The following is a 112207-nucleotide window of genomic DNA, read 5'->3' as shown; positions in this document are numbered from 1 at the left end:
CTGTTCCTACTTGGATAACACTCATGTATTTCTGAAATACAGAAATACAACTTTAATTAAATACAACTTTAATTATATACTTTCATTTTGTTTATTGAGAGGAAGAAAAGGAAAAATCTATTTGTAGCTTTTGTCAAGTCATGCAATACACTAACAGCCCCAGTTTCTCTCCTCCCTTTATTTATTCTCTAATTAGACTTATGTGTGGGTTGTAAAACAGAGGTTGGGATAGAATCACTGTCTTGTTCACAGCCCTTCAGGAGACTAGGGAGAAAAAAGAAATCAGAGATGCACACTATTACAAATGCAAACAGCCATCAAATTGTCCAGTTTATTGATGGGAATTCAAAATTGATACAAAACATGCCCTCTTTGCATGTTGTACTTTTCCCTTAAAATGTTTCCAACAGTGTCAGGTAGATTCAGAGTTAAGAATATACTTCGGCTTTCAGCATGTACCTTTCATAAAGGTATTATACAAAAGCCACCAACTTACATAACACATGGTCCCAAAATTGCTTTCAGACACTTTGTTTATCAAAAGACTCAGATCTTTTGCTGATCTGATGAAATAAAGGCTTAAAAATGTTTTAAGCCATCAATAAGTATCCTATGGCAGATTCAAGAAAGTTTATGATTTCCATTATCATCATCATCTTGGGCATAAAAAGGCAACAGTCCTAAAAAAGCAGCCCTCCAGAATATATGGAATGTGGCAATGGGTATGATGCCAATTTATAATGATCAAGTTAAGTAAAACAGATTTTTAAAGCTATGAATGATGTGAGCAGTATCACAGCAAAATATTCAATGAATACCACAGAATCAATCCAGTTTGAAAGTTGAGCAGATGTTTCAATCAACATAGACTTGTAATGTCAAATATACCAAAACGTTTTCTAAAAGAAATCCCTAATGCAGAAAAATTGATTTAGAGTTTGCTCCTAGCTAATAGTACCCTTTATTTAAATCGGACCCTAAAATGATCAGACAATACATAGCCCACACTTTCAGACATTTATAATAAAAAATCTTTTATTTTCACTTGAAACAAATGCACCATCCTGCACTTGAAGGCCATAATGAGCCATAAGCATATTCCAAGGTGTATCAATGGCAACAGATTTGTTTCACCTCCACTGAGAAGTTACATAATGCACTCTTAACTGGTAAAGAAAATTTAAATTCAGCCTTCTCAAAGCTTCTGTACTGTTTTTCTTGGTTATTGTACAGTTCTACAGTCAGACCAAGACTTTGCAGTATGTGCAGATACTGTAGTCAATCAACAGTATTGTTTAATCAACATCTTCCTCCTCCTCCTCTTCCTCCTCAAAACTGTCTTCAAAGCCCTCGCTGTCCTCCTGGTCCTCATCACCTTCTATTGCTGTATCCCATTGTGGATGATTTTCTGGCACTGGTTTTGCTTCATGAACTTCCAGCTGTAATTGGATAAAAAATATAAAAGGAGGGAAAAAAAAACCCTTAGGAACAATGTATGCCAATTTAAGAATGCCCAAAATAAACAACACATCACACAACATTGACAGGAAAAAACAAAGGAAAAAAAAACAAACCCAAAACCAAACCAACAATTGCTTCCAGAAAGCAGGTATGATACTGGATGTATCTAGGCCTAAGGGCAGGGAAACATCATGGCAGACCTCAAGGTATACAGCCAGAGAAAACCATACTGCAGGAACTGAATAAATATGAGAAAATGTGTATTAAAATATGCATGCACCAGAATGCATCACAAACCTTTAGTCCCATTTATTCCATCATAAAATTGCCACTATTGGCATCAGGCAGAAACAGTCACTCCTTGCTGCTGTTTTAAAGTGAAGACAGCTTGAATTCTTAGAGATAACAGAATTCGGGGGGGTTTTAATAGCCACATGAAGTAGCTTTCAGTATAATACAAATAAGTAATATAAGTATACATCACCTTCAATGGTTTAATCTGGTCCAATCCCATATATGAATCCGATCTTAAATAAACTGTGTACTGATAGTTTCCAGGCTTGCCTGGTGCTGGGAACTTCAGCTCTACCTGCAAAACCAAATCCAAACCAAATTCTTACTCTTTCCAAGTGACACACCAGAACAAGTACCTGAGCAGAGTCATAAATACTGCTACAGAATAATTCGCCATATTTTTTTTTCTTACAAGTGACACTTCTTTGAAGGTATCTGCAAAGTAAAATACCTGCAGAAAAGAGGCACAATACCTTCCCATAAAAGATAAATAAACACCAAGTCACATTTTTTATTCTGAATTAGACCAATAAGTTGTACGTTAAGCACACAATTTCACTCCCTCATCTCCTAAATCTCAAAAACCCAAACAGGTTAAAATATTTAGTCTGCTGAATTTTAGCTTAACTCTACTGTTACTTGAAATTAAATATAAAATCTAGTTTGGAAGAACAAAATAGCTCAAACCTCCATTTTTCAGAAAAGCAATAACAGACAAAGGTTACAGTCTCAGAAAGGTTCATATGAGCCAAAGCCAATTAATTTGTCACAGTCTAAGCTTTACAGGAAAAGAACATTTAGTATTTCTCACACATACGAATAACTTTAAGAATTATTATTTTGTATGAATACTAGTTTTCATCAGCTTTTGTTATCAAGGGGAAGAAAAATATCATATTCTGCAAAGAAACTTGAAAGTCATCTTCAATAATCTTTCCTTTCTCCATTATTAATTTTCACAGTTAAAAGGCTCTTTGACTTTTATCAAGAGAGTAAAAATTTGTTTTCCATCTTGAGAGATAAGTATGAAAAAATTAAAATCTCAAAATACGTGCATACCAAAAGATACTACAATAGTTTTGCAATTGCCCAAAAGAAAATTGAGTACTTTACCTCTTCTTTGTCTTTTAATGTACAAACATGATATGGCATACATATTAGCATCTGCTCCTTCCGGTCTGCAATATAAAGCCACCACCATTCTTGTTTTTCCTTTCATAAAAGAAAAACAAAACAAAACAGGATTATTGAAGTAATATAAAATTATGTCCCTACATGTAGTAACAGGTAATTATGATTCACTGGTCTTTACAATACATACAGGTATGTGGTTTGTGCTTGGATTTTTTGTTTTATTGGTTGTGGTTTTGGTTTTTTGTTTGTTTTTTTAATTCTTGGATGCATATGAATAAACTAAGTATATACTGCACATGGAAAGCAGACAGTTTATCACAGGTAATTGTTGGTCTCCAAAGGCATAATTCTATACTTTCAGCCTACCATGTGAGACAAAAAACATTCTGAAAAATCATGTCCACTGAGCTTTAAGAAGCAACTTCATGCAACACAATACTACCTGAAGTTCTTCAACAGAAATACAGCCTGGATAAAGAGGTCAGCACATAAAGCAAGGAATGCCAAAAGACAGAATAAGTACTCTTCCCAGTAAACAATCTTTTCCAGGAAAGTACATTTCCCTCCACTTCTTATCTCTCCCTCCAAAAACTGTGAATCTCCTGAAAGCTGGAATTTGGACATACTGGGATTTTGCTTCAAGGCAGCAGGAACCACAGGCAGCACTGGTGTATCTGTAGAGGACACCCAACAATTGTTGCCTGTCACCTGCAGATCTCAAAGGTCTTGCTGCTGCAAGCACAGTTTCTGAACTAAATGAAATTAAATGAGAGTAGTTCTTCATGAAAGACCCCAGCACTGCACAAAAATAATGGTTTACCCCTCCACTGGAGTTAGATACTGCGGTGCAGTGCAGCAGCACAGACACAACCACTCTCAAATGCTAAGGACTACAGCTCTACAACATCAGCTGCTCTTCATTTAACCACTATTCATTTGTGGTCAACCCTCTGGCACACATCTTAAGCAAAATCCACTTTGTTTTATTAGAAGCTGAAACCTTTCTATTGCAAAGAAGTCAGTTTAGTAATGCAAAATCAAGTTCTTGTTCCTTCACCTTCTTAAGTCTTTACTGAGGAGTGGGAGATGACTTCATATTTATGAAGTATTTCAGTAAATAGGTAATAATCCTAACAGCGTAATCTTACCTTAGGGAAAAAACAACCCACACCTTTTAGACAATCTAAATGTAAAATTGCTGAACTTTGTTCCAAAACAATTTTTACCCACCCCTGATGGTCTGGTAACTGATAATATTTCTAATGGACTGGAGCCTGAAAGAAGGCATCTTATGACAGCTACGAGTCGAGCTCCAAACCAGGAGGCAAATTTTTATATCTTTACACCAACAACAATCAGGTGGTTGCTTCAGTGATGCATGAAAGTGGTTTCATTTTGTTCCATTTTTAATCTCTCCGCTTTAGAAGGATTGAATGAAAGGAACTTAGATGAAAAACTGTTAAGGCTACCTCCTGAGAGCAAGTATATTAGGCTCAGCTACTAACATCCATAAATTCTGGAAATGCAGAGATACACAGAAATACACCACCACTGAGCCCCATCCAAATTTCACAGGTGGGAAGCAAATATTGCTAATATGTAGAATTTGAGGAATTATCATCTCTACTGAAAGAGTCAAGGAGTCAGCAGTTCTGGTGTGGGATTTTTTTTTTTTTTTTTGTGGGTTTTGTTTTGTTAAGCACTTCATAACCCAACATTTGGTGATCCAAAATTTAAATAATGCAGGCTGAAAAACTGCAAGAGCTAAATGAACTCCTTTTTTGTTTTGAAGTGAGTAATGGTTATGCTAATAGCAATTATCACCACCTCACTCAACTATTCAGCTAACAAACCACAGATTTACAATTGCAAGACACAACAGTAACCAAAACACCCTGGGTTGTTGACTGTTGACTCCCAGAGCAGAAGGGTGTAAAATTGACTCAGCATGTTAATGATCATTTTACAAGTGTATAAAGGTAAAAGCAACTGCATGACAGTAAAGCAACAGCATTCCTTCATGCGTTTACCACAACTGGCAGAGAGAACAAGATAAAAAAAAGCTGCTCATACACTATCTAAGGCCAGAATTTGCAGAATTATATGAAGTTCTTTTTAAAACTACTGTATGTAATTTTCTCTATGAAAAACTGAAGGCATAAGTTATTTTATCTGTAAGATTCAACAATAAGTATACTGTCAATCTGCCTGACAGCTGTAGCATAGAAAAATCTTACGCAGTCAAGGTGTTTATTTCCTAGCCAAGGGGCCTCTAGGAACAGAAGGATAAACAGCTTAAGCAGTACAGATGAACAACAATTACAGAAAGTAGGTCCATTACAAAAATGGCTACTCATCCTTTTAGCCTTACTGTCATTCTGCCCATGGAAAAGTGATCTGCATTTATATCAATACATTATTTTTGATGTTACCAAAATACTGTGCTGACTCGCTATATTGTGTATGTTTCCAGTGCTCACAAAGGCAAGGGATTATTATTTTTTTTTAAACAAAGACCAAAACTGTCAACTGGATTTTCACAAAAACTGGGAAAAGTAACAGCCAGGGGGCAAAAGAAATACTAGAATAAACAACACATTCATCTAATGCTCAAAGGAATCTACAGAGTAAACTCTTTGGAAGTAAAGCTGCTGACCCCCATAGTACCACTGCTTTTTTATACAGAGGACAACTGTACAGGGGTGTCATTTTCCTCTCTCTCATTGGGTGGAATTTAAAGTTTATGCCTGTGAGAATCTGGCAGACTAACAGGCAAGCAGGCAAAATGCCCTTTAACAGATGGGTGCAAGGCTTGGCATGCCAGGGAACCAGTATGTTCATGAAATTGGAACACCAGGGCCAGTTTCTACCTAAAAATGTCAGAACTACAATCTGTGCTGTTTCTGGATTTACAGATACAGAAGCAGAAGATAATTATTTAGGAACCTGCACAGATTAAAGATGCATCTTTGGCAGAGTAATCAAGTGCCCAAAAACTTAGATGAAACAGTGTTAAGGCTACCTCCTGAAAAAAAAAGTATATTAACGCTTGGCTACACTCACACATGTAGATTCTGGAAATAACAGAGCTTCACACAGCTGTAGCATTTGATTCTTAACTCTGTATCTCTGAACTGGACATGACCACAATACACATAATAATCTAAATCATGAATTCATAAAACCACCCAAAAGGTATGATAGATTTTGTTCTCCAGAAGCTGTAAATCAGCTCTATCAGAGCATGCTCCAACTGCAGTCACAGCACGAAGTGCAGCTGCACTCAACTTCTAGGAGATCTGGACTGGTTGGAAAACTATACAACTGCAGTACCACGAAGTAATACATGTATATCTTTCAGGCTCAAGCATTCAGTTCAGCCCTAGTTTGTTTTGGTTTTTTTTTTAGCATAGTACTGTACTTAGGTTTTATCATAAAGCCCATCAGCAGCTTGGTTACAGACAGCTGAAGCAGCTTTTTACAGAGTAAATATGAGCAAAATATTCCAATGAGCCCTCAATGCAGTAAAAATGAAATACAAATAGTTAGCACCCCTGTGGCACTGGGCATAGCGTATCCTCACTGTCTGAGCTTAGACTGATGACCAAAGCCAGCTGCCTTCCCAGCAAGGACATATTAATACCCTGCTGCATATCTGACATGATCTAAAGCAGGCATAAGAGCAGAGTGCCAGTACACCTTTATTTGTTTTGCTGCTGTGCTGCTGGCAGCTGCACTGAGAGATAGAAGGGTACCTAACAGTGCCAGGAAAATCCGGGGCTAAGACCAGCCACTAAAAAAAGTAGTTGCCACAAGGACACACAACTCTCAGCTGAGGCCTTCAGGAAAACAACTTCCTTGGCTTATTAGTCTGGCTTATCTAGTCTGGCTCCTTACCAACAGGTTTTTCTTCCCACACTTTGCTTTCTCATGATGGCAAAACTAGGTAAAACCAGCAGGAAGAGTATGGGGACAACAGAGGGTGTTTTGCAGACAGAACAAGCTGTACAGGGTATAAACATAAAGCGCCTTAGGACTGAAAACAGGGAACAAATATACACAGTGTCTTCCTTTTTTCTCATGTTTTCCTGTGCCTCCCCATGTCAGGTGTCTCCTCTAATCCACCAAAGGAAAATAAGCCATGTATCTTGCCTCCCTGTTCTTGGGGTGAGAAAACAGAGCTTCTAGACTAGTTCCCTAGTCAGAAAGCAGGTAAGCAAAAGAAAACCTCTGTAATACTGGCCTGGGAAGAAAGTCTGCCCAAATACCCCTTCCTCCTGGCTCCAATTCCGTCGCCTCCCACAACCTAACTTATTTACTTGGAAAATGAAAGTCATGCTTTTAAAAATCCCATCTTCTCCAAAGTCTCATTGCTGTAATGGGGTTTCAGACACCTACTCAGTGCTTAGCTGTTCGCATAAATAACTATTTACTGGAACAACTATATTGGAATATACATATCCCTTTCTTTGATATCCATCCAACACCTGATCTTCTATTTTTTAAGCTTCATACAGAAGACAATTCTACCACTGGCTTCCACCATTTACAGACTACACTGTGGCAAAAGGTTTTCCAACCCTACTCTTCTTCCACAGCTGCAGTGCAACCACACTGTTGCATTGAGACTTGAAGTCAAGCAGCAAGCCCAAACACTCTGCTGATCCAAATAGCTCCCAAACTCTGATGTCATAGCTGTGAATGCAGGAGGGATCAGAACCTTCCCTGTTCACAGGTGCTTGCAGCTAGATAAAGAGCAACTAAGACTCTGTCCTTAACTCTGAACTAGAGGCACTGCTGTGATGTTCCATAGGTTATTAAAAAAAAAAAAAAGGGAGGGGGGGGAGGAGGCAGGAAAGAGAAGGACTACAATTAGATGCCTATTTATATGAAAGGTTTAATTCTGAATCTACCTACATGTAGCAGACCAGCAGGAAAAAACCTATCAAAAAGGAACCTTTAAATTCTATATAAGTTTGCAAGTCTCTGGGAACTGCACAGAAAAAACAATACTTAACAATTTTTTTTTAAAGTATCTGAAGGAGTTAAAAGGAATTTTAAAAGTAAGACTTTTTTAAAAGGAAGATTAGTAACTTTTTTTCAAGTGTTAGAGTTTTAAAAGCCCAGTATTTATAAAAGAACTCATTTCACAACTGTAACATTTTCTCTTACCAACCTCAGGAAAAAAAAGACTGTAAACGGGATGCGTTATCTTCGACTTTGTTTCAAGAAGGGCTCGTTCTTTTCTCTGTATACTTTGCTGTAATTCTTGCCACTCCTGTCAAAGATAAGTTTAATAAGTTACTGTGCCCTGGCCAACTTTTGCATTAAAAATAAATAAATAGAGAAATAAATTTTAGCCCATGGAAATTATAAATATGACAAATTTTTGTGCTACACTTCTACACTTCATGTTATGAAAGGCAATGGCATGTACAGACTACATTATTCAGTATATAATAAATAAAGCAATAATAAAGCAATAGTAAAACTAGAGAGATCATTAATGTAAATATTTAAAAACAATCAAAAAAAACCTTGCACACATTCTTCAAAACTCAATTCTACAGCACTGCCCATAAACACTCACTGCCTGAGCTGTAGAAACCTGACACCAAGTCTGATTATTCTTTTCCCATCAGAATCTTATTCTCACCCTGTAGGGGACTTCCAGCTGACACTCTCAAGTCTTCCACTGTAAGACCTGTGATGCAGAAATCATCTAACACCACAATGCTTCATTGCCAATTACAAGTCTGAATTATTAACTTACTACTTAACAGTTTCAAGAGTTTAGTAAGCACACAAAAACACATTCAACTACTGCATGCAACAGCCACTGCATGTAAAAAAAAAAAGTTCAAAGAGCTTTCTTTCATGTAAACTGCAGCAGCTAGTAATCAAATTAAGCTGGAAGAAACATTATGTCTCCCTTAAGTTAAATTATTTTGTTTGTTTCATTTTTTTCAGTCTGTGCTGCAAAGACCCTTCCCTCCTCTCTCTGAAACAGCCTTGCAATGACAAGGCTTTTATGCTGGAATGAGGTCTGAAAACCTCTGAAGTACTGATATTACTCTTTCATCCTACTGTTGCCTAGCCTGAGGGGATGCTAGAGGATTAAAATGCATTTTCTATCAAACCCAGCAGCAACATTACCCTTCAAGAAAAAGTAAGGCTTACAGCTTCATCATCTTTGTTTTGCTTCTCATCTTGTTCTCTGTCAGAATCTCTGTCACTTCCATCATCTTTTTCACTTTGAGAGTCTCTGTTTGTCTCTTCTTCTTCAGATTCACTACCTTTATCAGAGACCTCCTCTTCTTCTTCCTTTGCAACTACTTCCTAACAGGAAAGAAAAAAAGAAACAAAACAAAAACCTCTGAGATTGTTTGCATTATTTTAGTATGCAGCATTCACAGCATCTGTCCCAATGTCATAGCTCTTGCTTCCTATTTTGATCTACACACTTCTTGTGTCACAGAGTATGTCTACAGTGAAGAATTTTACCTCATGTGCTAAGAGGAACAGGGAAGCAATTTTCCTTTCCCATATGGCATTCACAACACAAATTAGGAGAAAACAGTAATTGATTCTAGGGCTGCATTTCAAAAAGTTCTAAGAAAATTAGAAAGAATATAAGAAAGAATTTAAAATATAGCCCAGGAGGGGGAGAAATAAAATAAAGTAAATATCTCCGTCCCTGGAGATATTTAAAAAGAGACTGGATGTGGCACTCAGTGCCATGGTCTAGCAACCGCAACGGTGGTTCAAGGGTTGGACTCGATGATCTCTGAGGTCCCTTCCAACCCAGCCAATTCTATGATTCTATGAAAACACTATGCAGTGGGAGCATCAAGATACTAAAGCTACTTAACTTACTAGAAGAAAGTATTATTTCAATTTTTTCCTTCAATGGAAAAGTAGAAGGTACAGAACAATCTACCTCCCAGAAGGCAGGCTAACAAGAACTACTAAGAAGGGACTATGAAACCAAACTTCTAAAGCAGGTGGGTATAACTTTAAGCAGGCCACAGAAAACATCACTGTGGTGGTCTTCTGATTATTTTACCAGTCATTTTTAAAAGTAAAGGAAAAAACCACAATTTCAGGAGATATGCTTCAGAAAAGCAAAGAATGAGATGTAACAGATACAAAAAAAACCCATCAGATGAGGAGTAATAAATTGAACAAAATACTAAAACTATCAATAAAACTATGAGCTACCCCATTAGCTTGTTTTTGCTTCTGTTGTTTTGATGGCTGCAATGAAGGTGGCACAGGTTTCTTTTTTAATGGCTTCTTCTTCTTTGATTTTGAAGCTTTCTTCGTTCCTTTATTCTTTTGCTGCCATCCTTTGCTCTTAACTTTGCTGGCATCTCCTTGCTGTAGGAAAGCAGTATTTAAAATATTTATTCTGTTCATGAAATTGCAGCCACTCATTGTACGTTAAGCATTTTAAGCTGACAACTAAACTTAGAAAGCACAGCTCAAGAGACACTTCAGTAGGCATCTCTTAAAAAAAAAAAAAAAAAGGCTTGAGAAGCTCACAATTAGCATCTCAAGATCTGAAATAATGTTCTCTTTAGCTACAGGAATATTCAGTCTTCACTTACCCCATCTTCTGTTGGTTGCTCTTCTGCTGCACATATAGACTGTTCCTTTTCAAACACTTCCTGGTTAGAGAAAGATGTGAAAACTATTAATGCCTCTCTGTAGCAAAAGAGCAAATTATTATTTCAGATTTGAACTCAAATCAAATCACCTTAATCTGGTCTGAAGGTTTTACTCATTATGACAAATTCTTTTATCAGTGACAAACACAACAAGGGATTAGAAGACCAAAATGAAACGCTACTTTGAATACTTGGTCAAGGATTTTTCTATCACCAGCATGATAAAGAAATTCAGTAAAAACACGACATCTTGTTCCAAAGAATCTACTTGTTTTATAAAGCACAGAAATCCCATATCACAAAAGGAAGCAATAGTAAAATGCAAATTCTGCTCCAGCTGCCAGAGCATTAAAAACTCAACAGCTGCACTGCTACTCAGGGACACAAGACAACAAATCAAACCAGAAATATGAAACGTTAAGACAAAACACAATGTTAGTATTATGCAGACTAGAACGTCCCTAAGCAAATGGAATTTTTTCATGCATTTCTTCAAAACATACTATATGCCATTAAAAAAAAAAAATCCAGTCATAGGGAGTTTTCTTAGCAAATACAAGATGCTACCACAAAAAATTTTAAAAGTATATAGAAGATTAGTTCTAGTTTTCAAGTCATGTTTCTTAATGCCAGATTGCTTCGTGGACTTCATGTAAAAAAACCATGACAAATCAGTTTTGCTGTCAGATTTTAGTTAACTTCCAAGTACAGTTCACTATGCTCACATTTTTCTAATTTCTTAAATTTTTAAGATCCAGAATACTGATCTGGTGTTTTTACTTTCTACCTACTGCATCCTCAGTTATCACTGAAATAACACGTTCTGAAATTCCATGGCATGAACAGTGTACAGACTGCTTTCTGCTGAACTGGTTTCAATGGCTGGTCTGACCCTCAACTGTAATACTATGCTTGTATGCCTTAGAGGCATAATTCAGAGTTTCTATTTAGATAATTATATGAATAGTACAGATGTAAAAACTTGACCCTGTAGGCCTGGTGAGGTAAAAGTTTATTCAGTTTCTGTGCTGTAAGGTTTTTTAAGTTTTTAAGCTAAAAAGTAAACAGAAGTCTAAGTACTAGGCTGTCTCACTATTTAGGTCATGCCACATCACTATCTATTCAGCAGACCACTTTATTCACATGGCACTGGTGTACCTTCCTCGTATTAAGTTATGCATATTCTGCATTCTGCTAGGCTGAGTTTCTTTCATAAAAGTGTCTAAAATACTCGAGAGATTTGTACCATTATGAGCCCACATACAGTGAAATCAAACACTGTCCTACAGACTTGAGTGAATACTTTATTCTAGTGAAAGAACTAAGCTTGTGCATGTCTCATTTCCAGTTATTTACAAACCTCAGAGCAGTATCACTTGCCATACTCTTTTACTGTTCCCTAGACAACTGCAATGGGTCAGATGGAACTTTGGTTTGATTCCAGGAAAACTTTCTCATTCAGAAACAAAAACATAAGGGAGGATTAAGAGCACAAGTTCTCAGTTTCAAATCTTAATTTCACAGTTATATTTACAAAAGATTGTGTCATCCTGCAAGGAAGAAATGCCTGTTTATTAGCACATACTTGCAGTTGGCTTGAAAGAACACGTATTTGTAATACTTACTGCCATGGTCTGTCTTGTTAGTGTGACCAGAACAGTGACAAGAGAACCTACTGTAATATTGTTGCTGTCTTCATCATCCAAAACTGGTGTAAAAAGAAAAGCAACACATCTATTAAACTTCTTTAAAGCCTTTTTTTTTTTTCCATTAAACATTGTTTCTGCTATGTCTAAATGTAAGCAATACAAATATCAGACTTTTAAAAAAACCTTCAATATACTATTTAATAAGTGTCTTACAAGCTCAAACACATTATCAGGATGAGGGCTGGTAATTCAGTGAACTATAAAACAGCAACACTGAGTCTGAAATTTTAATTGCATGAAAGTTAGAAAATTCAAAGTTATAGCTGCTGTGGGAACCGTAACTCTGTAATGTTGTGCATTATATATTAAAGCATAAAACTTCAGAAACATGAAATACCACACATGACCAAAGGGATACTGTTATATTTGTTCCGGGAATAGTAACTTTGATTTTCCTGACTTTCATATGATTAACAACTCAATTTCAATGCCACATTAACAATCATGCATTTAATTCTTTTTTTAAGTATGAGGCAAAGAAAAATAAAAGAACAGCAAAGATTACTTTAACTAAAACTTCAAACATAAAACCCACAGAAAAGCCACTGAGGAATTTATACCTCCAAGCTGCGACCTGGAGAATGCCCCAGGTGGGGGAGGAAAAGAATTAGATCCTAGTGTAGAGGTTTTATTTATCACCTCTATGGCCTCCTGCGAGAAGCCACTTTTACTATTCACTAGTTTTACACAAATATTTTATATAACAATAATACTGAGCTAACCAGAAAAGCATATGCATTGTTGAATCCTCCATTCCACACCTGAGTACAGCTGTGTAACAAAAAAGGGTTGCTTGCCATGTTGTGGGAAGGTACTCTAAAATTGAATTTTAAGCAGAATAACAGGACTGTGTAAAATCCTGTCCTACAATAAGAGGAAGCCTTCTGTTTGTTTGAAAAAACACACATAAACAACGTTTAGAAATACCAAGATTACCAGACATTGGTACCTTCACCAACATTTGCTTCTCACAGAAGACTATGCAGAAGTGAAATTACAAACTAGGCTACTCAGAACATAAGAGATTTTTTAATTTGATTGCAACCACAGTGACAATATAAATTAAAAACAAGCCTTAGAACAACATTTCAAAAATCATACGTTTACTACTCTACACTCCTTTACAAAGGAAATGAGATGGCAGAACCATTTCATTTTCTACTGAAAGGCTGCCTAACAGGAACTACCCTTCAGAGAGGAAGAGCATTATACATTCATTGAAATAGTAGTATGCCAGAAAGATAGCTAAGCACAGTATGTGGAAATTCTACCAGATATAAAAAGTATACAAGGATTATCACAAAGGAACCCATGAATATTTAGTCATTGGAGTCTCCAATTCAAAAATCTCACAAAGGACTCTCCATGCTAGAATAAGCCGAGCATAAATTCTTGAATAAGCACAACTTTTTAAGACAGCTAATAAAAGTGGTATTTCAAGCAGAATTCCACATTGCTCATGAAATATTAAATCAACAGATAAAATATCAGCTAGGCTCCTGGAGGAGAAACTACCACTGGCCTGGGAATCTGTGAAATGTTTCAATGTATTTTATCTCCTCTGACTATAAATCTCATGTATATGAGCCTACCATTCAAAAAAGTGTGTCATTTCCAAGCCACACCAATAACAGTGACTTGGGTTTCACCATTCTCCAAAAGCTTACTGCCAATAGACTATCAAAATGTCAGAAGAGCAACATATACAGAACAAAAGGACCTCCCACTCACCCTGTGGTTTTATATCCATAGTGACATATGGAAAACTGCCAAGGACAGCCATAACTTCATCATATTTCTTATCTTCTAGGAAGTGCAGTAAATTGCGACGATCAGAACCTTTTAGGCTCACCAAATCCTGAATACTTTTTATTTTATACTGAATTAAGGAAAAAAAAAAAAGATAAACAAATAAAATGGGGAGTCATGTGGTAGCAAAGCACACAGTCCACAAATTCTTGATAATACCTCACTTCATCCCCACATTACTAATACATAAAAACCATCTGATCTGTTCTTATTTAAAAAAATAGCAATCATGTTTTGAGAGATAATCAAAGTGCTTGCATTCAGACCTACTCAATACCACTGCTTGATAAGTACTACCTACTAAAAACATACACACTATTGTGTTGCTTAGTATGTCAACACCTTAGTTTTATAAGAAATCTATCCAGTTTCTATCATTCCAGCCAATTTTTTGAGCAAGTTGAGCCAAGAAATCTTATTAATGAGGTTCTTAATTTAGATAAGAGGACTTCAGTGCTCTGACATGTATATTAGCAGGAGCAACTAAGTAGAAGTTGTTTTTTCTTTCATAATGAACTGCAAACAAATCTAAACCCACTCCTTTTAAGACGAGCAGAGCAGAATGAAAAGGATAAAACACACACAGTTTTGTCCAAAGACCTGACTACCTCACATGATAAATGTATGTATTTTATTAAAAACATCATGCACCAAGGTAGAATGATCATATCTCCAGTCTAGCAAACTATTTTTTTGAGAGCTCAGTGCATGGGAATCCTGTACAAAACAAGCCTAATACATTGCTCTGTTCCCTCTTTCAGGGAAAGGACAAGTGGGATAATGAGATAGCCAAATTCTTGATTTTTGTACTTAGCTACTCTGCACATGTCAAAAAACATATTTAAAAATGTGTATTTTTGTTTTGTATGCTCCCTATAGTTTATGGATGGATTCAGACAAGTGTTTGATGACACCTGTAGGAGAATTTTTCTTTTACTTTGTCCAAAGGAAAAGACTATTCGATGAACATGCATCTTCAAAAGGGACATTTGCTTCTCACAGAAGACTAGGCTTAAGTGAAATTACAAATTAGGCTACTCAGAATGCAGTACTTCTGAATTTTTATCTTCACATTAAACCAGAAACGTTTAAACACCACCTAAGACTGTAATTAAAGTTAACCAAAACTTTCATAAAATAAAAAGAATATCTTTAAGACTGATCCAAATTAACGATTGTAATAAAGCTATCAAAAAAGTCAAGAACTTCTGATATAAGACAATTGCTTGTTTCTAACCAGGCATTCCAAGAAGATACACTACAAACAGAACTCAGAGAAGACTATTCCTTTTTGTCCTTAAATTATAGAAATTCCAACACCTACCCAACTACAGTTCCATAGGAATAGCACAAAATCTGAAATACTTTCCAAAGTAACTGGTTCTTTTTTTGCTTTATGAACTCCTCTGTGCTATCTTCCAAAATATATTCTCTATCAAACTAGATTAAGAATGATGTAAAACCGAACAAGGATAAAAAAAAATACCCCGTGGGATCTTCCAGCTTTATTCTGGAAAAATGTAGTATTGAATAGAAAATAGTATTCTGAAATAAGAAGGAAACTGTTTCTTCTGTTTAGGAGGTTAATGTAGACTGAACTATCAGACATTTTTACACTGAGATCCCTGATCTCAGATCCCACCTCCTGACATGGACTTTAAAGAAACACAGATGTAGGAAGCGCTGTTCTGAATTCCTGAAAAAATAAATGTATTTTTATTTCCTTAGTTAAATCAGGACCTCTCTTCCTCATAGACAAATAGGTAAAAGAAGAAAACGTCTTAAGATGTTGACAAGTAGCATTCATAATTTTATACCTTTTTATGATTGGAGACACGCCTAAGGTTGTCCTCTTCAATGTGGGGCAGCTGCAGAAGGGGAGACTTGAACTGCTGAAGTCCCTGGACAGTCATCTGGGAGAGCTTCATGCAATTTTCCAAAGATCCCAAAGATGGAGCACGGAACTCCCTTTCTTGGGGAGAATGAAACAGATGACATAATTTTTAATTTTTTTCTTCTTACACTTTTACAGGGCATACTTCCGTTACAGACTACAGAAAACCTTGCTTTCAGTCAAACAAGAGAGACATCTTTAAACACCCAACATAATTAAAAAGTCAACCTTTTTGCTCTCATTGCAGTCACACATCTCAGCAGACATTTTCTTCCCTCTCTTTAGGTTATCACAGCTGAACACTAAGAAAGGGAAAGATTGCTAACATTGTCTCAGGCAACAAAAGCACAATGCATCTATGTAGTTCTTATAGACAAAAATGCTACCATTAAAGTTTTTGGGGATTTTTTTATTAAAAAAAAGCAGCATCAAAAGCAACTTCTTTTAAATTTGTATAACATCTGTGCGTATAACGTGTTTACCCCTGCTTTTTAAGCATAACAGTTTATCAGTAGACATTAATCTGCAAGAATACAGTGCATTATTTGCAAGATTTTCATCCTGAGAGATGAACATAAAGGTAGTAGGCTATTACATGCAAAAAAAAAAACATAGGTATATCTGAAGCTAAGCAGAGCACACTATGTTAGAATGCAGTAAGAATACCTGCTAAAATTTCAAAGGCATGGCTCTTATAAACTAAACCTTAAAGCTGAAAGGGGTGTTTAAGCAAACTATTTTACTATTTTTATTTATCTATTTGACTTTTCCTTTAGAAATTTCCTGTAATTCCTTTAACATTTTAAAGTACAAAGAGGTACACTCTATGTAATTAAAATAATTAAAAGATAGACAAGGAAAAAGTTCTAATTGGACCAGAGCAAGAGAAAAAAGAACTCATTTAATACTCATCATCACATTTGCAAAGAAATGAAAAAGCAAAGCAGATAGGTTTATCCATAGTGCTTTTTAACTTTGTTAGAAAATGGTCCAGTCATAAATAAGTCTTCTCAAAACCCTGTTTAGAAAACCCATTTCAGAATTCCCCTGCAGCTCAAGAGCTGTTGTGAGTCCATACCTGGCCATGTTCTCATTGCTCCATATATATTTTACCTTGAGCCAAGAGGAATTTAAGCTACTTAATTTCTTTTCAGAAATCTTATGTGGCACATGAAAGAACTGAAGGCAATTTTCAGTATATTACAGAAAGCACCTGTAAGTTATGATGCCTGTAATTTTATTGAAGAAGCAGGATATGTATTTTCCCTATACTTGAAAAGCTTTCTCAAAAATAAAAATATCAGTCTGATTTCCTTGGCTGCTGTATATATATTCTGCATGTAAATATATATATATATATGTATTATTCCAAATATCTGTGTGTGTAGACACAAATATACCCAAATATGTATCCCAAGTACTTGGTGTACTTGGTGTGGATGTATTTCCTAGCACCAGTATATTTGTGGAATTACAACAGGGGCATGGAGGTACTTACAATAGATGGATTAGACAAATTGCCAAAAGGAATATGCCCACATTGTGTAATCAAGCTTACAAACCTATCAAGGCAATTGCAGATGTGGAATTTTACTCCAGGTTTACTGGTGCAGGTTTACTGACACCTGGATGAGAAGGCAGACAGGCTACAACCTGCAGCTGATCAAAAAGGCTGGCCATACATTGTGATAAAAAGCAAGTTAATCTTAAAACATTTAACAGACAAAATACGGCAAAGTAAGAAATCTGACACACCATCCCCCAAAAACAAAAAATCCAAAACACATATTTGATGTCTTCAGCATGTTTTCTCCTTTCTCTACACTACAATCTTGATGTAAATTTGCAAGCAGCTACTGTGGCATATTAAAAGTACCTGAAAGATTACTCAGTCACCTCTTTCCACCTTCCCTCTCTCCATTCAAATGGCTTGTTTCTTCATGAATGACACCAAGTTATAATAAAGGTATCCAATCAAGTTACATGCCAGAACTTTAACCCAGTATATTAATAAACACTGAAGAGTATAGGCAATGCAAAGAGAAAAATAACACATCACTGGAACTATTCAGCTAGACATATTGGTAAGTAACATATCTGTGACTCCTAACTTAAAAAGTAATTGAAAGACTGACCTCCCAGTTGAATAGCACAGAATTTACTTTCCATCCTTACGCAGCCCTTGTAATTTTTTTTTGGCTGCTCCTAAGGAAAGTGACAGGGTTTTTTAAATTAAAAAACCCCACACTGCAAAACAAGTTAATAAAAGAATCCTAAATATTCTCTGACAAACAGACTTTTGCAGGAAATTCACTGCAAAATTTAAAAAAAAAAAATTGAAACCACAGAGCACTAGTCAGAGTACAAATTCTTCTCTTTCCTAAAGCATTGACTTATCATCCATATGACAGTAGAAAAATATGTTAACAAAGTTGGAGAATATAATTTTGAAGGACTTTTTAGTGCCTGAGAAATGGATTTGAGGACAGCATAGCTTTTCACAACACCCACCTGGCCCCACCAGAAAAGTAATGCTACTACAGCACATATTTTGACAGCTTCTGCTTCTCAAAGTGTAGGAGACAAAACAACCTTTACTCCAAGGTCATAAAGTCATTGAAAAAACACAACATTAAAGAATCTAATCATAAATTTAAAGGCAAATCATAGTTGCTTGTGAAGGAGCAGTGTACACCTTGGTCAAACAACATCATCAGCATTAAACTGCGGCATCCAACCTGAATGAAGAAATGTACTTGGACTGGAGAGCTGAACTGATGCTTGGCTTTTCTGCAGACAGCTACTAGAGCTCATGCCATGTTTTTCATAGCAAATGCCTGGCCTTTAGTAGGCAACTATCTACTTACAATAAGGATGATCTCAAAGAAGCCATCAAGATAATTCTGACCTGCTGGCTATCAACTGCCAGTGAAGTATCACCAAACAATCTATGCAAGGAAAGGATGCCACAGAGCAAACCTCAGGGATGTAAGAATAAAGTCCCACGGACTATGCAGAAATCAGGCAAGAGAGTATATGAGACTTTATAACCAAAGGCAGCTCACAATTGTTACATTTTCTAGCAGGCTGGGAAAAAAACCTACTGGTAAGTTGACTGAAATGAAAATACTATTTTGGTTTTATGAAATCAAATTTAAACTGTTCCCTTCGAATAACAAATCCAAATAATAACAAGCCTAAACTCACTGGCAAAGAAAGATAGCTCTGTTAAAAATTATGAAGTGACCATGATTAAATTATTTTTATGCCAATCCTAAAGTAATTTTTTCATGACAGATTTGTTTCTAATGGGGTTTGTTAAGAAAGGCAGTAAAAATAAAAAGCCCTAGATACTACATTTCAATTCAATTGTCATTTCTATGGCAATAACAGCAAGGTACCTGTCTCTGCAAGTTCAGAATGAAAACTACACAGCATACTAAACAGCACAGTAACCTGAAACAGAGAACATGAGCAATAAAAAAAAAAATTGTCCTAAAAAAACAAGTGACACTCATGAAAAGTGAGGAAGAACTTTAAAAATGCATATAAAAAGATAAACAAAGGTTTAATTCATCTTATACTAAGTTCTTTGCTGCCAAAAATGAACTAGATCTTTAAGAAAAGGTTTTCAATTGCATTTAAGAAACCTCTAGTTGCAAAAATTATAATCTGAACACACATACTTAAAATTTCAAGAGTAGGTCTTGGCAGCAGTGACAGCATTTCTTTCCTCAAAATAGAGAGCTCAAACAAAAACATAATTGCAATTAAGAGCAAAAGTGCATTTAGGCATTTCTAAATATCACAGCTCAAGTTTCCTGAAAGGAACAAAGACTTGATGAAGAATGGCAAGGAAGAATCACACTTACTAGCTTTAATTACACAGTTTCTTTTCTTACCTTCACGGCTTCGAGCCATTATTATTAGTTGGCAGATCACATTAATCATTTCCTGAAGTAATGCAGGACTCTTTTTCAGGATAAACTGCTGATCTGCAAGACATAACTGGCTGCAATTATGCTGCACTTCTATTAGTTAAAAAAATAAAAAAAGAGTTTACATGAACTGAACATTTAATGGTGGAGTCTTCATTTATTGAAGTATTATTGAAAATACCACTTTATTCTCACTGACACAACCCTCTGTAACATTCCCTAATAAAACAGGGCCAGGTAACTGCTAAGGGGAAACACAGATTTTATATACCAGACAAGGAGCTTCTACACCAAAATAATTACTTATTAGATCCATGTAACAATAACAACAGGATGACACACACAACTTACCAGTCTTTCTAAAACAGTAAACATAGGCTTAAAAAAGGGATTTTTAATTTAACTGAAACACCAGCCTTGGAAAAAGCAGTATTTGTATAGAACAAACAAATAACTAAGTTAGTGACATAAACCTGCCAGTTTTCCTTCTGAAAGAAGCTGGAAAATTTGAACCAAAGAATCTTCCCTGGTTTTTTGTGTTTGCTTCTTGATTTGTATTAAAATACAAAACATCTCAAGTTTGCTGGTCAGCCTAAGAAACCATGAGACTCATGGTTGAAATTTACAACGGCATTTAGAAATATTTTGTTTTGTATATTTACAAGCATGAAAAACTGCAAAACACAAACTGAAGCTCACACCTAACTGATATTTAAAATTCTAATGTTGTTATCCTTGCTTCATACAAGTAAGCTAAAAAAACTCCAAAACTAATTATGCATGGAAATGCTAGAGTAATATTAAGCTTATCTTGGATCTCTGAAAAACAAATATACTTCACATGTTTACCTTCTTTTTCTTGTACAAGGAAAAAAAAATCCTGTTACACGTGTTACCAGAACACATTAAAAAATGGGATATCACTATCAAAGGGCTGTGAAGAGAAGGAGTAAATGCTAAGCAAATGTCATTAAAGTTGAAAAACTAAGTACACTGCATAAAGAATACTGATCCATTTAACTCTTCAATGGACAAGAACTATGAATACTGCAGTATGCAACATATTTTCTAAGAGGACAAGCCATTACCTTCTTCAAGAACCTCAGGAACTTTCATCCTGGCAAGATGAGTCAACAGCAGAACTCTGGCTTTCAGGCTGTAGGGGCAGGTGAGTGGAGGCTCATTCTTCTTTAAATTTATGCCACCAATTTCTCTTATTAGCTAAAATAAAGCAGTTAAATAGCTGTTTTGGTGCAAAAGAGAACCAAATACAGTAGGACAACAGTTTACAAGGAAAAAAGTTACAGTCACAAAACCAAACCTTTAAGTAACTTTTCCCTGGAAAGTTCTATACAGATGAGCATTACCCATTTGTAATCATAACCTAGTTCCAAAAAAAGTCTTTAAATGTCTTCTTTCAGTGTAGGATGAGGAGTGAATTAATGATTTGTACACAAGAAACGTGCCTTGAATAGCACAGAGTAAACTTGTATTGATGGATAAATATTTCAAAAGTCTGGTTTTATTTTGACAGGTCACTAGATTTAACGATATGTCTAAGGCATTTATTTATATGGAACTCAACAGGTTCTAGCAGCAGCATCACCATGAGACCTATCACACATCTAATACCTAGTCAAACTGCTCAGAAATTCTCTTGGGTATCTCAGAAAGGGTGGTTGTAAGCCTGAACTCCCTGGTAAGCTGGGAGTATTTTAAAGTACCAAGTACTTTAATATGTATCAATGGCATCACTTTGAACAAAGCACGGTGTTCCTTATTCTGCATAACTTCCCTCAATCCTGACCAGACTAAGATGTGCAGTTCAAACAGGTCTCTCACACCTGAATTTGTTGAAGGCCCTGGATACAGAAGCTGCAAAGCTGACAATCAGAAGCTCATAGTTTCTAAGACGCAATACATGGTCCAGAAGCTTCACTTTTTAGGTCAAGTCACTTGAGGAGAAACTGAGATTCCAAAATCTCTCTCCACAAAGGGAAGCTAAGATATTAACAGCCAGGCTACACTGACTCTTGACTAATCCTTCCCCACACTTGAAAAAATTCTAACAAGAATTCTAACAAGAAGTTAAGCACATCCTGATGTAACACTAGGCCATGATTACTAAAACTCTGATACAAAAACTTTTTATAAAAAGTATTGATACTGGGTTTAGGATAAAACAATGAAATAAAAATGGCAACAATGATCATAGCCCATAAAGCAGGATATGTTAGGAGAAATTATAATCAATACCCTTATATATTGATGCTTCAGAGACATGTACTGCCATGTGCTCAGAGAAAAAAAACCACACAGAAGACCCTGATTACTGAAGCTTTAGAAATGGAACAAAATCCAATAGTATAAAATGCAAGCTCAAACTCTTGCACACTAACAAGAACTGCACCTCAAAGGTGGGAGCTTGTCACCTGGAAAAAAGTATGCTAGACAAAAGAAATCCCAGAAACTTAGCAATCCCACACTAGTTGTATTAAACCACCATTTAAAGCAGTTGAGGAAAACAGTATACTGAAAGTTACTCCCAGCAGAAATACAGAAACAGTAGTGCCACTGACTAAGGCACTGCTAAGACCTAGCATGGAATACTGTGGACAATTCTGAGCAGAGAAAGTAAAAAACACTATTAAAATTTAGAAATACATCAACTGGGAACAGTACCCCATCCAGCACATAGCAGTATGAGGGAAATGAGAAGCCTTTTCACAAAAGATGGAAAAGGGAATGAAAAGACAACAGCCTTTCTGGTATAGCAAATCAAAGACAAAAAGGTAACAAATGGGCTCTTGCTTCTGTCTATAAATGCATTAAGGATATATACAGCAAGAATCGTTTAGACTGAAGAACAATTATGACAAAAACATGGATATAAATTGGTCACAAACAAGACTCCTAACCACTAGAACAGCAAGTTCTGGAACAGCCTCTCAGTAGGGTACGGTTACAGGAAGCCTGACTGCCTTTTAAAAGAAGCATGATTAAATCTAAAGGGCTTGCACAATGCTAATGTTTGCGACAGCACAGGAGAACTCACGATCAAGGTGATCTTTACCAGTGTTAGGACCACAAGCACAATGCCTACTGAATAACCTCACCTAAGTACAACTTCACCTCCTTTTGAAGTCCACAAGATGATAAGGAATTTGTAACAGAGACAAAAGACAAGTATACAGGTATCTGAGTCTATTTTCTTTATGTTTAGGACTTGAAAATTCAACTGTGTGCATGCAAAGTTCAAGTCTGTCTACTTCTCCCTCATTTTGCAAGCTAAAAACATTTTCATTGGAGCATTTCATAGATTGTGCTTTGAATTTCTTAAAACTGAAGTATCAGTTACTGTCAAATAAAACTTCCTAAAACTCTGCTAGCAGTAACAATTTGCCACAGTATATATTATGGCATCTCTTTTGGGAAGACTAAATAGAAATGAAAATAAAAGGCAACCAGAGGGAAACTGACATTCCTGGAGAATCTTTTTGATATTTAAAGAGATTAATTCAGATATCAGATAATTTTATTTCAGAATTAACATATTATGCAGATATGATAATGATTTAAAAGAACATTATCAAACAGGGATCACCTCCTTATATGAACACTCAATATGTATATGAACTGACACTCTAATTCTGTACTTAATTCACCCCTCCTCAAAACTTATTTCACTTAATTTAAGCATTACCAACAATAAAATTATCTTGTATTTAAAAAAATTAAATGAAGTCTAGCTTCTAAATCCTATTTCTAGAAAGAAACATTTGCATCTCAACAAAACTAATGCATTAAAAACTTTAAATTTGTCAGCTGGTCACCTAGAAGCACCGTCTTCTTCCCTTGAAGGGATCAGTGACTTATAAAACATCTCTTAATGTAACTTACCTGTGGTATCTGAATGTTGTCTGCTGGTCTGCTTGTAGCATCTTTATTGTACTGAGGATCAAATTCCGATGCCCCTGCTAAAACCATGATAAGACCTGCAGAGACAATTGGAGGCAGAGAAAATGTCAGCAACATCCTGTGCCACAGAGCCATTTCTTCTGAACCTTGAGCTGTAAAAACTTAATTCCCACTCTTCCAACAACCATGAATACCTATGTCTCTATTTAGTGGAGCAGTTAATACTGCCACAGAATAAAGGAAGCAAGAACCTGTAGCTGGCACAAGAGAGAAAGAGATGGCTCAAGGCTACTTTTTTTTTTAGGTTTCTTTAGGACTGGCAGACCTGACTGCTCACAGCAATTTGGCTACTTCTGTATGCTCACAGAACCATTCCTCTTATTGATTCAGTAACTTCAGGTTACTTTTTTTAACCAGTCTGTAGGAGAAACATGGCAAGCCTCAAACCTGTGGTTCTGAGCAAGGTTCAAAATGAAATAATTTACTGTTGACAACAAACTTGAAGAAAGAGAAGACAAGGCTTTCAGTAAACTCTAAACTAAAGTAGTCTCACCTACTTTCCTTCCATTCCTTTCTCACCAAGCTGTTTGGAGAATAGGAAAAAGTACATGAGCATGCAAGGTAGAGAACATAAAGTGGTCTGAATTAATCCCATACACACAAATTCATGTGTGCTGCATTCCTTCTCTCCCAAATATTTATATCTTCTTACAGATTACTGTTCACTTGCAGAAAGTGAACATATTTCTCTACTTTTATCTATATAACTTCAGATTATTTGCAAAGCATTTTGGCTTGGTAGGGAAAGCTTGTAACAAGAGCAGACAAAACCAGTAATCTTACAGCAAATGTACAGCTGAACAACAGTGCAATTTGAAAAGTGAGATAATGTATTAATGAGCCCTTTTTAGGGCGTTTTGGGTTTGGTTTTGGATTATTTTTTTTTTAATTCTGCTTTACAATTGCTTTGAATATGCAGTCTAGTAAAATCCAATGTAGAACTATTACCATGATAATTCTACAGACCTAGTCTTCCTTCAAACTGACAGGTCCAACTCTGTATCAACACAATGCACCTGCATATTTCTCCCAGAAAAGTTTTATTCCTTTGAAAGTGGGCAGACAAGAAAAATAAGCATAGCAATAGCTACAAAGGAGTAACTGAGTAATATGAAATTGACAGGGAGCAAAAATTTTAAACAGAAATTTAGCTGTAGCATAAAAACAACAAACAGAGAACTGGAAATGGTATTTCATTCTTTGGTGATGTAAAAATTTTATGAAGAACCCTAGAAAATTCCCAAAGCTCATTTTGTTACACTAGCAGAAGAAAACACACAGATAGTTGCTGTGCTCCTAATGGCCATGTAGCAGCTCAGGACTACAAGTAGGTCAGCATGTTTTTCTGAACATATCCCTTTTCCTTACTTTTTTTTTTAATGTATAAATAAGACAGACAGAAATAAAGATCTATATAATTCCCTCTCTCAAATACTTCAGGCTTCTTCTAGAATACTCTTCACCTGTAACAAAATCAAGTTTTTAGAAACACTCTAGAAGAACCAGACACATTAACCTACCAACAGTTTCTCAAGCAGAAAAATTTTAACATCAGATTAACATATCCAGATTAAATCCATCAGCATTTCAAGATGCCTTTTACTTACGCTTCATGTCCATGTTCCGTGTTTTATAGACAAAATATGTATATATTTGAGTTGTCCTAATGAGAATCTGGTCTCCACTATATCGTATTGATCGGTACCACCAGGAACCCTGAAACATTTAAGAGGTACAACATGGTATCAGCTACAGTGAAGCATGACAGACTCATGGAATGGTTTGTTTGTTTGTTTGTTTGTTGGAAGGGTCCTTAGGATCACCCAGCTGCAACCCCTCCTGCATGGGCTATGCTGAATCAGTTCATGTCTGTTCACAAGAAGGTAACTCAGCCCAACTAATTTGATCTGTGTTAGGGTCAGCTGAGTTTCAGAAAGAAGAAGGAAACAGAAGAATCTCTGCCAACATACATTTTTAAAGCATACCAATATATTAATCTGAGAAAATGTATGCTACAGATTTTTTTATTATCTCAAGCCTAAAAAATTCCTCCTGCAAACACATAAGCACACACAAACTCACTGCTTTGGTTTTGGTGTAGTCTTATTGAATTCACTAAATAATCAATCCTCTGGATTTGCCACTTTCTATATACCTAGTAACTTCTTACTGTGCAATGCAGCATTCAAACCAAACTCAGCTGAGGCTGACCAAGAACGGAATAAGAGCCTTCTTTCATTATAAGAAATTTTGCAAAAAGCTATTTGAGTCACCTAATCAGAAAATGCTTTGAAGGCGAATCTGGAGGTGGCCCTGTACCCTTGCTGCCAATTTTCAGAATTAAGCCATATGCCTTCAGGTTGACAGAAAAAAAATCTTCCAAACTTTCAGAAACACTGCAGTAATTCCCTCATTAGCATTACACTGGTGACTTCAAATTATGGAACTCACTGTACAGTGATTGTACTCTAATAGATTTTAAGAAAAATGCTGTGCTGGGTTATAAAATGCAATGTAAATGCAATGTAAAATGCAATTAAACTCCTTGTAAGCAAAGCTTACCAACATAGGAGAAAACATTTGAGATACATAAGGGGAATTAAAAAGTTTATCACAAGTGGAATGTAACAAGCAGAACAGTAGTATGTGATGATTACTACTATTAATTTAATAGGCAATAGTGTAAATTCCCCTACTACAGCAAATACTATGTAAATTACTTAATTATTTTTTAAAATAAATTAGGTTTGATTCTTTCACAAATAGATGAACCCTGACACAGAATAGTACACAACTTTTTAAAAAGTTTTGCTGCAAAAAAAGTAATTATCATTTGCTAACAATCCAATTTTTGTCTAAGTATAGATACTGGAAGAAAAATATAACTATACCCATTCTGAATCTTTAGCAAAGAAGCTCCCCAAATGCTTTCACAAGTACAGCTCATCTCTCTTACCTAATGCACAGAACAGTTTCTAGGTCAGTGGAGGTCTAGAAACAACTACGTATCAGTATTTTCCTTTTTTGTCTATGTGGATTCAAAGGGTGGAACCAGCCTTACTTTATTTGAGATGCCTATCTCAGATACACAATGACTACATGTAGTTAACTTCGGCTTCTTTATTGATTCATAAAAGAGAAACAGGCCCATTAAAGGCATGAATCATCTTGTATGTCTACTTCAGAATGAAATGATAAAATAAATTGCTCCATAAAAATTACTACTCCTCTTCACTGACTATAAAAGAAATTTACAGTGACAACTCTGAATGCAGAAGTCTACATCTGGTATAGGGACAAGTAGAGGCAGATTTTTTTTTTCCTCTGCTCAGTACATTTCTTCTTAACTACAGAAAGGATAAATCAAATCAATATACAGTATATATAGTATGAATCAATGAAAGTACATGTGTAAAAAAAAAAAAAAAAAACCAAAACCCAAAACATCAACAACGAAGAAATCTAAAAGATAAGATGGGAAAAAGATGTAGACATTGTACACTTGATTTTAGGCTTATTCAACAATGAGCTGAAATTGCCACATCTAATTTTCTACATGAAATCTTCAGTTATTCAGAAAGACTCTCAAAGAAAAGGGATAATGCCTGGCTAAGCCTCTGCACACAGGGATGCAAGCAGTTCTCAAGACCTCAAGACACTTTCTCCAATTAAAATCTTCCCAGAGCATGAAGGTTTCTCAATTTTCTGAGACTTTCTTCATGCCATACCCCAAATGCACGATCACTGGATAAGGGACATTGTTCAAAAGCAATCTGGTAGGGAAAGCCCAAGCCCTGAAATACCACTGACTTAGCAATTGATTCCTCACACAAAGAAATCTCAAGGGCACACAGAAGGGTATACAGAAGATCAATTAAAACTGAAGTTATGAAAACTAAGACAGACAGGAGAAATCAAAGCAATAACCTGTTCCATGTGCAGTAATCATTCCAGTCCCACCAGTCAGACATCTCAGTCTTTGCTCTACAGTAAGACCACCAAATATACTCAACTTCATCATATAATACTAATTTTCATGTGGTGAATGACAGAAGGTACAAAACAAATTACATATTTCAGTCTCTTGCTTTATCTAATACCTTCTCTAAAGCTCTCTCTCTATTATGGCACTGAATAGTTTTGAAAATTCTACAGCAGCTAAACTTTTTCCATAGTAAAAGAAAACAACCACCTTGTTTGTCTGTTTGTTTTTTTAAAGAAGCTTGTTCGATCTTCTCCATGAAAGGCAGGAGTGAACAACTCTACTTATGTCTAAAGACAGCTCTGTTTACAGTTTGGTTACAGAGGACAGAATATTAATCAGGTAATACTTACCACAACAACTGGAAGAATAACCATAAATGCTAACCCATATACAAGCAAAACCTAGAGAAAAATTATGAAATATGTGTTAGACACTTCAGTTACTAAATACCACTCTTGAGTAATCTTTATTCTAAAATACAGTCAAGTAGTATCACCACAAGCCTACAACAAATTAATGCAAGATTATTGCATCATACCTGCTATTACTTCTGAAGAACAACTTAAAAGTAATGTAATCATGTAATCAGTTGGCTACTATTTAAATAGAGTATCAGTTTAGTGAAAGTAATCTTATAAATCATCCATGAATTGTCTCTGGTGGGTTTCTTTAATTGAAGAGTTGGCAGCTCAACTATAATGCAGTGGACAGAGATGATTACTGCATTAAAAGAAATGAAGCAGGTAAGCCAAATATCTTACAGCAACAAATGCAACAGAAAGGACATTTAGACACTGTGTGGTTACAGCATTGCTAGAAAACCAAACGGAACCACAGAAATCCAGCAAGCAAACAGTCCTATATAGAATCATAGAATTGGCTGGGTTGAAAGGGACATCTGAGATCAAGTCCAACCCTTGATTCACTACTGCTGCAGTTACCAGACCATGGCACTGAGTGCCACATCCAGTCTCTTTTTAAATATCTCCAGGGACAGAGAATCCACTACTTCCCTGGGCAGCCCATTCCAATGTCTGATCACCCCCTCCGTAAAGAAATTCTTTCTACTATCCAACCTAAACCTCCCCTGGCACAACTTAAGACCGTGTCCTCTTGTCTTGCTGAGAGTTGCCTAGGAAAATAGAACAACCCCCACCCGGCTACACCCTCCTTTCAGGGAGTTGTAGAGAGCGATGAGGTCTCCCTTGAGCCGCCTCTTCTTCAGGCTGAACAGCCCCAGCTCCCTCAGCCTCTCCTCATAGGGTCTGTGCTCAAGTCCCTTCACCAGCCTAGTTGCCCTCCTTTGGACCTGCTCCAGGACCTCAATATCCTTCCTAAACTGAGGGGCCCAGAACTGGACACAGGACTCGAGGTGTGGCCTCACCAGGGCTGAGTACAGGTGCCTCTTTGCAGCAGCAAACACACCCACTTCGTAGCAGAGGGTGCAGCCTCATTGTCATTGCAAGGAGATCCTTACAAGCATATTAATACTTTACTCTCAAAGATTAGATTTAAGCTACTCTAACATTTTTGACTCCTAAAATTTGCTTCGAACAAATGCATCTGGACCAAAGTCTTATCTGGATCAAGCACTATGTGTTTTGACTAAATTGTGCAACATTAAGCACAAACATTTTAAGGTGAATATTTAAAAGCTCATCTTAAAATCCTGACCAAAGCAAGCTGACTCACCAAAATTGAATTTTTCTGATCCACAATCCAAGCTGGCAAAGCTATACCAAAGCTTGTAGCTGCAAGATGAAAGAAAAGAAATTCACTATAAATTATATAAAATATAAGGAATTGTTTTAAAGTCAACTTACATCTAAACAAACAAAACAAACACCCCCCCAAAAAAATACACATACACACAAAAAATCCCAACAACAAAACCACCAGCCCATAAAAAATCCTTATGCTTATCACTTCAATAAACAAAATTCTAACATATGTAGCAAAATCAAAACCCAAATTAGAAATACTCAAGTATTCAACAAAATAACAAGACTTAAATGCAACATCTGTACACTATAAAAATTTCAGCTTAACATATTGCAGTGAAATAGATATGTAAGATTTATTAGTATATAAAAGAGAAAGCTTTCCTAGATGGAAATACTTATGAGCTTTGCCCTAAGAGTTTTCAGTTTAAATACATTTAGTTCACTAAATACACAAACTGAAAAAACCTGAGCAAATGAATTCTGCAAAAAAAGTTTACTTTGTAAATTTAGGAAAGTGTTCTAAATTGTAAATTGTAAAAATAAAACCCTCCGCCAGTTCAAATGTCTGTGTGATTGATAAGAAAGAGAAAGAAACACTTTTTATTTCAAAATGAGTTAGGCTAGAGTAAATAGAAGACATGATACTTTAACATTTACAGTACACAGATCTGAATACAGAATAGAATAAGATAGCTTGTTTTCAGGCACCAACAGTAATAAACTTAACTTTGCAAATATTGCCTATTCCAGTACTAGAAGTTCTAGGGATCAAAGAAAATTTAAAAAAACACTTTACAAATTTCTAGGGCCTCATTTAATAAAAAACAAGCAAACAAAAAAACCCCAACGCTTTCCTCAGTACTAGCAGGTGTCAATGAGTAGTACTGACTTAAAGTCAGACCAGGATCCTTTATGTACTTACATACTGTCCTGATACTGTCTCCAACAGGTTGTGCAGCCATCAATTCAGCCAACCAGTTGTTATGCACAAGCCTATTGTGACTTCTGTGTAGTTAAGTTGGAAACTACTGCTTGTTGAAACTCAAACATGTGAGCTACATGACTACAGCTCAAGCTTTAAGGAGTTCAACAGAGTAGCACCACTTATTGCATTTACCACAATAAGTTTCAGGAAATGCACAGCTCTGGAGAGAAGTCTGGAGACTCTTCCCTAGATGTTAATGGTTAGGATTTTTACAACAATCTACTGAAAACATGATGTATCTTTTTCTGGTGATGTTTATTTCAATTTCCCACAGTATTTTTGGTTCAATATCAAAGCTCGCTCTGGTCTGCTCTGAGAATCTCCTTGGCCCCACCCATGTTTGCTGAGCTGAAGCATTACTAGCAAATAGCAATGCAATTAGTCTACTAAAACTGCCTTACATCATTAAAAGCATCCTTTACCTTTCTAGGTCCCCTCTCACCTGCTTTTAGACACTCCAAATGATTTTGCACATTTAGTCTTCTACTTTCAGTAAATGATCAAGTCATGACAACAAGATCTTCTTGTTTGCCTGCCTCTAACCCCATGCTGCTTCAACTGGATAGAGAGGAATACTGCTTGCTGCTCCTTTGTGCTGGTACATCCTTTGGGATGTACCTCATCTAACCTGGTTAGACATGTCTAACACCAGATGTGTTTCATTTCATCTCAGAATACACCTCTATAAGAGACAGTTTCCATGCTTAGACTACAGTGAACTAAAAAATTAGAGTACACAGCTTGAATACAGATTTTTACATTACAGGTGTACAAATGAAAAGGTGAATTTCACTAAATTAGAAAGCTCTCACACTTCAATGTGGAACAAATGAGGTTACAGAATAGAGGATGGGAGAGAGAAAATTTCAGGCCTCTTCCCACCCTTCAGAGGAAGCAACTATGATACCTCTAGAAGCAAAAGCAGAGAACCATAAGCTGAGCCAATGTTTCAGAAGAAAAGGAAGCTTCACACTGTCCTGGTTTGGGCCAGGATAAAGGTGATTTTCTGTCTTGTACTCCTGCTTTCAGCCAAGTCTCTTGTAAGTAGTTGCACTTGCTGAAATTAACAGCAAGTTTCTCAGACAGTGTCTGCTTCTGGGACTGGTAACACTCAATGTTTATAGTTAATGCTAGAGACTGGTGTGCAGAGCCAAGGACACTGCTCAGCTCTGAGGAACATTTTACCCTCCAGAAGGAATAAAGAGGTCCCACCTGCAGCCCTCCTTTGGGGAGGAGCAGACAAGATAGATGCCAGAATTGACCAAAGAGAGTATTCCATCCCATATACATCACATTCAGTATAAATTTGAGGCATCACGAGGGCCAAGCCAAGCTTCCAGCTTCCGGCTGCCTGCCCTTCCTGCCTTTCCTGCTTCCCTTCCTTCACCCGGCATCCTGGAAGGATTCCGTCCGTTCGTTTGCCTGTGGTCCTGATCCGTGCCAGCCCATATCTGTGTGTTCCTGCCTCCGGTTCCCGACTGCTGCCGACTCCAGGAGTCCAGCCTGGACTTTCCCAGGGCTGCCCTGCAGCCTCAGTGGTGACGTGAGAGTTATTGGGGGAAAAGTGGGGAGGAATGTGGTTTCCATTTTCCTGTATATTTGTATATATTTAGTAATTTTTCCTATTTATCATTACTGTTTCATTAAAGTTGTGTAGTTTAGTTTCCAACCCATAAGTCTCTCTCCCTTATTCTCTCTCCTTTCTTTATCAGGGAGGAGAGAGAGATTAATAGAGAGCATCTGTCACTTGGTTTAATTGCCGGGCCAAAGAATGGTTTCATTTCACTCTTCAGGAATCTCTTAAGTCCTTTAAGTTTGTGAAAGCAAACTGAGCCAACTGCACAAGGATCTTCATACCTTTATAGTTTCAGCTTTTGGCTGAGTTTTCTTTTAAAGTCAGCTTCAGGTCCCTTCAAAGACATTGCCTAGCTTGAAATCCTATCCCTTGGCAGCACTGAGTTAATAGCTTGTTCATGTAACAGACCAAAATTGTTCATAGTAGCAAATTGTTCATATATCAGCCTAAAATTTACAGTGTCATTTTGCTGATATTGTGGTAGCATTTCTGAAGCATTATATTCTTATTTATATTTTGCACCAAGAGGGACAGAGTCCTCCTTAGTTGTTTGGTGAGGAAAAGAGAATTAGGAGGTGATTTGCTACGCTGTAAAACTGAGTTAAAACTGAGTTAAAACTGAGTTAAAACTGAGTTAAAACTGAGTTAAAACTGAGTTAAAACTGAGTTAAAACTGAGTTAAAGAAACAGACCCCACTTTAGTCCATCAGAAATGCTTTTGACAGACTATGCATAATTTAGCTGGCACAGTTGTTATTTTGAAGGGACAGGGAAGACTGCTCCCTTGAAACACTGTGTAAGGCACTGGGCTTTTTTTTTTCTCCCTTTTTTAATTAATTTCTCATGTTGGATTTATGTTCCCATGCATGAATATAATTCAGAAGAATTTCCAGCCGAGTTCCCTCATGTAACTTCACAATTAAGTTAGAAATTCCATTAATTACCTCCAAGGTGGCCTCAGCTCATTACACATAGATACATAGCATAACTTAGTCCTGCAAACTGCAGGGCATCAAGAAGCAGAGATCTATGGAGGCCTGTCTTAACAGATTTCCTTTTTTAGCATGTAATAACTATCAGAAACAGCTAGAAATATACAATACTCTTCTTAACAACAAGTCCACTTGCGGTTACAAAGATGTTTCACAAGTGACTCACACAACTGCAAATAAGAGGGGAAAAAAATCTATTAACTTTCAGTCTTGAATTGTTTTCGTTTGAATCATCTGCTGTAAAACTTCAGTATCTCATAATCAGGATTATTTTCATGTGGCTACCTGCACAGGAACAACCTAGCAGGAAAGTAGCACAAAGCTACATTCAAACAGTACTTCATCTCTAATCACATGAAAGACAAGGTTATCAGGAGTGGACAGAATGGATTCACCAAAGGGAAATAATTTTTGACAAATCTGATATCCTTCTCTGATGGTGTGATTGAAAGGATAGATGCAGGGAGAGCAGTGGATGTTGTCAACCTTGATTTCAGCAAGGCTTTCAACACTGTCTCCCTTAACATCCCTGTGGGTAGGAAGAGTGGATGGCAAGACAGACTGAGAAGTGCCAACAACACAGTTCAGAGGGTTGTGATCAATGGTGCGGAGTCCATTTGAAGACCTGTAACTAGTGGTGTTCCCCAGGGGTCAGGACTGAGTCCAGTCTTGCTCAACATCTTCACCAACATGAGGGGACAGAATGTATTCTCTGAAAGTTTGCTGGAAGGACTGGCTGGAACACTGGAAGGCTGTGCAGCCATCCAGGACATCTGGACAGATTAGAGACTTGGGCAAAGGGGAACCTAATGATGTTCAACAATAGTAGGTGTAGAGTCCTGCACCTGGGGAGCAATAACACCCATGCACCAGTATAGATTAGAGGTTGACCTGCTGGAAAGCAGCTCTATGGAGATGGACTTTGGAGTCCTGGGGGACAATGAGTTATCCATGGGACAGCAAGGTGTCCTTATGGCCAAGAAGGCCAATAGTATCTGGGAGTGCATTAAGAAGAGTGTGTCCAGCAGGTCAAGGGAGGTTCTCCTCTCCCTCTATTCTGCCCTAGTGAGACCACATCTAGAGTATTGTGTCCAGTTCTGGGCTCCCCAGTTCAAGAGGGGAAGGTATACCAGAGAGAGTCCAACATAGGGCTACAAGGATAATCAGGGGCCCAGAACACATGTTGTATGAGGAAAGGCTGAGACCTGGGGCTGTTCAGTCTGGAGAAGAGTGAGAGGGGATCTTAATAATAATTAGAAATATTTGATGGGTGGGTGTCCAGTCTCTTTTCAGTGGTGCCCTGTAATAGGATGAGGGGCAGTGGACAAACTGGAACACAATGTTCCACCTCAATATGAGGAAAAACAACCCAGAGAGGCTGCAGTCTCCTTCTCTATAGGCTTTCAAGACCCATCTGGACACATTTCTGTCTGACCTGCCCTAGGTGATCCTGCTTCAGCAGAGGAGTTGGACTCTATGATCTCTAGAGGTCCCTTCCAAATCTCACCATTCTATGATTCTTCCAGCAAGTGGAAAGCAGATGTGTGTTTAGTATTTAAATCGTGCATATCTTCACATCCCTTCAAAGTCTGTTTACTGCATTATGGCTAGTTTTTATTTTTTCAATATATTTATAGCATCCAATGATAAGTACTATGAAAGGCTTAAAATTGACAGGTTTCTGATGAGTATTATTCTATTTTTCATTTACAGCTCTCTTTAATACTGGTACGTCTCGCTAGTTACTGAGGCTGACTAATGAAAAAAACATCTCTTTTTATCCCTAATAAGAAGTTTGAGAAACATGAAAGCGAACTCTTTCCTGCCTTTCCCTCCCACAATCATCCCAGAGACAGTTTCAAAAGCAAAGAACTGACTGGATGCATTTCTTCAAAAAATATATAGAACAACTTTTGCTTATGAAGATCTGAGTGCTTCTCAAATGGTCAGATATTACAAAGCTCTAAGTACAGAAATTACAGGACTTCTGTTACTCATATCTGTTACCTTGTGGTCCATCTGGATTACCAAATTCTTCCCAATTTTTTCGTGATTCTTCATCAGTTAAGCTAGTTTCAAGAAGAGATATTATGTTAATACAGAAGTAAAGAAATTCTCTAAATCATTAATGTACAGAAACTCTTAAATGTGGTGCTTATACTATTTCCCAGAGATGGTTTCGAAAGCTAAATAGCTTCTGCTATTGCTTGTATCAAAAGCTGATACGAAACAAAACTGCTGTATTACTTCATGATACACAAATTAATTCTTTTAGCCCACTGACAGCAAAATAGATCAGACACAAAAGAAATCAGACACTTGTACAGAAGATGGAAAAATCCCACCTCCCTTCTATAAGAATGACTGGGTACCCATCAGCAAAAAGCTTTTCAATGCAAGGTTACAGTACAGATATTGAAAGACAGAAGAAGGCTAAAAGTGTTGTCTTTTTTTGGAAGAATGGTGAATATGCAAGAGGAGTTGATAAAGCAGAAGTTATCCATATGGGCTTCTAATTATCTTATTTTAGACTTTCAGCCTTTTGGGGTTTGTGGGGTTTTTTTAGTTGCTTGTTTTGTGGTTTGGTATTTTGTTTTGGGTTTTTGTTTTATTTTGTTTTGTTTTTCCCCAGGAAGTTCCTAGTTTCACATTTAGGAAGAGAAAAATAGATTGAGACACCACCTCCTAAATCTTAAAGTTTGTATGCCTGTTCTGTAATGACAGCTTCTTGGCAGCAATATACCACCTCAAACAGAATCCCTGTTACTAGAAGGAAGAATACTGCTTCAGGAAACACCACCAGGCAGTCCCTATACAGAATACTGTCTTAGGGAAGAAACCCAGTGATTGAGTCAGATGTCCTAGTCATTTCTAAGTCTCACATTTGTTAACAAGCAGACTCACTGCACAGGTGGCTTTTATGATCCTTCAAGACAGTATGACTAAGGAACTTCACTGTGGCAGAGGCACACAGCCCCTGCACTAGCATTTGAAGTATCAAACTGTATCAGCAAGCATTTGAGTGCTAAATTACAAAGCAAAGTAGCACAATGTTCCAGGAGTTCAAAAAGCAGTACCAGAATACCATACTGAAGAGACCTTCACAGTGATGCATGTGTGTTCAAGCAGCAAAGTATGATTTCAAAACTGCCCAAGTGAGCATGGTGCCAGATCTCCTCACCTTACCCCAAACAGGGCTCTCAGTCAGTAAGGTCAATCACACACAAGTTACTTAAAGGCAGAAATTACCATCTTGGCAGGTTCTCTGGTGATGTGCCTGACCCAACAAACCCCTACAAAGGAAGAAGGCTTAGAGGGGATGGGCAAAGACCACACTGTGAAGCTCAGACTGACTACAGTGACTCCCCAGAGCTGCTGCAAAGAAGTTGTCTCTGTCCAAATACAAAGGGGACCAGAGCATGGCTTTTGTTTTTGATAAGCACCTATCAAGCCGAGTGGATCAACTGGTGATGTAAACATTCCTCCTTGAGTACATTACAAAAGTATGAATGTCTCCTCCAGTTTGCAAGACCAGCGTGGGAAAAGTGCATACCTGGCTTAGCTCAGCACAGAGTATAAAAACTAGACAACTGGCAGAAGAATTTTGAAGAAAGCAATGGCTTCAACCCACATGAAAGCAATGGGTTCAATATGAAGCTGGCTTCAACCCACACATGCCTTCCCAGCACCTGAGGATGCCCAGCATCATGACAAGTTTAATAAAAAGACTCTTAATGGGAGTCATGTTGGTATTGTGATTGAACTGTGTATCAAAATTGTTGTATTTGCAAAGTGTAACTTAGAAAATATACCAAAAAACCCCAATACAAATATATCACTCCACTAAATCAGAAAGCATGTAACATCAGCTGTCTTCAGATAAGCAAACTTGATCTTAAAGATTACATGCTTCATATGTTGAATATCTAGGAGACCCTGGTCTGAAAGAACTGGACTCTGACAGATGATATTTTAGACTAGAAAAGAACGAAGGTGTATTGACATTCCACATCTGAATAGCATCACAAAATCCATGTTGACAAATTCTTCATTATGGAAAAATTCAATAAAAAGGGAACTCTTAACCAAATTCTAATATTACACATCATTGCTCAGATTAAAATGGTATAAGCAGAGGTAAAGCCAAAGAATTTTCCAGAGAAACAGAGGATTCAAGCGTTTAGCTTTTAAGAATTACATAGGTAACACGAAACAGTCACCAAGTGAAATATCAGGACTGCAAGACAAGTGCAAATGAAAACGAACGTGGGGGAGCTGAGAAAACTAAGTCAGAAAAAGAATGAAACATCTTTGTTGCCAGATGGGAACAGAGATAAAAGACTGTCTCTTCCTCTTTGGTTTTATCACCAAGTGAAATGAACAGTGCATTTCTTTTCAAAAGCAACATTTCAGAGTATCTTCAGCAGAGCTGGGTGGTTAAAAACCACAACACCCATCTTGTTTCTGACATCAGCTTGGAGATTTAATATGTATTGCACTGCAAACAGTTTTCCCAGCCAATATGGAAGTTCAGTACAAAGACCTAGCACCTCACAGCATCCTGACAGTTGCTAAACAATTACAGTCATCCTTCCTACCTTGTACAGAACAAGTATGCACTAACTGAGACATGTTTTGACTTTCATTACATACCCAAACACATCTTCCCTGGCTGCTTAGGTAATCCATGCTATTACCCTAGAGGCTTTCCTTTCCATAATATCAAGTTCCCATTTTCTGTAAGCAGAAAAAAAAAAACAACAAACCAAAAAACTTACGCTGCATAGGCCTTAGCAATCCTCATGAACATAACTTCATCTCCTCCTTTATCTGGATGGTATTTTAACGATAGTGCACGGTACTGTTTCTTAATTTCTGATATACTTGCTCCCTTAAAAAAAAAAATTTTGAGTTATCAATATGTATCTTAAGTCAAACCCATTCTTCTTTATGATTCCAAAGTGCATTGTGCAGTATTTCTCTGCACCATTTATTGAACTACAGAATTATGTTCTAATATGGTATGATAGTGAAACTACATATGCATTTCATACAAATATTATTGTAAAAACATTTATAAAAACAATTATATTTTTAAAACAAGTTAGAAATCACAGTCTAAAAAAAAGAAGACATTCAGATGGCTGAGGATAGGGGTTTTTTTTCTGGATTATCTTGTTTATCCATCCATAGGAGAAAAAAAACATGCATGGCTGCTTTATCTGTTTGACAAATCTTTTCTTTCCTAAACATATTCATGAATACGATGAACTCTCATTTGTAATAGTGTTCCATTTAAGCAGAGAGTTCATAGATCAAGTATGATGGTTCACTTGCAGATACAGGCAGAAATAAATCTGACAGTCACCAGGATCAGTAGATTGCCTTGTCATTTAAGAATGCCTTTGACTAGAATCGTCTTACCTATATATTATGTCAAACTCCTTGAACAAAGGCAATACATTACCCATGCCTGACAAAGAGATCCATTTCTACTCTACTGCAGCATGCTGTTAAATGTCACCAACACAACCCCCTCTGCATCAGCTTTCAGGTTGGGCTGTGAACTTCACTACTCAAGAAAACCTACAAAACTTCATAGTAAGCACAGATGAAGTTTTTCTAGTATGCAATCTGTCAAGTTCCACAGAACCATTACCATAGGTCTTTTCAACATCTTGGAGCAGAAAAGCCAAGCATGCTGATCTTAACTGCATAATAAACACACAAGAAGCTTTTTAAAGATAATGGTACTGTTTAAAAAAAAATTAAATCAGAAATTAAGCTACCCTGAGGCTTCACTTGCTGTACTTTTATCTCTCTTTATGCAGTATCTATCATATTCCAACACTGTTTTTCAACACCATGCCTGTCTCATTTAATTCACAGGATGAATTTATTCCGTAGTAAATTAGACTTCAAGTAAAACCAGCCATTTCAAGACTACATGCAGAATGCCAGATAAATAGCAGAAGCTGGAAAATTAATAAAATAAAATAAAAATAATAAAATAAAAATAATAAAAATAATAAAATAAAAATAAATAATAAAATAAAAATAATAAAAAGTAAGAAAATAAAAAGTAAGAAAAATAAAAAGAAAAATAAAAAGTAAGAAAAATAAAAAGTAAGAAAATAAAAAGTAAAAAGAAAAGAAGAAAAGATAAATAAAAATAAATAAAAATAAATAAAAATAAATAAAAATAAATAAAAATAAATAAAAATAAATAAAAATAAATAAAAATAAATAAAAATAAATAAAAATAAATAAAAATAAATAAATCAGGTTTCTAGAGAAGCAGTGGGATTTCATGGCTCATATGAATGCTGCCCACCATAACAAACAAAAAAACCCCTAATTATTTCTCTGTGCAGCAGAGGATGTATGTGATCCCTGACAATTTTTTGTTTACTCCTCATTTTCAAAAGCCAGGCTGCAGAGGTTCGGTCTGACTTACAGAAATGCTTAGCAGCCTAGAACAGTCGGTGTCACTCAGCACTCTACTTGGAACACAGAGCTTCCCTACATTAACTACGTAAAAAAACCAAGACAAAACAAAATTACAGTCCTGATTGTCTGTCTTAAAGAATCCAATATTATAATCATTTGAGCTTTATCTTTCTGCCTTGGATCTCACCTGTAAAATAGCAGTAAGGACACTCATTCAATAAAACAGTAATAATATCTGAGTACCTTATGTATTATGGAATTTAAGTGATGTGCTCCAAGAAGAGCCATTCTTTTTTCAAAACAAAGTGATGATATTTTATACAACACAAGGAGCACGCACATTATCTGGACTTTGTTCATTCTGTGGTTCTCCTCTATAAAAAAACCAGCCCCATTATAAGCTGATAAACTAACATAAGATTGAAAAAAAAAACCTAAAAACCCCACACAACAAATAACATCCTGCTCATGGTATGTATGCAAATAAGCCAAAGAATTACTGTGCAGCCAAATTTGAGTGACTGCAATCCTCTTTTTACTAAGTTCTTGGGTTTGTTTTTTTTATTTCTTTGGGCTTTTGTTTTGTATTTTAATAGCAGCATTTCCATTATCCAGCAACACTTCAACAACCGTACTACTTCCACATCAGCAAAGCTGGCAACAATTCTAAGGGTTCCACTTGAATTGTAAAAGAAGGAAGTTGTTAACTTTCATGTAGTCTGAACGTGAATTTTTTCAAGGGGATTTAAGAGACATAGTCTGTTAATACAGAAATGCAATAAACAAATACTCTCTGGAATCTTGGAATCTATTTTGAGCCCTTCTTCAACTTATCTATCTTCACACCCAACCCTTCATTCCTCTTGTAACATCTCTGGCTTTAATTCAGCTCATGCTCCATCTTTCTATCAGTTCTTGGAACATTCCAGGATTCATTTATTTGCCTGGCTAAGCTGCATGTGTCTTGAGCATGTATATGAATTTTCATCAATAACCATTAAGTAACAATTCCCTACATATGAACCTGTTTCCCCTCAGGGTTGTTACTTGCAGAAATTTGCCAAAGATGACAAAAGAAAATCCTCTGATGACCTCATCCCTAGCCTGATTTGTTTAACCAAACTTAATCCAGAAACATGAACATTTAAACCACACACTTTCAACAGATACCATTCAACAGTAAAAATTTATCTTTTCCTGTGCCTCAGCGAGAGAACACAGGGCAGCAATCAGTCCCTCAGAGAGGCACTGAGCAGAGGCTGAATTTGAGGAACTTGCCTCTGCACAGAACGGGAGCATCTTGTTCTATCCATCTAGCTAGAAACAGGCTGGGGTCAGGCATCTGCTACAAAAGCTCTCATGAAAAAGCAGCACCAGTGATGCCCATCCTCATGCCAACAAGCCACGCCAATAATGGTAAGTGATGTAAAACAATCTGTTAATGTTCATATACATACTAAGCTCCCCCACACTAATGATACACATCAAGTCTGATCAAAATCAAAGTTCTTCCATATTACTGTGCTGAGCTGTATCCACTGCCTATTTCCTTAGGTAGGAGACTAAAATATACCTCAGACGTCTCTACTGTTATTCAAAGAAGGAGTTTTATATCATGAAATAATTACAATAAACAGAATTTCCTTGAGGTACTGTGGTTAAGCAGAAGGAAAGAGTTTAAGAGATGTCTAGAAGGTCTGTTTGTCACCCTGGGATATGTAACTTTTTATATCCATCTTGAATTAGAGCTTAAATGTAAGTAAAGCACTGCATCTGTTTTCTAGATAAACACTATGTCTTTTTTTTTCCAGTTTAATAAACCAAGTAGCTGGTATCATTATTTAGTTTGCTGTTTAGATTCACAAAAGCAACTGAGATTCAAGGTAGCCTTTACTACATCTACTGCCAACTTTTCATTTACAGGAGAAATATTGCCACACAATAGCTATAAAGCAAACGAATCTGCATTCTTGTTTATAGCATTTATCCAGCAAAATCCCTAAAATTGGTTGTTGAGAGGATTTTCACAGGGCATACAAGGCAGAATTACTTGCTTTTTTTCCCCTCTCTCTAAAACAAGGAAAACAACATCATGGTAAGATTCAAAATAGATTTTTAAAAATCCACCTCACTACATTAAAAAAGCCATTAGAATTCTGAAGGAGTTATAAGATATAAATTAGTACAGATATAAGCAATGAATATTTAACAACTAACTTTACAATAAGCAGCAATTTTCAGATGCCAAAAAAAAAATCCACTTGATATATTCACAGAAGGTAACTTGTTTAAAAAATAAATCTTATATTTGACATCTAGACATAGACTATACAATTATAGTAGTACAGACTACTGAAAGATGTCATTACTTACAGGATCCAAATGTAAAACTTCATAGGGGTTGTATTCTTGATACTCTCGGTCTGTTTTGGAAACTTTGTATGCAAGAAACAAAAATAATGCCCAGCCAGCAAGAAGGACTATTTTCCTGTTTGGAAGGAAGCATTTTTAATGTACAAATCCTCTAGTATATCCTCTAGTATAATTCTACAAATAACAAAGACATTTGATATCAGTTGTTAAGCCAAAATACTAAAATAGCAGGAAATATTAAAGCCATTTCAAAGCAGGTACGAGTATTTCATTTATAACACTGTCTTTGACACAGGTAAGACAGCTACTCTGACTTCTAACCAGTTTCTGTCAACAAAGACTCCTTCCATTCTTTAACTGTCTGTTCTTATCAGGTACACAATAGTATTTCCTGTTCTAAAATAAGTTTAAAGAGATCCTAGACAAAGTCATTTTTCAAAAAAAAGCAAAGCTGAAACACTGGTCTGACAGTAAGGTATTTTGAGGGTAGGAATAAAAACCAAAGAACTAAAGGAGATAAAGCCATCAACTTTAAACATACAAATTATTACTATTGTATGTCTGAATGTATATGCTTATATATATACATTTAACTCAATTGACACTGCTAGCACCACTAATTTTAGTGAGAGAGAGTTATCTTTTAGAACAAATAAATGCATTGTTTACTTATTTACTAGTGCTGAGATTCATTGGTTTCAGGTATTTTATAAAGGACAAAGAACCATCTTCATTTCAGGCCCTACTAGACAATAATGATTAACTATTAATTATTCAAACATAGCAGACTGCAAATATCTCATCTGTGACACAGAAGACCTTATATAATAACCAATTACATTTTTCTGGTAATCAAAGCAGATGGATTTTTTTTTTTTACAAAAATAAAAATATAAGACTCAGCTCTAATGGAAAGTCATGGAAACCAAATGTACTTACTTTACTGTAGGAATGATGTTTTGTTGTGGTTTCAACAGTCGCAAACGGTACCACAAGCATCTTCCATAGACATTTCTTATATTCTTTAATCGAATTTGCTCTATAAAAAATGAAGAAAAATATTGTGATTAACCAATCTGACAAAAAGCACCACAAACATGCTCACTTCATCCTGGAGAAGGTAGTACAAGGTCAGCTGAAGGACTAACAAAAGGTTCAGCAATACTGGAGGAATGTTTTTAAACTATTTAAGTGACACTGCACATCCATAAAAATAAGAACCTGGTCAGATTACTCTCTGCTACCTAAAAGGAATCTACTGTATTTTCCCCATGCCACATACCAACCACTGTGAACCCAGCAACCCTTTTGAACCCAGCCTTCAGCTGGTTATTCTACACCTCTAAATTTTACTTCTGCCATTTTATACTCAATGCCAACAAGTTTCTCATTTCAGTATGGGGCAAAACAGTGTTTGCATACAACTTCAGCACGCAGCTAGAGCAACAGCTACTTCATTCAAAATATGATGAAATTCCTCCTCTTTGTAACATCTGTTTTTTATAAGGTTCCTTCATTTAGGTTCCTCCTGTTGAAGGGGGAAAGGAAGGAAGAGTAAGATAAGAGGCTATCTGTAAGCCATGTAAGCTCAGTAACACGGGTGCTTGGCAAGAGACCAAAAAGATTTCCTCCCATGTCCTTTCAGGATAGGATGGAGCTGGAATCACAAAATCATAGAATCTTAGGGGTTGGAAGGGACTTCAAAAGACCACAGAGTCCAACCCCCCTGCCAGAGCAGGGTGACCCAGCATAGGTCCCACAGGAACACATCCAGGACATTGCTGGCTCATGGTCACCCTTCTGCCCACCAGAACCCCCAACACCATGACACTGCATGGAAGTTCTCTCTATTAAGAGTTTTAGTGGTATTTCAGAATCAATCAAGACTTGGGTCTCAGTCAATGAAATCTTTTTACCCTGAGAAGTATGGTGGGAAGTAAATAGCATGTACAGAGTTACTTTATAACATAGAGTTTCTGTGTTTACAGAGACTTGAAACATGTTTATCTTTTACCTTTCTGAAATGACACGGTCACTTTAATTACCTTGCCTGCAAAAAAGACCACCTGGACCTTTTCAGACTAAAGAAACAAGACAAGAGAAAAAAATAAATTCCCGTTTCAACACATTTAGATATTGCTGGTGAACAAAGTCACTAGAATAGCCAATTTAAAAGAAGTTTGTGAATTATGTAAATGCAGGAATTATATTAACTTTGGTCCAAAACACATGTCAATCACATGCTACAGAGTCTTAAATCTCAACTTTGCACTTCTAACAAAGTGATGCCCTCACCTTTAATGAAACAGCAGTTAGGATACATGAAAATGGTTTTCTCTGGCAAATTTGTAAAATGTGATTCTGGAAGACAGTGATGACTTTCGTTTAGGTATTTCTGAACATACTTGGAGGTAAGATATGGCACTCTGTAATCTAATGTCTAAAAATCTCTAAGCAAGCATGCAATTCAGATAAAACATCTGGAACTTCAAACTGCAGTCACTAAACTGAGGTGACCAGTTTAGTCACCATGACAATAAAACATAAGCATGACCATAAATACCAACACTGTACACTGGATCAGCCACAAGTTCAGATTTAACCTGGACCAGATGTGACCATAGGATGGTAGTTCAAACTCTGACTGATTTGGCAGAAGTACAGAGTAGGAACACAGATGAGATATGGCCACACTCAAACTAGTAAAGCAAACAATTAAAGTTTGCAGAGACAAGGTACCAGAAAAAGTCTATCAGCTTATTCTCAACTACTTAATTCTAAAAAGTATATCTTCCCCTGTCATGTGGGATGAGGTCAAGATATTGGGACAAAGTAATTTGGGCCTGGGAAGAAGGGAGGGGTGGGGAGAAGTATTTAAGCTCTGTTTTTTGTTTTCTCTTTGCCCTGTTTTGATTAATAATAAATCAAATTTTTTTCCCAAGTCTGTTTTGCCTGTGACCATAATTGGTCAGTGGAACCCTCCTAGTCCTTTGTCATGATCCAAGAGGTTTTAGTTGGATTTCCTCCTCACCATCCCAAAATAGTGGAAGGGGAGTGAGCAGCCACATGGTCCTTTGTTATCAGCCAGGCTCAAACCACGACATCCCCAAAATGGAATATGACACTATAAAAGCTTGATGGGACTCCTTGGGAAGATCAGATAAGTAGTCCCACTAATGCCAAGGAGGAAGAGATGAAAATAAGAGAAGATAACTCAGCACCTTGCATCTGATCCAACTCAAAAAGGGTTTCAAAATAAGCTTTGAAACTTGTCTCACTATTTCACGCCACAGATAAAACACAAAACTACTTTACAGTTCTCCCGATTTTCAACAATTCTTCACATGCCTGAAACAGGTACTAAACACAAAACCTTAACAAAAAGGATATGACTAATACTTGGTTAAGCAATTGCCCACTTAACTTCACTTGTGTAAGGCTTTAGAAAGCACTGTGAAGGAAAAATTCAGAAGGGAATGAAAAGAGAGTTAAAATGCAAGACTGACTATCTGCTGGAAGGCTCCAAATTAATTTGGCATTTCCTCTTCACATTTTTTTTTTTCTTCAAAGACAAAAAAATTGTGGATGATCTCTTGGTTCAGAACTGAATCCACCACAACTAGAAGTGAGCTAATGGTTACTTAAAATTAAACTATATTTTAAAATGCAAAACTAAAAGACGTTATCAGTACACAGAGCTGGCATTTCAAAAAAAAGCTGATGGTATTAAGACAGACAATTGAATTATGAGAACTAGAGAGCTCTGCTACAGAAATAGGGAAGTAAATATTCAGGGTTTTTTAAATGCTCTCTGGAGCATTGAGATGCTCTCAAAAGCATTGAGATGCTTTTCTCAAAAAGTCAGCAATGGTACAAACACATTTAGCATCACAAGCCTCATAAAAGACATCATAAGCCTCATAAAAGACAGGTGCTTATGTTAAGCATATATCACTTATTTCAAATAGTGTTGAAAAAAATCACTTGTGCAGTGCTAAAGCAAGATAAATTCAACCATCCAGTTCAACCAGACCGATCCAGATCAGCTGCCTGATCCAATCTGTACCACAGCCCCACCAACATTTATGCAGCACAACCAAGGGCAATGCTGTTTGCTAACTGCCAGACTGTGCTGCTTGCACAAACACTTAAAACTAATGTGAAAATGGATTAGCAGTGTGCTTGGAGAGACAGAAAGTGACTAAGAGAACTTTGTTTACTTAATCCTGTAAAACTAGGCTTAACAGGATATGATTCCTGTTAGTGTTTTTGCTAGGATGCTCTTATCAAGCTGCTGTGCTTTGTCTTGAAAAAACCCGTGCCACAACTCCCCAGTTCTCAAACCTGCCTCCTGTCCAGCCCTGCAAGTGCCAGATGACCCTCTCCTTTCCCTCCCCTGCATCCATCCATGCAAGAACAGCCCACACCCTTCACCTTGCCATGCCAAAAAGCTTCCAAAAGGCCCTCAGGGGAAGGAGAAAAGAAAAATATTTGTTCAAGGTCCATTAAAGAGTTGGCATCAAGTCAAGCAAAAAACTGACCACAGGGAAAATGAGGCTGGAAACGAAAAAGTGTTTATAACAACCAGAGAACTGAGGCTTTGGAACAGCCTTCCAGCAACAGCTGCAGGAGTCACATTTTGTGAACAGTCTGACCATAGTACCAAGGAAACAAAACAAAAAGAAATGAGGCAAGTGGTGTGAACAAAAATTAAGCCCATTGGACAGGTGACCAGCACACACTTAAGCCACCTAAGAAGTCCCTGGCAATGATACCCTAGGCTATGCTGCACAGGGAGACCTCCTCATATGAATACCCAACTAAGACACAACACTGACCAGCTATCACATTTTTACACACACATCTGAACAACTGGGGATCAAATCTAATTACAGTTAATTAAACAACATCAAAGCAAAAGCACCTCATTAATTTCCTTCCAGTCTTGGGATGGCAATGGTCTCATTTGATTAACAACTCCAAAAGGAAACGGGACACTAAAAATTTGTCCAGAAGATACAGAAAGACTCAAGTCCTTCCCAAGTTGAGACTAAAATCCAGACTATTCAAATTATTCAGAGCTAATTTGACACTTCCTCTTTCACATGTCATCATTAACAGGTATTAACTTATGGAATTCAAAACCAGGAAGCTGCCTGGGACAAAGGAGTAGTACAGACAGCATCACCCCCACCTTAGGCAGATAGCCTCTGGCAAAGTATCACCCTAAGAAAGCTATATTCCTACAGTATCCAGGAAAACCATGCTGTCTGTAAATAAACAGGAAGTACATGTGATTGACCCAGAGAAAATATTCATCTTGGTAGGAAGAAACTGGTTGGGGGAGGGGGACAAAGACATACCCAAAGCAAAACAAGATAATTACTGTGCTTAACAAAAGTGGCAATGCTTTCCTAATGAGCAAGCTGTGGATAAATCAGGTTCTTTTTTGCTTTGCATTCCTATCCCAAGGATCTTTCTTTCACACAAGTGGATTTAACAGGCCACAGAACCAATACTCTGCCTCTGCAATATCCTGCAGACTCTGAGCATGGAGGAATAAATACATTACAAGCTGCCCTGGGTAGAGCTTTGCAGTGGAAAGGGAACTGCATCTTCCATGGATTTTAGCTCTGGAGTCCTTGCTCTGTCAGGGCAAGAGGTTCAGAGTCTGAAAAGCAGAAAAGAGTCTTCTGTTTCTTCTTACTCCAGATCACAGTTCCCTACTAAAGCATAAGAGCACTTCAGATTGTATCCTTTGATATGGGATTACAGGGAGACAAGTGTGTGTGGGGAGGATGCTTTTCCTCTAGTCAAAATTACTTCTCATGTGATGGGCAAAGCCCTTAACAATAGTGAATCCCTCCTATGGTTTGCAAGATAGGTATTAAATAGCCTTGAAAACCAAAGGTATAATGCATCCTTGGGCTTCTGAATTAACCTTGTTAACAATAACCCATGCACCAAAGTATTGTTAAAGAATTCCCACTAGATGAGGATATGGAGTACCAGTTCATGCCTGGAAATAATCTGAGGAAGCATCTTGTGCTTCCTCCATTTCCCTCAAAATGGTTCTGGATGCATAAAAAGTTCCGGAGATCAATAAACACCCTCTCATCAATACAGCTCTCTTACTTCTAAAAAGAGTTTTCCAAATGCCTATTACATTGCATGTGAATATCCAGCTAAAACTCCATCTCAATACACTTCTTTAAGTTCTCAAGAAACAACATATTTACTAGTACAAAAGGAAATCTGAATGCCATCTCTTTCAATTACTCAGAAAGAGTAGTCAGGTCCTCCAGTGATACTGTGAGGTTCATTAACCCATACGGGATAGACAAGGAACACAGGGCACAGGAGCACACAAGGAAGCTGACCACAGGTTGGATTTGCCATTTCCATACAACACTCAACCTGTGACCCACAGCCCAGCCATGCCTGATTTAAGTTTGTGTTTGAAGTTCAGCCACAGCCATACAAATTCTTCTGCTTCTCATACAAATACTGTCTTCAAAACCCAAGGCCTTTATAAAATGCAACAACTGCATCTTGTTTTATTGCATTTATTACTAGTGATGACTTGTGAAGCAGACATGGCTCTGACAGCACCCGAGGAACACCCAGGGCACTGGTAGCGTGGGCTCTGTGAGGCAGCTCAGGAACACATGCACTTCTGTTGCCAGAACCTGTGCCACGTGTTGGCACAAAATTACAGTATGAAAAAGTTCAACAGAAAGAATGAACCACTTTGATGGGCAGTGGCAAGGGGAGCAGATAACTGAGCCATGCCAAGTCATCAAATGAAAGATGTGGGATCCAAGTAATTTTTAGGTCAACAGGTCAACACCACATCATGATACAAATACAGCAGCACTTCAAGAGTTTTGTGTCATTAGGGTAACCTAACTTAGCCATCACTTAAAGTGTTCTCATAAGCAATTTCTGCCCTACTCTTTTGACAGAGAAGCAGAGGTAGTCTCCATGGATCTACTACTGAAAATACTTGAGAAGTTTTGTTTATTTATTCCTGAAGATACAGAAGTATCTATTTTATCTTTAGGAATTGTCATCAAATGATGCAAGACAATGTTTTTGGTGTCAGTTCCCAGGGGATCTAAGAAGTGCTCCCAAAGAAAACCTAAGGGAGATGCTTTAATTCTTTTGAGGAAGGAGGTGATACTATGTATTTACTAGAGATTTACAACTTTGAAGAGAAGAAGGAAATAGACTTGGAATGATGGAGAAAGGTTTTAATCACCAGAATCTTGTTTCAACTGCAACAAATGCAAACAAAAGGTCAATTTTGGGGAAAAATACCAGGAATACTAACACTAATAGTTCTGTTCTGTATCCAAAAAATGTAAGTTTAAAAACATGACATAGCTAAGAGTCAAAAATTAACAAAAAATATTCTCGAGAATAAACGAAAGCCACAGATTTTCCATCATTCTAATAGATTTCCATCTATTCTATACCTGTAACTATCTATCTCAAAAAGTAGGAAAGAAAAGTAGTAGTACATCCTAGCCTTCTGTGTCCTTTCTGCCTTCAGGCTAGTAAGAAAAGCAAAGGTAGAAAGTCTAAATTACAACCCCACGGGACATTATCTGAAAAGGAAATACATGGAGGTACACATGAAACATTCTGGACACCAGATGTGGACAATTCACCCAAAGGGCAACGCTGCATGGTTTCAAAAGGGAAGGACTTCTTTCAGCAACGAACAGTTTTACAGCCTAGGAAGTGCTTCTAAAAAGACAACATGCTGCAAATAAGTTTTGTGGAAGGTTACTCCCTCTCTGTCCCTGCCTTGGAAATCTGTACCTGTGGAAATGTGTGCCAGGAGATGCAAGCAATACACATTCCGTCCAAGTCCTGGAAAAGGTTATGACCCAAGGGTACCACAGCTTTTAAAACCCCATTCATTGAAACAGAGGGTGACAGGGCTCAGAAGAAACACTGCTCTTGAGTTTCTGATGTTGCTGGTTTCAATTCAGAGTTTTAAAGTTATAATCCTTGACCCGTGCCCTAAAAAAAGGTTCCTGTTTCAAGGGCCATGTATTTGTGTTCATAGAGGCTATATCTATATAGATGCAAATTCAGATGTTTCGGACTTTTTCCTCCTTCACCAGTCACAGAAATTAAACAATGTTACGGGCAACTTAGCTACCGAGGTCTTGAACTGGGGCTTTCTGAACAAATTTTCTTTTTTAATCACAGAACCATTTCTCAGGTAACAGGTGATGAACACATGTATGAAAACACTACCCTACTGCCTTACTAGGCCATTTTAGCTTACACCTCTATTGGAATTTCCCTCTACAATTATTATAAAATAGACTCCATGTGGATACAGTGTGGTATCTAGGAATAATTTAAAAATCACAGAATAAGTAAAAAAACCTACAGTTCCTTTCAAAGGAAACCACTGACAAGGATGTTCTAAAGCAGTAATCCATCTTCCCTAGCAACCAATAGGCAGGATTCAAACTTGCAATAACTCATGAAATCAACAACTTCACTGAGGTACTAAAAAATTTCAAACCTTACGATAATAGAACTTCTATTAAAAAAAAAAAAAGTTAGGAGGCATAAAATAAACTAAATTTATTTCAAAGGTTTCTACAATAAAGTTGCTTAAATCCAAGCGCCTTCAAATTAGCACTGGTGTTTCAGTTATGATTTTCTTTATCAACTGGAAAGCATATTTCAGGAGAAAAGTGACAAAATACATTGATGAAAACCTTTGAACTGATCATATCAGTGAAGAATTAAGTGTCTGAACAGATGTTTTCCAACCTTCTGGTCTACCACTTTAAGAGCTGTCCTCACTACCTCAAGTTTATCTATAAAGAGGTCATGTCCAAGTTAGCCTCTTCACCAAAATGTTTACAGCTGAATTATATGACCCAAGTTGTTTTCAAAAGCATTTTTTGTATTAGACATAATAAAAACTATCAGCTATTTTGAGTAATCCACTGTTGTAAACTATTATAACTCCCAACAGTTCAGAAACTAGTCTTCTGAAAAACCTTAACAGCAAGGCGGCTTCTTTTCTAGCGTAAGATTAGATTGGTAACTAGATTAAGCATAAAAGGTACAAAACACAACCTAACTTTTTATTCACATATTGTTACACATATTTAACAACAAAAAGATATCATTTGCTACCAAAAAAAAGCAACTTAAGGTGATTCAACATCTTGTAAGTCAAATTCTTTCCAGAATGTGGGCTGTTTACACCAAGCCTCACTGGTCTCAGGGCACAGTTCCACATTACATTACTCCTACTAAGGCCATTCCTCTTAGGAATGTGATCTTGGTTGTGTGAGATCTGCTCCATGCAAACCTCAGCTGAATACTTCCTAGTCATAAAAAGCAAAGCTGATGTTCAGGCATTCCTGTGAGGAATGGAAGAGAACATTATTCCACCATAAAAGCTTAGGATATGTACAGCCTTGAGTATGATGCACAGTCCTAGCTGTCACCTCTCAAAGAGGGGCAACAAGAAAACATTCAATTAAGGGGAACATGGGCCACTGAATGCATGAGAAGATTTATGTCCAAATACAAGCCACAAATCTTTTGGCTGGAAGAGAGAGAAATGCAAGGAGAGGTAATGGAGGGCTGTAAAATGACAGCCAGGATTGAATGTTTACTGCCTCTTCCAGTGTAGTAAATAAACATTGTCAAATAAAATCAGAAGCAGATGCAAAACAAAGGTGATTATTTGCAGTATGGGCAGCAGAGCTGCTAAGCTCCCTGCCACAGGATGGTACGGATGCTACACTAAGAGTCATTAAACCGAAAAGCATTAGAAATGGGCAGAACATGCAAAGGAAGCATCATTTATGCTTGTCCTGTTATTCCCTTTATAAGGCATACTTTTGTATTATCATGTAAAGAAGAAATCTGATCTGACCCAGTATGTCCACTCTTTTGTTTCTTAAAAAAAATATTTTGAAACCTTATTGGTAAGCCTTCGTAGAAGTCACAGTGCTAGCAAATATCCTAGTTTCAAATAGCTCAATCAAGCCAACCAAGATAAAGTCCATCAACAGATATATATTTAGCACACTTTTAAGTTATTTTCTCTACAAGGGAAATAAGTTAAAATCTGAAAATACCTCTTCAGTCTTTGAAATTGTACACTTACTTAAAAACATGTGCAGACACAAATGTTTTTGCTCAGGAAAACAAAGAAACACCTATTTTGGGCTTTTCCCTATTCCTGATACAGTCCAGGCAGCACAACCTCTCTCACCATGAAACAGAGGCCCACAAGTGCATTGGGTCCTGGCTAACATCTGAGGGAAAGGACCACCAGTCCCTCAGTAAAAGGTGGCAGCACCACAGGATCAAAGGACACAGCCCCAGCACAGATCTGTACCCTTCCTTCACAAAAATGAATTTGAACGGGAAAAAAACCTAAACAAACAAAACCACCAAATCTTTACTATGGAGCTGCTGTTCATCCCATTCCTAATCATTTACCTTGCTCCTCTCTCAAGTTCCTGCTCCTACTGCAAGGATGGTTTAGCTGCTCATAAAGCTGTAACTGAGCCATCCCATTTCACCCTTGAATATATGATATTTAAATAGCACTGATCTGAATTCTCTAATAGGTAGCCTGTACATCCTGTTAATCAGTGTCATTGACTTGAGCAGTCAAGATATCCCTGTAGCACTAGGAAACGAACAAGGTATATAATAAAATTTTACAATGCTGTTTTCAAAAGCTTCCATAACAAAGGCTAAATTTTTTTATTCAAAAGAAAAAGATTTATTTTCATGTACATATGAGACAAACCTTTTGTGATAACTTGATCTTTAACAAAAAGCTTTTCAGAACTAAGTGTTGCGGACAATCTTAAAACAACTCAACTAATCTCTAATACAAGGTTAATTTTATTTCATTACTAGGAGGCTACAATGCTTAAAAGATCACAATAGTTCAAAAAAATCCATGGAAAGACATGGTTTTTTCCAAATAACAGAGCAATTCAGAAAACTCTATCCGAACACTTTGTTTTGAGAAGTATTTTTAGAAATAACTGCTGGTCATTACTAATGATATCCCCATGATGTTTGCCCTTTCTTCAAATGTTTCTGCAAAAAAACCCTACTGCTTAAAAATAGTAACACAGTAAAAATTAACAAAATAGTATTAACTATCACCATTTTATTCTGTGCTCCCCTTTTAAGATTCACCTAAGCTGTATTTTTCTGAATTTTAACCATAGTTAAAATTAGCCATAGTGCACTCAACCTCTCAATACCTAAAACATTCAATTTATATGTAATACCAGTTCTTAAAAGCATAGCTGAATTTCACTGACTCCTCTCTCACTTTCTAGTGTAATCCTAAACGGTTATATTAACAAGACAGGATAAAGATGTGGGCATACAGGCACAAAATGCTTATATTCACAAGTATTTACTTCCATGTTTGTGTACTACATAAGCACTTGCAAAGAGCATAGCACCCTGTGTTTTTATCCTGTCCTCTACCAGCATCTTACCCTTTTATTCTGTAGTAGAGGATGAGAAGAAGCACAGAAGAGTTTTACTCTGTGTGGGACCATTAATTAGCATTAAGATAGTACTGAGATGTCCTTCCTCTCCCTTCAGCTCCTGTAAGGTACAAGTACTCATTACTCCACTACAGATAAAACAGAAGAAATGCTGCCTGCATTCTCTACAGTGGCTTGAAACACATCCAAGTTGAAGACTCACTGCCCATCCTTAAGGAGACAAAGATACTTTATGGCCTCAGTTTCACTACCAGCATTGGAAAGGAGGGGATTCTTACTGATCTCTGAAAACAGCCTCAGAATCTACAAATGAAAAATTCAACAACAACAACAAAAAAAATCACAGAGAAAGCTTCATGTTTACACTACTACACAGGGATATCCAGAATATATGGGAAGGTATACAGAGAAGTATGGTTTCTAACACAATAAATCTTTACAGAAGGGCTTTCTCAGGACTTCTATGCAAGGTTTTGAACAAGGGCGCCAAGTACTACCTATCTACAGCAGTAAGCAAAAAACTCCACTGCTTCAAAAAAGCAATACATTAAATAATTAACAAAATAGTATTACTTATCACCATTGTATTCTATTCTCCCTTTTAATAGTCATCTAGAAATCTATATTTTTTAAGAATTCCTGTACTTTGCTAAGGCTCAGTGCAATAAAGGTGGACTCAAACTGCCTATGCTACTTCCTAGAAACAGGGGATCTTCAAAGATTAGCACTGAAGAACCTCATTTAACCATTTTTTTTAAAGTTTTTCTTTGTATTAGCCCAGTGGTCAAGAAAACACCTGAGGGGAAGGTGCAGAGGAAAAAAGTTAGCAAGCAACAGCAGAGCATATAGCTGGAGGCAAGGACCAAAACAGACCAACCTACACACCCTTTTATAAGGATTTCCAACACAATGAAAGCAAGTTGAACACCTTCTATTCGTTTCATAGCAATATTTTTTCCTAGACATGAAAATACAGCAGCTCATATTTTCTATTTTTCCTCACTCCTACAATAGGTTTTTCTGTTCTTACATTTCAAGAAAGAAAATCTATGTTCCAAGTAGAACAGCTCCTACAGCCTCTTTACTCCAAGATGACACTGTGAGAGAAAACTTTCATTAACATTATCCTAGCATTCACAGCTAGTATTCTTTATGACTTTTGAACAGTTTTCAGCACCTTGTTTTGTTGAAGTTATGCAAAAGACTTAGGAAGAGAGACTTCTTTCCAGGAGCTTTGTAACACACTATCAACACCCACTGCCCTAAAACAGGGTAATTTATATAATGCAGACCTAAATCAACTCAAAAAATGGATGAAATTACAAGCTTTCACATATACACATAGATAACTAAGACTCGCATCAATTTATGACCACCTCTTTCAAAACATCTTTATAATTATGTGTCTCAATTCAGCTGCACAGGTGTAAGTAAAAAAGGACACAAAGTTCAGCAAACACAGCAGCATTGTGCAACAACTGGCACAATATCCAACTGAATTCACTCACCTCTTTGCTCTACATTCCCTTTCTAGATGCTGATGTTGAATCCACACAAGCTGCCCAGGGAGGCAGTTGAGGCCCCATCCCTGAATATATTCAAGGTGAGGCCTGAGGAGGCTCTGAGCAACCTGATCCAGTTGAGGGTGTCCCTGCTAACTGCAGGGGGTTGGACTAGAAGACGTTTAGAAGGCCCCTTCCAGCCCAAATTATTCCATGAGTCTACAGTGCAAGTGGTTCAAAGAAAGTCCATCAACGTGAAGATACTTTGATAGGCACTTATGCATCCCTAATTACTGAGGAAAAAAAAATAATCTCTTCAACTCTTACAATTAACTTTTTGAAAAACAACCTGAAAATTCTCATTTCAGAAAATACTTTTTGAGAAATCAATCTGCAGGAGAGTAACTTCTTAGCAACCACATTTTTTTGTTCCAATTAGTAACAGTCCTTGCAATAGTTTTGGTCACAGTAATTACATTGATACCAGTAATCCACAAAAAAGTATTAAGTTTGGGGTTTTTCTTTTATTAATAACAAATCACATACCTTTATGTCCTAAAGACACATGGCAAGGATAAACAATATGATAGTTTCACCATCACCTGAAGCCATCCCTCCCATGAAAAGAATCATTCTTCTCCCCATCACAGCTCACAGTCACATCCTGCACCATCCCCTACATCCACAGGGTGAAACTACTACAGATTCAAAGTAACACACACAAAAAAAATGCCAAAACTTAGTTTTAGCTCAAATTGATTCCTTCCAGTCACTCACACAGCTCAGGTGCTCCATTTGGCACAAGGGTGGGGAGAAATACAAGACCTCCTTTGTTAGAGCACTTCTACCTTGAAGCAGTTATGAAACTGCAGCCCAAGACACAAAGCTGGACAATTAACCTTCTCCTGTAGCCTTATTAGCACTACAATGAACACCAAGCAGATAAAGTCATTGGGACAAATCCGTTTTACAAAGTCAATTACCTCTTTGTTTGGTTTATCAAAGCTGAGGTAATGAAATTATGGGACAGTTCACAGGGTAACTACCACACAGCAAAGCTCTCCCAAATATAAATATTGATCCTTGCTGCTGACCACATGAACACTTCATATGGAGGCTAAAGCAATATTTCATATGGTCTCCCTCAGAATGCCTGAGGAAAGCAAGCTTAGACACCCATGAAATAAAACTAGCTCAAATTTTACTCAGTACTTCTCAGAGGCAAGTTAAATCATGCTGTTCTTCAAAGCAGTGGTAATGAAAAGGCCTTTCAAAAGTTTATTTTAAAAAGAAGGAGGATAAAAATCTAAGTGGTTTGTAAACAAACAAAAAAACCCCAGAAACTCTATCCTGCTAAAGATACCTGACATTGTAACACACCTAGTTTTCTTCAAGTAGTAAAGCAGCATAGATACATTCTTATGTAGCAATATAGATACATTCTTATGTACCCATCTTCACTACGGCAAGAACAAACACTGGTATTATTTTTTCTTTAATGTACTTTATGGGCACTTACTACAAAACTATAGCACAGAACAAATCCTAAAATGTACGGACCATCAACAATCCTCACAGTTTTTGGTGCTAAACCTCACTTGAAGAGAGCTGTTAAATGATCTGTACTACCACTGGTGCTCTACTTCATCAAGTACCAGCAACCCACAGCAGTGCATCTGCAGAGGAAACAGCAGGCACCAAAGGCTCAACCTCCTATATCGCTATAATCACTTCCCTCTTGCTGCAGACCAGCTCTGCTCCATTCTCACAGATCAATGTGGCTGAAGCACATCTTCCAACCTAGCTTTTAGCTAAAGAGGAATCTGCTCTGTGTCCTTCGGGTGCTCTGGTTCACACTGCAAATGGCTCTTGAGTTGAAGACGACAGAGATGTGATTTGCTTCACAGAAGTTTGTTCTGATCCAGTCTTCTCAATCCCGACAGGCTGAAACAGACAGCTAGTCCACCTGGACCTCACCAACTCTGTCCAGGGCCAGAAAGGCATCTCTACACTGGACTCTCTAGCACAGGAAGGACAAAACATAATTCCAGAACAAAAACATTAGCTAGTCCTACACAGAGAGAGGTCTTGGCAGAGCTTATTCAATTCGGCCCTGTACTGTGCCTCATCAGTTGGAAAACCTGCTCTAAATTAGGATCAAAATAAACATCTCTTATCGAAGTCTAGATATTCCTGCTTATCACAGGAATCAGAAGCTAGCACTGCTGGAAAATTCACCTTTGGAAGACCCACGTCTTCTCTTAGCTTCCAAAATTAGATACACAGCTTGGTTTTGGTTTGTTTGGGGTTTTTTTCAGTGAACTATCCTGAAAACAAGAAGTCACGACTAAACAATCAGTCTTTGCACCATCACAAGGTTTTAATTTATTCCTGAAATCCGGTTCAAATGCTGGAACAGCTACAAGTTGCACATGAAATTGCGTGAAGACTATTAAGAGGATTTTGCCAGAAAAGAGTCACACAAGAGCCATACACTTCAACTACAACACCATAACGAAACACAGGAGCGCTCCAGTAGTCCTGAATGTGAGCTGCACAACACCTCCTTACTCAAAAAAAAGCCTGCAGAATAGAACTCAACCAGGACACTGTAGGCACTACTAACCATATGCTTAAAATTAGACTATCCTCACATTTTAAAATCCATTAGGACGATTATGAGACAGAAATCATTCTTTTATTTCTGTTAATTGCCGTGTCTGGTGATTTTCACTTAGTTGACTCATTTTTGTACCAACAGTGTAATAAAATTTACCTTATGTTTTGGAAAGTATGGTTCGACAAAGCTTTTTAACAACCTAACACTAATTGCAGAATGATATGCCCGCCACAAGCATGACAATGCTGGCCAGAGAGAAAGAAGTGAGTCATAGAATCATAGAATCATAGAATTGGCTGGGTTGGAAGGGACCTCTGAGATCATCGAGTCCAACCCTTGAACCACCGTTGCTGTTGCTAGACCATGGCACTGAGTGCCACATCCAGTCTCTTGTTAAATATCTCCAGACACGGAGAATCCACTGCTTCCCTGGGCAGCCCATTCCAATGCTTGATCACCCTCTCAGTAAAGAAATTCCTTCTAATATCTAACCTAAACTTCCCCTGGCACAACTTAAGTCCATGCCCTCTTGTCTTGTTGAAAGTTGTCTGGCAAAAGAGACCAACCCCCCCTGGCTACACCCTCCTTTCAGGGAGTTGTAGAGAGTGATGAGGTCTCCCCTGAGCCGCTTCTCTTTCAGGCTGAACAGCCCCAGCTCCCTCAGCCTCTCCTCATAGGATCTGTGCTCGAGTCCCTTCACCAGCCTGGTTGCCCTCCTTTGGACCTGCTCCAGGACCTCAATATCCTTCCTGAACTGGGGGGCCCAGAACTGGACACAGTACTCGAGGTATCATCTTTAAAGGAAGCCCTACTTGGAAACTGGGTACAATCCATACAGCTGCACAGCCATGTTCCAAATTTACTTTTTTATTTTCTGTCACTCTGTAACACTAGTAAGCCCTTTCAAAAATTGACAGTGTTTCCATGGCTCTTTTTGCTGCTGTCAGCCTCCTGAAACTGTGAGGTCAACAGCACCGAGTTGTCACCGCTGGCCACACCATTCTGTGCAGCTTCTCAGCCAAGCTGCACTGGTTTTCACAAAAAGCAGTTACTAAAAACCATATATGAAGTAAAAGGTTACTCAAGAGAAAGAGTAATTGTCTCCCCCACTGTCTTTCACTTGAAAAAATTTGAGTTTTGTGTAAAGGTGGCAGAAATAGAGTTAATCTTCTGCCTCTGATCCCCCACTCCTTAGAGGCAATACAAAGATTACAAAATGTCTTTAATGACAGCAATGCCTCCCTCTTGCAAGAGGCAGGACTCAGCAAGACAACAGAGAAACTTTTCTCCACAACAGAAGTAACACTCCTCAGCTATACAACAGGTACTATCTGGAGGGCAGAGATTAATCCTCCAAAGAGCATCTCTATCCAGTGCCCTGCCAGAAGCCCGGGCATGTTTTATCAGCAACCAAGACTGTAAACAGCTCTATGATTTAGCTCCAAAACAGTATTTGTTCTATCCATCCATTTTTTCCTTACCTACTCCTTACTAGAAGTTGTAAGAGTTAGATTTCACTGTAGATTATTTCTTTTACATAAAAAAAACTTGAGAACCACGCAAGCCATTTTAAATGGCATACAAACCCATTAAATAACCACCAGACACTGAATGCAAAAAGAGGCAGTGAACTAAAGGCATATTTCTCAGATTGCAAAGCACAAGTGTTCTTAAAAGGTCAGTAGTTTCAGCAGTGGGAATCAGCATCAAGCATCCCTGCTCTACTGAGCATCTACTATCGTGCCTTTCAACACAATTTTTACAGCATTTTTAATCTCAAAACTGCAATTAAAAATGTGTTACGGGCAGCCTATATACCAAAATGCCTTCTCCCTCCAAGAACAGAGGCAAATTAACTGTCGAAATAAAACGCAGAAGCTTTCTAACACTGTTTGGTCAACAAAACATCATCCCAAGAGGCAGAAGAGAACACTTTGGCCACTTAACTGTGATTTGCAATGAGAAAAATTAAAGCCCCATTTTCACGCTCACTGTGACCTTACAGCTTACAAAAGCAAGAGCCTGGTAACTTCTCCTCTTTGGCTTCAACTCCACAACAACGTTCAATAGTTTATTCTTTTCCCACGATGAAAATTTAGGTCACCCACCCTCAAACACCCCAGGAAGACAAGGGAGAAAAAACAAAGCGAAACAAACAAAAAAAAAAAACCGAAACCACACAAAAAAAAACCTTAACAAAGCCCTTAGACCCCAGCGCAGCGATGACTCTGCAGGAGCAGAGACGCGGAGAGAGATAAAGGGGGGGAGGGCTGGGGGAGATAAGGGGGGGAAGGGATGGGGGAGATGGGAAGGGGGACCGGGCTCGGACCCTCCCGTTCGCCGCCTGCCCCCAGGGCCCGCTAAATGGCCGATACCGACCACACCGCCAGCCCGGCGCCTTCCAGAACCGGCAGCCACCGGGGTCGCGCTCCGCCGGACTCCCCGCAGGCCCGGACAGGGGACCCAGGAGGGGCGGAGAGGCTACGGTGCGGGCCCGGCCCGGGAAGAGGTACAGCCCGGCCCGGTCCCGCTCTGCCGCGGCGTGGGAAAGGGGTAAAGGAGGGAGCAGGGAGAGGAGAGGGAAGGAGGACACCCGTGGCGGCGGGCGGAGGCGCAGGCCGGGCCCGGGGCATGGCCGCTCACCGGCGTGCTGGTCCCGCGGCCACAGGTAGTAGGTGGCGGGGATGACGATGAGACCCACGAAGCTGGTGAGGAAGTAGAAGAACGTGTTGCCGCTGTCGTCGTACTGGAACTGCTGCCCCGCCATAGCCGCTCAGCACCGACCGACCGACCGATCGCCGTCCCGCCCTCCCGCCTCCCGGTCTCGCCGTCCCGGCTTGCGCGGGGCCGATGCAGCCGCTCCGGGATCCCGCGAGAACGGGCGCTCCCCCCGCCCCTCCGCCGGGCTCCGCCGCGGAAGGAGACGTGTCACTCCGCAGCCACCATAGCCACGCTGGCGTCACCCACGGCGACGACCGCCAGCGAGCCCCTATCCCGCACCCCCCGCCCGGCGGATGGAGCGGCCCAACCCCGGCACCGCCCCCCGCCTTCCGCTGCGCAGGCGCCTGAGGGGAGACGGGGGCGGGGGTGGTCTCGTCCCGTCTCGTCCCGTCCCCTCACAGTCCCGACCCCTTCCCGGACTTGACCCCGGACGGAGGGGCGCCGTGGTCCCGCCCGGCTCCTGCGAGGGGGTGGCCCGAGGGGACGCTGACCCCGCCCTGCATCCCGCACCACCGCCGCCGCCTCTTCCCCGCAAGATGGCGCCGGTGCCCCGCCGTACAGGACCGGCCGCTTGCCGCGGTTCCCTGCCCTCATCCACGGGAGGAGTGGGATGCGCCGGGAAGTGCTTCGGGCTTGAGGCTCTGGGGAGGGGCGCGGGTGGTCTTTAGACCCGCGTGGAAGTGGTGTTTGAAGTGCCTCCGTGGCTAAAGCACTGGAAATCAATAAGCACTTGACAGCACCAGAGCAGGTGGATGTAAAAATAGAGTTAGAAGCTCCGTGCCAAGTGGGAAAGGTGTGGGACAGCGAGGTCTGCGGCGGGGATGGCTGCAGGGATAGGGCTGGGAAACAGGAAGGTGGTGAGGCTAAAAGGCGGGATGAGTGGTTCAGGGTGTAAAAAAGGGGCCAAGAGGTACAGTGTGCTTTAAGTGTGTCAGAACTTGGGTAAGGAAAGGGGTTCAGATGTACGAGGTCCTTGGGATTTGGGCACTGGGCAGCCATGTGAGGGCAGAGACTTGAAATCTGTCTAATTCCGAGTTTAGTTGGAGGTATGATCTACAAAAGGATGTGACCTTAGAATCACAGAATCATAGAATTGGCTGGGTTGGAAGGGACCTCAGAGATCATCGAGTCCAACCCTTGAACCACCGTTGCTGTTGCTAGACCATGGCACTGAGTGCCACATCCAGTCTCTTTTTAAATAACTCCAGGGATGGAGAATCCACTACTTCCCTGGGCAGCCCATTCCAATGTCTGATCACTCTCTCCATAAAGAAATTCTTTCTAATGTCCAACCTAAACCTCCCCCGACACAACTTAAGACCGTGCCCTCTTGTCTTGTTGAGAGTTGCCTGGGAAAAGAGACCAACCCCACCCTGGCTACACCCTCCTTTCAGGGAGTTGTAGAGAGTGATGAGGTCTCCCCTGAGCCTCCTCTTCTTTAGGCTGAACAACCCCAGCTCCCTCAGCCTCTCCTCATAGGATCTGTGCTCGAGTCCCTTCACCAGCCTGGTTGCCCTCCTTTGGACCTGCTCCAGGACCTCGATATCCTTCCTAAACTGGGGGGCCCAGAACTGGACACAGTACTCGAGGTGTGGCCTCACCAGCGCTGAGTACAGAGGCAGAATCACTTCCTTGGACCTGCTGGCCACGCTGTTTCGGATACAGACCAGGATGCCATTGGCTTTCTTGGCCACCTGGATATGAAATAAAAAAGCAGAAACCATGGCATGGGCAATCTGGTCTAGGGGAAGATGTCCCTGCCCATGGCAAGGGGGTTGGAACTAGCTGGTCTTTAATGTTCCTTCCAGTCTAAAGGGTTGAGTCTAAGATTAATGTCAAGTTACTTCTTTGAAGTAAGAAAAGGCTGCTCATCATGCCCATTCATGAGAATATGCCCATCTCTGCAGAGCACTGTTGAGTGTACAACCACTCCTAAATGTGATCACTAAATATCTCACAGTTTCAGTACTTCTAAGCTCATACTGTGGGAAAATGTGACACAGAGATTAGGGTAGCATCCCATGCAAGGGAAGAATCACACGTACATGAGTGGGAAAGAAGTGCTGTCCCATCATTAGGGAAGCTTGATGTGGGAAATGGAGAGAAAGGTAATAAGGCCACAACCAGTGAGTGGTACCAGATGTCCAGGTGGCATAATATTGTAATCTATAGATGGAAGAAACCTCTCTATTTTTTTCTGGGAAAGGATTTTGTGTTAATTAAAATTATTTCTTTAATTTTTTTTTTTAATTGATGCTCTTTGTAATTATTCCCTGTTAGATCCTTGTAGAGTTTATAGGTAAAGTTTATAATGTTCCCTTCTATATCTTTTGCTACATACACTGCCTTTGAGTATTGTATGCCCTCTGCAGTGATGACAGTGCTTGCAGTAGCTGTTTTAGAAGATACCTGATGCCTGAAACTCATCTCCCTCTATGGGTTTCCAGGCCTTACTGTTTCAGAGTGAGGCAGTGAAAAGCTTCAGTACAGTAAAAAATGATGGAAGACAGGTAAAAACCTGCACGTGTACTTAGCCTGGTTTTGTAAGCAGAGAAATTGCTCTTCGACTGCGTTCATCTGCCAAGTCTATTAATCCAGTCAGATAATGGGGCAGGGCTTTCAAAGACTATGAAGTTCCTACAGGTTTTGTAAACGCAGACTGTCGGATGAGGAAAGCTCATGGGTGCACCAGCCTCAAGGTGAGCAGAGATCTTACCAGATGCTATAAAATCCACACAGGAGACAGTGTGGCTGAATGCCTTGTAAAAGATGTCTGGTCAGTGGGTTGAGCTGATCACAGGAGAGCAGGCGTCACTTGTGTTGCAGATGATGAGACTGCTTCTTAATACCCCAACAATAGGTTTTCTATCAGTTGTAGGCAACATCACTCCTTTGCCAGGCTGGCTTGGGCAGGAGTTGCCTGTGGCATTACCTGACCTAGTTAGGGAATAGTAGAGGGCTGCTCTTGGCCTCATCCCGTCTCTGCTTTCCCCCCTGCCAGCCAGGAGCCACTGGAAAAGAGAGCCTGAGATAAATAATTCCTGCAGTCCAGCTCTGGTAGTGGAGTACTCCCTGGGCAGAAGGTGGGATGGATGCCCAGTGATTGAATTGCAGTGAGCACAGGCCATTCTAGCCTAAACCTCAATGGTTTATTTGAATGTTGTTCCTTACGTACATGCTTACCCACTCAACAGTGTTGGTGATCCCTTGCTTCCCAGGGGAATTTTCCACTGATGGAAGGTCATCCAGGTTTAAAGAAACCCCACCTGCTTGGATTTCAGGGGCAGCTGGAGCCACTGGAGTTTAAGGTAACATTATGGGAACGACCCAGTAGATGGCATATCTGAACTAGAGGAATTAGATCTTCCCAAAATGATCTCAGGACACTTTAGGCACCCATTGTGTCAACTCAGAAAAGCTCTCTTATTTTGTCTTGTTACCAGCAGTTGTAATGAGCCCTTCCAGGTGAGCAGAGTTTCCACAAACGGGTTACTGTGGCCGTGGGGGCTGCCCCCCGCATCTCACCACACACTTCAGCTCTCCGCCTGGCCTACCTGCAGCCCCCTGCCCCGGGCCCACATTGCCTGGTGTTATGCACACAGTCATTTGCGCAGTGGTTTCTCAGCCACCAGTGTCTCTTGCACATCCACTGGTGATGTTTCTGACATTAGGGGAGTTTGTCAGCAGCTGACTGCCTCTAGCAAGCATGCACACTCAAGCTTCCCTCGAGGGAATGTTACAAAAAAGCAGGTTAATGAGTGCAGTCCAGCCTTGATTCCTAACCACGCAAGACAGAGACCCAAGTTACTGGCAGAAGAAAGAGGGCTGTGACAAGATCCCTTAATCTCTGTGGAAGAAAAGCAACAACAAACCTAGTGAGGTGCCAAAGATGACAGCCAGACTGACTGGTTTAGTGATTAGGAATGGTGAAATTCAGAACATTCCAGCTGTAACAGATAGGTAGTTTCCAAACAGAATGGAAGATTTTATGGTTGCGAAATGGATATTACAGCCTAGCAGATATGCCTAAAGCTGTGGGAACTTGTGTCCTGGATATCATTGGCCTTCCTAATCTTCTTTGAGGTAGTGGCCTTCCTTCCTGCACCTGGTAGAATATGGAGAGCGGGTGTTTCCAGAGGCAGGGACTGGCTGGCAGGTGGTGTTAATGGAAATTACACATTTCAGCCACCATTAACAGGGTTTGACTCTAGGATTCTGCAGAACCAATCAGCCAAAAAGAGATTATTCTATAAATTCCTTTTTATTAATAGCAATTAACACTCTTACGATCTAAGTGTCCCACCCTTCCCACAACAGTTTAGACCAATACTAATATTAAAATCTGGGGTTTTCTTGCTTTCTATTGGTTTGATTTGCTTGCCATTTCATTACTAAGCAGTAGCCAATTGGTCATCATACATACAGTACACAGTTTCACAGCCTCTTAGGGCAGCTTCAGCTGGTTCTGTAGTTATCATACAATATCATCTGGGAGCACAATATTTGTAGCCTTTGAGGTGTAAGCACAGTTGATTACAGCAAACACAACATTGGATACACGAATACAGCATTACAAAGATCATTATAAAAATTAATAACCCATAAAGAATGTGTTTCATTCAAGCTCCTAAATCTGGTACCCAGAAGAGGAGCCAAGACCATTCTTCTCGGAATCCTGCTTAAGTATTATCCAATTGTACTCCATGCATTCATTTTACTTGTTCCCACAATTTCCAGACATTAGCTGAAATCCTTCCATTCTGTTCAACATGCATTCAACAACTCATTTAATAATTGTAGATACTCTCCCTTGTGAAGCCAATAAAATATCTCACACCATTCTATTTTGCAGTGTAATTTTGGAGAGTTGCGTCACCTCTTCTTATAATGCTGTAATGGCATCAGTAGTATTATTGCTGAGAATATCTGTTGCTGCTGAAATGTTAACTAAGGCCTTTTTTTATATTTGCTCATGCCCAACCAGGGAAGAAACCATCTAGCAAAGGAGGGGAATGCAGTCAGTCTTTCTATTAATGGATTAGTATGTTTGGTTCTGTGAACAAATGGTCACAACCACGATCCTGATTCCATAGTCAGGTTTGAGAACATAGGAACATTAGGAGTAAGGGCTCCTGAGGTACAAGTTCCAGGCCAATCTCATGGTAATGTTTTGCTGTTTTTCTTACTACATATCCAAAATCACCTTTTTCCTTCAGATATGGCCAAGGGGAATTGGAAAAGTCCCCAGGTATTCCCACTATTCCTCTTTTCATTGTGTTGGTTACAATGGTTAAGGCTGCCCACAATGGCAGTGCCATAGTACAGGAGCTTAAGTTGACTGGGCAAGGACTGATGTTTTACACATGTTGCATATCTTTGCTCCTGGGGTTACCACCTCCTCTTGTGAATCAATGTGGTCTTAATGGAAAGTAGTTATTTGGTGTGAGGGTTCCTAAAAGGGAAATGCTTGAAGCTGAGGGACTTGAGAGGTGAGTACTTATCGAATCCTTACTTTGTTTAGTAATCTGGACTATAGTTTGTGACAAATTCAAATGGAGGTTGTCCCTTTACCTGTGTAATAAGAACAGCAAACGTTAGTAACTTTACCCATAAAATGGGTGGATCAGCTGGAAGGCAGAAGGGCTCTACAGAGGGACCTGGACAGACTGGAGAGATGGGCTGATTCCGACAGGATGAGGTTCAACACGGCCAAGTGCCGGGTTCTGCACTTTGGCCACAACAACCCCATGGGGAGCTCCAGGCTGGGCACAGAGTGGCTGAGAGCAGCCAGGCAGAAAGGGACCTGGGAGTCTGGATTGACAGGAAGCTAACATGAGCCAGCAGTGTGCCCAGGTGGCCAAGAAGGCCAATGGCATCCTGGCCTGTATCAGGAACAGCGTGGCCAGCAGGTCCAAGGAAGTGATTCTGCCCCTGTACTCAGCTCTGGTGAGGCCACACCTCGAGTCCTGTGTCCAGTTCTGGGCCCCTCAGTTTAGGAAGTAGATTGAGGTGCTGGAGCAGGTCCAAAGGAGGGCAACTAAGCTGGTGAAGGGACTTAAGCAAATATCCTGTGAAGAGAGGCTGAGAGAGCTGGGGCTGTTCAGCCTGGAAAAGAGGAGGCTCAGAGGAGACCTCATCACTCTCTCTACAACTCCCTGAAAGGAGGGTGTAGCCAGGGGGGGTTGGTCTCTTTTCCCAGGCAACTCTCAGCAAGACAAGAGGGCACGGTCTTAAGTTGTGCTGGGGGAGGTTTACGTTGGACATTAGAAAGAATTTCTTTATGGAGAGAGTGATCAGACATTGGAATGGGCTGCCCAGGGAAGTAGTGGATTCTCCATCCCTGGAGATATTTAAAAAGAGACTGGATGTGGCACTCAGTGCCATGGTCTGGTAACTGCAGCAGCAGTGGATCAAGGGTTGGACTTGATGATCTCTGAGGTCCCTTCCAACCCAGTTGATTCTATGATTCTATGAAAATCACCAATCTCCAGTAAGGGTGTTCAACTATACCAAAAGGGGTAAGCCCCTTTATAAGCAGTCTCAGGTGGTCCACTTAACCAGGCATCTGGGAAGTCCCACATCCAAGTAGCTCTGGAAAAGAAAAATAACATGAATGCAGAACTCCCTCCTCCTTTGGAAATTCAAATGGTTTTGGTCTCCAAAGCAGTGATCATAACAGATCTCTCCAATGCTGATCACCTACTCAATGATCTTTAGGTAGCCCTTTAACATGTGAGTGTGGATCCAGGCTTCCTTTCTGTATGTTTCACAGCAAAGCAAAAACTTCATAAGACAATATATGACCCCTCCCACCTGGCTTCCAGTTTAGATTTATGGGAAAATACTTTTAATAAAACTTATTCCCAGGCTGCAAGTCATGTACCTACATATCTGGAGGGATGGGTTGGCACCACTGAATATGCTCTCTTTTAATTTTGAAACTTTCTTGTAAATCAAGAATATCGTGTGTTAAACCCTCATCTCTATTCAAGAGGATGGGTTTGGACAGGATATCAGTTCCCAATAGAGCTAAATGTCTCCCAAAAATAACTTCAACAGGCAAGAGTCATAAGGGTTGCCTTGGGGCATTCCAAGTGTCCTGTAAGGTTAAATTTTATGGTTCTGGCCATTTTAATCCAGTATATGTTCAAATTTTAGCTATTCTGTCCTTGATAGTTCTGTTCATTCTTTCTACCTGCCCAGATGCTTGAGGGTGATAATCAGTATGCAATACTTTTTCTATCTCTAAACTCTTATAAATCTGGTGAATTATTTCTGAAATGTGGACCTTTGTCTGCTTCAATAGACTCTGGTACTACATACCTACGGATAATTTCTTTAAGAAGAGCTTTTATTACTTCCCCAGTGTCTGCTCTTTTTTGGGGGAATGTCTCTACTCATCCTGATAATTGGTCTTTTATCTCTAGTTTATATCCACATACTGCAAGCATATCAGCATAATTTGTTTGCAATTTTCAGAATGGGAAAAATGCCCGTGGTCAATTTCCCAAGTCATGTGCAGGTTTTATGTTTGTGAATTTTTGGCAGGTTTTATTAATTCTTTTAGCAGCTGCATAGACACCTAGGATGGCCCATATTTGCTGTACTGGATTATCTGCTGTTTCCATTCCTCCATAAGGCTTATCATGGACCCATCTGGTTACAGTCATCAGGTATTTCTTTGGTAAGATAGGTTTTTCCCCCTGTAGTCTGTATTCCATCTCATCTTCCTCTGCTTCCTGCTTTTTCCACTGTTCCTTTTCTTCACTTGTCACATCTGGTATAATTCTTTCAGATGCTCAGCATCAGGCCATGAGCTCTCATCCAAAGATTTGCCAAAATCTTCACTGCAGGTGGATGAGCCAAGGGGATCCCTGTGCTGATTACAGTGGTGTCCTTTGTATGAGCTGGAGAGCGAACCACAGCAGTCTCTTTGGGAAGTTGAATTGCATCCAAAAGTCCAGAATTTCTGTTCCACTAGCCACAGCTTTTCCTGAGGAGGTGAGAAACCCCCCATGCTTTCCACAAAATGCCTTTTCCTTGGCGTGTGCCAAAATCTTACCTTCAATCCATACGGATGGTTACTCACTGAGTGAGCTGCTCAAGCTTTAAAGCAATTAGCTCTGCCCTTGAGCACAAACTGTTGCTGGAGGAGGTTTGGCATCTACAATCTCCCATTAAATCCACACTTCTGTAGCCAGTCTTTCACTGCCCTTGTAAATAGCAGAATGATCCACCTGTGAATAAAACACTACTTGGGTTTGAAAGGGGGTGGGGGAGATGGTGTCAGTGAGATCTGCTCATGGCTTACTAATTGTCTGGATTGACAAACCTGTGATGCTTTTAGCTTTCTCCAGGTATTTGTAGTAGTGTTGCCAGGTTCAACCTCTTTAAAATCACACTATCCGCAATTAAAATAGTTCATTTCCATTTATGTCCATGTTGGGGAGATAAAGTTTGTGTTGTGTGTTGCTTGAGAAGTACTTACACTTCATGTGGCACATGGATCATAATTAGATTTCCTCATATAACTTCTTGTCTTTATTCTTGTAGTGGCCACTGCCACTGATCTAATGTATGTTAGTGCTCCAGCTGCCATCGGATCCAGTTGAACAGAATTAATATGCCACTGGTCTTTGATGAGGTCCTAATTTCTGCATTAACACTCCACCCCTTTTTGTTCATGCATATAGAGATCAAAAGGTTTTTTTGTAGTCTGGAAGTCCTAAAGCTGGAGCTGAGACCAAAGCACCTTTTATACCTCTATAGGCTTTTTTTCCTGTTCTGCCCCCCTTTATTTTTCCTTGCCTCTGTCAGAGCTCTGTACTCTATCAGGGTATTTTTTTCATAAGTCTCAGAGGAATTTCAAGTATAGCTTTTACTACTTCTGGGTCTATTACCCACCGGCCTTCCTTTAAAATTAATTGCAGACACTTTATTTCTCTTTGACACAGCTGGAGCTTGCATGGAGATGTGTGGTGTCTCCATGGTGTCTAGGGCAATACAGAAATGTAAACTATAAGCAGCCATTACAACTTCTACTAGCTATTAGTATAATCATCTATATACTGAATTACAACTGATCTGCTGGGATTCTCAGTTTCCTTTAAATCTTCTTTTAATATCTGAGAAAATACAGTGGGAGATCCAGGAAACCCCTGTGGAGGGCAAGTCCCCATCAACTTCTGTCGCTTCCAAGTGACAGCAAACACGGGCTGGCTTTATCCCTCGGTGGGAATCATAGAATCATAGAATCATAGAATTGGCTGGGTTGGAAGAAACCTCAGAGATCATCAAGTCCAACCCTTGAACCACCGTTGCGGTTGCTAGACCATGGCACTGAGTGCCACATCCAGTCTCTTTTTAAATACTTCCAGGGACGGAGAATCCACTACTTCCCTGGGCAGCCCATTCCAATGCTTGATCACCCTCTCCGTAAAGAAATTCTTTCTAATATCTAACCTAAATTTCCCCTGGCACAACTTAAGACCATGCCCTCTTGTCTTGTTGAAAGTCGTCTGGCAAAAGAGACCAAACCCCCCCTGGCTACACCCTCCTTTCAGGGAGTTGTAGAGAGCAATGAGGTCTCCCCTGAGCCTCCTCTTCTCGAGGCTGAACAGCCCCAGAATACAAGGATACTGAGCCGCTGGAAGAGGTTGCCTGGAAAAGCTGTGGCTGTCCCCTCCCTGGAAGTGCCCAAGGGCAGGGTATTTTTTTCATAACTCTCAGAGGAATTTCAATTATAGCTTTTACTCTTTCTGGATCTATCACCCATGGTTATGGGTATCACCCACGGGTAGTAGATGGGGTTTTAAGCAGCCTGGTCTAGTGAGAGGTGTCCCTGCCCATGGCAGGGGGGTTGGATGATCCTTAAAGTCCCCAGACCATCTTTAATGTTCCCTCCAACCCAAACCATTCCATGGTTCTATGACACGATGTGTGCCCCCGTGCTGAGGACAGTCCCGGGGACCTGGCGCTGTGGGGTAATCACTCAATCATCCCGCTTAATTGCTCCCGAATCTTGAACTCAGGCTCCCCAGCGTTATCCGATCAGCTCAATCACCCCCGGTAGCACCGGGGAGGTTTCACATCCGGCAGACTCCCGGTCCAGGTGCGGCTCTGTTTGGTTCCGACCGCCCCGCGGCAGGGCTCGGTTCCGCACAGCAGGGGGCGTCCCTCCCCTTCTCGTCACCAGCGCCGCTCCCGCCGCTCCCGCCGCCATTCGGTCTCGGCCCCGCCTCAGGGCCCTTCGCGCACCTTCCCGGAGGGCGTTGGGCAGCTCCAGGGCGGGATCTGGGGGTCCGGGTCGGAGTCCCAGCTCCCGGGTTATCGCAGCATTACCCCGGGGGCACAGACTGTACAGCCAAGCTTTGGAGGAGAGCTCGCCCTGATAAAGACGCTGGGGACTCTTCTGCTATTACAAATCTTCCCTTCGCCCCTTTATTTCCTATCGTGGTCTTAATAAAAGGTGTTCTCCTTTTCGTGTTATCCCTTGGATTAATACCTCGCCCTGTGACACGGATCCCTGCGGTAGAAAGTTTAAAAGTGATGGTGTTTCTGTGTCAACTAAAAATCCGACTTCCCTTCTCTTTTCCTGGTTATACGTCCCTATGATCCCATTGAGCTTGCCACATCCCATAGAATCCCATTTCCACAGAATCTTACGAGTCCTCTGCCTCCAGCCATCACGGATAACTTCTTGATTCTGCCTTAATTCTTCCATGTCCAGTTACCTCCAAGGCCCCCTGGGATGAAGCAGACATTCTACTTGCCAGTGACCAAGTGACAATTTTTTTAGCAGTGATTTCCAGGTTTTCACATTCTTCTTTCAAATTTCTGGTCTGAACTACCTCTTCCCCCATTTTGTTCTCTTCCAGGAAAAAATGCCCTCCCTTGCACTCTTAGTTCTAAATTCTCTCTTCTCTTCTCTTTTCTCTTCTCTTCTCTTCTCTTCTCTTCTCTTCTCTTCTCTTCTCTTCTCTTCTCTTCTCTCTCTTCTCTTCTCTTCTCTTCTTTCTCTCTTCTCTTCTCTTTCTCTTCTCTTCTCTTCTCTTCTCTTCTCTTCTCTTCTCTTCTCTTCTCTTCTCTTCTTCTCTTCTCTTCTCTTCCTCTCTCTCTCTCTCCTCTCTCTCTCTCCTCTCCTCTCCTCTCCCTCTCCTCTCCTCTCTCTCTCCTCTCCTCTCCTCTCCTCCTCTCCTCTTCTCCTTTCTCTACCCTTCTCCTCTTCTCTCCCCTCTTCTTCTTCTCTCCCCTTTTCCCCTTCCCCTCCCCCTTCCCCTTGCCTTCTTTTTCCTCCCCTTCTCATTTGGATCATTTAATGGCCAAGGATTCTCATTTCTCCTGGCCTGTTGCCTCAATTTGGTGGACTTTTCAGTTATTTGACCCCTGTCACCAGATAAAAATAACTCCTTCACTAATATTTGAGTATCCTCTCCATGATGGATTCTACCCAGTACAAATGTGTGAAAGTACCTTCAGTACAAATGGGAAAATGATCCAAATCTTCCTTAAATCCAAGCATTTTACTCTCCCCCACAGCTAAGTCTCCTGGATTCCAGGGTTGATCAGTAAACACAAGCAATACTGGAGGAGGAGCATTTGCTCCTCCACTGCAGGCTGTATCACAGCTGGATTTGGAAGCACATTAACAGGAGCAGTAGCTGGAGGGAGGCGTGACAGAAGCAGCAAAAGATGGGTTAGAAGAAAGTGGACAGAGAGAGAGGGCATAGGGTGAAGCAGATTCTGCAAGAGCTTCTGCTGCAGCTGGAGCTGTAAACCTGGATTCTCTGTGAACTTTTCCAGCCACCTTCTTTATGGTGGTCATATGCCCAATTATCCCAGACGTACCAAGTTTCAACTACTGTTTTCTACAGCAGCAATCCCACACAGCACTGGGAAGCTCTCTTGCTCACGGTGTTGCCAAACAAGTCTGAAGAAGGTGACAGATTTCCAACTATTTGCCAGTTCTAGAGCTATATTAGTTTCCAGCAAAATGCAACGGGACATTACGTAAGTCTAGCATATTTGGGTCATTAAACCAACAAAGGAAGAAGGCTCTTAGTGTGTGTAGGTGGGAAAGAGAGAAGATAACAGGTTTCCATGGCATATTTCATTGAAATGGTCATTGCTAACAAAATAGCTCTTTGTGGGAACTTCAGAAGCACCTGTAGCCATAAAAAGCTACAGGCATGAGAAAGGCAGCAGGATCTGCCCTGTGTGTGTAGCTGGGATCCACCTCAGGCTGCCTGGTGGTGTTTGGCGGTCAGGAAGATCTCTACCTTTTTTCTGCTCCTTACCCACCCATCAGGCACTGTCACACAGGAGCTTCTGTGCTTAGCCCAGCTATTTTAGGGATGTTCTTCTTCTGGTGTGTGTCTTGTGGCACAAGATGGTCCATTCAATTAGCTCCCCTCAGGAAGAGTTGAGTGTGATCGACCTGAAGAGCCATGAACCAAAAGAATGCTCTGATGAAGCAAATATACTCTGGGTTGGAAGGTACCTGCAGCTAGTTCCACCATGGCAGGTGGTGACATGGCAGGTTTGCAGAGCAGCTCTGCAAACTTTCCTGTGAACACCACTGCCTTTCTTACCAACACTCTTCATTGCTCTTTTATTTCTTTCTGGCAGAGAAGTCAGGTTCAAGTTGATGGCCCAGTGATGCACCCTGGGACCACAGCAGACCTGTCTTCTTCAGATTTGCATGCTGGTTTTGATGGGAATGAAACCAGCAGCTGTCCAGGACTACAGAGGAGCTTTGCTGTACAACGACCATGACCATACCAGGAAGAAAGGTCCCATGTTTTAAACCACTTCTTGGGATACCCACCAGAGTGTAACTCCGCTCTTGTTGGAATTATCACATTCTTGGAGCCCTGCAAGATCTGAATTTGCTTCCAAACAGAAGGTGAGATAAGACATGCCATATTCTCTGTGACATGCTTCCTAACATTTTGGTGTAAATTCCACAAAAACTTCTGTAGATCCACTCCTGATTAGGCACAAGGATTTGGCTGGACCAATAACAATGGGGTGAGGGAGGGAGAGAAGAATCACTGAAGGGCAATAGTGTGAAATCTGTAGGATGGGGAAATGGAGCTTTCCTGAGTAGTGTGCTGAGAAGTGCAGAATTTCATGTGGTTGGTAGTTACAGATAACAGGAATTTGTGTTGCGTTGCTTTGGCTTGTGTTTTTTTTTAACTCCTGGTAGGTATCAAATTCATAGAAAAATTACTAGAGCAAGTTGCTGGCAGTTTGTAGCTCATCTGTGTAGATATTAAGAGCAGCCCAGACCTCCACAATGCTGCTGAACAGAGTGTGGTGCCAGAAGAACCAGGAGAGTGAGAAGAGTTTATGTATCTCATAAGCACATCTGTGGCATTTGGGCTATCCTTCCCTTAGCAGAAAAATCCAGTGATCAAGCCACATTAGGAATCAATTCAGTTGGCATTTTGGCCTACTTTCTTCTTTCCTGTTGAGTGCAAGGGAGTAATCTTGAGGAAAGAATACTGAAGATCACTGGTGCTTTAGGGGTTGAGGGTTTCCACTGATCCAGGTCCAAAATGCTGACCCATAGCACATAGTCCCAGGGAAGTCTCTTTACAGCCCCTCTCTCTAAACCTCTTCTCTCTTACTTTGCTTTCACTCCTTTCTGTCTTCCTTCTCATTCTTCTTTCTCTTTTCACAGCTTTCTCTCTTCCTTTCTCTCTTTCTCTTATCTTTCTCCTTTTCTCTGCCTTTCCCCCAAACCTCACACAAGGAACAGCAGTGGGGGAGGGTTTGTCTCCCAAGGAGTTGCAGGCTTTGCTGTGGGGCTTTGCAGGCACCAGCACAGGGCGCTAAATGGTGGGGATATGAACAATGAAAGCTGCAGCACGGCTGCTGCTTCTCTGGAAATTAATGAGTGGTGCAGTTAAATCCAGCAACTGGGACTCAGGGGTTTTATGAGGATAGGCACAACAAAGATGCAATAAGTGGATTATCTGAAAAGTCTCACCCCCACCTCCGCCCCCCCTGCTTTTTTTCCTCAGAGTTTCCCCCCTTATTTTTTTAATTAACTATTTTATGCCTCATTTTTAAACACGGCCTAAAAATGATGCAATAGCAGTGCCTTTAGAAATGGGAAAGATTTTATAAATGATGTTGACTACTTGGCATCCAGAGCTCTTTGTACAATATCTGTTTTGATCGTTGACCTCACAAACTGGGGGGAGACAGAAGTAAGTCACAAAGATTCCTGCGGGTTAAACTATTTTCCAAGCTGATTAGGAAGCTTAGGGCTCAGATGGCTTTGCACAGAAAACTCACAAAATACCTTGTCTTTTTTAAAGGGTTACCACCTAACAACTAATTCATGTTTACCTCTGGCTTTCGCATTAGAGGTATTGTTACTCCTGCTGCTGCTCACGAAAATGCTCAGGAAGTGGTGATATTATTGGTCCACCCCACAAGCCTGCTCCAAGGTAACAGCAGCTTAGCCCCAGCATAACACTGTGGCCGGGCTTTGTTAACAAATATTGCTTGGATGTTTAAGCTGGGCTTTCCCTGACATTTGATTTATTCCTCAATAATCTCAATCATGCTGCCAGTGATCAGGTTGGACTCTCATTGACACCATTGCCTGGCTGATACCAATACAAGATTTGCTCAATAAACAGCTGCAAAGCCATGGCTGCAATGTTGTGCATTGTGTTGGCTTCCAGAGAGTTTTTTAGCTTTCATTAACAATTTATAATTAACCCCAGTTATCTGACTTTAAACTGTCCTCTGCTTATTTTTAAGAGGCAAGAGCATCTGGGTTTAGATTAAAGTGTCAGAAAGCAAAGGATAGAAAGGGTTTTTCACTAAAATTAAAGAGAAATCAATATCAAAGTGAAGTCATAGCAAAATAACTGGACTTAAAAGCAGTATCTACTGGCTGAACTGATAAACATCCCACATTTGTAACTAAAGCAGACCCTTGTTGCTATATACCCTTACTATATTAAGCAGAGCTTGATGAGGCACAGGGAAGGGTTACTGGAACAATCAAGGAGATGATCTTATGGTCATCCTAGAGGGAGCAAGGAGGTAGGCTGGGACTCTTCAGAGGAGATGGCCAAAAAAGGATGTGTTAGAGGTTTACAAAGCTTTGTCAACAGCAGCCCTGCAGAAGAGCTGCTCATTAGTATTGCAACAGAAGCATGAGGGAAACTGGAGGAAAACAGTGGGAGTTTAGAAGAGACATTCTTTATACAGGTAGTGGTGAAGTTTTGTTGTAGGCAGCTACACAAGGCTTGAGAAGTCAGAGTATCAACAAGGGATTAGCTAGACAACAGATTAATGGATGGATATTAAAAAGACTAGGCCACGACATACCCCTGAACATCCCTAATAGCCCCTGCCCAGTGAAAACATCAAGGTCTGGTCTTATATTCATCCATACCCACTGGCTTCAACCCCCTCCCTCTGGTAGAGGAGTTTCTTTGCTCAGCAAGCTGCCTTTTTCATGAACAGCTTTCATGTCTGCAGTGTAATCAACAGCCTCTTGAAAACACATTGATTTCTCTGCTTCTGCATCAGAAATGTCTACCCCAAGGTGATTTCCATTTGGTTCCAAACATCCCAACTGAGATCTTTTCCTGCAGCAGAAACTGGTTGCAGGATAAGCCTGGCCACACAGCTCTACCACAGTGGTGCCTATGGTAAGAAGTGGGAAGTCTACAATAAATGGGGATGAGGTGAAATCTCTTTTTTAAGCCCTGTAGCCAGGGAGTGTCCTGTGGTGCATCACAGCAGCAGCCCAGCCTGTGATGCTCCCAGTATGGGGCAACTGCAGCAAGTGAGATTTACTGGTGGAGAAGCTGGGACAGCTCGTGAAAAACCAGAACACCAGTGACTTGTAGATGCACACCCCTGGCCACACTGAGTTGTGTACCCAGAGCATCAGGAGCAAGGTGGCCCCTGGTGCCAGACTGTGATAAATATAAAATAATGATCATGGAAGATCCAGTTACAGAAGGCAGGGAACACAAGTAAATGGTTGAATCTGTGCTATGCATAGGGCCAGGCCACCATTTCCAGAGATCCTGACCACCTAGAGTGAATTACTTACTTAATTACTTCACTTCAGGTCAGCAGAGACACAATTGCTTCAGCCCAGCTAAACACAAATCTCACAACTGCTATGTGGATGGCATGCCCAGACAGGGGACAGATTTGCTGCTCAGTAGAGGTGTATTTTAAAGCTTTTTTTTTTTTTTTTTTTATCTTGATGTCTGCCATTCTGCATGAAGCCTGCAAAAACACCATTATGTGTTTTCATATTTATCTTTCCTTCACCAATTTCCATTTTGCCTTTTTTTTTTCTTTAACTCCTCTTTTTAATCCAGGCTGATAACTCAAACCCATGTCGTACTCTCCATATTATATGTCAGGCACCAGGTGATAAAGATCTCTGAAGCAAATGTAGAGGCTGTACATGCATAATGAAGGAAATAATGTAATTCTGAAGAGCTTTTATTATCATTCCTCATGAATACACTGTCCTTTGTGACAGAAATCTCCAACCACAACCTTTTGAAACACAGGCTCCTGTAGGGAGTTATTACTTTGGTGAAGTGAGGATGTAAGATTGAGCTGTACGATGTCATCATACCCTGATGACATCAATTCCTAGTATTTATTTTCTAAGCTTTTCCATATACAGGTCATTTACCTTTTTCAACTACTATAGCAAATGGAAGGGCTGTGCTTGGGCTCCCCCTTCTCCTCAGCACAGCATTGCCTCCTTGCCCCAACTGCATCAAGCATTTCACATCCCTCTTTCAGATGTCTGATGCTCTGCATTTTGCCACAAGGAGAGAATTTTCTGATTTATTAAAGAAAACTAAAACATACCAATATATGGTTAAAAACTTACTTAAAATTGATTGAGCACCTTTTATAGACCAAGGAAAGAACCTTCAGCAGTCTTCTTCAACTCTCTCAAGAGATTAACAGAGGCTGAGACTTGTTATCATGTTATATTGATTTTTTTTTACAGCTATATGGTGTTACATATTTCTGAACACCAGGATTTCTGATGCAAATGCTACAGCCTTTCACTGTAGCAACTGAGAGGAGCAATGCTACGATTTTAATAAAGCTGTCAGATTAAGTGACTGCATGGTTACACCATGATATTAATACGTGTTCTTAACTGTCAATTAGTTAACTGGCTAATAAAAAGAGCCAAGCTTATAGGATTTTACTAATGAATATAATACTTTGTTTCTGGGCAAAACATATGCTTTGGATATATAATTAGAAAAAGCCCCCCTCTCTGTCCCCCATCGAGAGAGCATGTGCAGCTGAATAAAGGAGCTCATTATACCTGCGAGGGGTCAAAGTCTGTGGATCTGTAGCTTATGGTATTATGACAGATTACAAAATCACTCTATTATGTTAGTCAATCTGTTTCCAAGCACAAGCTAGCGGGGAGCAGGGCACTAGAACCTCCCGAGCAGAGCACCCGTGTGCTTTCCCGGGAGGTCTTATGATGGGTCAGCTGGTGGTGACACCACCTCTGACAGCTCACGTGTCAGACCCTTCCCTGCCTGACTTCTGCCTTTGTTGTCACAGAGCCTCTTCACCAACAATCAGTCTCTGCTTCAGGTTGCAAAGAGCTCCCAGTAAGAGCTGAAACAAATTTGAAATCTGTGGGTAGCCCTTACTCCTGCTAATGAAAGGGAGAAGCGGAGCCCTTATGCCTCTCTTAGGCTCTCACTTTAAAAAATTAAAAGTTTTTAAGTAGAGAGGGGAGCAGCTAAACAGCAACAGCTGGGAGGGAAAGTATTGGGTTCAGCTTTAATGTGTGTGTGTCATTTTAAAAGGAAAAAAGTAACCTGTGGGATAAAGGGATTTCAGACATGATAGAGATCCTAAGAAATACTTGACTTTCTTAATCTTCCAGGGAAATTTTTTCTGCTGGAGAGTCTTACTCAGTCAACTCAGCATAAAATTCCTTGGTACCAGGGGAAAGAAAATCCTCTTGTATTTGGGAAACACAGCAGTAACCAATACAGTGGGCACTTATGTTTCTGACAGGCCACACCTTTCCAAGATTCTCCTGAAGACGGATAGTTCCACCACTGCCTCCAGCTGGCTTTCTCTCCCTCACACCAGTCTGGCAGCTGCAGCAGGGCCCAATTCCTGCCAGTCTGGCATAGAAGGACCAGAGGGTACCCCAGGACTGGAAGGCTGCCTTAGGTAGCCCCCAAGGACTGGAACTAACACAACCACATTTCTGGTGCTCAGGTAGATGCAAAGTCTCACCAAAGTTTTCACTGAAGCTGCACCTCATACACACTCAATTGTTTTGTGATTTTGTCACATTGAGGGGTAATTTCTTCATAATTTCTTCACTCTTTTCAGCTGTCCTTAGCATAAAACCTGTGGGGACACATTTATCTTTGCATCTCCTGCCCTGGATCCAGTTTGATTAAGATTACTCAAGAGATTCAAAAGCTAGGAGCTTTTTTGAAAGCTAATCTGCATTCACACCCTCTGAGCGTACAAACTTGCTTTCCCTGAGAAGCCAAGCTCAGTGCTTGCCCCATTACTTACTGAGGGCTTTTTTTTGTTGAAATACCATGTTGAGAACACACTTCTAGACATTCCATGTTTACAACAGGCACTGAGTGTCCCACAGCAGCAGCAGCAGCTACTTAGAATCATAGAATCATAGAATTGGCTGGGTTGGAAGAGACCTCAGAGATCATCAAGTCCAACCCTTGAACCACCGTTGCGGTTGCTAGACCGTGGCACTGAGTGCCACATCCAGTCTCTTTTTAAATATCTCCAAGGATGGAGAATCCACTACTTCCCTGGGCAGCCCATTCCAATGCCTGATCACCCTCTCTGTAAAGGAATTCTTTCTAATATCTAACCTGAACTTCCCCTGGCACAACTTAAGACCGTGCCCTCTTGTCTTGTTGAAAGTCGTCTGGCAAAAGAGACCAACCCCCACCTGGCTACACCCTCCTTTCAGGGAGTTGTAGAGAGTGATGAGGTCTCCCCTGAGCCTCCTCTTCTCCAGGCTGAACAGCCCCAGCTCCCTCAGCCTCTCCTCATAGGGTCTGTGCTCGAGTCCCTTCACCAGCCTGGTTGCCCTCCTTTGGACCTGCTCCAGCACCTCGGTATCCTTCCTGAACTGAGGGGCCCAGAACTGGACACAGTACTCGAGGTGTGGCCTCACCAGCGCTGAGTACAGGGGCAGAATCACTTCCCTGGACCTGCCGGCCACGCTGTTCCTCATCCAGGCCAGGATGCCATTGGCCTTCTTGGCCACCTGGGCACACTGCTGGCTCATGTTCAGCTTCCTGTCAATCCAGACTCCCAGATCCCTTTCTGTCTGGCTGCTCTCAGCCACTCTGTCCCCAGCCTGTAGCGCTGCATGGGGTTGTTGTGGCCAAAGTGCAGGACTTGCATGGTTAAAAAGGGACCCAGCTAAGGGCTGGCCCCAAAATGTGCTGCCATGCACATGTCCCCATGCTCATCCTGCATTGGGGTCAGCAAGCATTTAAGGAGCCATTCAGCTCTCCCTGAAGAAGACATGAGGCTCCCAGGTCTGCACAGTGGACTGTCCAGACATCCAGGGATTGCAGCAGGAGTTTTGACACCAAATCCACATAATGTCCCGCCTGAAGACACCTATGTTTGAAGCCAAGTGCCACCAGAAACACAACATGGGGTAGCCACAGCATCAGAAAAAGAAGCCACAGCCCCTGGAGGACACAGGGTGGCCAAGAAGAGGTTTTTGTAGGGTGACATTGGACACCATCCTGTCCCAGCAAGGAGCTGGTCACAGGGGTTGATGCCCAGCAGCCTCTTCTCAGCACCTTCCTGGATCCGACAGGCTCATTTTTAGCTGTGCCCTTGCAAAAGCAGGTAATTGCTTCAATGTAGACTCCCCTTGAGACAACTGGCTCTGGATGGCCATGCTTGAGCCAAGAGTCCCTCCAAACCTCAACCATTCTGTCATTCTGTGATACTGTGAAGAGGACCAGAGTATATTTGATGTATATAACAATACTGAGATGTGCATTAATTTCATAGTTTTCATGAAGTAAAGACTGATTCTGGAATCAAACCACCACTGATGAATCTTCAAAGCCTGCAGGCTCACATAGCAGCAGCAAAGTGGAGCTCGCAGCTTGCAGACATGGCTGAAATGCTGCAAGGAAGCACTTGAGGGAAGAACCAAGTACTTCTGTAAAAAATGGGCAGATGAAGCCACTTAGAGGACACAGCAAAGAGTCTTTTTCACCCGGCAAACTCCAGAAGCTGTTCCAGCTGTCCTGCTCTGGGCACACATCTGTGAAGAGGCAGACAACTGCTAGGACACTCAACCCATGGTGACCCACGTACCTCTCTGAGATCCTCTTTCACCTCTACACTCTTGGGCAGTGACTTCCTTTGCACTGTGGCTTCCTGGTAATTCCAGGGTGGCAGCACACAGCTCTGGTAAATGGCTGTGGTTATTCTGGGACCCATAAGTACAAACATTAACCTCTTCCACTGGCTCCTCCTGCCTGCACCCCAGAGCTATTTTGGCTTGCTTGGTGTTCACGTGGTCCTGGTGTACCCTGCTCCTGGTGATACATTTCACGCCAGAGGCAAAGCACAGTCATAATTTTAACTTTTCTTATCTCAGTACCACTCCAAATTAACTGAAGTAAAACACAGGGGGAGAAATTATAGTAGAAAAATCTCTTCCTTTCTTGTTGAACCAGTAGGTCTAGTGAGGAGAGGGAGTTTTGTATAATCAGGCTTTGCTGCTACTATAATGAGACCTGAAGGGAACTTCTCCTTCACCAGGGAGCAGTCTTCCCTGGCAAACACCAGGAAATCAGAAGTGGAGTACTCCACTTTTGTGAGGGTTTAAATAAAATTTCCCATGTTTTTAGAAAAGATGTAGTTTCTGGAGTTTTTTTTCTTTTAATCATCTCAAAGATAGTGTGTCAGTCTCTTTCTTTTGGAGATAATAACTGTTGTGTTTCAGGAGCTAGCTTTTCTTTTCAGATACATCCTCAGATTTTTCAAACACGTTTATCCTATTTCTTTGCAGAATGTACAGCATTAGTAGTCATCTAAACATCTTGTTAATTCCCAGAGACTGAATCCAGGCATGGCAAAAGTCAGTCCATGTCCCTGGAGATCAGCAGAGGGGTGTTAGCTTACATTGCCCAACACTTTGGCCCACACACTCTGATGTATTTGGCTAACAGCCAAGGAGTTCGTGACTTTTATTTGTTTCAACAAAAGGCATTAAAAAGAGCTTTTGATATGGTTATTTGGTGAAAGAGATCAAACATTTCCCCTTTGCATTCATCCTTTTCATGTTTTCAGTATATAATTTTTAAAAAATCCTCATCCTGCAGGTGTTCAGGCACATGGTTTGAGAAACAGTTATTTGGGACGTACGTGATGCTGGAGCAACTGCAGAAGAGAAATGGCAGAGACTTAGGAAATCACAACCAGAACAGGGAACGTGAGCTGAAAATGATGAGTCTTACCCAACACACCAGAACCAGCAGGCACAGTGGAGACGGGCTCCTGGATCAGAGATAACCCACTAGGGCAGTTCTTATGTTCTTCAGTCAGCATTGCTGTTGTGAGTTGTCACCCCAAAGCTCATCCCTATGAAGCTTCACAGGTCACATGTTTAAACAACACAAGAAACATACTGAAGAGGCCCCATGGCACAAACAGCCAGGACCTTACCTGGTCACTCCCAGGCTCATGCCAGGCACAGCTCAGTTTGCCAGGATGTGCAGGAAGCCAGAGGCTTTCTTTCTCCCAGAGCATCCCTCCTGCTGTGAGGCAAGGGCAAGACAAGGCACTGGCACAGGCTGCCAAGGGAGGTTGTGGAGTCCCCTTCTCTGGAGATGTTCAAAACCTGCCTGTGTAATGTGCTCCAGGTGATCCTGCTGCTTTAGAGGGAGAGTTGGGCTGGGTGACCTCTGGAGGTCCCTTCCAACTCTGATAGTTCTGTGAAGGGCAGAAAGATTCCTGCTGCTGCAGGGCCAAATCTTGGGTGGGTCCCTCTGACACCAGTGTATGCAGGAGGGTCTGCCCAAGGGTCAGGAGAGGCTGAATTAATTTCCTCACTGCTCGGCACTTCTGCAGCCCCTTCATCAGTCCTGGACAGCACTTGTTTGTATGGGCACAGCTATTGTACGTGTGCTTAGCTTTACTGCTACTCTTGAAAACTGCCCCCCAAATGAGATTTATTTCTACGAAATAACAAAACCCAGGCAGGCAGTCATGCTCTCTTCATATTTCCTGGGTTTTTGATTTCTTTTAAAATGGCCTCTAAAATATTTTTCCATTAAGGCAAGGTCTATTTTTAATCTCCCAATGTCATTTAATTCGTCGTTTTTTCACAAGAGGCACATCTGACTGGAATTTATGTTCTTTTTTATCCCCTTTTAGAAGCACACACATCTTTTCCTGCCAGTGAGTAAGATGGGGTCTCTTAGTCTAAGGCCTGACAATCTCCCCTTTTTTCCCTTTTCCTTCATCTTCCCCTTCAGATGCTGGAAGCAAGCACAGGAGACAGTCTGTCCAACCCCCATTTCATAGATATCTGACTCATGGTACAAGACCTTAGAAGTAATGCTCTCTCAAATCAGGAATATCCACTGGGCAGGAAAAAAAATTACATACATATATATTATAAATCTATATCAGACATTTCTATCTGTCACTTCAATACATGTCCATGTCTTCTTAAGCTTTGGAATAAGGTTCCATCGTAAAAATATAAGAAATTTATATTGTCAGACCTTTAAGATAACATACAGCTTGGTTTCCATCCCAATCTCATAAGGGATGGTGCTGTTCCTTTACTCACTGCTCACAGCTGGGTGAACTTACATCTGGGGGAAAAAAACCCATGTAGATGTTGAACCAAAACGTTCATAAATTCTAACCATGGCAAAAACAGGATTTTTCCCAGCTTAAGTGCATTCGAGATCTTACAGCTGACCCAGAATAGTGAGTTCAAACATGGAGCATATGAGTCACATCCTCATGCAGAAGGACCATGCAATCAAAGGGCCATGATGTGGCCAGAAGCAAAATCCTTGAGAAGGTGAGAGGTCAGGCAGAGCACCTCTGTGCATGTTTTGGTTTTTTCTTGAGGTTACCTCCAACATGCAGGAGCCTTGGTTGCTGTACAGCAAGGTGTGTAGTGCAGGGTGGTCACCCCACCAGGGAATAAACCCCAAGTCTGAGGGAGAAGCCTGGTCCTTGTCCCAGGGCTGTAGTCCCTCTGCATCACCAGCAGAAGGTGATGAATATGTAGTTTTACTTCTTAACCTCTTATTATGGGGGTGGCTTTCACTTGAACTAAAGTGGGCATCTGTGTGCGTAAGAAGCAGAAGTCTGCCCCTGTTAGAGCCACTGGGGATTAGCTTTTATACACAATCTGACAAGGAAAGTGGGAGAGAGATGTTATAAAGGAACTAGGCATGTGAAGCCCCTTCAACAGCTCCATTTTTGGAGTGGTTTCTCACTATCCAGCAGTCACATGAGATGGCCACGTGCTCCCCAGCAAAACTGGCACACATGGGGCACTGGGTCAAAGCAAGCTCCACCACACAGCTCTTCAAGGATGCAGAAATTGTGCACACTGATAGCACTGTTTCTGTGGACTCTCTAAGCCTCTACTCAGAGACATAAAAACCAATTGTTACTGTTATTATTGGCACCCTGTATGTCTGCTCACATCCCAGAACCTCCTTGTGCTACGTGCTGCACAACCTTGGTGCTTCAGCAGAATATATGAAATCTGTCAGTACTGCTTAAACCTCTAAACTAGCAGGAGAGAGAGCTGCACTTAAGTTTGCTCAGTAGCCTTGTGGCAGCTTTTCTTTCAGCTCTGTGCCATGTGGGTGCCCAGGAAGAGCCTCTTCTTGCTAAGGGATTTGGTACCCTGCAGCCCTCTGTGAAGATCAAGGATTTGTAGCATCCCATCACTGTGAACTTGGACTCACTGTTGACCACATTACTGGTAAGAATATCCCCATATTCAGGCATAAAATTCTTTTTTTAAGCATTTGGGATAAGCAGTGCTTTCTAATAAAAAGCCACAATCCACTTGTACTTCAACATATCGAGTGTTAAAGTGGTTCTGTAGCAAGATCATCTTTGCTCAGCACTTTGAGACACAATCTATACATAAATTTGCTTTCATCTCCAATAGTCCCTTTTGCCCTTTCAGGCTTTGGACTTCTCTTTGCTTTCTGACCCTAGAGACTGTGAATCTCTACTGTGCTTTGCAGTCAGCTGAAAAATCCTTCCCTGGGGAAAGCTGCCATAACCATTTGTGTTATCACAAGAACCCAGCCCCTGTCTGGTGGAACTCCAGGATGCTTGGCTCAGGACTGCAAATACTGAAGACAGAGAAGCAACCACAGGGTACAGAAACCATTCTAAGATGGCAAATGTAATTCCATCACATTGCAGTGCTATGGAGCTAAAAGAACCAGCAATCATCATGGACCTTAAAGCTGGGAAATGTGACACCAGGGCCTGAGAGAACAGAAGAACACCTGAAGCATACTGGTTGTAGGCTTTAAAGTCAGCAGAATCAGTCCAAGAAGCTAAGGATGGTCTGTTTGAATAAAGTTCAAAACCCCACTAGTGAAAAAACAGGAGATTATCAATTGAAATAAGGCTGACAGACGTGAACTGATGACCATCTGGATGCTGAACTTGAAAGTATTTTCAAAAATCCCTTACTGCTGAAAAAAAGAGTATTATTCAGAAATACTAAGTCTAGTGGGAGCCCAAGCCCTGCTTTCAGAGTAGCTTGGCTATTGGGATGCTGCATGGCACCATGGGTCAGTGGGTTCAACCACACTTCTGAAGACTTCTGAGGATAGATTTGCTCTCCCAAGTCACTAATGGGGAAAATGGTTGTTGTTTTTCCCCTCAGAAATCCACCTGTTCCCATTTGGATAACATAGATGAGGGCTGATGACAGCTGCCACAGGGAAAGATGCTTTAAAGCTGCAAGAGTAAAACCAGGCTGCTGGGCTTTGGGAGGGCCCATTTGTGAGTCAGAATCCAGCACCTGGCCTGTGCACAAAGATGAAGCAGTGCTGCTGACAGCAGGCCAAGGCGAGAGGTTTCTGTCCTTTGTGTTACCATGAATGAAAATCAAAAAGGCAGAAAGCCCTGGGCTTCCTGGAGAAACTGAGCTTAGGCAAGTCCTGTAGCCTTGCGAGCAGCAGTGAGAGACCCATTTTATTCAGGGAGCTTGCAGTTGTTTTGCTAAATTGAGAACTTCTGTTACATTTCCTACATTTTTCTTTTTTTCCCTTTCTTTCTCCTCTTACCAGCAGAGAACCCACAAGAGTGGGTGGTGAGCCTCCTGCCAGTGGCCTTCCCTGCAAAGAAGGTGCTGTGGGAATTCACAGGGGAAGCTGGGCACATGCTAGGCCACAGCTGCCTAAGTATCATAGAAATAAATAGGCAAGGTGGCCTTGGCTATGCCAGCCAGCAGGCAAGCTAAAAGCCAAGGAAATTGTTCCAGGAAAAAGAAAGCAAATAAAAGCTTAATCTTAGTAAAAATATAGTCCCTGAGCACGGGCAGGATCAGGGTCAGATTGGGTTACTCGTTGTATAAGCCCCCATTACACAAGCCAAGGCAGGGCAGAGGCTTACCCAGGACTATTCAATCCTGCTTTCTCTTGCTTGGTTTTGCTGTTCCTCCCTCATTCCTTCCTTCTCACCATCCCTTCTCCTGATGCTTGCTTGGACACCAAACAGGTCAGTCCAAGTGCTTCCATTACCCTGATTCAGAAGGTCACACAGATCACTTGGATTTAAAAAAAAAATATGAGTGTGGGAGCTTATGAGTCGACCTAAAGTGATTCACGAGCAGCTGCAATCAAGGCAGCTCTTTATATGCTGTTTATCTGTGTAACAAATAAAAGTGTATTACTCACTAGGGACATGGCCATGGCCTGTTGCAATGCAGAGCACACAACAGGGGCTAGAAACAAGCATCACTTAGACCTGTGCAGTCTGGACAACAACAGCAAAATGGTGCTGAGGAAGCTTCTGATAATTGAGAAGAAAACCACCCAGCATGTGCATTTCATAGGAATAACACAACTGTTACTATCCAACCCCTGACCAACTTAGAACCAGCTGTTAAGGATGTTATTTCCCCCTTGAAACATGCATGCTCCTCTCAGAGCACTCCATCCTGTTCACCCTGACATTCTGTTTTTCCATGAAGTGTCATCTCAGTGGTAAACTAACACCTTTTCTGACACACACCAGCTTTCTCTGCATCCCAGCACTCACCCTTCAGGTGAAAGCATTTTCAGGTTTGGTTTTTTTTTTTCCTCCAGTGGAGCAACGCAAAGGAAAGTGCTCCTTCTAACAGACTTGCAGAGTGCAATTCCTCCTCCAGAAGTAGCTGCCTTCAATCTCTTGACTCTCCCTTTGCCAGATCACTTTGGTATCTCTGTTCTGATCACCTGGAAAAAAGGCAGCATTCACCAAAAGAAACATGCATTTTCCAGAGTCAGAACCACAGCCTCTACTTGAAAACATACATCAGCACAGTGCAAATGCACCATTTTTGACATTTTTTTCTCATTTTTGCATGTTTGAGTAATTGCTCTCAACTCAGCACTCTTGTTAAATACTTTGAAGCTCATTTCTCTGGTTTTAATAATCTGACTACGAGACCTTTTAAGAAGCTGCTGAAATACATCCTGACAACTCATAGTCTCGCAAAGAAAAAGAAATACAACATTTTACTTCAGCCAGAAAACTCATTGCAGTTTTTTAACTATGGAGCATGTACTGACACCCTAACAAATACAACTTGCTTTTTAACCAACAAGAAGGGAAGGTGATTATCTAAAGCAGTCTTTCTGTGACAGCAGGAAAAAACAAACAGTAATCAAAACCCACTGACTTTAGAGACCCCCAGCTGAGGCTTGCTCCTGTAGTAGGAAGAGAAGAACAGAGTTTTACCTGGAAACTGAAGAGCATAAACTTTTCAGAACTGGGATAAGCTTTTCAGAACTGGCCAGTATTACACAATACAACAGACTTTCTATTACGTGTTACACAACAACAGATAGGTGTTAAAAAAAAAATCTTCATCATTCCTATTCCCCTGCTCCCTTCCATAGACTCTTTTGAAAACCTTCAGTCTTGACCACATCTATCTTAGGACTATCCCTTGCAAAACCAGCCATGCAGTACATTGCTACTGTTTCAAACGCTTGAAAAAAAAAATTTGAATCAAGTCCAAAGGAATATTCTGATTGCCAGTGGCCGTTCTCTCAGTCTTAACCCAGATCAGTTTGACATAAGCCATTTACTTCATGGTTAACCCCGGAAAAATCCTGCAGGGAATATAAAATCATGCATTAATCCTGCTCTCCAGTTCGGTTCCACTTAGGTTGGGATGAAGGAGGGGCCACATTGCAACCCCAACTCAAATTTACAGGCCCTTTGACAAAACCCCTGCTCCAGAGCCCTCCGTGATCCTCACACAAACTCTTTAATGCAGAGGAGAGAAAGAGACACCACTGTAAGTGCTGAGCATTACAACGAAGCATAAAGCAGCATTAAAGTTGCTCTGTGCTTAATGCTGCAGTTTAAACAGCTAATCTTGTTTCAGTTGAATGGCATGTTCATTACAGCAAATAAATCAGTAATGTGTAGGATTATTGAAGAGGAAAGACATATTAAACCAGTTTAAGGCATCATATTGATTTGGTTTATTTAATTTTTTTTTAGTGTGCAACTTAGCTTGGCGTTTTCCAACAGTCAGTTCTAATAAATGCTTGTGCTGCACAGATTAAGCAGGTGGGAATGCTGCCCAGAAGGAGTATTAGGAGTAACTTAAGGCACTGGTTTAATTGCAGCAATCCATGATACTTACTGTGCTGGCACCACAGGGGAATTTTCAGTATTAAAAGTTAAAATTTCAACCGAGCTACTAGTGAGCATCTCTCTTTTATTAAATATTTGAAAGAGTTTTCCAATATTTTAACCTTAGATAGGAATAGGGGAAGATTTCAAAGCTCATTTAACCATTCAACTTATTTCCTTCACAACTTATTACTAGAAAAAAAATAATTAGCAGTTTATTCAACACAACTTTGGATCTCTGACACTGAAAAACATTTTAAAAATGTCCTTGCTGTCCTGCCACCCAGTCAGCCCTATCCTACCATGTCCCTTTTCAAAGGAAGATGCATAGAAGTGAAAAAAGCCCAAACCTTGTTCATGCTTCCAGCAGCAGGCTCCTTTTGAAGGCATACTATACCATAAAGTATTTTCATATTCTCTCCCCATGCTGCCACTTCCCTGGCACTATCCTTGCCACAGCTTCAAGGAACAAGTAGGAACAACTTGATCCAACTTTGGAGATGGCCCTGCATGAGAAGGGACTTGGACTAGGTGACTTCCAATGGTCTCAAAGTAACACTGACAAAAGAAAAAAAACAGCTAAGGCTTAGATGAAAGTGGTTCCAAAGCCAAATGGCCTTGCCTCAGCAATTTGTCTGTGTAAACACAGATCCCCTGTAAAATAGCATCAACATCTGCAGTCAGCAAGCTCCCATCCTGTATACCATACACCAAAGCAAGGATACTGCAGGAAGCAGGGGTGAAGTTGTTTTGTCAGGGCAAAATGCAGCTTTTTCTTCTCTATGAGGCTGAAAGTAACAGAAGTCCCTGAAAAACAAAAAAATCCCTCTTCCCTCACCTCTAATTTGTGCAACAGAGGAAGGTCCATCTTAGCCCACTGCACCTCTGGAGGAACATGCACGCTCACAGGTGCTCACACATACTTGTGTTAGCAGCACAAATTAGAAGTGCCCTGGGCAGCTCCTCTGGCACCAAAGCAGATGCTGGGAGAAACCAGTTTGGACCAGCACCATCTATCAAGCAGAGGAGATGCCAGGGCATGAAGCTGTGAGGAAAACATAAGACACTAGTCAGGCAGCTCAAGCCCATGCCCAGTCCTGGCCAGAAACCCTCCTGACAGCCAGCAGAGATGCTGGTATCTCTGTATTAAACATCTATATGTGGTCATCATTTCAACCCTCAGCTTACCACTGGGCTGCTAGTTGCACATAAAATCACCCTGCCTGGCTCCAGCAACTACCAACAGACCCTGAGCACAGTGCCAGGAGATGCAATGCTCCAGAAACTGCAGAACTTACTGGCTCCAATGGGTAAATTTTTACACTAGGAAAACTACAGGAGATACAGCCTTTCTAATGAAGATCAGGCTAAAAATGCTTACAGCAGTCCCAGAAGGAAAATTCACAATAAAATATGAACAAAAATTGCAAAGTTACCCGTATGTCCTGATTAGGAGTGCAGAGACTTTGCTGATCACACAGTTTATCAATCCAGAGAAACTCTATATTCAGGGTATGATAATCAATGTCTAAATTAAAATAAATGCAAGGAGATTTGATGATACTTGATTAACTGGACAGTAAGCACCAGAAGCAATGCTTCAGAAACTGAAGCCATTTTGTGATTGTAGCAGGGATTTGATAAAAATGGAAAATAGCAGCCATTATGCAAAACAGAACTCCTTTTGGTTTGTTTAAAGAAAAATATCCTGTTTAGTCCTAAAGAGGAGTCCTCAACTCAGCTTGAAACAGGAGCTTTGTAAAGAGCCTTTGACCCAGGATTACTTCAACACCATCCACAGCACCACACAATTCAGGTACCCTCCCAGAACAAAGCAGCTATTAACTAACACAGAATCAAGTCCCTGTTGCCATCCTTACTTGCTCCCTTCCTGGAAGTCCTTTGCAAGTGACACACTGATTTACACTTGCCTTCAAGATACCCACATCCTACCACGAGTGCACAAGCCTTCCACCACCAGGTGAGACACCCAGCTCTCTCCATGGTGAGGCACCACATTGCCCTTTTTAAAGATATCTTCCAGCTCAACAGTAGTCCCAACACTGTGCCTGTGAAGCTGCAAGAGGCAGCAGAGCAGCAACCAAAAGCTTCCCCACAAGGACAGCAAGTCACCCCCCTAGCCTTACACACACACACACACACACACACACACACACACACAAACTCCATTGTACTGACCAAGATGAAACTCTAGCTGGAGTTCATTTGCTCTGTAACTCGGTGCAGAACTGCTTTGGAAACATCTTTCTGATGCCGTTTTCCTGCAAATGGCATAATGAGAAATAATAAGCAGGTGTTTCTGAACACAAACCCAGAACAGCAGGAGTGTAAAACTACTACAAATGAAGCAATTAAGTAACCACACTGTTCACTGTTTATTGACAACCTTTATTAGAGCTGACTTTCTGTGTTGAGAGGCTTCCGAGGAAGTATAAATATGAATCAAAGTGCTACCCCACAGTAAGAAACCTTTATTTGCACAAAAAAAGATACAAACAACTAGTATTTCAAAGTCCATCTTTGTTAGTACATATAATACCAAAAAGGCAAAAATAAACCAAAATGAAAGACTAGCAGCAAAAAAGAATTCTAATTCTCATTCAACACAGACTGTGTGCTTCTGTATTTCTCTAAGAAATAGATTATAAAGAGAATTCAATCAATTTATATATGAAATATCCCACCAAAAATATAACACTGTGTAAAGAAACATAGTAGTACAAACTGGGGGGGAAGGGGGGGTGAAGAAAAAGGATAAAAGAGTAGATGCACTATTAAAAATCTGAAGTGTAAACTTTGCTGCTGCTTTAAAATAAAAACCAACAAAAGTCACATGAGTATTTCCGTTTGGCTTAACTGCCAGGAAAATAAGAAAAGCTGATTTTATTATTTTATTTTTTAATTTTTTTTTAAAGTGCTTAACCACCATATCCAAAAGTAATGACTTTCAGACCTACTTAACATGAATGTGCTCAAAAAGCCACTGCTTACAGTATAAAAGCTGTCATTCTGAAATGCTGCACATACAAACTGGCTTTATCTGCACGAATGAAAGATTGCTTTGAACAGCTCTCAATCATATGATGTCCCAAATCAATGTAATGCTATTAGAGCAGGCAGCTGAGTAAGTCCCAGAAAGTTGAAGTTTAAGAATAAGAGATATAAAAAATAATCTTTTTTTGTTTTTAAAGGCAGCATGTCTCTCCCAGCCACAGGAAGTTTAACTTTACAAATAAGCATGAGAAACAGTTTTGTTGTTGTTGACCCATAACAAACTGACTGTTGACCTAGTAATTCACAGGTTTAACAATGGGAGATTAATACTTCTACCTGACAAAACATAAAAAGACAATAATGTGGGTGGGACCAATCACTAACACAGTATTTAATTTTAAACTTACTGTCAACTTGACTTTAAAACTGATAGTACCATCCACACCAACTCAAGACAAAAAAAAAAACAAAAACCAAAAACCACAAACCAAGAAACCCAAGAAAACCGATTACTTGAAGAGCTTCAGGAGTGTTCTGTTACACTGTTACATATTTATTTGAGCCTTAGTGCAAAGAAAGAATTTAACATTCTAGGCTCCAAAGCAAGTCAGATACACAAGACTGTTCCAGAGGGTTTTTTTGACAGATATCAGAAACACAGATTCCAAGAGATATTCAATTTTTTAGCTATAACAGCCATTGATTTTCATCTCAGTGTTACAAAACACATTTAAAAATAGGAGTAAAGACACTGCCATTCATTAACCTGTACAGCTATAAAATGTTTAAACCCCACCACTCTCCCAAATCAGGACCATCATCACCAAACTGAATGGTTTGTATTGCTGCAGTCACTGAACTGTGCACACAGCCTGCCAAGCAGCACCATCCATCCCTGCATTTATTGTACCAATTTCTCCATCAGCTTTGGAATCCTGCAAGCTTGAATTTTTTTACATTCACTTATTTCACAGGTCTAATCTTTGAAAATATTTTTTGAAAGTCATTTATTCCCAACACAGTGTCTCATTGTCCATCAGGACAGTTTTTAAGTTAGAGAACCCCCCGGGTTCACTTATCACTAAAATACATTATTATCTAGAATGAGTAACTTTTACCCTATTAAGTTCCTGTAAACACTACTGTATTAAGCCATACCAAGCTCTACACCAGGGAATTCAGCACCTCCAGTGACTTGACTTAACCTCACTTTTCACTCAAAAAAGCACAAAAAAAACCCCCAAAACCCAAACCAAAAAAACCCTCTCAATAATTAAAAAGGAAAGGAAACAACACAATAAACAGGCAAATCATGAAGCATTCAGTTACCCAAGCAGACATCTACAATAAGCCTCTGAAAATTAAAATTTGAAAAGCCATTATTTTAGTGGTAAACTGTGCAAATGACTAAACATGCTGCCTGCTTCAGAGATAGCTGAATACCGTAGTCATCAATGATTATTATTCATGTCTAGCTCTGGCAGTTCTGTTGCTTTTGTTGCTGGCTTTGGACATTATATATTACCACTTCCTCTGCATATTTCATGTCTGTCTGTCTTTTTTTTTGTTTCCTCAAGTGAGACCAGCAGCATGACTTTAGAGGTATAAGAAAAATGGGAACTTTTCTTTTTAAAGGTTTCCTGTCCATCCTGAGTCTGGCAAAACCGACTATTATGTGGAATTAAACAATGTTTCAAGCAGAAATATCAAATATTATTTCAAGTTGTCTGACAATTAAAATCTCCTCAGAAAGGTTCAGAATCTCAGGTTTCTGTGAAACAAATACGATAAATTAAAGAAGGGGGAAAAATGTTCAAGGAAAGCATAACTGTTCTATTGATGAGAAATACAAAAGCTTCAGAACAGAAAAACACCAGCTTCAGCCCAAGACTGAAAAAACACAATTTTTTTCAAAACCAGAGTCCATACAGTGTCACACAGCCCTGCCTTGTCATGTTGGTTAATATCCTCGCTTAGAAGTCAGACAGCATTTTGTTTAACTTGTGTTGCTCTGTATCATTACACTAAACCATAATTAACTCCTCTTTTGTGCCGGCCTCATTCCAACACAATTGTACCCACTGTATACCAGCAGCAGTTCTCAGGTTTTGTTTTGCAGCTCAGCTGTATTTTTCTTGGATGTTCACAAGACTGGCATTTGACTGGATGCGCTTGGCTAGAAAGGGAAAAATTATATGAAAATTAAACACAAAGAATTCCACAAAACTAGTCTCTCCACTCCCTCTATTTATCTGACAGACTTGCAAAACAGCTTTCTGTTCACGTCCAGAAACTTTAATGAAAAGATATGGCTGAAGCTCTTTACTACCCTTCTTCAGGGGACAGCAGCAGCCTAATAGTTGCTATTAGTGCCGTCAGCACAGCTGCAGGCAGAGCTGGCTGGGCCCCCTCTCCCAGGGGAGCCAAGAGAGTCCCTGGCACCACCCAACTCCAGCAGCAAAACGCCAGCACCAACACTTACGCAAAATGAGGATCCGCTTCTTCTGCTTCGAGTGAAGGAAACTACTAAGATAAAAAACTATAGGTAGGAAAAGGATAAAGGATGAAACTGCAATCACTGGGACTGTATCACTGCAGGGGAGGGAACAGTTGAACGTCCTGCTCCAAAGCTTCCGAGTGATGTTCATCTAAAAGAAAAACATAAGCAAGCCGTGAAAGGAAGGACGTGGGTTTCTGCTGTGCTGCACAGCAAACACTCGGGCCTCAAGACACTCCAGTGTTCAAATAATACCTCAGAAAGTAACACTTTAAACAGATCCACTCCCTGCCACCCCTCCCCAACCCAGAAAATCCATGGCAATGCAGAAACAGATAATTTAAATGGAATCAAAATTTCACATCAAAACTTTTGCAAGCTTCAAGCCCAGACTATGCTTGGATACACTGTAGACATCCCCACATGCCTGTTTCCTGGAGAACTCACTGGCTGCCTGTCATCCCATACTTTTGACAGCACTCTTCTTTCCCAACCACTTAAAACCCCACAGCATAACCAGTCTTTTCCTACACACACATATCATCAATGCTGAGGACCCCTAGAAGCATCTGCTCTAATAAGGAATCAGTTATTAGGGAACAATAGCAGTAAAGTTTCACATTAAAAGCCAGAAGAGTAAGGGTTTTTTAATAATTTTTTTTTCCGAGTCCTTTGTGGTAATGAGAAATTAAAGTAGAACCACTTAAAAAAATAGAATGCACCCCAGTGATGAGGAGCTTGTCATGCTCCTGCCACATTGACTGAGGACAGGACCTAGCAAGACAGCCCTACCAGGATGTCCCATCAGCCTGACAAAGGCACTGCTGCCAGTACCATCCCACACCAGAAAGGAAAAGGCCATCTCTATCATGATAAGTACAAGTGTCACAGATTAATAAAGAACTCCCTGAGAAGGTCTCCCTGTTGAGTATCAGTAGATACTTACTGCATCTTCCACATCAATGCACAAATGTGTGGGGTGCCCGGACTCCCCACCTTGCCTGTTCAGCCTCTGCAAGTTGTTGTAAAGGTCATTCAGCATTCTGTAGGTTTCGTTGCAGTTTTTACAGACTTCTGTGTAGTTATTTGGTGTCAGATAGATGGCTTGTCCCTAGGGTTATAAAACTCTGTATGACTGCTGGTTTAACACATTATTTAAAAAAATAAAAAACAAACAACCAAAGAAACCTTTCAAATTCGAATCAAGTTTGAACAAAATGCAGATTTTTATTATATTTGATAAAGTCCCAGATGGAAAACTCATGTGAGAATGCAGGAGAAGGGATTCTACTTCACTAGGTATGGGATCCATTTCCTGCAGGTTCTACAGCTCAAACTGCTCTTTGAACTGCCTTTTTATGCAAATGTTTATTTTTAAAGTTCCCAGAGGAAAAAAAAAATTACTAGTAATCAAATGTTTTTCTGAAACCACAGATATCTGATTCCTTAATAGTTTGGGGTTTTTTGTTTGGCCATACCTAACAACTGTTGGTATAGCTCAGCAGTAGCAACCTAAAGGGGACAGACTGTGCAACAGTAAGTTATCCTTTTCATTTGCAGCCTTCACCACCCCTGAATGCCATATGACACACTTGAAAATACAACTACAATCTCTAAAGATACTCCAATCCAGAAATGCTTGTACCAACTACCCACCTACCCCTGGGTGAAGCCCTAGTTCAGGCACTTAAAGTGATTGACAGGCCTGTTCATGCTGCTCCTGACCAAGGCCTATAAAGGCACATTTCCTATAAATCATTAATAATAAAAAAAAAGCAGGCAGTTCCCTCAGATATTGTCCCATGCCCATAATCTCCCACTTCTATTACTGAATGATCCCTGAACTTGGCCAGTTTCTGAAATGACTGAAATGGATACATGCAGTTTCTTAGGCTATTCAGGGCATTTTGTTTGAGGACAATTACCACATTTATTTCACTAAGTTATATTGTTTTTGCAGTATAGACAACCTTTACCAATAAATTTACTAATCAAAACAATTGTTGCAATGATTTAAGGTATCATGTCTTTCTATTCCATATTATCAAAAGGTTATTTAAAGATAAAATTGTTAAGTCAGAAGACAATTGCACAAAGACAGAAAAAGACAGCATGCAGACATGCCATTTTTTACTATATAATTACAAACTATTGTGAATTCAGAAATTCTGATGTGAAGTAGCACTACAATTACATACAAAATGAAGTCAAGGTGAATATCAATTAGAATTAATTTTAGGCTCTCAATCTGTAAACATCCGCATTTTACAGATCACTGCTTTATCTGCCTAAAATTCACAAACTCACCAGCAATTTATTTGCCTAATCTGTATCTGCAGTTTGTTCAGCATAAATAGGATTTGTATAGCAATTAGAAGATTTAATACTTCTCTTAAATACACAGTATAAATACCTGAAGGTTATTTTCAAAACATGTCAGAGATTTATTGAATAAATCCAGGAATTCTACAGTAGAATTTGATAATCCCTCACTGTTGTTCTTTAAACAATCTGTCAAAGAGAAAAAAAAAACATCAGGATATTCTAATTTCTAACATTTCCATAGCTGACAAGCCCCAGACACTCCTCTCCTGCAAAAAGAGCTCTCGACTATAAAAGACAGGTCTAGTCAACACTGCAGTTCCCTCATCTGCCTGCCATTGATGTCTCAGACCTGCTGACCTAACTCTTCATCGAGAACAGATTTCAGAATTAATTGCCCTTGATTAAGTGAAAGATGAAGACTATAATCAAGAGCTTTCTGAAGAGGGGGTCTGAATTATCTTTGGACTTTAAGATAAAACAAGACATTACTTCTATTTTCTAGCCCACAAATCCGGCTTTGCCCAGCAACAGTCACAGGCATTACGAAAAAGCTGAAGCACCAGCAGATGAAACAAACCTGAGAGCACCCAGGAAACAGCTAGACCACGAACACAACAGTAGAAGTCAGAGTATAGTTTATTAATATTTAAGAGATGACCATTTCACCAGCTTTAAGCAAAGCTCTGGGGCTTCTCTAACAGTCACAGGCTCAGCCCTATCAATATTACTGATTCTGTCCATCTCATCCTACTTCAGGTGCTCTAACCAGACAGACCCGTGAAAAAAACAGTGGTTTGGCAACTTAAATGTTCAGCAACAGCACCGTGAGAGCAAGCCAACATCCTGGAAAATTCTGAAGGAAGGAAGCACTGCCAGTATTGAGGGTGAGCATTCTGCTAGACACAGGTCAGAGGCTGCTCAGCTGCCCCTGTGCTGCCTTTCCATCCTTCAAACCATTTCCAGCTTTCATGCTGCCCAGGCTCACAAATGAAAGCTGACTCTCAAGGCACTCTGCAACAAACCCAAGGTCTTCAACACTCAACTGCATAGTGCTGTTCCCACTGTTTCCTAGTGCACTTATTAGTGTAGTGTCCCACTTCCCACACCAGGGGAATGGCAAAAAGCCATAGTTTGATTCTAAGTGTGGCACAGCATTGTCAGCATGAGGAGAGAGAGACAGAGGGATAGATTTGGACATCCTCTAACCTTAGAATGAAATGAAATAAAAAGCATGGCTGGGGAAGCAGATACTGCTCAGCATGTAAGCATTCCAGACTCACTAACTTTACTAACAAACACGGAAAAGCTTCTTATTTAAGGTTTTTTAGAAAAGGGAAGACTGGGAAAAACAGAGGAAACCACAAAGAAGCAAAGCAAAGTTTCCAGCAGGGTCTGTACATCACAGAGAATCCTATCATGACTACCTTTTGAGAGAACTGCAGAAAAATAATTAGCTAACAACTAATTTTCCCAACAAACTAGTGCCCTCAGATTTTGGCAGTATCCCTTACGAAATACAAAGCTCTGGTACCCCTCTCTGGAGCTACTTTAGTTTAGGATTTCTGTTATACTGCCTGTAACCAAACAAATACATACAATTTTTAGGGGCAGAGTTAAGCTAAGTCATAACAGTAGAATGAAAGCTACAGAACAAGCCACATACTTGCACAGTTGGCTGCCTCCCAGGTTTCGTTAAAGAACTCTGAAAGGGTCACAACTATCTGCAGTCTGTCTGAGGTCAAGATGCTTTTGGCACAATTGTGGCTCTCAGAAGAATTCTAGAATAAAAATAAAAATAAAAAAAAAAAAAAAAGCAATTGTTAAAATTAAAAAGGGAAAATTTTTAAACATATTTTAAGTAAGCACAGCTAAGCAATCACATCTCATCACAATGGTATTATTTATTAGGCAGAGCAAAATTGATGGAACAATAAAAAATCTTTTGATCCTCCAAATCATACTAAAAGCAACACAGCTTACTGAAAATGGTCTTTGAAGACCTACCAGGACTGCATACAAACCAGTCAAAAATGAGACTGAAAGAAAAAAACAAGCAAGCAGAGATGGGGCCTCCTCTGCCAGGCAGCTCATAGTCATCCGTTTCAGGGCTGCTGCCCCAGAACCCAGCTCAAGGAAAGAGAGAACAGTGTTAGACCACAGGAATATTTAAAGGAGCTGAACCAACAAACTGGCCTCAAAATAAAACCAAATTCAAAATGTCCAAAACCATTGTATCAACACCAAACTTCCCCCAGATGCAGCAATATCAGGAAAGTAGTCCTCTGACAAGAAGCAGCCTCTCCCCCAAGCCAGGCTCAGCTCCCCTTGTCCCCAGATGTAGGTACCAAGCTCACCTGGCCTTAGCAAACCACTCAATGCACCCTATCCTCAAAGCAACTACTGGCACAATTCCTAAAGCAACTTACTCTCTGAATCAAGCTAATAAAAAAAAATGCAAAGCAACTATAAAAGCCATTACAGAACAAACAGAAAGCATCCCTATCAGAATTGAGAACAATGTTTTTCTCTTTCAAAGCTTTATTTTCCTTCAAATCACTGATGTGAAACCATGATTTCCAGTCAGCTGACTCCTCTGCTCTAGCTCCTGTTTTCTGGCTGGTAAATTGACTTAAGCACTACTCAAAATTGCCAAAGCTGCCAAAAGCCTCTTTGATCAATGACGCTGGACATAAAAGACAACAATCCCTTTAACGAGAAACCTGTTCCTTACAGGGTTTCGTGAGAGATCCAGTTACTGCCTCTCTTCATTAAAACAGGGTGGGTTTTTTTTTTTTTTAAATAAAATGCTTCCCTTGAAGTCTCAACTGCAGAAGTCAAATATTGCCACAACTGGTAACTCCTACGTTCACCCACTTTCGTTTCTACTAAATTACAAACAAGTATGCAAGAGAGTTGTTTATGCAGGAAACTCTCTGGTTGCTTCATGAAGGCCTTTAACTGTGAAACTTCCTCACCAGCTCAACTCTACAGTGGGAAAAAGCACTTTAAATCCAAAATTGAATTAAATAGACCTATACAATCCCTTAAATATGTTTTATTTATTTGTATTTTATTCTTTAATTGGCTTAGAGGATTTTACACTTTAGAGACATTCCAATTTTAACTCAGCTGCTGCTTTCACACTGCACTGTAACTATTGTAGGATGGCAAAGATAAAACCATCAGATTTCTGATTTGTGATTATGTACTGAGGCTGCAAGAGATCACCTCCTATGTTTGTTTGGTTAGTTAATCCACACACAGAAGGAAAACCAAACACTCTCTAACACAGAAGTGTTTTCCAGACCACATAATGGACCAGTCCTCCCAGACTGCAAATACTCAAGAACAGCAGCTGCAGTGAGTTATATATATGTTAGATACTGGGATATCTTTGGCAACCTAATCCTAGCCAAAACATCATGCTGAAAGTACCCACTGAATTACACACTCAATTTTTTCCTCACTTTGACATTACCTAGTCACTGTTATAACACAGCTTCCCTATGAAACAATAAACAGACTGGAAGTTTGCAAACAAAACCAGGAGCCCACTGGCTGGGCATCTGTCCTGGAGAGGACAACCATCAAATGAATGCACATGTGCTTTTCCAAGAAAGCCACAGGGGTGGTGAGGGGAAACAGGCTGAAAATGCAGAAGATTTTTTTTTAATCGCATTTTTCAGACAAAGTGATACTTCTTCACATAATAGTCAACTAAGATGCGGAATGGTTTGCAGCAGGACACTGCGGCTCCAGAAATTTACCTGATAACAGATTTTTCTTGTCAATGGTGATTCTAAACATGTATGTAGAAAACCCAAGACTAGAAGCACACACTGCTATAAAAACACTCACTGCCTCTTACCAGGGCACCCACTTCTAGCCATCACCAGAGAACAAAGTTCCTGTTGTCTGATCCACTACTGTCATCCTTGCATTATCCCAAGGACCTTTACAAATAAGACAGATCAGAAGACGCAAAGCTACTCATGAACCAACACTAAGAAAAAAATCCAACACTAAGGAAAAAAAATTATCAAGAGCCTGGAGGGTGTAAACTGAAGACCCAGCTATAGTGAAGGCTTTCCAGTGGTGGAGTCCACATACTTCAGCCAGAACTCCGTACTTCTAGTTTGCTGCCACACACTTCACCAGCTTTGGAGCTAAGGACAGTGACATGGCTCCCCACTTGCCCCAGCTTCAGAGACCATCAATTTTCCAAGAAGAGCAAGGCAATTAAACTCTGTCACTGTTCCTCACTAGTGCTATACAACAAAGACCTGCAAGCCAGAGTGCTGCTTTAGGCATTGCTACATCAGCAAGAATAACTCAAGTTCTTCCACTTGGAGAGAGCAGCAGCTCTTTTTCTGCAGGTGGAGATGCTCACCCCTTGCCGTGCCGGCATCTGAACTGCACTGACCATGCCACACCGCCAGCCAGCAGAAGGCAGCCACTACAGGCAGAGCTCCTTCCCTAACATACCTCCGTTCCAACACTCTACGCACCCGGTGGGGCTTACAGCGTGGGAACTGACCTTCGCAGGCTGGAGATCCGCTCACCCCAAAACACAAGTGCCTTGCTCACAGAATTAGAGCCACCGGTGCCAGCACCGGCCGCGCCCAGACCCGGCCTAACCCCCTCCGCAAGACGCCGGGCCAGACACCCGCTGTCACGCCGCAGGGCAAGGTGCAGCGGCAGCGTCTGAATGCTCAGGTACAGGCCCTAAAGTGGCTGGGAAGCCTTCAGGAAACAGCCCAGGCCCCCACACACCGACAATGGGGCGCGGGCAGGGCCGCACGCCGGACCCCTGCCCCCGGGGCAGCCTCGCACCACCCTTCGCCCGCCCGGAACCCTCGGACGCACCCCGACGGCGCGGGCGATGCTGCCGTACTGCGCCAGGAGGTGCTGGTAGTGGAGGTGGCAGGCCTGGCAGAGCCGCACCGGGCGGGCACGGAGGCCCAGGCAGCCCGTCAGCGCCGCGCTGCTATTCGCGAAGGCGGTGAGGAGGCGGCTGCACTCGGGCTCCAACTCGGGCAGGTCGCCGGGCAGCCCCGCGTCCCACAGCTCCTCCGCCAGCTCCTCTGCCTCGCCCAGAGCCTCCAGCGCCAGGGCCCGACGCGGCTCCCCGGCGGCGGGGCGGAGGGCGAGCGCTAAGGCGGGCAGGAGCCGCAGCAAGAAGCGCAGCGGCGCCATGGCGGCCGCGCCGAGGAAGCGGAAGAGCGGCGCCGGCTCAGGGACCGCCTGGGCTGCGGGAAACCGCCGCTCATTGGCCCCGGCGGGAAGAGGGCGAGGAGAGGGGCGGAGACGTGACCGGCGAGGGGCGTGGGGATGGCGGCGGGGCCGGGCGGGGAGTGGGCGGACCTCGTCCCGGAGAGGAACGCTGGGGAGTCCCTGGGCCCGGGTGTGAGCAAGGGGTGTGGTGGCCCTGGGGAGGGTATGTGGCTGGGGACGCGCTCTGCTCCATGGAGCTTGTGTGCCAGGTAACGCCCTTTTCATCCGAAAAGGAGATTTAAAAGTGTCCCGCGCTGCACCAAAAGAAGCATGGCCGGCAGCAGGTCGAAGGAGGTGATTCTTCTCCACTTACTCCCCTCTACTGAAACCCTACCTGGAGTGCGGTGACCAGTTCTGGAGCTCCCAACACAAGGGCATGGAGCTGTTGGGGCGAGTCTAAAGGAGAGCCACAAAGATGATCAGGAAGCTGGAGCACCTCTCCTGCACAGACAGCCTGAGAGGGCTGGGGTTGTTCGGCATGGAGAAGGCTCTGGGGAGACATTATAGCAGCCTTCCAGTACCTGAGGGGGGCTGCAGGAAAGCTGGGGAGGGACTTCTTACAAGGGCATGTACCTGAAAGGAGGGTGTAGCCAGGTGGGGGTTGGGCTCTTTTGCCAGACGACTTTCAACAAGACAAGAGGGTATGGTCTTAAGTTGTGCCAGGGGAAGTTTAGGTTAGATATTAGAAAGAATTTCTTTACAGAGAGAGTGATCAGACATTGGAATGGGCTGCCCAGGGAAGTAGTGGATTCTCCGTCCCTGGAGATATTTAAAAAGAGACTGGATGTGGCACTCAGTGCCATGGTCTAGCAACTGCAACGGTGGTTCAAGGGTTGGACTTGATGATCTCTGAGGTCCCTTCCAACCCAGCCAATTCTATGATTCTATGATTCTATGTAGTGACAGGGCAAGGAGTAAAGGCCTTAAACTTGGAGACGGTAGATTTATATTAGATATTAGGAAGAAATTCAGTGCTGGGAGGGTGGCTGCCCAGCAAAGTTCTGGTTGTCCCCTCCCTGGAAGTGTTCAAGGCCTGGTTGGATGGGACTTGGAGCAACCTCATTTTTTGGGAGGTGTTCCTGCCCATCACTTTGCACCAGCCATGCAGTAAATGTCCCAGAGTGGAAATGTCAAAGATGAGTTTGAGCTGACCAATACAAAAGACAACAGCAAAGGTGGCAGTAAAGGTGAGAGCATTGGCGTCTCTGAGTGGGCTGAATACCTCTGAAGAAATGTTTTTCAAAGCAATGAATGAAAACCATGTCAAAAAAATGTCACAGAGAAATAACAGTATGGTCAAATCTGTGTCTGCTTGCCTGTACCTGCTAATTGGTCAGGGTGAAGGCGCTGGCTTGGTGCCAAACTTTCCCTAAGCCCTACTCTTTGAGCAGGCCTTGCTGAGGTTTTGGCCAAGGCCAAACAATTCCCTCCTTATGCAGCACCTGCTGGGTTGGGCACCCCATCTGGCAAGGCCACCACCTTGGGAAGCCTGAAACCACTCATCAGGATGTGCGTGTGTGCCTGGGTGCTTCCAGGGAGAGAGGATGCTCCCCCCCCATGCTCAGTTCACTAATAGGAGTGCAGCCTAAACATTGAAGAACTTTTGGGCAGCAGAGCTGCTGGCACCAATTCAGCAGCCACAGCCCTGAGATGGGGACAGAAGCTGCTTATCACCCCTAAGTGACCTTCAGCCAAGCTGGTAGTCACGGAGCTACGTTTGCTTGTCACAGCGGATGGGGTGGCCATGCACTGCACCACCCTGAGCAGCACGGGGTTGGGAGAGGGGTAGGCAGGTGAGCAAGCAGGGGAGCAGGCAGGCAGGTGAGCAAGCAGGGGAGCAGGCAGGCAGGTGAGCAGGCAGAGGGGCAGGCAGGGGGACAGGCAGGTGAGCAGGCAGGCAAACTGGCAGCCAAGGGGTGTAGCGGCCATCCTGCCCGCATCCCCCCAGGAGAGGGCAGCAGCACTCCCGCACATCGCCCCTTCGAGGGGTTGGGGGGCGGGGGGCTGGAAAGGGCCCTCGGCGTGTCCCACATCATCCTGGCAATATCTGCATCCCTGGGGAAGGATGGAAAGAACAGCCGCTCGCCATCCTCACCGGGGGTCTGGCTCCCCTGGGCCCGCATGGGCACCGAGGAGGACCGGCTTGGGGAGGGAGGGCAGAGTGGTGGCTTCATCTTCGTGGGTCCAGAGGGCTGAGTTTTCCTACATCTTGAGAGAGTTCAAGATTTTCCTGCAAGAGGATGTGTTCTTCCTCCAAGTGGAAAACTGGTCTCGGGGGGGTGGACAGGAAAAAAGAGGAGGAAAGGGAAAAGAAAAAAGAAAAGGGGGTGGGGGAGGGAAGGAAAAAGAGAAAAAGAAGAAAGAAAAAACAGAAAAAGAAAAAAAGCTTAAGAGATTACTTTGAAATCTCTGAGGCATAACTGGAATATAAACATTTCTGGCATTAATAAATGTGTTGCTGCAGACCTATAAGGAAGATGTCTGGTCATTAAGTAAGAACTCTTTTTATCAATTATAAACATGACACTAAAAAGCATAATTAAAAAGCCACTGACTTTTTCATCTGTGATTCAGAAACAAGGACTGAAAAGGCATAGGCCTCTTCTCTGGTCGTAGGTGAATTTTGTTACTGGTCAGAAATTTGGCTTTGATCAGCAAATCTCAGAAATAACCTGACAATATTAGAATTGTGTAGCTGTGCAGTTCTAATTATTTTTGAAAGCACATCCATGGATTTCAATACCTGCCCTGACTACAGGATAAAGTGTGTATCATTAAGCAGAGGGAAAAATCTTAACAGTGTAGAAACATAACACAACAAATGAATAACGGTTTCTTATGCCATCTTGCTGGATCTGTGGAGACAGGAGTATAAACCAGGGAGAGCAGTTTGAAGCAGTGAACCTGGTTCTTCCCTCTGTGTCTCTATTGCCTTCAGCTCCTTCTCCTGATTCATGCAACTGTGAGCTGAGACCTGAATCCTTTTTTTCAAGTTTTCTTGTTATCTCCAGAGGATGATGGTTTGGATAAGTATGTTTAACCAAGCCTTGGTTACATATATTGGCTCCTTCATGTGCTGCTCATGGCTAATGTAAAAGCCAAACAGTGGGTCACCTGATTCAGTGAATGTCTTCCAAGCTCCACAAAGCATCAGAAAGCAGTCCAGAAGGCAGTTGCACATAAGTAATTAATTAAGGGCCTGCACACATCCCTATCACACTCAAGAAAAATGAACTTATAAGGAAATACATATGTTAAATAAATGATCAATATGCTGACGTGTTTTTGATCACTTGTCAAGGATGAAAATCATCCTGGCAAGACTGTACAATGGTTTGAGCCAGTTTTAATTTTTGAAAGATTATGTGAACTTGATTAAAAAAATGATTGACAAATATCTTTCAAGCAATGCTATTTCTGAGTTACTGCCCCATTGGAACATTATTTTTCTATGTATGTAGAAAAGAATATTAAAACCTTTTATTCAAAGCAAAAAGACAGAGGCACATCTGCACTAAACAGTGAAGAATAAGAAAGATAACAAGCCAGGAAAAAAAAAAAAAGCACTTGATATACAATAATTTCAATCATTAATTCAGAAGAACGCCAAAAATTTTCAGTGGCTTTCCAAATCAGATGCTAAATCCTGTCCTTTAGCCTCAAACACCAGGGAGCCACTTTGCTGCATCAACTATCTAGGAGACAGGGAAGGTCAGATGCTTGAAATATGAAGACAATCACAGGAACATCATTCTCTGGGTGAGTACAAGAAACCACTGTCACCAACTCAAACTTCAGGGATTCCAGACTTACAGAAAATGTGTGACAGTGTGTGCTGGTTTTGGCTGGGATAGAGTTAATTTTCTTCATAGTAGCTAGCACAGGGATATGTATGGTTTGGATTTGTGCTGAAAACAGTGTGGATAATGTACTACTACTACTTTTTGCTACTGCTGAACTATAGTTACACAGAGTCAATGCCTTTTCTGATTCTCAAACCATCCCACCAGCTGGGGTTGCACAAGAAATTGGGAGGGGACAACTGGGACAGCTGACTCCATATGACCAGAGGGATATTCCATACTCCATGATGTCATGCTTGGCATAAAAAGCTGAAGGAAGAGTTCATTCTCTGAAGTTACCAAAGAAAACAAGAAGGCACTACTGTAGTGAAATGAGGCAACCAGGTGCCACTAATTGCCAGGGAGTGGGCATGAGCTTGTGTTAAGCCCACCTGTGCCTGATTAGGGTGGGCCCCAACTGGGCATGAACAGGACCAGGGGGCCAATAAAAGGTACCACTCAAGCCTCACCCTGACGGCAATGAGCTCTAGTGGAGCAATAAAGGTAGTGCAGTGCTGAAAGCAGCACTTAAAGCCAAACATGCCGGGATTGTGAGTTCCAGCGTGAGCTGAGCCTGTGACTCAGGCCTTGCCTTTTATTGGCCCTCTGGTCCTGCTCATGCGCAGTGGGGGCCCACCCTAATCAGGCACAGGTGGGCTTAACACAAGCTCATGCTCACTCCCTGGCAATTAGTGGCACCTGGTTGCCTCATTTCACTACAGACTACTTGCAGCAAGTTTTCCAAAGAGCAGTTAACTAGGTTTATTGAGCCTGACTAACCAACTCAACCAGGAGCTGCACTGCATTTGTCTCGATCAATTATGTGGCAAATTGTGAGCAGACAATTTGCCCAGCCTAACCCAAAATACCACATCCTCACTTTGGAGAGTTATGAACCTCCTCCCTGTCAGAGTAAGGCTTAATTAGAGCTATATGTTACTTAGTACATCCAGCTCCTCCTTACAGCTAGCGGGTTCACTTGGTGGAATGCTGAACCTGCACCCAACACCCTCAATTGATCAGAGGTTCCTTTTCTGACCACCACTGATCATGGAGACTTGCCCAGGACTCATGCATTTCTCTGTAGCCACCTGTTCATGAAGCCTACAGCTGTTTTGGCCTCTGGTGGATACTCAGGCCACCTCAGCCAGAACAAGAAAGGTGGAGGAGTCCTGGACCCTGTCCTGTCCCTGGGGATGAGGGATCAGAAGGAATTTAAATGACCCGAGGTGATGAGCCAGAAAGCCAGCATTAATTTTGTCATTTTCAACCATATATACAGAGAGCACTGAACTAGGCCATCCATCAGCTAATCCTCTTCCATCTTTAGCACCATTGTACTTCTGAAGGGGGAAAACAACCCCACATCTCTGTTTGAAGGCTTTCATTTTCTGTAAGTACACAACAATACAATAACTTGAGAAATCATAGATAATGCCATATGATCTTTGCTTAAACCTGAAATGTTTGCATATAATACTCTCTATGAATCCAATGCACAGAGAAATGTCATTTCCGTGCACCTGCTGTGGAAAAAAAAAAGTACAAAAAAAGTACCTTATTTTTTTAGAATCATGGCTAGAAAACCATTAATTGTCTAGTAGGCAATCATGCCAGTATGAAAAGATCCAGCTTGAAATAAGTTTATGGGATTTTTGTTGTTGTTTTTTTCTTTTTCTTTTCCAGAACACTGCACTTGAGCAATTGAATGCTATCACATTTAAGGTCCTGGGTGGCGTGCCATTTCCTTACTTGTATGCATCTAATTAAGTCTTAATTGTGTCATTCGTTATGAAATGAAAGAAGAGCTGTTAGACTGGGTATCTTTCATGACAGTAAAACAGGGTGATACTGATGAAATAGTTAACATATAGAAAAAGAAGAAAAGTAAGCAGGGGGAAAAAAATCCTTGTGAAGATAACGGTGTTTAAAACACAGCCAGAAACATCAGATGCAGCATAATACTGAAATCATCACAAGTAACTTCTTGATCAACACAAAAATTATGAAAGGCACGTTCTTTTTATAGCTCACTGAAGTGAGGATGATTCTCCATGCTCAGAAATATCCAGTGAGCCAAATTTTGCTTTTAGTTACCCTGGTGTCAGTGTGGTATTGTCCAAGTCTCCCCTTCAGAAGGACACAATCCGAAACCATTCTCTTTTGCACAGATTGTTTCTTGCTGCTCATGTACCCCTGATGAATTTCATTGACTTGCCAAGGCACAGCCCTAAAACATGACTCTTAAGGGAGGTAACCCATCAAGTTGCACTCATTGTATTGCAGACCCTCTGGATGGGAAGGAGGGAAGTGGCACACCACCCATCAGTCCTGCAGAGCCAGGAGTCCTTCCCTCCTGTGAGCTGGGATTGAAGTGATGGTGCAGGAGCTGATGTGAACATCTGACCTAACCACCAAGCTAAGGGAAAGCATTTTGACAGGTGTCTCCAGATACAGCTGTCTTGGTGAGTTCTTTGCTTTACATCTCTTCTTTGCGTTGCGCCTAGGTACTTCCTTTTACTTTTAGTAGTAGAAAATGTTCTACTTACAGATATAATTCACTAGGATAAGTTTTTCCTTTCCTATCTGGATAGAGGATCACAGCAAGAAGATTCATAATACCAGAGTGGCCCTAAACAAGACTGGTTATTTCAGTGAAGCTATCCTCAGAATGTAAGGATGAACTGGTTATCCTACACAGTTGCAATCTTACCTGAAGTACTACCCATCTATGTTGACTGTGGAGGAGGGAAAAACAAACAAAAAAAATCTCTGGCACAATTTCAGGCTATTTTAACAGACACCACCAGAGGGGACAAATTGGGGCACCATGCATGAAGTCCACCATGGATGCTTCCCAGACACAGCCACTGTATCCCCAAAACAGCCCAGGAGCTCTGAGTCCCACAGGGCAGAAAATCTCTAGGATGGCTGGGCTGGGGCTGTCAGGAGAGGTGAGGGACTTGGGAAGAGCCAAGTGTTGTTCCCACCTGGGATGTGTCACCAGTATTGGTCATAGAATCATAGAATTGGCTGGGTTGGAAGGGACCTCAGAGACCATCAAGTCCAGCCCTTGAGGTTGTGGTCCATTGTGGTTCCCACAAAGGGCCAAAGTTTCTCAGCTGTGAATTTGCAGGTCACCTCACTGGAGTTCCCTGATGATGCATGTGTGCAAGGGAGGCAGCACAGTCCAGTCAAGAGGCTATGAACATAATATTGACTACCAGATGGCTTTGCTTGTGCTAGCAAGAGCCAAAAGGCTACAGGCAGTTGAAAACTCTTGATGGAATTTTGTAGAAAGCTGCCACCACACCTTGCAGTGTTCATTGACATAGTTTAGTCCTGGACCCTCTGACACTCACTTTACCTCTTGCAAAGGTTCACATGGAATTTATTTTTGAAAAACCCACAAACAGCATCTCAGATGTATGTATCACACGTAGTGAATGCAGTGAATGCATTCTACACTGCTGGGATTATATTTATGGATATTTTAATAGCTTCTTTTTCAAAATCTTTTTTCATTAGATAAAAAATAAAATAAATAAACACATTTTTAAACCTCATATTAGTTCCCTTCTCCAAAAATAAAACCAAAAATCCAAACAACAACAACAGGAAAAAAAACCAATCCATTCTCAGTCTTAAGACTGATCTAATACTGTGTGCTCAATCTTTTCCTGCTGGGATAAACTGTACAAACCTATATGCAGAGCCAGCACAAGAAAACTGCCTATCCAGACCACAACACTTCCCTGAAATCTCTGGCTGGATTTAGTCCTATACCATGTTCAAGGGGACAATTGCACTGGCTCCTTCTAGGGTGAGGTACCTCAAATAAATCATCTTACTGAGAAAGGAAGTTGCAGCAGCAGAGGGGAGGCCAGGCAGTGGAGTCAAGACAAGAATAATATTTCATTTTCCTATTCTTTCTAGACTGTATTAACTGAAGTGTTTGAAAGAGGAGTTACTCACTGTACATGAAGCTGTCAAATTTTTAGCATTTTGGGTAAGCCTTTCTCAGCAGCAGAGGAAAGGTTTTATGAATGTCTTGAGCTGCCTGATTTGAACCAATGTCCCACCATTTTCCAGCTGTTCAGAGCTTGCTTCTCATTGTTCCCAAATGGTAAAAAAAAAAAAAAAAAAAAAAAGGAATGGGTGATTCTGGAAATTTCCCACAAGGGTTGTCAACATCTTCACTCAGTGCCCACTTCCCATGAGCTCCATCTGACTGTGGGACACAAATTGTAAAAGCCCCAGCTCCCTGGTTCCTGGTTGTGAGGCGTCGAGCGCTGGGATCAAGTGTGGAGGCACACACTCCCCCCAGCCTGGAAGATGCTGAGCCTGGGATGGGGGTAGAGATGAGTGCCCAGGCAGATAGATATATGGATAGACAGACCTCAGGTATGCCCTTCCACTAGCCCAGGGCTCCTGTCTCAAGAAGGACAGTGCTTTCCAGAGCTCATTCTCTCACAGACCTCTGGACACCCACCATGATTTTTGCCTTTGGTGTGTGGAAATGAGGAGAGCAGATCTGGGGCTTTGAGGAGGGGGAGGTTTCCGAGCTAGGTACTCCCCTCATCACTTCAAGCCCTGAACTTGCCACAGGGGAGCCTTAAACAACTCAGAAGGGGAGATGATGAGATTCTGAAAACCAGGACACACACAGGTACACACGCACCCCCTTGCACACATGGTGGGTGGGGCTGTCAGAATGTCCCACAGGTACGAACCCGAAGTCACAGGTGAGACTGAGGCACAGGAAAGCAGGGCTGAAGAGCTAGAAGGCAGAAAATAGGGGCTGCAGCAACCTGTTGGCACCCGTGGCTATCCCCAACCCACACCCCCACCCCTCCCTTTCTCCTGAGTAGGATAGGGCCGCAGGCAGAGGCTGGGGAGGGCTCATTCGGTGCTGGGCAGAGGCCTGAATGTGCCCGGGGTGTCTGGCACCACTTGGGCAGAGGGGCTCAGGGGGCCGGGGGTGTGCAAGCCGGGCAGAAACCGTGTCCCCTCTGCTAAGCCCTGGGGAGAGAGTAATTTATTATGGTTTTGGGGGTTTGTGTTGTTTTATTTTGGGTTGGGGTTTGGTTTTTTGTTTGTTTTTTGGTTTTTGGTTTTTTTTTTTGCGGGGGGGGAGGGGGGGGGTTGGTTGTTTGGTGGGATTTTTTTGCATGAAGAAGGGGTTGTTCTGAGGAGCAGGCGCTCTTGCAGCTCTGGCGGTGGCTTTGGGAGCGATGCTGGCCTCCCGCCCCGGCCCCCCCAGGCCCTGCCGCCCCCGGCCCCCGCCTCACCGCCGCCGGGGTCGCCTCCCCTGCCCGGGGCCGCGCTGAGACTCGGCTTTTTGTTATTTTCACGGAGCAGATATTAATTAAAAGAAATACATGATTAAAAAGTAATGAGTTGAATAAAAATTATCTACGCTCATTTTCTGATTATGTTAATTGTTAAAAACCCTTCAATCACGCTGTTGCAGTCAATGGGTTTTAATGTGAAATTAGTGGGCTCTTGATAACTTACAGTCCAGAATAATCCTGGAGGTTTAGTCATCATTCCTAATAACGAGATGTTACAGAGAAAGGAGATTTTTACATGATTTTGCTACATTCAGCCCTTCCCCCATGAAAGGGTCTGCCTTTGTGGCACACAACACTTCAATTTTCATGCCTACGACTACTTTGTTAGTCTTACCCTGTATGCCACTCCATTATACGCCAATTACATATTTTATGTGTCTGTGTGTAGCCTGAATATTAAAAATAAAAAAATAAAATAATAATAATTTAAAAATCCCGTGCCGACATAAGGATAGAAAAAACAATTTCGTCCCTTACGGATTTATAGTTTTATTTTTCCCATCCAACTCATCTTGAAACTTGCGACTATTTCTATGCTCTGATTATTTATCTCCCCAAGAGATAAACACGGGTTTATACTGAAAGTATTTAAAGTAATTAAACTGTTATTTTAAAATATATATATTGCAGCAGTAGTTGCTACGTCACTGACAGGCTCCAAGACTGTTCAGAACTATTCCGGACGGAAATAAATATGTTTCTCCCGTAAAGAGCAGGGGATTATAAATAACTTCAGCCCCGAATTTCGGAAATGCTGTGAAGTTTGCGTCTCATACAGGGACGAAGTGACGGCCCCCAGACCATTCTTACTTTACCCAGAACATTTCTTCCCTACAAATTCGTTTCAGAGAGGTTTCATTTTCATGCAGATAACTAAATGCATCCTTTTCTGCAAGAGAGCCTTAAAAATGTGCATCTAAAAAACGCTCCTCGCACCCATCTATCAATTTATCTAAAATCTACAGAACTGACAGCAAACTCATTCCTCGCTGGAAGGAAAAGGATCGTGGCGGAACAGAGGAGCGTCTGCGGGGATGAGATCCGCGCTGCCAGCCCGGGATGTCCCCGAATTCCTTCGCAGGGGCCGTGCCCGCCAAGGGCGAGCAGCCGCCCCGGCCGCCAAGCAGCGGGCGCGACCGCAGAGTAGTCCTTTTAGGTTTAAATGGGGAAGAAAAAAAATTTAAAAAAGAAAATTAAAAAAAAAAAAAAAGAAAGAAAGAAAACAAAACAAAACAAAGGTTTTGTGTTGTGAAAAAGACAGAGACAAAATTAGCTCTCGCTGTTTGTACGTGTGTGTGTGTGCTGGCGTACCCACGTCTTCTTTCCCCCCGAGACAAAGTGCTGGTGCTGTGCATCTCCCTGTCACCACAAGGATATCTAATTACTGCTGACAGACAAGAAAAGACGTTTTCGTGCGGAGCGAGAGGGCTGGATGGGGGGCGACGGAGCGCGGTTCGCGTTCCCGACCATCCCTACACAGATAAGGTTGGGGAAAAGTCTCCGCCACGGCGATCTGAGCTTCTGCTGGTTTAATATTGATCCCCACTATCGGCGACCGGGAGCGGGTGTTTGCCTGACTTACGGGTGTGTGAGGGAGCAGGTCGGCCGGATCCTGCAA

At 41.0% G+C, this 112207-nt stretch overlaps 2 protein-coding genes across 3 annotated transcripts; both read right to left on the bottom strand.

Moving 5' to 3' along the window:
- Positions 1-214: 214 nt before the first annotated feature.
- Positions 215-60566, bottom strand: SEC63 (SEC63 homolog, protein translocation regulator). 2 transcript variants are annotated; one of them, XM_030447876.1, is made up of 21 exons: positions 60275-60566; positions 42912-43011; positions 41973-42087; positions 37928-38040; positions 35157-35218; positions 29565-29623; positions 28223-28273; positions 25495-25603; positions 23810-23904; positions 20998-21130; positions 19874-19966; positions 15895-16049; positions 14000-14147; positions 12185-12267; positions 10500-10559; positions 10111-10269; positions 9070-9228; positions 8066-8167; positions 2869-2967; positions 1946-2050; positions 215-1439 (listed from the first exon to the last, which is right to left on the bottom strand). In XM_030447876.1, exons 1-21 carry the CDS (start codon positions 60396-60398, stop codon positions 1296-1298), a joined length of 2268 nt encoding a protein of 755 aa, XP_030303736.1. In that variant the 5' UTR covers positions 60399-60566; the 3' UTR covers positions 215-1295. The 2 variants fall into 2 exon arrangements, with proteins under 2 accessions (XP_030303736.1, XP_030303737.1); XM_030447877.1 differs by lacking the exon at positions 60275-60566 and adding an exon at positions 60011-60129.
- A 30104-nt stretch (positions 60567-90670) lies between these two features.
- Positions 90671-101320, bottom strand: OSTM1 (osteoclastogenesis associated transmembrane protein 1). Its single transcript, XM_008504280.2, has 6 exons — positions 100986-101320; positions 97783-97897; positions 96208-96305; positions 94741-94905; positions 93780-93945; positions 90671-93473 (listed from the first exon to the last, which is right to left on the bottom strand). The coding sequence occupies exons 1-6, from the start codon at positions 101313-101315 to the stop codon at positions 93418-93420; spliced, it is 930 nt and encodes a 309-aa protein (XP_008502502.2). The 5' UTR covers positions 101316-101320; the 3' UTR covers positions 90671-93417.
- Between the last annotated feature and the right edge of the window lie 10887 nt (positions 101321-112207).

Source organism: Calypte anna, chromosome 3 (genome assembly GCF_003957555.1).
Source record: "Calypte anna isolate BGI_N300 chromosome 3, bCalAnn1_v1.p, whole genome shotgun sequence".
In the NCBI taxonomy this organism is placed as follows: domain Eukaryota; kingdom Metazoa; phylum Chordata; class Aves; order Apodiformes; family Trochilidae; genus Calypte; species Calypte anna.
This window is presented reverse-complemented; position numbering and strand designations above follow the sequence as displayed.

Coding starts and splice junctions, on each gene's coding strand:
- SEC63 (XM_030447876.1), bottom strand. CDS start 60,398: ATGGCGGGGCAGCAGTTCCAGTACGACGACAGCGGCAACACGTTCTTC. Junction 38,041..41,972: donor AAGTTTTACATTTGGATCCT/GTAAGTAATGAC, acceptor TTTTTTTTTAAG/GGAGCAAGTATATCAGAAAT. Junction 2,051..2,868: donor CATTAAAAGACAAAGAAGAG/GTAAAGTACTCA, acceptor TTGGTTTTGCAG/GTAGAGCTGAAGTTCCCAGC.
- OSTM1 (XM_008504280.2), bottom strand. CDS start 101,315: ATGGCGCCGCTGCGCTTCTTGCTGCGGCTCCTGCCCGCCTTAGCGCTC. Junction 96,306..97,782: donor GGAGGCAGCCAACTGTGCAA/GTATGTGGCTTG, acceptor TCTCTTTGACAG/ATTGTTTAAAGAACAACAGT. Junction 93,474..93,779: donor GAAGCGGATCCTCATTTTGC/GTAAGTGTTGGT, acceptor TTCCCTTTCTAG/CCAAGCGCATCCAGTCAAAT.